A 144,179-nucleotide genomic window follows, 5' to 3' on the forward strand; every position below is an offset into this window, starting at 1 on the left:
ATGCCTGCTGACTTCATCCAGCAGATTGTTTGTTGCTCGGGATTCTAGCATCTGCAATCTCATGTTCTCCCTTAGGGTCTTCTTTGTTTGAGGAAGGTAATCCCTTAAATTTGAAGCAAAGCTGATCCAACCTATCTAGCCTCTCTTGATAGAACAACCATGTCATCCCAGGAGCTAGGCTGGTGAATCTCCTTTGGACTACCTCCAGAACTCTGATATCCTATTAACTGTGCTGAGCATTCCACGTGTGGCCTCCCCAATTCCTTGTATAACTGCAAAAAAAAAAACTCACTATTCTGAGACTCCAACCTCTGAAGTTCTTTTCTATTGACCATAGAAAATATAAATAATGATACTCATTCTGCCCCACCTTGGAAAATATACCAATTGCTACATATTTTGCAAATATAAATATTGTCACTCATTATATTGATTTGGATCATTTGTAACTGTGTTGTATCATGAACAAAGTCACCAAAGAGACATTGCTGGTAGATATAATAGCCGTCTTTTATCCAACAAAATTAGACATTCTTGGGAGAAGAGGCCTGTTCGACCCAAAGCTACAAGAAATTTTATATGCTAAAGATCAAAGGACAATTCCATATTTACAATGTACCTACAATGCTTCCTTTGAATTACATATAATTTTCACACCTCCTTCTTTGCACAAACACTACAGACATCCAAAATGCATGTTAATTAGTATTGTCTGGTTTTTCAATTGCCTGCTGTCCACAGTTCTGGGATCCTATTGTCCAGGGCTGCATTTTAAACTTAATCTACAATCTATATTTAGGTCTAAAGATTGGTTGCATGAAGTTAGTTGCTGGTGTTAATATTTGCCCTAACAACTGCATTCAAAGCAAGCTGATTTCCGAGAAAATGAGTAAAAAACACAGTCATGAAGGATGTAACCACATATGCACAGAGCAAAGGAATTTCAAAGTCACAGCGTTTACCTTTCATACAAAACAACAGATGGGTTTTATCTGTGAAATCAAACAGTACAGACAACCCATAATGCAGCTTCCAGCCCAGGGAAAGTTCCCAGCTTCCTTAAGGAGCAAAAGCATGAGCCTTAAATATTTGTAATGCTTTTAAATACTTCTCAGAAATACTTAAAATATACTCATAGAAAAACATTTTGCAATTTGTCTCACACTTTTTCATGTACATTTATGGTGTGTGATGATCTTTGCCAATACTGGCATTTTATTGACAATTCCTAAGCTATTTCAGAAGGATTTTCAGGGTCAACTGAACTGCTGTGGCTGCAGAGTCAGATTGAGGGTATGACCCAGTAAACATGTCAGATTAGTCTTCTTCAAATACTTTTGTAAACCATTTGCCTTTCTAAGCAATCCCAGAATTTCACGGTCACTATTATCTACTAGTTTTTAAATTTAAATATATTGGATTCAAATTTGCCAGATTTTGTGGTAGGATTTGAACTTGGTCGGTTTATGCCTTTGAATTATTAGTCCATTGACTGGACCACAAATGAAGCAGAAGACTTTAAACACAACAAGGTGTTGCTCAATGCATAACTAAAATTAAGTTTTGACTAAACTCTGACTCCAAGTTATTCAATTTGATGGAAATGAAATAGTTATCAGCCTCATATAATTTTCTTCAGGGCTCACCATGAATTTTGCCTTTTTTGGGCACCTGTTCATCTTAATCTGCAAGAACAGTCCCAGCCATCCAGTTACTAGAATTGCAATTTTACAACTACAAGAGCAGAAATTATGCCGAATGTCAATCCTTCAAAAAATGAGATTTAAATTTGATAAATTGCTATTAATATAAACGTAAAGTCTGAATTTGTTGCAAATTTGATTTCTGTTGAAACTTGGCTAAGGTTTGTGCAAAAATCATGATTTGCAACAGTGAAGTTATTAAAACATAAGAGGTCATACAGCTATTTGAGTCTGTTCTCCCATTCAGTTATGTCTATGTGTATTTTAACCCACTTTTATACTTTATTCCCCTGTTCCATTGTTCTATTAACATCCACAAGTCTCTTGATTCCAGCCTTGAGCATTTTCAGGACCAATTATCCACCTGCCTGATGAGGTTAGAATTCCATATTTTAAGAAATCTGCATGTGAAAGGGTTTCTCCTCCACCCAGCTCTAAATGGACAAAGCCATTTGAGAATGCTATGATATTTGTCCCAGAATATTGTGTCTGCCCTGTAGATCCCTTTCTGAATTTAAGACACTTCACTTACATTCTTCTAAATTCCAATGGGTATGGCTCCATTTAACACAATCTAACATTGCATCTTGATTCCCTCAGCCCTAGAATTGTGCAGTTATTGAACCCAGCCGTGAAAGCTGGGTTCAGTCTGCTTCATCCCAAAGTTCCTTGCTGTGCCAAAGTTTAAAAACTTCTAAGTTTTTGCAAAAGATATAAATGAATGACTTCCAATCAAATATCCAGAACCAACACTAATTTCATGGTATTCAACATATTGGTTTAAAAGTGATAATGTATGCTGTTTTGTGCATAATGTGACTATTGATATTAAAATACACAGCAAAGTTTGGAATGCTATAAACTGGAGCACAGCCTGGGAAGCTTTACAAACAGTAAGTGAACAACTTTCATGACATATAACCATATAACAATTACAGCACGGAAACAGGCCATCTCGGCCCTTCTAGTCAATGCCAAACTCTTACACTCACCTAGTCCCACTGACCTGAACCCAGCCCATAACCCTCCATTCCTTTCCTGTCCATATATCCATTCAATTTAACTTTAAATGACAACATCGAACCTGCCTCAACCACGTCTGCTGCAAGCTCGTTCCACACAGCTACCACTCTTTGAGTAAAGTAGTTCCCCCTCATGTTACCCCTAAACTTTTGCCCTTTAACTCTAATGTCCTCTTATATACCAGTAATATTAAACCTGATTCTGAGTTTTATTACGCATTTGACACAACATGTCTGCCAGCACGCTAATGAAAGTTTAATTATCTGGAACATTAAGTCCAGATAGGATAGTGCAGGGGTCCCCAACCTTTTTTTGCACTGCGGATCGGTTTCATATTGACAATATTCTTGCGGACCGGCCGACCCGGGGGGCGGGGAGGGGTAGGGTTGCCAATGGACAAGAGTAGATCCAAACACGTTGTTTATACAGAGAGACTACAATGACCATGAAGCCTTGCGCATGCGTGCTTTGCATATGCGTGTACGTGCCAATGTTGTCTACAAATCATTTTTGGCGATTCTGTTGGGGGGGGGGAGAGATGTTAATCACGACCAGAATATAGGCGATAAGTGGCTAATACACTTAATTTTATTTCTAAAAGGGTTTATCCAACGAATTTAATATTAAACACACAGCGCACATTTTCCTCGCATGAATGTAGCGAAATCAATTATCAGGGAAGGACAGGGGAGCTTGAAGTAAGTGTTGAACGAACTTCCAGTGGAAGTGGTAGAGGCAGGTTCGATATTATTTAAAGAAAAATTGGATAGGTAAAAATTAGGTATATGGACAGAAAATGAATGGAGGGTTATGGGCTGAGTGCAGGTCAGTTGGACTAGGTGAGAGTAGCGTTCAGCACGGACTAGAAGGGCAGAGATAGCCTGTTCCCGTGCTGTAATTGTTATATGGTTATATAAGTAAGTCAATAGCATCATAACATTTTAAGTAACGTTTGGACATTAAAAACACAGCACATATTTTCCCCGTATGAGCATATAAAATCATTGCAACACACTAATATCGCTGAATCAGTGGGAACCCTGGGCTGAATGCTTGTTTCCCTGCAACAAGATGGTCCCATCGAGGGGTGATGGGAGACAGCGATACTCGAACGGGGTTTCTTATGTCCAGTCTATTACTCAATTTGGTTTTCGTTCCGTTCATTGCAGAGATATGTTGGAAATGGAAGCAACGTTTTCAGTGTTTTCGTGGCTATCTCAGGATATTTAGCCTTGACTTTGAGATCCAGGATGCCGGCAGAGATATTATGTCAAACATACTTTTCAGCCCGCCGTCATTTGCAAGCTCGAGGAGTTGATCTTCTTCCCGCGCTGACATGGATGACGCGCGGGTAATGACCTCGCATGCGTAATGGCTCAGCAGTAGGCATGACAAGCAACGAGGAAAGGTGCAGCTGACTCCTATCGCCAAATCATATTGTTTCCTCGCGGCCCAGTAGCGCATGCTTTGCGGCCCGGTACTGGTCCGCGGCCCAATGGTTGGGGACCGCTGGGGTAGTGAATTGCATAACAGTTTACAGCACCAGCGATAGGATTGGTGTTCAATTCTCACCACTGTCTATCAGGAGTTTGTACGTTCTCCCTCTGACCTCGTGAGATTCCTTTAGGTGCTCCAGTTTCATTCCAAAGAGATATGGTTAGGGTTAGTGAGTTGTGAGTATGCTGCATTAGCATTAGAAGTATGGTGACACTTGCAGGCTGCCCAGCACGGTCCATGCTGATTTGATTTGACACAAACAATGCACTTCACAGCGTGTTTCAATGTACAAGAAAAGCTAAATCACTTCTGCTTTCAGCAGAGGAGCTGCTTAACTGCGAGTATATGCAGCATTTTGTGTTTTTTATTTCAGTTTTGTGACATCCATGAAATGTTCCTTTTGCAGAATTAATATGAGATTATCAAAGTTATATGCTACATAAAGCCCCCCATTTAAATTGTCAACTGCAATCAGCAAAGCAGAAAGAATAACCACACTTTTTTTATGAAGGAAGAAATTAACTACTGACTGAATATAAAGCCATCCCAAGGAAATGCTGGTCAGAAAATTTAGGTCTATGGAGTTGACAGTTTTTGAAAAGCTTGGTTTTGATTTTCCTTTGAGCTTTCAGAACCGTCAGAAGAGATGATTCTGAACTAAAAGCGATGTGTAGATTTTCCACTTGCTTATGGTGTCTGGGCACCAGCCGGATATCAGTAATGTCCCCATAGTCAGTCCAAACAATATGATTGTAATCAGTTATAAGTTTTAGCAATGTCAAACTACTGAAAAATAAAATTACTGACAGTATTTCTAAAAGGCCTCTCTCAGACAAGCAGAAGATTATTATTAGCTGCTTCCCACTGTTTTAAGACAAAGCATTGCAGTTTCATCCTGAAATGCTTTGTGTGCTGTTTCCTGTGTGACACATTCTGCTGATAAATCTGCCTTATCTTTCGTTTCATACAGCTTTATCTGAAAAAAAATATTCCTCAAGCGTTAGAATTGGATTAAGTGTATTTTTCCACTCAAACTCTTGCAAGCAGCAGCTCAATCTTATTTATCCCCATGGAAGCAGTGCATTCTCCTGAGAGTTAGTCAGCACCGAATGCGATCGGTGTTTTATAAGTGCAGGAATGTTATGCAATTGAAAGAGAAATATTACTGCGGCATTTGTGTCCAAACATTATTGCACGTGTTAACACGAATCTAGATGAGCTCCAAAATCAATTTAATTTCCTTTCCATATACCATAATTAGAGGGGAAGCATTTAAGCCAGATGTTGGAAATTAATTAATCGTGACCAAAGCATTCTCTTTGAGGTGATTTGTTGTTATTATTATAATAAAGCCAGCCTGCTGAACCAGAGATACTGAAATACTTGTAAAATAGTGTAAGATTTACTATAGGATGAGGATTCGTACACTTACTCCTTGGCCAACCAAAACTCAGAGAGGTAGGGAATTCTGAGTATTAGACATTCCTGGGAATTCTTTGAATATATCAACAACTTCAGCTCTCTGAGTAATTCCTCTTTATGAAATCCAATATATGCTGTGTAAACCAGAAAATAAAACAGACCATCTGGTAGTCTCTACATCATGGCTGTTTGTGGAAACTTGTACTGCATGCACGGAAGTGGTACTTTCCACATAAGAGCACAATTGCATATCTTGGGTTTAAAGTTCTTCAGAACGCCTTGAGGTCAAGAAGAAAGCTACAAAACTGACAGTACATGAGTATGTAGCATGTATGTGCACACCCCTTTAAGTGCATATGAGCACTTATGCATATGTGCACTCAAGTGCACATGTTTAAGTGTACATGCATAAATACGTGCACACAATTGTGTTAGTGCAGACATGGTATGTGAGCATGCAAATGTTTATGTGCAATTGCATGCATGTGCATGGTTGCATTGAAGGCATCTGCTTTTAAGATGTCTAGGTGACAGAAGTGTTGTGGCAAGAGCCTGTGGATATGCTGTGCTGAACATGGGAAACAGAGGCAATGTATGATGTTTTTAAGTCAGTTGCAGCCAAACAGCTGATAAATTCATATATAACTAGAATCTCTACTGCAGTCAAAATATTAAATTCCTTCCATTGCCTTTCAAAGATCAGTGCAGTAACCTTCTGAGACAGACACTGGTGTCTGTCATCATAAAGAAACAGTAATACTAAGAATAGAATGTGTAGTTATGATGTAGAGATTAACTATATATCTTCTTTCAATGGGAATCAGAAATAACTTCAATAGATTTGAGAGAGAACATACTGAATAGTACCCCATTACTTAAATTGCATTGATAGCTGAGTTTAGTTGTGAAACCAGTTTGTGAATCAGCCGAAAGTGTTCACCTTATAGCAGACCTGGAACTCTCAGCACAGATGGTGTTTTCTGTTTGTCTGTCACTAACAGAACACTGAGCGTAGAACAGTACTGCACAGAAACAGGCCCTTTCGCCCACAATGTTGTGCCGAACCAATTAAATGGCGAACTAAACTAATCCCTTCTGCCTGCTCAATGTCCATATTTGTCCATTTCTCTCACATTCATGTGCCTATCTAAACATCCCTTAAAGGTGTCTAATGTACCTGCCTCTACCACCACCCCAAGCAGCATATTGCAGGCACCTGCCGTTCTCTGTGTCATAACCCGCACCTCACATCTCCTTTGAAGTTACTCCCTCTCGCCTTAAAGGAGTCTGATATTAGAGATTTCAAACCTGGGAAAAACCTCTTCAGCACCATCTCCAAATTCTCGATATCCTTCCTACAATCTAGCTCTACAGTGAGGTTATCAATCTTTATCCCATTTCAGTGTTTCTCCCCAGTATCCTTTGTCATTTTATACAAGTGTCTTGTTGCATAATCCAAAAGATTAATCACTCTACTGAAAGTACCTTTTCTACTAAAAGCTTAGTTGATATATTTAAATGAATCCGACAAGCAGAAAATCTGTGCTTTTGATCTGAATCCGCATGCAACAGCAAATATTGAACAAATTACCTACCCACAATATTGATAAATATTATCAAAACAAATGTACCCAGGCTCGATTTCAAAATATAATTGAATCTTTAGAGCTTTTATTGCCTTCACATGCTCCTTTTGTAATTAATAGGATCTTCGACTTAAACACGCCTTCTGATCAAATTACCAGAGCTGCAACTCTCTCAAGTGTCCATCGTTGTATTGAAGCACCGCGATCACAACAAATCAATGTGCACAGTTTCTCTGGAAGAACTTGGCAGGTCGAGCAGCATTGGTGGAAGGAAAGAAATTGATGATGTTTCAGGTCAAAACTCTGCATCCGGACTGAGAGAGGAAAGACAAGGTGACCAGCAACAGAAAGGAGAAGGGGAGTGTCAAGAAAGGAATCTGAGGTGATTAGTGGATGGAGATGGGGTGAAAGTTAACAGGTAGATAGGTGCTAGGTAGGGGAGGTGAACAGCACTGGAAATAGTAGATTGCTACTGGTGAATGAGAGATGGCAAAGAGAGACAGAAGGAGAAAAGCAGATGGAGCAAAGGTAAGGGAAAGGGGAGTGTGAGTACATGAGACATCTGGAGGGAGATAAGTGCTGTGTTCCTGCTAATCTGCTAATGGGAATGGGAATCATTAGAGAAGGCAGAGGTGAGCAATAGTTAGAACCAGAGGGGGGTGGGAATGTGTGAAGCTGGATGATAGAGGAGCAGCGAGGAGACAAAGATGGGTGAAGGGAAGGAGACTAGGATGGGCTGGGAATCAAAAATGGGAGTACTGAAGGTTCAGAATGAGAAGTGGGAAGAGGTTTCAAGAAGGACAATGGGAAATAAGCTGATCTATAAAATTGGAAAATGCAATATTCACGGCATTGTGTTTTAGACAAAACAGACAGAATACAAGGTATGGCTCTTCCAACACATACAAGAGACTGGAAAAACTCAGCAGGTCAGGAAGCATCAATGGAGAGGAATAAACATTTGACACATCGGGCCAAATCGTTGCATCGGGACTGGAAATGGAGGGGGAAGGTGGCAAAATAAGAAGTGTTGGGAAAGGGAAGCAGATGACAGTTGACCAAGCATATCCTTTCTTCCCTGTTGATTTTCCACGATGTTAAAATTACTGGAGGTTAGAGAAATTGATTTTCATGCCATCAGGTTGGAGACTATGAGGAAGACATGTCAGAATGGGAAGGGGAAGGTGGATTGAATGGATGGCCACTGGAAAATCCTGCCTTTTGTGGCCAATGGAGTGAAGATGTTACACCTGCTCCTGCATCTCCTTCGTCAACACCATTCAGGACCCCAAATAGTTCTTTCAGGTGAGGTGACACTTCCCCTGTGAATCTGCCAGGTTAATTTATTGTTGGTCTATAGTCTCCTCTAGTGCCACAATAAGGCCACACTCAGGACAGAGAGATAGCACCTCATATTCTGACTCAATGAGAGCTTTTATTTCTTCCCTTTTCCTCATATGCCCATCACCTTCTTCTCGTGCCCCTTCTCCTTCCCTTTCTCCCATGGTCCAGTGTCCTCTCCTATCAGTTTTCTTCTTCTTTAACCCTTTACTTCATCCAAGGGTCACCTTCCAGCTTCCATGAGCAGCACGGTATCATTGTGGTTAGTACGTTCGCTTTTCAGCACCAGATTTTATCATTGGGATTATTTCCCACCCTTGTCTGTATGGATTCTCCCAGTGACCATATAGGATTCCTCTGGTGGCTCTGGTTTCCTCCCACGTTCCAAAAACATACAGTTAGGGTTAGTGACTTGTAGGCATGCTACAAAGGAGCCGGAAGTATGGCAACACTTGTTGGTTACCCTATTACAATCCTTAGATTGTGTTGGTCATGAACACAAAACGATGCCTTTCACTGCATATTTCTATATTTTAATATCCATGTGTCAAATAATCCAATCCCTTTAAACCACCTATATCATTTCCCACTCTAACCCACCCACCTTCCACCTCACCTGGTTTCACCTATCACCTGCCAGTTTGCCCCCTTTCCCCTCTCCCACCTTCTTATTCTGCCTTCTATCCCCTACCTTTCCAGTCCCAATGAAGGGCCCTAGTCCAAAAACTGTTAACTTCTTTCCATAGATGCTGCCTGACCTGCTGAAATCCTCTAGTGTTTTGTGTGTGTTGCTCTAGATTTCCAGTATCTGCAGAACCCCTTTTGTTTATGTGTTGTTCCTCCAGTTGGCATTGGGCTTTATCCAGCATTTTAAGACTCTTGTGTCTGCACAGTGCATTTAAGGATGCCTACTCTCACATTGGATGCAAGCAACACACAAAAATTGCTGGAGAATACTCAGCATGTCAGGCAGAGTCTGGGGAGGGACAGTCAGCAATTCGGGCCAAGCCCCTTCAAAATTTCCAGTATCAACATAGCCTTGCATCTCAAAACAAATCAAATTCAAGTTTAATTATCATTCAACAATACATGAATACAGTCAAATGAAACAGCATTCCTCTGGGGCCAAAGTGCGAAACAAACACAGCACATGAATCAAAATAATGAGAAAATATACATTATACAGTGATGTTTAAAAAGTTCTGTTGCAGAATTTTCTCTATTACTACATAAATACGACCTAAAATGTGATCAGATCGTCACGTAAGCCCTAAAATGAGATAAAGAGAACTCAATTAAATAAATAACATAATAAACATTATACTTGTTCATTTAATTATTGAGAAAAATGATCCAATATTACATGTATTTGTTGGAAAAAGTATGTGAACCTCTGCGGTAATGCCTTCTACAAAAACAATTTGGAGTCAGGTTTGCCATCAATGTGATGAGATTGGAGGTGTGGGTTGTAGAGGTGCCCTGCCCTACAAGAAAGACACACCAAGTCAGGTCACTGACAAAGCCGCTCTTCTCAAGAAAGATCTATTTATGTGCACCATGCCTCAATCTAAACAACTTTCAGAGGACCTTAGAAGAAGAATTGTAAAGATGCATGAAGCTGGAAAAAGCTACAAAGGCATTTCTAAAGACTTGAGTGTTCATCAGTCCACAGTAAGAGAAGTTGTCTGCAAATGGAGTACTGTTGCTACTCTCCCTGGGAGTGGGCATCATGCAAAGATCACACCAAGAGCACAATGTGCAATGCTGAAGCAGGTGAAGAAGAACCCAAGGGTAACAGCAAAAGACCTGCAGAAATCTCTAGAACTTGCTAAAGTCTCTGTCCACTGTAAGAAAAACACAGAACAGGAATGGAGTTCATGGAAGGACACCATGGAGCAAATCACTGCTCGCTGAAAAAAAAACATTGCTGCACGTTTCTAATTTGCAAAAGACCACCTGGATTTTCTACAGCACTTCTGGGACAATGCCCTGTGGACAAATGAGACAGAAATTGAACTTTTTGGCAGAAATGCACATTGCTGTGTTTGGAGGTGAAAAAAGGCACTGCAGACCAACACCAAAATCTCATGTCAACTCTGAAGCATGTTGGAAGGAGCATCATGGTTTGGGGCTGCTTTGCTGCCTCTGGGCCCGGACAGCTTGCAATCACTGAGGGAACAATGAACACAAAATTGTATCAAGACATTTTACAGGGAAATGTCAGGGTAGCAGTCTGTCTCCTGAGGCTTAATATAAAATTGGATAATGCAACAAGACAATGATCCGAAATATAAGAGTAAATCAACAATAGAATGGTTGAAAAAGAAGAAAATTCATATTTTTGGAATAGCCGTGTCAAAGTCCTCACCTTAAACCTATAGAAAAGTTGCGGAAGGACCTTAAGTAAGCAGTTCATGCAAGTAGCCCAGGGTTGAAGCAATTTTGTAAGGAGGAATGGCCTAAAATTCCTCCAAGCTGATGTGCAAGACTGATCAACAGTTAATGGAAATGTTTGGGTGAAGTTATTGCTGTACAAGGGGGTCACACCAGTAACTGAAAGCAAAGGTTCACATACTTTTTCCAACAAATACCTGTAATATTGGATCATTTTCTCTATAAATCAATGAACAAGCATAGTATTTTTTTGTTGTGTTGTTTATTTAATTGGTCTCTCTTCATCTAGTTTTAGGACCTATCTGAAGATCTGATCGCATTTTAGGTCATATTTTTGCAGAAAATGAGAAAATTCTACAGGGTTCTCAAATTTTCTAATACCACTATATCTCACATTGAATATACTCCTGAAGTACTCATCCCATGATTTTCCCTGTCTTGCTAACCTTCCCTCAATTGTCCACCAAGCACTCATTTTAATTCAGGGTCCTGGATCTGGAATGCTGACCACACATACTGTATGACCTGCTAAATGTTTGCAGCATTTTCTGCTTTTATTTCAAATTTGCAGCATCGTCAGGTTTCTTTCACCTTTCATAACAACACCCAGGTCTCAGTCAAGCAATGCTCCCATATACAGGTTCAAAGAACCTGAAAATATAAAAGACTATTCTATTAATTAATGACTTTATAATTTTCCTCCAAGAGGAAGCAGTTTTAATTCATCTGAAGTCCAGGACAATCACAGACATTTCCATGTGCAATACAAGATGATTTTGTTAATGCCATTTGTTCATTCACTACAGTTTGTTGTGTGGGCGAAGTGGTTAAGGCATTGGACTAGCGACCTGAAGGTTGTGAGTTCGAGCCCCAGCCGAGGCAACATGTTGTATCCTTGAGCAAGGCACTTAGTCACACATTGCTCTGCGACGACACTGGTGCCAAGCTGTATAGGTCCTAATAAAGTGTCCCTTCCCTTGGACAACATTGGTGTCGTGGAGAGGGGATACTTGCAGCATTGGCAACCGCCGGTCTTCCATACAACCTTGCCCAGGCCTGCGCCCTGGAGAGTGAAGACTTTTCAGGCACAGATCCATGGTCTCGCAAGACTAACGGATGCCTTTACTTACAGTTTGTTGATAAATGAAGCAGGTAACTAGAATGGATGGTAACTAGATAGTAGAATAATGTGAATATTAGTCTTACATATGTTGGGGCCAGCAGGTCAGTTTTAAGCATGAATGCATAGACAAAGGAGGCAGGAGAGATTGAGCTTGTGTCACGTTCCATACAGCATAGAAGGAAACCATTTAGCCCACAGATTCTATACCACCTGATCAGAAATTTCATTTCTCCACAGCCTATTTTATCTCCATTACCTTTATTTCTACCACTCACCTACACCCACAGGAAATAAAAGCAGAAAATGCCGAATCACTGAGCAGATCAGGTGGCAAACGGAAACAATTAATATTTCAGGTCTGTAACCCATCATCAGAATGGGGATGAGAGAAAGCAAGTTAATTTTATGCGCAGAGATTACTGTGAAGGAATGAGAAGAACAGAAGGTATATCTCTGATAGGAAGAGACAAGATAACTTAATGTGTGATAAGTAATTCATTGTAAGTCTGTGGAACATAGCCAATAGGGCAGAGTTACGCAAAATAAGAACTTCAATAATGGACAACAGAAATATCTGGCTCTGATATAGACAAAAAAGAAACTTTGAGAATTAAAAAAATCTAGAAGTCAAAGAATGGTCTGATTAGTGAGCTTAAGGCAAAAGAACCCTTAGGAGCCAGTTATCACAATATGCTAGAGGGAAAAGCTAAAATCAGATGTATCAGTAATACAGTTGAGTAAAGTTAACTACAGAGGTAGGAGAGAGGAGTTAGCCAAACTTAATTGGAAGGGGATACTAGCAGGGATGAAAGAAGAGCAAAAATTGGCTGGAATTTCTGGGAATCATTCAGAAGGCGCAGGATCAGATAATCCCATAGAAGAAATATTCTAATGGGAAGATGAAGCAACTATGGCTGACAAGTGAAGTCAAAGACAGAAGAAAAGCAAAAGAGAGGTCATATAATATAGCAAAAAAAAGCTGGAGGATTGGTACATTTTTAAGAAACCAACAAGATGCAACTGTAAAAGCAAAAGAAGAGAAAAGACAAAATATGAAGGAAAACTGGACAATAGTGTAAAGGAGGACATTAAAAGTTTTTCAAATATATAATGAGTAAAAGAGAGGAAAGAGTCAGCATTGGACCATTGAAAAATTATAGTGGAGAGGTAGTGATATAGAACAAATAAATGGTTGATTAACTGACTGGGAGTTTTGCATCAGTCTTCACTGTGGAAGACACCAGCAGTATGCCAGAATCAGGAGAAGAAGTGAGTGTAGTCACTATTACTCAAGAGAAGTTGCTTAAAGCTGGAGGTATGAAGATAGATAAGTCACCTGATCAGATGGACTACATACACCCCAGGGTTATGAAAAAGGTAGCGTAAGTGATTGTGGTGGCATTAGCAGTGATCTTTCAAGAATCACCAGATTCTGGAATGTTTCTGGAGGACAGGAAAATTTCAAATGTAACTCTACTCTTCATGGCAAAGAGTCAAACGACAGGAAATCATAGGCTGGTTAGCCTGATTTCAATTGTTGTTAAAATGTTAGAGCCTAAAATTAAGGAAGAAATTTCAGATTACTTCAAGGTACATGATAAATAGGCCAAAGTCAGCATTGTTTCCTTATGGGGAAATCTTGTCTGGCAAATCGTTTGAAATTCTTTAACAAAGTAACAGGATAAACGAAGGAGAGTCAGTGGATGTTGTTCGCTTGGATTTTAAGAAAGCCTTTGACAAGATGATGCAGATGAGACTGCTTAACAAGATAATAGTCCATTGTATTACAGAAAAGATGCTAACATCTATAGAAGATTAGCTCGGTGGTAGAAAGCAAAGAGTGGGAATTAAGGGTTTTTTTTCTGGTTGGCTGCAATTGACTACTGGTGTTCCACAGGGGTCATAATTGGGTCTGCTACTTTTCATGTTATATGTCAATGAACTAGATGACAGAATTTATGGCTTTGAGGTCAAGTTTGTGGATAATACAAATAGATCGCAAACATACATAGATGGAAAGGCAAGCAGTGTTGAGGAAGCTGAGAGTCTGCATATGGATTTTAACAGATTAGGAGAAAGGGGAAAGAGATGCTAGATGTAATCGAGCATAGGGAAGTGTACAGCTATGCACTTTAGTAGAAGGTATAAAGGCAAAGACTATTTTCTAAATAGGGAATGAATTCAGAAAACTGAGATGCAAGGTGAATTGGTAGTTCTAGCGCAGGATTCACCAAAGGTTAACTTGCAGGTTGAGCCTATAGTAGAGAAAGCTAATGCCATGTTAGCATTCATTTTGAAGTTGAGAATATACTGTAAAAGCCATGATGTAATGCTGCAGCTTTATAAGGCATTGGCCAGACCACATTTGGAGTATTGTGAGCAGTTTTGGGCCCCTTATCTAAGAAAAGATATGCTAGCATTGGAGAGCTTCCAGAGGAGGTTCACAGGAATGATTACAGGAATGAAAGGATCAATGTACGAGGAGCATTTGATGGCTCTAGGCCTGTACTTGCTGGAATTTAGAAAAATGATGAAGAATCTCATTGAAAAGAACTGAATATTGAATGACCTGGATAGCATGACATAAGAAGGATGTTTGCAATTGTGGGAGGGTTGAGGATCAAATCAGCAGGCACAGCCTCATAATAGAGGGATGTCCTTTTAGTTGAGAAGGAACTGCTTTAGCTAGAGGATGATGAATCGGAGGAATTCATTGTCACAGACAACTATGCAGACCAAATAATTGGGTATTATTTAAAGTGGAGATTGATAGGTTCTTAATTAGTAATGGCATCAAAGATTACAGGGAAAAAGAGTAGAATGTGGTTGAGAGAGAAATATATCAGCTATGATCAAGTAGTGGAGCAAGCTTGATGGGCTGTATGATCTAATTCTGGTCCTATGTCTTATGGTCTTAACACACCCAGATGAAAGTTGAGCTTGTATTGATTGGTCTTCCTTGTAATACACAGCAGCGACAGCCAAAAGGATGAGATTGGGAATGGAATGGTGAACTAAATCAGCAGACAACCAGAATCTCCACATTATTCCTGCAGACAGGACACAGGTGCTTCAGAAAGCAGTTATGAAATCTATGTTTGATTTCCCCATTGTAGAGAACTGGATTGGGGAAAGTACACGTGAATCAATGCTTCATATGAAATCAATGCTTTTTTTGGGATTCTGGATGGTCATAAGGGAATAGGTGATTAAATAGCTATGGGATCTCCTTTACTTGTATTGAAAAGTGATTTAAGACATGAAGTAGTTGCTGGGACAGATGAGTGGACCAGGGAGTCGTTAAGATCCACACTTCTTGGAGAATAACCATCTGTAGAAGTCAACATGACAAAAAAAAAAGATGGACTGCATCATGAATAATTACCAACTCTACCATCATCTTAATCCCAACTGCAGCCACACAAAAGCCATTCTAATCCGATCAGATGGAGATTGGGTTAAAATCTTTTAATTACAATTCTGAAGGAGCAAGTAACCTTGTATTGAAAAATTGATTCTTCCAGTTCTGGCCACACATATCTCTGGCCAAGTACCTGATTAATAGGCAAGTGTCAAGATGTAACCTGGAAGCGTTTTCAAATACCATGAATACAAAATAAGGAAATGGCTAAAAATCACAGCCACTGGCCGTCCTTTTGAAAACCTCAAATTCAACCTCCTAAAAGTAATCCCCCTTCTAAGTTTAACCTCATCATTGAAATTATGCACCTTAAGACTTTTATGATAATTCTTCATTTAATTCAACATTGGAATTTTAATAGCCAAGGATTTAATTGGATTAATTAATATTATCCAAGTTTGTTTCGAAGGAAATGACATGTCTTTTCTTTTAGGCATTTTATAGAGGCTTTGTCTCCTGGACTACACTTACAAGGGTAAAGGTTTGGCTGGAAAAGCAGAATCAGGAATAGTAGCTTATAATACTGACAAAAGGACAGTTACACAACTTTGTTGCTTCACCAGACTGTAACCAAAGTACCTGAGACTTGCAAAACCATGCTGAGATTAAATCCTAGCCAAGGTCAGCTACATGTGGCCGATCGACTTGTCACAAAAGTGCATCAATCTCAGGGATGATCTTGAAGCTGAAAGCACTACAGCTCCACAGGGATTTAAATGGTAATGTGGTGATACTGGCAAGTTAAGGATGACAAGACTGCTTTAAGCAAAAACAGAATAAGGTGCCTTTCAGTTGCACTACAGCAATAAAGAATCTGTTGATCCATTCTAATACCATAGCAATTAAAATTGTCACACAACGAGCTTTTTTAACTCAGCAAGAATACTCTATATTCTTCCTGAATACTCTAAAACACTGCTTATTTTATACCTTGGTTTTCCTTAAATGCTTTATCATAGGAATTTTAATTATTCTGCCTTGGAACCTAAAATAATCCCCACCTAGTCAGCAGATATTGGGGCTGGAACCCTTTCCTTCACTAATCCATATTTTGGCTATGCAATACAAAATAATTTCCAACCCCACTCTTTTCTCAACCCCATTTGGTTGGTTAGCTCTGGCTTATAGGAATGTTCCTCTGATTTGCTCCACAATTTAGCATAGTTCAGAGACTGGCTTTCAAACATATACATTAACATTTTCTGCCAGAGATTCTGAGATTCAAAACTAACCATTGCTCAACTCTTCAATCAAGCCTTTGATTGCCCTTTCATTTTCATTCATTTCCTTCCTAAACAGTAGTTCTTCCCTTTTAAAATGCTTCAAAGCTTCTCTGTTCTGAACAGGGCAATCTGTACTTCCAACTTGCTGCTATTGAAAAGTTTGGGGAAAACAATGTGGTTACAACCATTAAACACAAGAAAGTCTGCAGATGCTGGAAATCCAAAACAACACACACAAAATGTTGCAGGAACTCAGTAGGAAAGATAAAGGGCTGGAGAGGAACAAAACTGATAGGAGAGCATGTGGTCCACTCACCTCTCCTATTAGATTCCTTTTTCTTTATTCCTTTATCTTTCCTACTCACCTCACTTCACCTTTCACCTTCTAGCTATCCAACTTTACCTCCTACCACCTTTTTATCCTGGTGTTTTCCCTTTCCTTTTCAGTCCTGATGAAGAGTCTCAGCCCAAAACATTGACTGTTTATTCATTTCCATAGATGCTGCCTGACTTGCTGAGTTCCTCTAGCATTTTCTGTATGATTGCAACCAACTAGTCAAGGACTAATTGAACCACTTATTTCTTCATTTTTTGGGGATCTGGCCTTGGTAGGAGTGACAGAACAGGTTGACAATGCTAATTCTCCCACTAACCTTGCCCCTTTGCCTGGTTAGTCACTCTTCCTCGTTCTGTCTCTGGTCTAGTTTCACCAGTAGTTCACACACTTTGCCTTCCCATTCTGCATTTCTTGGGAGTACGCCAGTTGCACACTCCCACAGTAAAACCATCGCTAGCTTGGCTAATCAAAACAATTCCTTCAGTTAATGTGCTCCACTGGTTTATAACTCATAAAAATTAAGATTCTAGACACAGGCATTCCAAAGGGTTTCATTTATTTTCACTCACACTATTACATTGGTTTGTATACTGCCGAATGCCCCAAAAGACCTTAAAATTATGCCTGGGTTGGTAGCAGCAGGCGCACAGGCAGATTTAAACCCGCATTTTGGCATTGCCGAGTGGTATGGAGGTTGGATTTGATGGTTGGTGAACAGTTATATCGGAAAGTTATCGACAAAGTGTGTCATGGAGAAAGCCTCTGTAAATATGTAAATTTTTGTACATGTTAGTTTTCTTTTGGGCAGCTTTTCTTGTTTTTCACCTGGCACTAACTAAAACTCCTTGTACCAAAGTGCTGTTGTAGATTACCATCTTTTTTTTTCCCCAACTGCTGCACACTTACCCACACCAGGTAGTGAGGTGTCACAGTAGGTGAGGCCAGCAATTATTGCCAATTCTCAAATACCCTTTGGAATGACAATGACAAGCTGCCTGTAATGCAATGGCTTGCGAGACCACTTCAGAGGCCATTTAGAAACAACTTATACAAGGCAATGTAGACCCACATAGGTTATACCTAGTAAGTATGATGGGTTTCCTTTCCTAAAGAACATTCATGAACCAGATGTTTCTTTTCAACAGTCTGATAGCTTCATAACTAAATGTGGAAATAGTCAATAATCCCAATATTCTCAATGTTTGAAAATCTAATTATGAGGTACCAGGAAAGTAAAGTTGCATTTACTTTAATGCCTTTTGACCAATGAAGTTTGTTTTTGAAATGAAGTTGCTATTGTGATGCAGCTGGATTTACATAGCAAGCTTCTACAGACAGCAATGCGTTGAGCAAAAAATCTGATTTAATGGTTTTGACTGAAGCTCATTATGAACCAGGCATCAAGGGCGACATCTCTGCAATTTTCATAATGGTGCAGATGATCGTTCTTACATGTTCTTGAGGCACCCACAAGAAAGACTTCATCAGTATTGCACCAAAGTGTCTGACTAGATTTTAGTATTCAAAGCCTCTTCAAAGCAACTGGAAGCCCTCACCTTCTAATGCAAATAAGAGTTCTTCCCGCAGAGTCACATGTCTCACCTGGTGCACTCTTGCTGAGCACAGCACACAATGTGGTGATCTGAAAGTGACTGCTGTCGACAGATGTTACATCCATCTTCAGTGAAATTGTCTACAAGTCCTTCATTATTGCAGCAACTAACAATGCTGACTTGTTATAAGCTCACAAATAAGGGAAATAAACAAATTTAATATTTTTCCCAATTCGTTACTTGGTCTGTGGATTAGTGCAGTGAAAAGCCAGGAAAACAATATGCAGTATTTTGAAAACATTACTGAAGTTATTTTATGTGCAATATTAGATATCTGATAATAATGGTATTTGAATTATTCATATGCAGTGGAATATTCTTTCATGGACACTCCACTGTGGTATTCGCTTTGCATACTTCCCAATTTATACCATCAACCAAACTGATCCCCGCATAGAAAAAAAAAGGATTTGCAGTACACGTCAAAACTTGTCAGTTTTCCTAGAAACTTCAACAAAACCTCAGCTCGGATGTAAGCAGTACTGAGTGGGCACTGACAATTTGAGAGTAGCCTAGACAACTGAAGGATGTGAGTGAAGGTTGAATTTCTCAATCTGTCAAGCCTCTCTTTAGATCTGGCAAATTATTAATTGAAAAATCTGATACATATCCTTCAAGTGAGCAGACATGTATTAAAAAGAAAAATAAGATTGGAAGTATCCTTTATGTTTTTTTTATGAAATGTTGGCATGGCTGACAAGGACAACATTTATTGCCCTTATGTGCTCCCATAGTGCTACCTATGAGAAAGTTCCAAGGTATCTCTTCCTCAATAATGAAGGACAAAAGGTAAAAATTCAAGTAGGATCATGTGTGACCTGAAGGGAAAATTTGAAGAAGTTGCATTCCTATGAACTTGTCTTTATTTTACAAATCCTGGGATGAAAAGAGGTTTGCGGGAAAAAAAAGCCTTTGAGATCATGCAATTCATAATGTCAATGATAAATCCTGATGCCATGGTGTAGCAGTGTTGGATGAAATGTCAATGAAGCGGTCTGTTTATCATAGAATTATATGGCCCTTTGTGACCATCTTGTCCACGCTGACACTCCTACCTTTCCTTGGCAATCTCATAAGCCTACAATAGGCCTGTATCTCTCTGCGCCCTTTCTTATCCAAATACCTGTTCAAATGCCTTTTGGAGGGGTATTTGAATACTGCACTTTGAGTTTCCCTAAGATTTTCTAGGAGCTGCATTCATCCGCATGAGTACAGAACACGATGAAACATCCTTGACTTCTGCTTTGCAAAAAGTGAAATGGGCTTTGGGGTGTCAGGAGTTGATATACAACTGTACCTTCTTCAGAATGTTTAGCCCCGGAACTGTTCTTGTACTGTACATACCGATTTATCGTGTTGACCCAATTAAATTTCTTGTCAATGATGAGACCCAGAATTTTAGACTGCAATTAATGCCATTTAACGTGACAGAGAAGTAGGTAGAATTCCTTTTGTTTGAATAGTCATTAGCAATGCACACAGCACAGGCAATGTAGTTGCCAGGCTGAATCTTCCCGTATGCAGACACATTATAGTTTATTATCTGAGGAATTATAAATTGAACTCTTTAATGGTACGCAAAAATATTAAATGCTATTGCAAAATATAGATCAGTAAGTTTGCCTGAAAGAACCAGAATCTTACAAGTTCTTTCTTCAAATAATATTGCAATATTACAAGGGTAAGATACAATCCCAAGCAATGTCACCTAGACAATAAATAAATGGCTTATCCAGGTGATAAAGTAGGAATTTTCAAAACATTCAAATATAACTAAAAACATGAATTCGTAGTTTAAAACCGGTAGGATTGTTCTGAGGATTTAGAAAATATATAAATTCCCAACCCTTGATTTTTGACCTTAACCATTTATTCTATAAATCATTTAGTAGCTTGTGATCAAAAAGCACTGTCACTTGCCCTGCCTTTTTGCAGAAACTAATTATTTTTACATTAAACAGTCTTAAACCTGTGGTGAAATACCAAAACTAAACCCCATAACCAAGGTTATGGAGTTTGTGGACTGCTGTAAGGTGAGGAACATTTGCACTACCGAATGTATTCCCAGGATTGGTTTCAGTTGTGAATTCTGATCTAGCCTCAGTCCTTCTGTACCTTCTTCAACCTCCTATGAATTTCATGTCCACTTACTTTATTTGCTAGATCACCCAATTGCTTGGAGACATTCAGCCATATAAATACATCTCTATCATGTGAGCAGCCCTACAGTAAAAGGATGTATCGACAGTGTTACGTACCCCGTAACTGGGTTGCCAAACCAGCAGAAATGGATCACTCAGTTGGAGTCTGGATTACTAGAACTAAGAAAGTTTTATTAAAGAAACAAGCAACACAGTACTCTGATTAAAAGGGTAATAAATGCAACAGTTCAACAATGATAAACATACATGTACACAGAATTAAGATAACAGGATCAATCAAGCTCTATCGTTGTCTAGGGGTAAATAACCAGTTTCAAAATGACGCAAAGTTCAGTTCAGTTCGCAGTAATCGCTGCCGTGGGAGATGGACAGAGTGGGGGGAGGAGAGAGAGCAAAACGAATGAATATTCAAAACAGCTTCCACACACAGACCTTCGCAGTCAGCTTTTGGGCGAGTCCTTTGTGATGTCATCTGAGGTCACCGACCGTGACCCCTCCGTTTCCAGATACGATCGTTTCCCTGCGCTGAACCTGGCACCCAGGCAAGGGTGGACACACACCAGGTTCCCGCCGATCGTACCTTTCCACCCTGTGCGTTTATGGCCCGGTACTTCCCACCGACTTGTGAGAGACGCACCGCTTCCAGGGTCTTGTTACCTCGGGTGTCGTGTGTGTCCTGCCTTAGCGAACCTGTCCCTTTTTATCCCCCTGCTGGGGTATCGCCTTGTCCATCACTTCAAACAGTTCAGGGTTCAAAGGGGGAGCCGCTCTTGACAGCTCTCCTTCCCCTTCATTACACATCTCCAAATGCTGCTCCATTGTTTTCCTTATCTCTCTCTCTCCTGAAGACAGGTGGCAGACCAACTGCTGATCACACAGGACAGCTAACATCTATGTGTATTCTTGTCACAACAGACATAATTTTAGTCCTATATTAAAATGCTGAAGATACAAGAACTGCAAATATTGGGACCTGGAGCAAAAGTAAACAAACTTCTAAAGGAACTCAATGGGCAGGCAACATTTGCAGATGGGAAAAGGGCAGTTGCTGCTTAGGGTCAAGGTCTGTCACCAGAGCTGAAAATAGAGGGGAAATGGCAAGTATGAAGAGGTGAAGGGAAAGGGTGGAGCAAGAGCTGGCAAGTGATTCGTGGATCCAGGTGCAGGCAGAAGGTGGAAGAAAGAGTGGAAATAGTCACCGAGACTGGGATTAAATTGCTGATTTTTAAACTCTTTCTGAGTTGAATAGTATTAACACACTTCCACCATTTCAGGACATCTCAGAGTACTTGACAGCAGTGAAATACAGACACTTTTGTAATGTAGAAAACAAAATAATCTTTTCTGTCCATCATACTGCCACCTGCAGCACCGTGATAATGACCAGATAATCTCGTTTAGTGAAATCATTTGAGAGATAAATATTGGCCAGGACACTATGGAGAACGACATTATTCTTCATAGTACCAAGAGAACTTCTATGTCCACTGATAGAGCAGTATTCTGAACTCAGAGAAGCAACACCAACCAACAGAAACTAACTTGCTGAGCATTTCCTGCATTTGCTGTTTTTATTTTGGATATTCAGAATTTGCAGTATGACCATAAGACTATAAGACTTAGGAGCAGTATTAGGACATTTGGCCCACTGAGCAGCTCCACCATTCAATCATGGCTGATCTTCTTTTCCCCTCCTTAGACCCATTCCTCGGCCTTGTCCCCGTAACCTTTGACACCGTGTCCAATTCATTCTTATCTCTCTTTTATTTCATTTTTTACATACTTGAAAGAGATTTTACTATCCACTTTGATATTGTTTGCTCACTTGCTTTCATATTTTATCTTTTCCCTCTTAGTGATTCTTTTAGTTGCTCTCTGTAGGTTTTTAAAAGCTTCTCAATCCTCTATCTTCCCACTAATTTTTGCTTTGTTGTATGCCTTCTCTTTTGCTTTTACATTAGTTTTGACTTCCCTTGTCAGCCACAGTTGTACTATTTTGCCATTTGAATATTTCTTTATTTTTGGAATACATCTATCCTGCATCTTCATCTCTTATACCACTTAATTTCCTTTACTTCACTGAAATACTGCTACATCAGACTTAGTTTCTCCCTATCAAATTTCAAGTTGAACTCAATCATATTGTGATCACTGTCTCCTAAGGGTTCCTTTACCTTAAGCTCCCTCTTTGCCTCCAGGTCATTACATAACATCCAATCCAATATCGCTTATCCCCTAGTAGGCTCAAAGACAAACTGCTCTAAAAAGTCATCTCGTAGGCATTCAGTAAACTCACTCTCTTAAGATACATTATCAAATTGATTTTCTCAATTGACTTGGATATTAAAATCTTCCATGCCTGTCATAATATTGCCCCTTTTGACATAACGTTTTCTATTTCCTGTTGTAATCTGTGGTCCACATCCCAGGTACTGTTGGAAGGCCTCGATACAACTGCCATCAGGGTCCTTTTATCCTTGCAGTTTCTTAACTCAATCCACAAGGATTCAACATCTTCCGATCCTATGTCACATCTTTCTACTGATTTGATGCCATTCTTTACCAGCAGAGCCACACCATCCCTTCTGCCTGCCTTCCTGTCCCTCCGATACAACATGTAACCTTGAACATTCAGCTCCCAACTACAAACATACTTCAGCCATGATTCAGTGATGGCCACAACATCATACTCAACAACTTGTAATCGTGCAACAAGATCATCCACTTTATTTCTTAAACTCCCTGCATTGAGTTATGACACTTTGAGTGTAGCATTTTCTACCCTTTTTGATTCTGCATCCCTAATGCACTGATTCACACCCTGCTGGCTACAATTTTGTCCTGTCAGCTGCCTGTCCTTCCTGACCATCTTACAGCATGCTATCTTTGCTTTTTTACCAATCCTGAGTTCCTTCACTCTGGTTCCCATACTCCTGCCAAATTAGTCTAAACCCTTCTAACAGCTCTAATAAACCTCCACATGAAAATAGTGGTCCCCCTTGGATTTGGGTGCAACCTGTCACTTCTGTACAGGTCAAGGCTCTCCCAAAAGCTCCTTTAAAATGTCCTTTAGGTTGTCTAAATCTCCATAATGTCCAGGTTAATGATTACTACTTAATCAACATCACTAAACTGATAATCTGGTTATTGTTACATTGCTGCTTCTAGGTTTGCACATTATCTGCAATATATTTGACATTGATAGTAACCATGTGTAAACTGTAGACTCCAGTGGTTGTTCCAAGGCTGCAGAAAGATCTATTACTTTGTTGCTTTATTACCTCTCCCTATCACTACTGAAACAGTAACACACACAAAATGCCAGAGGAACTACTGAAACAGTATAGACTTACAAATACAAACTGGAATCAGAATTATTATCACTGTCTCTTATGCCATGAAATTTGTTTTGCAGCTGCAATGTAAAGACAAAAAAAATTACTATGGACTAAAAAAATAAAAAAATGTGCAAGGGGAATAATGAAGAACTGTTAATGGGTTCATAAGCCACTCAGAAATTTGAAAGTGGAGGCAAAGCATCAGGAAGATATCGGTAACTTGTTGTAAATTGGTCATCTGTGCCAAAAGATAATATAGGCTCAGGGACTGCACTTTTCTTTTGGATGCCTCACTGCCAAAAGATGTTGACGCCCTTACTTTTTACACCCTTTTCTGGAAGCCACATAACATTTTGCAGCTAATAATGGTAACACGGAATGTGAAAACCTCTTCAGCTAAGACAAAAGATCTAAAGCCTCTGTATCGATGAATTTACCAGCTGCTTGGTGAATTTCAGATTTGCCCCAAGTGACCTCTGACTGGGAGCACATATCCATTTCCCTTTTCACCTTGGAAATGCTAAACCTAGCAAATCCTAATTCAGTCTTAATTCTTGCGCCTTTCACAGCACACTCAAGAAGAAGAAGAATGCCCTTAACTCCTGGTGGAATCATCGGGGTGCCGTCATGACAAGCTTTTTGTACCAATCTTTTGGTGATTGCTCATTTTTTAACGAGTTCGAGTTGCTAACTCGACGCTCAACCCAGCACAGATGGAAAGCATGCAAGGGAGCTGGCTGGATGCAAACTCGGGACCATTTGCTCCAGAGTCCAGCGCTGGTGCCACTATGCCACCAGCCAGCCTCAGCTAATATATAAATGCAGTGGAAACAGCATGGAACTTTGGCTAACATCTCTTTTGCCCAATATCTGTGTACTCTGGGTTAGATTTTTTAATATCCATAATATTAGGCAAGAATTGTAAAGATCAGCTTAATAGGTAGTTTCAGTAGCATGGAAGAGACTGAAAACAGTTAAAGTTGTCATGGCGGTTGGGTGTCCGTTGTATCCGATGATGACGGGAAACCTGTGCAGGAGGGTTTTAAAAGTGGAAAGGCCATTGCACTCTCAACCTCAGAAGTCCGAGTCCAGCGGTACGAGTAATTATCACACCTGGGGTCTTCCTTGGTTGTAGTGGATGACCGTGACTTCTTTTTGTGCCTCGTCATGCCCTTCGCTCTCCACAGTGTTGCAGAACAGCCTTCCTGGCTGTTGGATCTCACTGTTGATCTCATCCATCCAGACCACCAGAGCCGACTTCACATGATAGGATAGGTATGCCCCTATCTCATCGGGGTTTGAGGCCCTGCAGGTACCCTCATCTGGTTTAGCCCACCTGTCGAAGCAGTGTACTGACGTGTGGCTGCTGACGCATGCAAGCAGCTCTTGGAGCTATAGGTGAGAGCTGAGGGTCCGATGGGACAAAGGTGAGTGAGCTACCCCAGAATGGACACGACAAAGCCCTTCCCCAGAGGTTAAAGTTGTCACTATTAGTTTTATAAATGCAACATTGCTTCTCATCAGCCAGCCTCTTGAATATGACCCGCATCCACTCCACTGTTGTGCAGTCTGAGGTGGCTGAAGAGGTCACCGTGGGACCAACAGGCTCAGTCAAAAGGTGGATGCATAGATTCAGGTTTGATATCACTAGCATAGATATGTCATGAAATCTGTTGTTTTACAGCTGCAGTACATTGCAATATATAATAATAATAAAAACTACAAATTACACTAAGAATAGACAGTATTAAAAAAAATTAAATTAAATAAGTGAGGAAAAAGAGAGGAAAAACTACTGAGGTAGTGTATGTGAGTTCATTGTCCGTTCAGAAATATGATGGTGGAGTGGAAGATGTTGCTTCTGAACTATTGAGTATGTGTCTTCAAGGTCCTGTATTCCTCCTTGGTGGTAATAATGAGAAGAGGGCATATCCTGTGCAGTGGCTCCTCCAACATAGACGGTGCTGCAGCCAGCTAGAATGCTCCCTACGGTACATCTGCAGAAATTTGCGAGTGGAAGTTTGGGATGTTTGGTTTGGGAAATGGTACATTTCTTCCACTGTTGAGATTCTGAGTGCTCCCCAAGAAACTCTGGGTTCGCAGTGTCAACCCAACTGTTGCTTCATTTTCAGCAGTCATGAGCTAGGGACTCCCAGACTCCCACAGGTTTTCAGGGAGGATTTTCAGTGTTTCTTCATTTCAGTCAACCTCACGCTGCACTGAACAATAGCTCACTTGTCAGTGGATCATGAAGATTTTGTGGGGACATTGTTGCTAATACATCTACAAACTCTAGGCAGTTTTTTATTTGCATGATTCCACATTACTAATGGCATGAAAGTGGGGAAGGAAATCCTTGCTGAAAGCTCCTTGAAGTTTCAAAACTATAAAGGGGTACCACAAATACAAATTTATAACCTCACCTTACATATCTGGGAAAGGTTTGTGCCAGAGTCAATGTCAAAGCCAAGTTTATTGTTTTGACAAGGACATGTACATGTCTGCATCAGTGCAATGAAAAACTTACTTGCAGCAGCACCACGGGCACATTGCATCATATAAAAACACTTACAAGAAAAAATGTTAATTAGAGACAGAGCGTAAGACAAAGAGCTAGACAGAGCAAACCAGTTCAGCCATTCATAGGAAAAGATGCATGAATGCAAGTTGGACTTCTGTACTTCATATGATGGGAGCTCGTTCTTATGCATGGGTGTCCTCCAATGTCCACCGTTCTCTTAATCTGAGGATCATTTGTATTACAATTGTGACCTTTTCAATACAGGAAACAAATCACATTACAAGAACTAGAGTGGGACCTCCTCGCTGTCTGCCACTGAGATAGTAATCACAAATACTCCTTTACTATTTCTTCTTAAAGAATCATTATCCTAATTACAGTATGAATTACTACAAACTGCCTACCAAGGAGAAACCCTTTTCAAACTTGGCTGCCATCAGAAATGGGCCATCTTTCAGCATGTTAGATGACAGCAGTCAAGAAATGATTCTAACAAGGAGGTCCATCCAGAATCAGGTCAGACAAAGTGTTGTCACCAGTCCAGCGTGGAATACAATCAAACCACCAGAAACAATTTAGTGCAGCAGAAGGAAGTACGTTTTGGCATAACAACAGTAGACTTAGAAGTGCAGGGAGGAAATGAAGCCTGATACTGATGTCTAGATTAGTTTAATTCAATCCAACACTACCAAGTAACTAAATGAAGAAAATATTTTCTCTGCCATAAACTTGTTCTATTTCTTACCATTTCTCAGATCCTTCCCACTTCACCTTTATGCCCAAACTTGCTTATTTCTTGAGATATGACCAAAGTAGATTAATGCTATATTGCTTGGAGTTAAGAATAGTGAGAAGTGAACCCAATACAACACTAAAGATTTTTAAGGGGCTTGACAGGGTAAGTGGAAGGACAACATTTGCCCTATGAGGGGAGTTGAGAATTACGAGCAGTGTCTCAATTTAAAGACCAGGTCACTAGAACTGAGATGAAGGAATGTCTTTTTTTTCATGGAAATAATAGCTTTGGAATTATCTGTTTCAAAGAATGGTTGGTGCTTAATGTACAGGTATAACCAAAGTGGATTTACATATTTTTTTAATATTAGGGAAATCCAAGGTTTAAGGAAGAGAATGGATTCACAAATTGACCAAACAATATCAATTATAACCTCAGTGAAAGGCAAAGCATGGTTGAGATTCTTGTTCCTTAGATGCATACTTTCCTTTTATATTTCTTTCTTTCCTACCATTAACATTCTTAAGCGCGCCTGCCAGATGTGGATATCAACTTACTTGAAGTGAATCTAAGCAACTGAACCATTCTCATTTCCTTCATTCTGTGTATTCAACAAATGTTACATCTATAACTATAAACAAAGAGATGTTTACTCCTTTGAAATTAAACTTCATAGAGTAATATTGTGTTGTCAAGCTGCTGTTTACATTACCGTCATTGAAAATTTGCATGCCTTTAATCCCATAAGCCTTGCTAGAACATACATTGCAGTGAGATAACTTTTCAAAAGCCTACTTTTCCTTTTATTAAAAAAAAGATTTCTTGAAGGAAACAGAAGGCAATGTGATTTATGTCATGTGTGAATCATTTATTTCAGTGTACAGATGAGATCTTGGCAGAGGATGACATATGATGACTGTCAGTGAAAAGAATTAAAGCTGAAAAATGATAGGAGTAAAACTACAGCAAATCTAGATTCAACTGGTCAATCATTAAGCAGTAATGTTTGATGGTTAATTAATGTTACTTCTCATATGTATCATTAGATGATAGACCATCATATTAGTTTCAATCCATTTTCAATCAGCAGGCCTAAGTTTGTCTAAGTTTTTGAAGGTAATTTGAGAAGTCAAATTACCTGCGTAAGGTCAAGGCGAATTGAATAAATTATAATTGGCCAATGTTTAAGAATAAGAGGAGACACAAAAGACCACAGCTACTGGAATCTGGAGAAACAACCAATCTGTTGGAGAGATTCAGCAGATTGAGTGGTGTGTATGTGTGTGTGGGGGGGGGGAACTGGATGAGGGGGGGTGTTGACAGGGGTAGTGTTGAAGGAATTGTCAGTATTTTGGGTTGAACCCCTGCATTAAGACCACAACAATAGGAATTGATCTTAAAGATGTCAAACCTGATCTACTTTTAAGTACGATCTTGGTCAGTCCTGCTTATGCTGCACCTTCCGAACCAGTGCCCATATTTTCAGATTCCTTCAAGTAAACAAAGATCTATCACTGTCACCTATGAATATACTGTACTCAATAACTGAGTACTCTCAGGATAGAAAATTTCAAAGAGATACAAAATCTCCAAATAATTTCTTTTTGATGGTTGCCCACTTACCTTGAGTCTAAAATTCCTCAATCCAGAATCTCCAGCTGTGAAAATGTGCCTTTTAACTTCTAGCCTGTCAACCCATCTCAGAATCTTGATGTTAATAAAAGCCCCCTTGTATTTCTTACCTTTAAAATGTTTAGTCCAGTCCAGCTAGCACAAACCCCACCTGCTGGGAACCAATCCATCCAAGACATGGCTTTTCTCCTGGATTCCTTCCAAGTTGAAATATTACCAAGTGCTAAAGAGTACAAAGAAAAAAAAAATAACATTAATAGAGCAGAGTGTTAAGTTTTGCTTTTCAGTTTCTTGTTTTTTCACCCTCTACTTGCATTTTGATGAAGGTTTCTTAAACCATGTTCTTTCCTTTAATTTTCCCTTTCACAAAAAATAGACGAACTGGCAGTGGGTGTTTACTCTTCAGTGAGCTCCTTGGATCCACAAACAGCCTGGTTGACTGAGCTGACCAAAATCCCTGCAACTCGTGCACGTTGTTATAGGGTACTAGAGCAGTACAGCAGGATACAGACACTTTGGTTCAATGAGTCTTGCTAACTGCATTGTCGACCCAGCTTGTCCCGATTTCCCGAATTCAATCAGTATCATTCCGGGCCCCTCTGAAGCATATCCAAATCCTTCTTAAATGATACCTGCCTCAACCACTTCCCCTGGTAGCCTCATTCCATATACTCACCAGTCTGAGTGAAAAGGTGACCCACAGATTCCCTCTTGAAAATAATCTATGAAGGATTTTTTTTTGGATTACCCTGCCCTGGGGAAAGGATTGTTACCCTAGCCATGCCTCTAATAATTTTAAAAACTTCTACAAGGTTACCCCTTATTGTTCTACATTCCAAGGGGAAAAGACCCAGTCTAGCAAACCTCTGTTTATAGCTAGGGGCCTCTAATCCTGTCAACATCCTCGCAAATCTATTTTCGCAGTCGACCGAGTTGAATCATATCCTTCCTATAAAAGGGTGACCAAAATTGTGTACAGAAATCCAATTGTGGCTCACCAATGGCTTGTATAACTGCAACGTGACATCACAACTCTTATATGCATTGATGAAGGAGAGTGTGCTAAATGCCTTTTTCACTACCTACCTGTAATGCCACTTGCAATAAACTATAGACTTGAATTCCATCATTTTTAAAATTATTTATTGAGATGCAGCGTGGAATAGGCCCTTCGAACTGCACCGTCCAGCAACCCTTGATTTAACCCTAACTTAATCATGGGACAATTTACAATGATCACTTTACTTACTAACTGGTACTGTGGGAGAAATCCAGAGCACCTGGAAAAAACCCATGCATTCCACGAGGAGGATGTCCAGACTCCTTACCGATGATGTCGGAATTGAATTCCAAACTCCAACGTCCTGAGCCATCTACTACAGGCTAGTGATGAATAATGATGAATGAAGCCAATATCTCCATAGGGGGCCTCCATAATTTACTGCCCAACCTCCGAAAAACAAGTTCAGGCCTTGGGGATCCACCTTAATGCGCTGTAAGGCTGAAAATACATCCACTCTAGCACAGAGGACAGTACAGCACTAGAACAGGCTCTTCAGCCTACAAAAATGTTAGGTCAGACTAATTAAATCAATAATCAAATACCCAACTAAACTAAAACCTTCTGTCGACACAAGTAGTAATATGAATGTTCTCCAACAAATGTTCTCCATTTGTTTCCCTTATCTCTTGAGCAACCATGATATTCTCCTCTGTAAACACCGAGAAGAAACATTCATTAATAACACTGGACAACAAAGATTTTGCTTCCTGAGTACTTTTGAGTGTATCTTATGAATTTTGGGCTGCTGATCATGAAAATCACCATGATATTTCCCTATCATGCACCATTGTCTTGAAATCACCTACATTTGTATTTTCAATTCATAATTCAAAACAATTAAAATGTTGCCCACAATGTAAGCTGAAAAGTTTTCTGTTTTGTCCAGGCATGTGTGGGCATGGTGGATATTGTATGGTGGGACAGTTTCAGAAAGGCTATAAAAGCATCATGCACACACCATTCTATGCATTGCATTTACATGTGCATCAGTTTGCAATCACGTTGATGTGCATGCTCTACACGCACAGCATATTGTGTGAACTCATTACAATAAAGTAATTGTATTTTCAGGAGTATTTGTTATAGCAAGATGTCTCACCAATGTTGCAATAGCTGTGATACTTTCTGTTATATGTGTGGTGAATATATATATATATACACACAGGTTTCCCCCGCCACACGAATGTAGAGCATTCCTATAAAACAGTTCATAAGCCGGAATGTCGTAAAGCGAAGAAGCAATTACCATTTATTTATATGAGAAAAATTTGTGAGCGTTCGCAGACCCAAAAATGACCAAATCATGCCAAATAACACATAAAACCTAAGATAACAGTAACATATAGAAAAAGTAGGAATAATATGATAAATACACAGCCTATATAAAGTAGAAATACTTTTCCACAATAATTGCCTGCACTGTTCTCCGTAGCAAAAATCTCACGCAAGCGCTCTCGGCAAAAACACGGCGCAAGCACTCTCCAGTAACCTTTAAGCTATGAAGCTGCTAAATCATACCAAATAACACATAAAAATACACAGCCGATATAAAGTAGAAATAATGTATGCACAGTGTAGTATCACTTACCGGAATTGGGACAATGCCGAGCACACTGATGATGGTGTGTTAGGCTGAGTCGTTGGAGGTTGGGGTGGTGCAGTGGCCCCCACCCTCCAGGCAGCGACCCGATACTGATTTGCGGAGAATGCAGGGGTACAGCAGTAGCTGGTACGCACTCAGCACATGTTTAAGAAAAAAGCCAAAATAAACAAGCTAATTAATTAGGTGCCGCCCGGCACGCAAATGTCGGCCCAGATCAGAGACGATTGCCTCTGATCTGGGCCGACATTTACGTGCCGGGCGGCGCCTAATTAATTAGCTTGTTTATTTCGGCATTTTTTCTTAAAGATGTGCTGTGTGCCTCCCAGCTGCCACTGCATTCTCCATGAATCGGTATCTGTCCATGGCCTGGGGGTTGGGGTGGTGGGACACTGGGGTGTCATCTCGTCGTCTCTTTCCATTAGAGCAGGCAGCTCATCTTCTCCTATGACTGCCTGCCTCGACGTCGAAGGTCGAGGTTCGTCATCTGCTGTGGCTGATGTGGAAGGCTTGCTTGACTGCTTAGCCTCGCGCATTTTTAGATCACACAGTTCTTTGTAAGCACTCAAACCATCCTGCAAATATGCCCTAAACCGATGTACCCTTTCAAAATTAAAGTTGTACTTTATCATTGCAGTGAAAATCTCACGTAGTTGCCTCACGTTCAGTTCCTGAACGACTTCACTTTCGGTCCACTTGCTACTGCATTCGGTTTTGATTGTTATCCTTTCCTCTTGCAAGTGCATCAGCTCTTCATCTATCAGTTCTTGGTCATGGGATGCCAAAACCTCTTCAACATCATCCTTGTCAACTTCCACAAGCCAAACTCACTTTGTCCTTACTTTGTTCACCACGATCGAAACGCTTAATTATGTCTAGTTTTACGCTAAGTGTAACACCCTTACGAGCTCTTTCAGGTTTTTCCAATACCTTAGAACTCATCTTGCAAACGGCTGCTCACAGGCACATGTTTGAGCAATGCTGGCTAGGATGCCGTTCCGAATCTGGAGGAGAGCGGCTGCTCAGGGTGCGCGCTGCTTTTTATCGCGCGCTGCCTTTTTTTTCCGTGTGCTGCTTTTTTTCGTAACAGTGAAAACACCTTCTGTTAGCAAAATCAGGTAACTAATGTAGGTCTTTCGTAACAGTGAGGTTTCGTAAAGTGAATGTTCGAAAAGCGGGGGACACCTGTATACACTTAAATCTTGCTTAGAGACGGAGCATTACTCCTCTTATTAATAAAGCCTATGAGCTCTACTTTGAGTGTAAAATCAGTGACCAAGACAAAGCCTGGTTTCCTGACATTTGTTCCGCAACATGGACTGTCAATCTTTGAGCTTGGCTCAGATGTACTTGGAAGTCAATGCTGTTCACTTGTCCCGATGATATGACAAGACCAGAAGGATCACGTGACAAACTGCTACTTCTATCTGACCAGTGCATCTGGTTTCTCTTCTAAAAGCAAGAAATCCATTGAATATCACAGTCTCCCTTCAGCCATAAGAGTGTGCCACAAGGTGAAAGTCTTCTTGTATCGAAGCCACCAGAGACATGGAGGCTACAGGAGACAGACAAAGATACCATGATGCACAAGCCAAGAATGGAAAATGATACTAATACAGATGTAGATTTTGAATCCCTTATGTTGAATGAGTCTCATCTGATAACTCAAATTGAGTTAAATGACCTGCTCAAAGACTTGGGTTTGTTAAAAGCAGAAGCAGAATTATTGGGTTCAAGACTGCGAGGATAGAATCTGCTGTCACCAAGCACAAGCATTTCTGTGAAGGATTTCGATATTTGAGACAGATATTTCTCAGAATAAATGATGCCAAGATTAAGGATTTTTGTTGGTCCACAAATCAAACAGGTCAATGACGGGCAATTCGAAAAACTTCTAGTGGGACTGAAGAAAATCGCATGGAAGGCATTCAAGGATGTCCATGCAGCTGGTTGACAACATGCTACAGGCACATAAAAACATAAATTGTAACGTGTCACTAAAGTTTTATTTCCCGCATTCCCATTTAGACTTCTTCCCTGCAAATCTTGGCACTGCCAGTGACGACTATGGTGAAAGGTTTTCCAGAACTGGAAGGCATCAATGCTGGCTGACTATTGTTGGACACTTAGCCGAGAAGCTTCAGACACTGAGTACGAATGAAAATCATCAACAAAATTTTTTAGCGTAGTTGAACTATTGCAAAGCATCAGCACCACTATGCAATTAAACACACTATATTCAATAAAAGTTAGTTTCTTGTTTCTCCAAATTCCGATGTGATACAAGTAGTCTGAAATTATATTTGTGTTCAAATTCAGATGATCTATCGTAACCACAGAGGCTTTCTGAGGAAGCAAAACCTTCTAAAAAATTTGCTATCCAGTGTAATCCCAGTCATCTCCTGTGGTCTCCTGCTGACCTGAAGGGAGCAACACTCTATCCAGACACCTTATTACTCTTAAAGTATATATTGAACCCTTTGGGATCATCCATTCTCTTTTCCCTCCTGATATTCCTTTCAAGTATATTCTTCATATTTTATAGTCCTCCAGAGATTTTGTCACCCCCAATCTCTTAAAACCAATGTACACATGTACACTTCTTTCTTTTTCTTGACCAGAAGTCAAAATCTCTTCTCAGGCAGGGTTCCCAAAACATACCATATTTACCCTTCACCATAGGAAGAACATGCTGCACCTGGATTCCTGAATTGAATTAAATTTAGCTTATTTTTTTACATCCTTCACATACATGAGGAGTATGTCTTTGTCTGAATGTGCAATGTGCAAATTATAGTAATTTGCAATAACTAGCATGTATAGTAAGATATACAATAGAACAGTCCATATAGATTAGAAATATAATTGTATCAGCGTGAATTAATCAGACACATGGCCTGGTGGAAGAAGCTGTCCCAGAGCCTGTTGGTCCTGGCTTTAGTGCTCCTGTGCCATTTCCCGGATGGTAGCAGCTGGAACAGTTTGTGGTTGAGGTGACTTGGGTCCCCAATGATCCATCAGTCCCTTTTTACGTATCTGTTGCTGTAAATATCCTGAACAGTGGGAAGTTCACATCCACAGATGTGCTGGGCTGTCCACACCACTCTCTGCAGAGCCCTGCGATGTGGGAAGTACGGTTCCTGTACCAGACAGTGATACAGCCAGTCAGGGTGCTCTCAGTTGTGCCCCTGTAGAAAGTCCTTAGGATTTGAAAACTCGTGCTGAACTTCTTCAACCGTCTGAGGTGAAAGAGACGCTATTGAGCTTTTTTCACCACACAGCCAAGGTACAGACCGCGTGAGGCCCTCTCTGATGTATATACTGAGGAACTTAAAGCTGTTCACCCTCTCAATCCCAGATCCAATGATGTCAATAGGGGTTAGCCTGTCTCCATTCCTCCTGTAGTCTACAACCAGCATATACAACACCCTTAAAAAAAACACTTGCATTTTATTCCTTTCCAACAAACAATCTCAACCAATTGACCCCTGCTAGATCCTGCCTAATTCCACCAAAATTAGCCCTGCACCAATTTAGGACCAAAACCTGTAGACCTGCCCTATCCTTTTCCATCACCATCTTAAAATTAGAATAATGGTCACTAGAGCCAGATGCTCCAACTGCCACCTCAGTTATTGTCCTGCTTCGCCTGTCAAGTGGTGGGCCAGTATTGAATCCTCCCAAGTAGGCACCCCTATTGTTGGCCTCTCGTCTCTCCGATTCAAATTCCTCATTAAGTGAGCAATGGCCTTTTGACAGGAGAACACGAGGACTTGCATTTGTATAGCACTTGCCACATCCCAATGCACTTTAGAATTAATGAGGAACTTTTCAAACTTAAGCATCGGAATTATGTCTTCCAAATTCCCGCAGGCAACAATGCACAATGACTGCCTAAATGGTAGTTCTGAAGTAATGTTGAATGAGGAATAACTCTATGCTTCTTTGGAAGCACCATGGAATCTGTTAAATCTACCTGAGAGGGACCATCACAATGTCTGAAAGAAGCCTCTTTGGAACAAGCAGCTCTCCCTCAATGCAGTGCTCAATATTCCAAATAGGCACTGAACCAGCATCACGGGTACAATTCACATGAGAATGCCAAACATAAAGCTACTGGAAGCACTCGTATACAGTAGAAGAATACCCAATAATTATTTGTACTTCCTTTACTCGCTGCCACTCATCATCATTAAATGCGGTGTTGTTTGACGTGTGCAATCATGGTCCCATGATCATGATTGTTCTTGGCAATATTTTCTACTGAAGTGGTTTGCCATTGGCTTCTTCTGGGCAGTGTCTTTACAATACAGGTGACCCCAGACATTAACAATATTCTTCAGAGATTGTGTGCCTGGCATCATTGGTCGCCTAACCAGGACTTGTGATATGCTCCAGCTGCTCATTTGACCATCCCATGTTGGGATAAACAGGTGCTACACCTGTTTGGGGGGGGGGTGGCTAAACAGGTGCTACACTTGTTTGGGGTGGGGGACAGCTAAACAAGCGTTACACCTTGCCCAAAGGTGATCTGCGGGCTAGCAGAGGGAAGGAGCACCTTCTTTGGTAGAGACCTATCTCCACCTCGCCACCCATCACTTTCTATCACTATTTAAAATAAAAACTGTGAAAAAAACTATCATGGACTTGATTATATATTAATTTGGTTATATCTTAAGGTGTCAAATATAGTTTTTGAGGCAAACAATTGATGGGATATAATAGAAATTAATACTTGGAAGCTTGATTTATTCATTAGCATAAATAATGTGTTTCAAAATTAATTTAAACATACTTAAAACCAGGCAGAAAAACCTGGAGTATGGAAATAGTCGATGATTGTAGACAGATTTCAATATGTTGCATAATTAACTTATGAAATGATGAATGCAAGTAGCAAATGTAAAATAATGAATATTAGGAAGAAAATAAAACAAATATTACACAAGAAATAATTAGCACAAGGTAACTTGGAAAGTAACAATTACAGTTTGCATTTATGTGGCACATTTAGCACAATGAAACCACCCTCATTCCTTTAAAAAATCCTTCTTTTCTCTCCCTCTGTGTTATAATTGACACTAACTCATGATACTTTCATAGCTGCTGTTCATATGCTTTCCTTGCATTGAAATTTTACTGACAAAGCGTACAGATGCTTGGCTTCATTTACCAGAGTCCACAATTGCAGGAATTTGCTATGCGAGAATAATTGAAGCAAATGCAGGCCCATCAAAGAATATTTCAGAATGTTAATCCATGTATGATACCAAAGTCAGTGATATGTATTTGTACAATATTGTTTCAATAAAAGACCTATCAAACAGAATGTGACACCAGTGGGTAATTAGGACTGGCGACCAACCTTGTTCAATGAATGAGGTTTCAAGCATAGAGGGAGAGGTGAAGGGGGTTATAAAAGGAATTCCAAAGTCTTGGACCCAGTATCTCTGATTGCCACTGGGAGAGTTGCTGTCAGACTGCAGTGAACTTTTATAGAAGTGTGAAGTGAAGAATCTGTTAAGAATGTGACATTATCTTCCCACAAGTAAAACCAATTTTCCATTGATTCAAAGCAGTAGGATCATTTATAACAGTGAAAGGAGTAATTAGGTTCTTATAATATCTTTTGATTTTATTCATCTTCATTTTCGTTACTCACTCTGCTGCACTCACTTAGCCAAAGGAGAGGAGGCTTGCATTATTGAGGCGCTTGTGAATTTATCACTGACATTGGGAGATTAATTTCTGTAGGGGTTCTCCAACGTACATCCACAGTATATGCAGGTTTGAAAATATGACCACCTTTGAGACTGTTTAAACATAGCATGTGCATGTACATACATCCTTGATAACTATATGGGAGGTCACACACAGTCCTCATCAAGAGTCAGCAGTGGAATAGGTGAGCAGTTTTGAGTTCCTGTGCATCAGCCTCTCAGAGGATCCGTCCTGGGCCAACATATTGATGGATTCATGAAGAAGTGGCTAAACTTCATTAGGAGTTTGAGGAGATTTGGTATATCAGCAAAGACTCTTCCGAATTTTTACAGATGTAATACGGAGAGCAGTTTGACTGGTTGCATCACAGTCTGGTGTGGAGGCTCCAATGCACAGGAGTGAAAAAAGCCTGCAGAGGGCTGTAGACTCATCCAGCTTCATTATGGACACTTGCCTCCCCATCAGCAAAAGTATCCATCATTGAGAAGATTCATCATACAAAACTTTCCCCCTTCTCATTCCTACCATCAAGGAGGAGATACAGGAGCCTGAAGATGAACACTCAATGTTTCAGGGACAGTTTCTTCCCTTCTGCCATCAGACTTTTGAATGGTCCGTTAACACTACCTAATTAGCTCGCTCTCTTTTCGTACTAATTATATTTTTATACACTTCTTACTGTAATGTATAATAATGATGCTTTACACTGTACTGCTGCCGATAAACAAATTTCACAACATATGCCATTGATAATAAACCTGATTCCGATATTGCTGAGGCCACTACACCCCAATGATTAGGTCCCTCCTACTTTTTTTCCAGCTACAGCCATGTGCACCAGATGACTTTCTAATTAAGTTATTAATGGACAAGCACCAATGGTTGGAGATTTGATTGCTTCCCTACTTATGACACTAGCCAAGTAAAAGTTTATGACAAAGAAAGAAAACGGTAATTTTCGTCATTTCCAAATTCAAACTGAGAAAACCTTCCACACATCCAGTACCAACTACCTCAGAAGGTTACTACATTTTATTTCTAATTTAGCAAATAGAATAGCCACCAGGTTTCTGAGATCTTGTGATTATTTCTGACAGCTTGAATCTCTAGTTAGCTTGGAGAGAATAGAGAGATGAAAGAACGCAGGTGCCAAAATAAAGGGCATAAAACAAAATGCTGGAGGAACTAAACAAGCATCTGTGGAGGAAATGGTCACTGAAAATCCAAATTGGATTTAAGTGTCTCAACCTGATTATCCATTTCCCTTCACAGCTGCCACCTGATCCTCCAGCAATTTGTTTTTTTTTCTCTTGCTCGAAGAGAACAGAGTTAGGTGCAAAAATCATACTGCTCAGGACGAGGTCTCTTGGTCCACTGTTCTTTTTAGTCCGTTTACAGGGGAACTACATGATAACACTAAAATGAACAATTTATAAATACTGCTTGATTAGATAAAATACAATACAACTGAATAACCTGGAATTTTGATAGTGGCAAGTAATCAAAGGGATGTTAAAAATTATGAAGTGCCTTGCCAATGTCTTCAGGAAGAAGGAGACAAAGGCCTTGAAAATTATTCACAAGGTCTTGGTTAAATTTATTTTCAACAAACTGTCTTAACAATTCTGAAAAGAAACAAATTTCTGCTTGGAGGGCTTATACAAAAAGGAATGGAAATCTTATTTGTAAAAAACAATTGGCCCTTTCAGAATATAATTTGGATCATTGATGTTGACATTAGGATTCCTACATCATTTGGTTACACTGTGAAAAGGCTTATTATGAATGATGAGTCACATGTTGCCATGCTACTGACAGCATAAAATCTGACAGCAAATAATTCCGAAGGGTACCTTATGACATGTTGGGAGCTATGCAAGCCTTTACAGAGTTCTCTTTCTGTTTTACCTTCTGCACACAGACAGAATTGTCATGGGACTCTCTCTGCAACTGATTCCCCATTAATTCTGGCAATATTCATTCCATTCTAAAATAGGCAAGTTTGGGAACTGTTAATGTATTCCTGCTTTCAAACATTAATGATGTGCATGGCAACATGGTTAGCTAGAATTTCAACTAACTGCTAATTTGCAAAGGTCTTGAACCCATTCTACATTAAACTGCAACCTGGTACATTTACCTCAAACAGATTATTTTCCTTGTGAGCTATATCATAAAGACACGCCAGTCAATTGCAAATGTACCCTATGGATTCTCATTCAAAATGTACTAAGAGCTCAAAAGGTTACTTGGATAGGCGGTGGTTTACTGAAAATAATGTACAACCTAAGATATAGATAGGAGGACAAAAAGGGAAAGAACTTTATTACTTGTCATGTGTGCATTGGACTATACAGCTAAAGTTTAACTTCAATAACGTTGGGAGCAGTGTACATTATAGACATTTCTCAACTGAATGCTTTGTGCTACCAAGGAAAATATTTCTACTCCCAAATATCTTCATTTAACAAGGGATAAAGACCAGAAATGATGAATAGGGTAGCTGGTCTCCACTATCCAAAATACCCTGCGCATTTCATGTTGCCTGACACCATCTGAAGTAAAACTCTGAAATTAATTTAAAGAATCTTGCTTGATCTACAAGGGGTGATTTGATGCTCCTAAGATCATTCTTATCATTCTAATCATTCTACTTTCCATTGCACTTCATTGTTGGAACTGTTAACTCTTAAAATGCTCAAGCACTTCTCTCATACTATTATGAAACAAAGTCACTTAAACTTGGCAACATGGATCTTGTTCTGTTTTGTAATTACAGTTACTTTTAGTCAAAATTGCCAAGCATCGGGTTTGGAGATGCCCCTCTGCTTTGAAACTTGAGTGGTTCTCTACAAGTTCACGTTCCTCCGGACCACAGTGCACTCACACACAACACATAAAACAAAATATTACCACACAGATAAGCTAATAAAATATAACTCAAGAAGTATGCAGCTTAGGTAAACATTAAACAGTAAACAGCTTGCTGTCCTAGTGATGAGATTTCAATGGCAGCAGGATATTCATTAATCTCACAGCCCAGGGGAAGAAGCTGTTATCCATTCTGGCAGTCCTAGTCCTGATGCTCCTGTACCTCCTTCCTGATAGTAATGGGTCAATCGACCTTTGTGAACTGCAGACAGTATCTCCCATCTACAACACTTAAAAAAAAACAAGAGCAGCGGACTAATAGGAACATCAGTACTTAAAACTATTCTTTTACACTGTCCTGATCTGAAAATTTGTTGTTTCTCCTTAATTACCGTGGCATGAAAGTTTTAACATTCTATGCTCGAAAGCATAGTTTATTACTATCACTACATGGGCTGCAGCCTTCCAGAAGGTGGCTCACCATCACTTTTTCAAGGGAAAATTGGGATGGGCAGCAAATGCTGGTCCAGCCAGCTATGCCACATCCCACGCATACAAAAAGAAAGTGTGATATTTGTTCTACTGTGTGAAGTGGCAGAACGGAAGAAAGGTGAAGTGTAGGGAGACGAAGACGGAGTGGAAGAGAGAAGGGAGTGAGGGGTAGTATTTGAAATGAGAAAGCTGCAGTTCCCCAGGCATCACTAATAAATCATGCACTGAGAAATTACAAGCACGATTTCATCCATGCAGTTAGATGAAGAATTCATCTTTTACTTCAAAATTGGATAAAATTTGATCATCGCTGAAGGACACATTTAATTATTTACAGAATCATACAACAAGATGATTGACTTCTATCATGAGACAACCATCAAAAATTGATGGTTTAAAATCTGTACTGTATAGAGTATAATAGCAGTCTTTCCCCCCCAGAACATTGGGTTAAGAATTTTATAACTCTAAGCTAGTTATTTTTGTTTACTGTCCTTTTACATCATAAAGCTGTGGGCAATGCAGACTTAATTTCCAAAGAACAGATGATAGATAAAATTTCATTCCTGATCACCGATGCTAAATATGCATTATAGTGTAGTTGTTAATTAGACTACTCCTCTGAAATCAAAGGCTGAATTGCATTTTGAAAGCAGAAAGTATCGCACAACCATGAACACGTGCATTTAACACAGGCGATAAAGGATTATTTTCAACCCGGATTCTGAGATCTCTGAGGGTATAAGAGATCGATATTTAGGGGTCAAAACCTAATTCCTTTCCCCTTGCAGATGCCGCTCATCCTATGAAGCTGCTAAGTTCTTCCAGCAGGTTAGTTTTTGCTCAAGATTTCTTGGTGTGCTGGAACATATACTAAAATGTTTCTTTTTAAAAGATGGCCCATATATCCTGCATTTTAAATGTGGCTGTAATAGTAAATGAATAACAATTTATTATTACACACCAATGTCCTAGAATAACAAATAACTTCAAGTAAATGATAACAAGGGAAACTACTTGCTAAGACTGAAATGATGAAGCGATATTCTCTTCCAATTTTACCTCTCTCAGCTTATCAATATCTGCTTTAGTAAAATTGCAAACTACTATAAATGAAACTACTATTGAAAGACCAAGAGAGGATGTACTGAGGATATTCCCAACAGTGGGAGAATTTAGAACCAGAGGCAAAGCCTCAGCATAGAGGTGCAGTATCTTTAGAAGAGAGATGAGGAGGATTTTTTTTAGCCACAGGAAGGTGAATCTGTGGAATTCATTGCACAGATAGCTGCAGAAGCCAAGTCATTGGGTATACTGAAAGTGGATGTTGATAGGTACTTAATTATTTAGGACATCAAAGATTATAGGAAGAAAGCAGGAGACTGGGTTGAGAGGCAAAATAAATTAGCCATGAGCAAATGGTGGAGCAGACTCAATAGACCAAGTGGCCTAATTCTGCTCCAATGTCTTAGGTATAAACAAAAATAGGGGAGATATGACCAAAGACACCCAGCACTAAGAAATGTCCTTGCCTGACAGTCATATGCTGCAGATTGAAGTTCACCTTTGGGGAAGCACGAGGAAGTGGGCTGCAACTTCAAGCTGCGATTGAGAAGGTGATGCGTGGTTTGATACGACATTAAATTCCCATAACACTACTTCGAGAAAAACCAAGGAAACTATCCCCAGTCAATATCTATCACTCAAATCAACATGCCTGAAGCAGATCATGAAATCATTATTAAACCTTCTGCGGTAGCTTGCATGGCATACGTTACAGTACTATGTAGCAAACGGAGGCTATAAATCAAAATTATTACACTGACCATTCACTGATTTTGGACATCCTGAAGAGGCTATGAAAAGTGATCTAAATGATATCCGTCCATCTTTCAAGAAGATATCTACCTGTCTTCTAATATTTCCCGAATTCACTGAGCTCAACTCTTTTAATTGTCAGAACATGATCAATTTTGCAAACCGAGCAGCTAGCAGAGTTATTGGGTGCCCTATGTCAAAGAGGGAGGTATGACATTGCACCTCCTCAGGCACACTGCACTGTAAAATCATCGGCAACATACCTATTATACTGATTATGTAGCTGACTTCACATTGAGCTGTCACAACACTATGCTGTGGGATTGTTTGATAAAGAATGAAAGATAAATAATTTTTTGCTGATGACAGTACTTAATACAATTGCTCCATTTGCCTGACAAATGAATGTTCACACAACTTCAATCTGCATATCATTCTCTGCTTAGCTCTATGTTGATAAGTCATGACATGATGTGACCTTGTCTTGCCAAATTATTCATACCCAGTGCTTTGGGCCCGAACTCTAAATCTACAAAGCAAGACCTGTGAGTTGGCTGCTTACAACTAGAGTTTACAATCTCCAATGTTTCACATCCACCACCCACATTTAACATAGGCAACTATTCTAGGCAATTAGCCTTGTACAGCCGACATTCCCATTGATGTCAATGCCAAAAGGCACCACTTACACCTCATTAATTAACTTTGACTGTTTCAGGCAGATTCAACCTTTCCAGTTTGTCAGTGAGCAATTAGAATGCCTACTTCATCCTTGCCATTAGTGTCAAGTTACACCTATGCTAATCACTATTGTCAGTGATAAACCAGACAAGTAGAAAGTTTGCAGGGCTCTGGGAAAGAGAAATAATTAGTTACTCTTACAAAGAACTAACCCAAGCACAATCGGTGGAATGGCCTCCTTTCATTCCACAGTTCTATGGAATTAAGCATGAACGAGCCAAACACACACGATAGCTACAAGGCGGCTTAGAATGTTCATTCTTTACAGTACCTTGGAAAACATACTGACATACTGTGTGTGTCAACAATATTGCAGCCACTCTGTTAGAGTTTAGTGCGAGGAAAAGTGTTTCTTTATATTGTCAAATCCAAGTTGTCATTTTAAAATTGACATAATCAGAGCAATATGGAAAATTATGGCCATTTTCCTATTCAGCCTGCAGACCCCGTAACTTTCACTCAATTCACAGACCTAGAAGCTTAACGTACTCACAACTGTCCCCATTAACCACTTTAACTCCTCCAGCTGGAGAACTCTCTTCATTCTACATAGCCCTTCATCATCTTTTCTCCAATGAAAGCCAAGATACATTTCTGTCCTTCCCAGTTTTGATGAAGTGCCGCAAATCTGAAAGGTTTGTTGTTTCTCCTTCTGCAGATTGTGCTTGATCAGCTGAATTTTTCCAACGTTTTCTGTTTTTGCATGGGGTTGCCTATAAATCTGCAGTTATTGACCCATTTTTATTTTCTACTTGTGCTGAACAAAGAATAATATATATTTCTCAATTTACCGACATCTGACTAAGGGACCATTTCTGGAATGCTATGAATGGGTAGCTTGACTTCGTCTTGATGAAAAATTTTTCATTTTATATTGCATTCAATGAATTTGGACATCACTGGCAAAGCTAACATTTATTCCCAATCCCTAATTGTATTTGTCAGCAATAGTGAGCCATCCTTTCATACTGCTGCACACACTGCAGGGCAAATACAACTTCCAGCTGTCAAACTGTCAAAAGGTTGGTACAGTAGTGCATCACTTTACAGCACCAGTGATCACCATTCAGGGTTCAATGCCCGCTGCTGCCTGTAAGTTTGTACAATCTCCCCATGATCTCATGGGTTTCCTACAGATTCCTCACTTATTCCAAAGACATATGATTAGTGTTAGTAAATTGTGGGCAGAAGCATGGCAACACCTGTAGGCAGTCCTGCATACTCCAAGCTGATTTGATTTGATGCGAACGACACATTTCACTGTATGTTTTAATGTTTTAAGTGTACATGTAACAAATAAAGCTAATCTTTAATGCTTTCAATTTCCTCACTGTGACTTGCTCCAACCCCACTTGTTCAAGCTTTGTTTGTCTCAGGTATCCTTCTAGCGTACCCATATCTGGATCCTGTATGGATCCCCAATCGTTTTAACACCATGGACTCCTAACATTAACCAAGTGTACCCCTGGGTTATAGGGTGGAAAGCATAACATTCAGGATAGAAAGATAGGAAACACTGAGGCCATCAATTGAGCAGCTTAACTATGTGTTCCAGAAGGATGTTATCAGAGGTTGATACAAACAGAGAGGCTCAAGTTCAGGTGAGGCTTGGGTGCTCCCACTTGGCCCATCAAACCAAAATCTGTGGGCCACGACTGGCAAATATGAGACCAACCTCCTGACTTCAGAAGTGAAACAGACTTCTCCATCCTGATTTGTTTTCCCAAAATGCAGTCCAGTGCTCTTATCTGACTTAAAATCCACTTGCCATTCATTGGTTCACTTTTCCAATTGATCAAGATCTTGCTGTAAGTCCTGATAAACATCTTCACCATCAACAACACCACCCATTTCAGTATCATTTGCTAAGAGCTAATCTGCCCCCAAAATTACTGGCCAACTTTTATCTACGTGTAATGGAGGACATACTGACATATGGAATGCCTAGCTGCAACAAGACAGATCACAAAACACTCCAACGTATGATTAGGTTGTTTCAGCACATCATTGGGACTCAACTACCAGACCTGGAGACAACCTACAACTCCTGATGCTTCTGGCACACTCATAACATCATTAAAGACCCATTATTGTCTGTACAATCTCCTGGCATCTGGTAGGAGATACAGAAACAGCTTAGCCAAGATAGTGAGACTGAAAAACTTCTGCTTCCCAAGGGCTGCTGTGCAACTGAATAACGCTACATCCCATCTTGCTGATGGCCTTTGAGCGTTAAGTACTATTAACGTCACTTGTTGCATATGGACATTTTTTTTACAATTCAGACATACCGCATGCATTTTAAATATCTATTTTGCGTGGGCTGGAGTAACACCAGAAACTCAATTTCTTGAGCAATGACAATAAAGCTTTTTCCTCTTCTATTCTTTCTGTAAACTTATTAACACTGCCTTGTATATTCTCATCCAAATCATTGATATAGATGACAAACAACTGTAGGCCCAGCATCAATCTCTGGGGAACACAACTAGCCATGGGCCTCCAGCTGGATAAATAAACTTGCACCATCACTCTCTGCTTTGTACAATCACACCAGTTGTATATCCAGTTAGATAGTGCTCCCTACATTGCATGTGATCACATTTTCCATAGCAGCAAACCATGTAAACATGATTGAATTCCTTAATAAATTTCATGTACACCACGTTGCCAACCTTCTTGGTTATTTCTTCAGAAATGAAAATCATAGATCTATGTGTGTGTTTGCGTGTGTGCGTGTGTGTGTGAGATGCATCTTATCCCTCTAGTAACTTGCCTACCACAGATATTAGGCTTACTGCTCAAAAGTTGCCATGATCTTCTTTGCAGCTCTTCTTAAACAAAGGCACAACATTATTCACCCTCCAATCTCAGCACTTCACCAATAATGATGCATATATCTCAGCCAGGTCTCTCGCAATTTCATCTCTAGATTAGCAGTGTTCTTGGATATACTTGATCAGGCCCTACAAATACTTTAATACATCCAATTCCTCCTCTGATGTAATGTAGACTATCTCAAGTTCCAAAGTCACACATCTTCTCCACTGTGAAAACAGAGAACCTTCCCCATCTCCCGTGGCACCATCCAGAGATATCTGCTTTTGGCTTTGAAGGACCTGATTTTGTCCCTAGTTACACTTTTTCTCTTAATATTCCTAAAATCACTTTGGATTTTCCTTAATGTTCTCAGACAAAGCTATTTCATGGCCCTTTTTGCCCTTTAGACTTCCTTCTTGCAACCCCAATATTCGTACAGGATATTCATTTGATCCCAACTGCCTTTACCCAATCTGCGTCTCCTTTTTCCTGACCAGATCCTCAAAATCCCGTGAAATCCAGAGTTCCTTTCTCCTGCCAGCCTTGTCCTTTGCACTAATCTCATCTGATCAAAGATGGTGCTGATTCGTGACCTCTGTTGAGTCACGGCTCAGATTTAGTTGTTTTGAAATTGTTTTTTTCAGGATCATACAGCTAGTTTTGGGGACGGAGAGGGAAGTTAGGGGTAAGGTTAGATTTTAGGGACAGGGTTGTGGGAGAGTTAGTGGACAGGCCAGAGTCTAAGTCTCCACTCAGCGTTAGAAGGCCAGCGATGCATTTGTGGTCAGATGTCAGAGGTTGGATGTTGGGGCAGCGAAAGAAGGATGAATGCCCCAGAAGCCAGCATGTTGTCAGTGAGTTCTGGAGTTGCAGTTCTCTGTGGACAGGAGAAACCAGTTTCGATAACCCTCTGGGTTTGCAAGTCAGAGAGACAGGAATTTGAAACCTCGAGTTGGGGATCCTGTCAGAGGCGAGTCTGGAGTTCGAGGTCTAGTGTTCAGTGATTGGCATGTTCAGGGATTGTTGCTGAGGGCTGAATCAGAAGTCTGGATGTCAAGGCCCGCTGGCCGGAGCCCTGGGTCTGCAAATATCTGCGAGTCCACTAGTGAAGTTGAAGCCCAATATCTGCTAGCCTGAGTCTGCTGGAGGCTCATTCTGATTGGAGGACTGTGTGGGTGGGAGGGAGGAGCCAGGCTTGTTTTGCGTTACCGTTTTCTTGCTTGTTGTGTTCTATGTTGTTCTGCCAAACACGCTGGGCAAGTTACATTGGTGCCAGACTAAGCAGCAACACTTGTGGGCAGCCCCCAGCAGCCTTTGGGTGTGTTGGTTGTTAACGCAAGTGACACATTTCACTGTATGTTCCAAAGTGCACGTGATGAATAAACTTGAGTCTTGAATGGTGAACAGGAGCATGCAGATCCTGAACTCTCTACCCCACTTTTAAAATTCTTCCAGTTGCTGGACATCTCTTTGCCTGCAAACAGCTGACTCCAATCAACTTATATATGAGGTGGTACACTTTGGAAGGACAAACTCCAAGGCAGAGTACTAAGTAAATGGCAGGATACTTGGTAGTGTGGAGGAGCAGAGGGATCTCGGGGTACATGTCTACAGATCCCTGAAAGTTGCCTCACAGGTGGATAGGGTAGTTAAGAAAGCTTATGGGGTGTTAGCTTTCATAAGTCGAGGGATAGAGTTTAAGAGTCGCGATGTAATGATGCAGCTCTATAAAACTCTGGTTAGGCCACACTTGGAGTAGTGTGTCCAGTTCTGGTCACCTCACTAGAGGAAGGATGTGGAAGCATTGGAAAGGGTACCGAGGAGATTTACCAGGGTGCTGCCTGGTTTAGAAAGTATGCATTATGATCAGAGATTAAGGGAGCTAGGGCTTTACTCTTTGGAGAGAAGGAGGATGAGAGGAGACATGATAGAGGTGTACAAGATAATAAGAGGAATAGATAGAGTGGATAGCCAGTGCCTCTTCCCCAGGGCACCACTGCTCAATACAAGAGGACATGGCTTTAAGGTAAGGTGTGGGAAGTTCAAGGGGGATATTAGAGGAAGGTTTTTTACTCAGAGAGTGGTTGGTGCATGGAATGCACTGCCTGAGTCAGTGGTGGAGGCAGATACACTAGTGAAGTTTAAGAGACTACTAGACAGGTATATGGAGGAATTTAAGGTGGGGGCTTACATGGGAGGCAGGGTTTGAGGGTCGGCACAACATTGTGGGCCGAAGGGCCTGTACTATGCTGTACTATTCTATGTTCTATGTTCTATGTTTCTAATACCATCAAAATTTGTCTTGACCCCTTTAATTTGTGGACTAAATCAGTCCCTTTCCATAACTAATTTAAAACTAATAGAACTATGATCATTGATCCCAAAGTGCTTCCTCATTGTTGCCTTAGTCAATTGCCTCGCCCCATTTCCCAAGAGTAGGTCAAGCCTTGCTCTCTCCCCAGTGGGTCTTCGATGCATTATATGAGGAGATGTTCCTGAACATGCTTAACAATCTCTACCCCATCTACGCCCTTAGCACTATGGCAGTCCCAGTCTGGATGAGGAAAGTTAAAATCTCCTGCTATGAAAAACTTATTATTCGTGGATCTTTTAGCAATTTTTCTGTACAATTGTTCCTCTAGTTGTCATTGACTATTAGGGGGTCTATATACACCAGAGCGCTCACCTCAGCCAGGTATCTAGAATTCATCTCAGCAAGTTCATCACCCCCTTGCTTTTCAGTTCCACCCATAACACCTCATTGGATGATCCCTCCAACACACCCAACTTGCTGGAGGAACTCAGCAGGTCAGGCAGCATCTATGGGGAAAAAGTGCAGTCGACATTTCAGGCCGAGACCCCTCAGCAGATTTCCAGCACCTGCAGATTTTCTCTTGTTTGTGATCAGATGATCCCTCAGCAATTTCATCTCAGACTGTTGCCATGATGTTCTCCTTAATCAGAGAGAGGGCTCCTCATCTTCTATTTCCTCTGCCCCACCAATAGCACTTGTACCCTCAATATCATTGGATTACAAGTCAAGTCACTTTTTATTGTCATTTCAACCATAAACTGCTTGTACAAACGAAAACAGTAAAAACGAAACAATGTTCCTCCAGGACCATGGTGCTACATGAAACAACACAAAATTACACTAGACTATGTGAGACAGCACAAGACTACACTACACTATGTAAAACAACACAAAAACTATGCTAGACTACAGACCCTCACAGGACTACATAAATTGCACAAAACAGTGCAGGGCAGTACAATAAATAATAAACAAGTCAACAGGCACAGTAGAGGACAAACTAAAATATAATAATATATGATGTAGATGTCAGTCTAGACTCTGAGTATTAAGGAGTCTGATGGCTTGGGGGAAGAAACTGTTGCACAGTCTGGTCGTGACAGCCCGAATGCTCGGTACCTTTTGCCAGATGGCAGGAGAGAGAAGAGTTTGCATGAGGGGTGTGTGGGATCCTTCACAATGCTGTCGGCTTTACGGGTGCAGCGTGTGGTGTAAATGTCTGTAATGGCGGGAACAGAGATCCCGATGATTTTCTCAGCTGACCTCACCATCCACTGCAGAGTCTTGCTATCCGAGGCGGTGCAATTCCTGAACCAGGAAGTGATGCAGCTGCTCAGAATGCTCTCGATACTAGTCTCTGAATCAACCTTCTGCCACCTGCTTGTGTTGTGACCTGCTGAGTGCTAGACTAAATCAGATAACCCATCTGTTCCTGGGAACTGCTTCCGTCAGAGGTCCCCTACCATGCTGCAGTTCAGGTACACAAAACATTTTGCCAGCAGATCCCCTCAATGATGCAAAGCCCAGGAGATTCCAGCTTCTAGTGCCAGATCACAGGATTTGCTTCACCAGCAAATAAGTGATAAGACAATTTGTGTCATGATGATTGGTGACCAGTTCCACCATCTGACAAAACACTGGCATCTTTAGTATTATCTGCTGTTTGTTGGTAGGAATCCCTGGTTCAAACACTAGATGCCAAGAAGATTAATTGTGTAGGGTACATTTTTTTTTGCAGTTAAATCTGATGTCCGGTAGTACACAAAATCTGGAGTCCTTCACAATTTTTTTGCCAGACACTCAATTTAGCCATTGCTGGGAACTTTCTTGTGGATTGTGCACGGGTAATGAGAAAACAGCTTCAATACCTTTAACAACATCAGTAAATATCTGCCCTGATCAGCTCTTTCCCAGGGCACTCAACATTTCAGGTACAATACCTAACATCCAAGTCACTGATAACTCGTCACATAGTTTTTTTTTCTAAAAGAAGCTGCCATTGATCTATGCCAAATAATAAGTCTGTTGCCTTTTCAGCTGCAAGTTAATTGCACTTTATTCAAAGTACACTGTTATTTCAGTTCTTATTTAGTTCTCGTCTCCCCACCCAAATTGTTCAAGGGGAGTGTACAGGGCAATCCAATTCCATTCATTGCACCTAGGCGTAATTTTCAACTTTTGAAATAAAATTATGCACTGTGATTTTTGTTCTTAAGTAAATTAGATCAATCCAAGCCGCTTTCATTTTCAAATTTCTGTTGATGTATCAGATCAGATGGTACGTGAAATTTTCCAGGAACTCCGACTTTGTGTTACCGCATTGTGGTTAATGTGAGATAACTACACAACACAAACAGGGTTTAATTGGAGTATCTCCTAAAAGATTGGATAACAAGTGACTTTCCTTCCAATGGTAGTCTTTAGATAATGTATGATCAATTGTGCTGACCATTGATACTTTAGGACTTAAAAAAATAAAAGTGATTTTTTGACTCTTTTAAAATAGTTCTAATGAATGTTAACAAGCCTGTGAGACAAAATCAGACCCTCTAACTACTCCTTGATTTGACTTTTTTTCGAAGAGGATTGTGCCTTTAACTCTGATTGAGAGCTGGTCATGTAAGTTCCTGTAAGTGCCAGCAGTAATGGCATGGTTCTGGTTTCACCAGTGAGAACATCTGCCAGAGCACAGCAGAATTCAGAGTTTGAGGATGGTTATCTGTTAGCACATTACAAGGCTGCTGGTGAACAGAGACACAGCAGTACTGTCCGTGCCTGGGTTATGAACACCTGACTTATGGAAACGCCCACACATGAGCAATCTCCTATAATATTATTAAATTCAAAAATCCAACATTTGAATGACAGAACTGGTTTTCTCTCTCTCCACTTTAAAACTTGTTCTTTCTTGGCATCAAAATCATATAAAACTAATATTTGTTCCAATGTGTGGAGGTATGATTACCATAATAGAATAAGCTATGTATTTTCTGACTTATGGAGAAAATCAACTTGAGGGTGTCTAACAAAAAACTTTTAACCTAGAAATTGCCTGTACAAACCCAATGTGTAACTGGAAAAGAATCCTACATTTTTCTGCCTCTACAATCAACTACTGATGATCTAGCATTATTGTTTCTCCCCAACAACCTCACCATCTCACCACATTTCTCAAGGAGGTCATTAGGTGCTTGTGCAGTTTGATTCAATAGTGCTACCCCCATTTTATTACTGGAACATTTGCTGTGTCCTCGAGTTGTGTATTAGCTACGACATTTTAGACAATCCTTGTTTACCAACTTCCCGTGCCTCCTGCAGGGATACTGCAGGTCTTCTGAGAACCATGTAGAAAAGAAGTACATAGCCAACAGACTGCAAACCTCCTTGCTCTCAGACCAAGAACAGATTTATTGTCACTGATTCTGAATGTCTTTAGATCCAGCATGACTTTTTTGCAGTTGAACTTGGCTGGGTTTCTTAATTGTGACGAGGCACTGGAAACTTGAGGTCAGAAATGATATGCATTTTCATGACACATAGAGAAAGTGAGGAGGGTTTCATTGAAACTTATACCAAATATGAAAGACCTAGATAGAATGGATATGGAGAGGATGCTTCTTATAGTGGAGAAATCTAAGTACAGAGAACAGCCTCAAAATATAAGTTCATCCCTTTGGAACAGAGATAAAGAGGAATATTTTAGTCAGAGGTGATGAATCTGTGGAATTCATTTAAAACAAAGGTTGATAGACTCCTCATTAGTAAGGGCATCAAAGTTTATGGGGAGAAGGCAGCAGTGTGGGGTTGAAAGGGATAATAAATCAGCCATAACGCAATATCAGAGCAGACTTGATAGCAAAAATGCCTAATTTTGTTCCTATGTCTTAAGGTCTTATGACTAATAATGGCTTGAAATTTGAACCATTTCGATTTGAACAGCTTGTGAAATAAAACAATCAAACCTCGTACTATAACCACATGACTTTTTTCAATGTTAAGGGTTGATGCCACATTCCATGATAGCAAACACTCCTGTAGGAATGCTGGTGCACAGAAAACTCAGAATGGGTCTCAGTCTGATTCAAAGTTGAGGTCAGAAGGGAAGTGTAAGAAAGAAATCAAATGTCACAACACACTCCATTAATAGAGATGGTTCAGAATCCCATAGGGTGATTGTGCTGGCATCAGCAAGCAAGTTGGAAATAAATGTAATGGGATATTGGACAGATTATTGAGATGGACACTTCCGAGAATGCAATAACTGCGAGCAAAAGATTCTTGAACTCTCAGTGCAAAAGGCCCAAGAGAATACTGAGAAGATAGTGCATTTAACCATTCTGCTGGAGTTTGTCCCTTATAACTTATTGAAGAGTTGACACAGAACATGACTGAAGAGCGAAGTGACACCTTCAGTAGAAACAGAAATGGATATTGGTTCAATCTCTGTTGAGCCTCCAGAGTTAATACAAGCAACACTGTGGTAAAAATGGAAGAGACTTCAAAGCCCTATTTTCTGAAAAGTATAAATTGCAATTGTTATGAACTCCTTTTCTTTCATAGAAGAAATCAGTGCAACATAAATTAGCAAGTCATCACTTCATGACATATTTGGTCATGCTCGTTGAACCTTGGATATCTGTGCAGTCTGAAATTTTTGCAGTTTAAATCATCGGAATTTCATCACATTTCTAACATAATACCTTGCACAAACAGCACATTACTTCACAGCAAACTGACAACTCAAGGCACCAACGCACAGAAATGTCTGCTTCGCTGAGGCATATTGAAACAATGACACCCACGGCCAAATGAGGAGACACCTTATTCCACTGGATTCTTTTTTCAGCTGAATTGTGTCAGAAGGCCTGACATCCCATGGTAAGAGAGTAAGGATTTGTCCCTACCTGATATCCACTGTGCTGCTTCTAGTGATTTGCAAAGGATGTTCTCTATGGCTTTGGGCAGATCTCCAACAAGTGCTTCATTAATAAAAGTAACTGAAGGAAAAAAGAAAAATGGGGTGATTAAAAAGAAACCTTAAGAACAGAGTTTTATTACTCAAAGATAATTTGTGCTCTGAGCTCAAATTAGAATATTGACGTAGCTTGATTTCCAGTCCGCACAGGCAGCTGCTGAAGCTTGAGAAAATCTATCCTTTATTATCCAGCTGAACCAACTTGTAGTTTCATCGGTAAGCAGCAACTAGGTTACAAATGGTACAAACTTGTTCCCAGTCCCAGACCCCCTCAAGGCCTTCGGACTAACCTATAGCATCAAAGACCTTTTTGCTGTTTCCAAATGTCTCTGATTAAAGAGCTGAAAATAAATACATAAATCGAAATGCATCAAGCTCCTGTTAATTCAATAGAAAGGTATATTGAAATAAAAATAACAAAAAGTAATCGTTTAAACGAAGGTTGGCCTCATTGAAATGAATGGGGCCACACGAGAAGCATAAAGTTGAGCATTCGGAAGGAGTATCTGGACCCCTCAGTGAGCAACATTAGAAGCAGTCAGACTGAATTTCAAACATGGAGATATAGATTTGATAAACAAACACTAGATCGCTTGTGAACGATTGGGTTTTTCTCCTCGTTCAGCACCTGCTTCTAGTTCTTTGCTGAACCAATTCAGAATCTCCCCATTTCTCCTACTCCCATTGTGCTGCTGCCCATCAACCATTTCCATTCCACGCAAAATCGGGTTTATTGTCACATATACAAGTGTCGTGGAAAACCTACTTTCAGCAGCATTACAGGAACATAGCATCAAATGCACAGCATTCACAAGAGAAAACAAAAATTAATCATAAATTGTACACAATTTTGCAAGGCAGAACACAATAAGATCAAGTCGTCTATTTTTAGTGCAACATAGTCATAATGTTGCTATACTGAAGTAGTGATTAGAGTTTTACAGGTTGGCTCATGGGCTGAGAGGTTCATGGAAAGAAGCTGTTTCTGAAGTTATCCGTGTAGAACTTTAGGCTTATGTACCTCCTGCCTGAAAGTTGCTGCGAAAGGATGGCATGCCCTGGACGTGGGGGTCTTTGGTGATATCTTAATGATGCAGTGCCTCTGTAGGTGTTGGTAGAACACCCACTTGTCACTGTAACCTGAAGAGCCCAGCACTCTTTCAGGTGTCTCCTGCTTCAAGTCTCAAGTTTCTGATGTTACAGTAACATTATACTTACTGTAAAATGCAGAAAATTCCTATAGATTCTAAACCCTCTTATTCATGGCTATAATATAGGGGGTTCCCAATCTGGGGTCCATAGACCCTTTGCTTAATGGTAATGGTCCATGGCATAAAAAAGTTGGGAAGTCCAGCAAGGATTGCAAAGGGGAGTTCCAAAATGCAAACCCATATTTCATAATATCTATGTTTTACAATAAAATTTAGAAAATGAGGGTAGTGTTGAAAAATATATAAAACAAGGCGAAATATGGTAACAACAAAGTTATCCTTTAGGATTTTCCTTCCCATTCAGTTTAGTATGTAATCTGTATCTTAACTGTTGCTGAAACCACCTACAAGGTGCTGTACAGTCACTGCAACGTAATGCTTTGGGTTTCTTCAATTCTCACATTGATACTTATACAATACTAATCTAGCCCCTTATGGAAAACCAACTTCATTGATTTTTTTTTACACAGAATAATGCTGCTGTAATTTAGCTTATATCTTTGGCTTGTGAGATTAAAACCATATCAGAATGGATTCATTTTCTCTACAAAATTGTGTTTTGTTTTCAATATTCTAATTATACAGGGATCCTTGTATTTTTCAATTTGTAACTGTGTGGCTGACAGGCTGTTTATTTAGGTCTAGTTTATCTCTTTTTTTTATCTACAGTTCTTTTATTTGCGAGTTTGATTGCATCTTTCTGAGAAAGCTTGAGGGGCAGAGTGTAAGGTCATTTTCTATTGACAAACCACTGGTTTTATTGTCTGTGCTGTCAACCGCATTAGACAGCAGTTGAGAAGCTTTACCTTGCCAAGTGAAATAGTGGCATTTACCTTGCACCACATTGAGAGCCATTATCTTCTGATTGAAAGTTTTATCCAGCAATCTTGTATTTCTTTAGTGCTGGCCAGGCATCAATTGTTGCGTTTCCAACAAGGTCCTCATTCACAACTCTGTAGATAAACACTCACATATTTCAATCCACTCTCCCTTAACCCGTTCTGTGTAAATGCTGCCATCCAAAATCTGCTGCCTGTGCCCCATCCATCACCTTGTGCTTGCTGATCTGCATTTGATCCTGTTTGAACTGCAGCTGGTTTTAAAACTTTCATCTTTTTACTTCCAGTTTTTCCAGTGATTTCACACCTCTCTATCATTGTAATCGCCTCCAGGCCTGAAACTCTCCAAGAAAGCCATGGTCTTCTAATGTTCCCCGCTGCATCTTTCCTAAATTTCATTGTTCCTCCTTTGGCAACCATGTCATCAGCCTCCAAAACCCAAAATCAGGAACCCTATGCCCGTACCTCTCTGCCAGTCTTTCTTAGTTTCTTGAAAGCTCACTCATTGATCAAGTTTTTAATCACTATGTCCTTTGAGGTCTATCTTTTTTAAAATTATTATATATCTCTGAACTGTATACACAATGGCCTTTATTTCTATACCTGAAGTGCAGCAAAGTAATCTTTGATTGAATTGGTGGCTCACAGATTTCCAATGAATAAAGGAAGCTCACAAGATTCTTTGCAAACTCTGCTGAACATAATCATTAAACCCAGTGCTCGAACAAAACTCTTCCCATCGATTCCAAAGGAATCTCCGTCATAATCAGTGGGGGAGCTCATATCTATACAATATAACCTTGGCAAAAAGAAATTTGGCTGCCCTCAGTGTGCATAATAACAAGTTGGGTGCATTATTCTGCCTTCGAATTCTTTTCCGTATAATCCAAATATTTGACGGATCAAGTAAGAGTTCCCAAATTTCATTAAATGAAAGACCTTGTATATCAAGTACGGAAAAGTTTTGTACTCCAAAAGAAAGCTGATGAAAAATTTGTGTGCAAATATGTGCATTGCAATACTGTATAAGAACACAAGCAATATTTCCCCAGCATAAATTGCACAGATTTGGGGTCAGCTGAGCCTAATACAGACTAAATCAGATATCAATACCTGAAATAGCAGGTGGAGTTGCCTGGACTTGCAAAGATAAGCCAAATAGAACCCTAGTGAGAGGACTACCACTGAAGTACCTACAAAGTCATGAAGCTGGGGGCTTGCCTATTGGTTATACTGAAATTTGCCAGAACAAAGGGTATTTTTTAAATGAAGTGATAAGGTTTAAATATTGCCAAACTAGTTTTCTAGTCCTGGAAGTTTAACATAACCAATTATATATTTTTTCATTTCATTCCTTTCTCTTATTCTCCAAATCAAGTCTGTTTCCAGCCATTAATTTTGGCTTCTGTACATATTTTAAATCATTTAGCACCATGATTCAAGTCTACCTTACAGCCACTGACATATAATCTGGGTTGATTGATTAGCCTCGGACTGAGGTAATGTGACACTGTCAGCAAAGTTGTCTTTTGAATCAATCCAGTTGAGGATAAAGCCAAACCCATCTGACCTTCCAAGAGGACCAAAAAGATCACGTAACCATTTTGAAGAACAAGGGCAAGTGCAGTGGCACAACCAGTACAGGGGTTATTTCAGAGCTCGTGTAATCCGAGGTCAAACTGATTTGTAATGCTGTCTGCATAGAGTTTGCACGTTTTCTGAGTCATCAGGTGCTCTGATTTTCTCCCACATCCAAACAATATGATTGATAGTTTAAACAGCCATTGTATATTGTCCATAGTGTATGTGTGGATAACAGAATCTGGGGAAATCTGATGGAAATTTGAGGAATTATTGCATACAAGGAAATTAATGGGAAACAACAGGATTGCTCCATGAGCAGACACAGACTCAATGCCTGAACAGCGTTTTTCTCTCTCATAAAAAAATACTCAGTGTGCCAGGGAAATATCTATTACTGATAAAGAAAAATAAAACATAACAATGTTTTTTTTTCCTCTCTCAGGATCAGGAATAATGTGCTTCCACTCCTGCTCAGACATGGGTGATTCTCAGACATCCACAAATTGGGCAAGAAATACTTACTGGGAGGGGTGGGCAAGCAGGTCATTTAGGAGGTGTTGAGCTTCTTCTTCCATTCCTACTGTGCTTGTCTTAACTCCTGATAGTTTTGAGATTTTGAGCCATTGCAGATGCCATAGGCCATGGATTTAGCATGAAGTGGGAATGTAAATTTTCTCTCCTAATCCCCACTGGAAACATCCTCTAATCAGAATCAGGTTTAACATCACTGGCGTATGCTGTGAAATTTGTTGTTTTGCAGCAGCAGTACATTGCAACACATAATAAATTACAATAAGAAATATACTATATATGTACGTGTAAGTATATATATATATATATCAGGTTTTGCTCAATTTAACTGAAAATTTTATGTATGAATCACAGTCTTCTTTTTTACAGTTGAGCCCAAAAAGCAGGAAACATTGAAAAGTATGAAAAACTAAAAAAAAACAAAAACTGAAATGTCAGCACTTCAGAAGTATTCAACCCCCTTTGCTCAGTGCTTAGTTGAACCACCTATTACTGCCAGTAGTCTTTTTGTATCAGTCTCTATTAGCTTTGCACAATGTGATGGAGCAAGATTTCCCCATTCCCTCTTGCAAGATTGCTCAAGCAGTGTCAGATTAATTGGGGAGAGACAGTGGACAGCAATCTTGAGATCTTGCCAGAGATGTTCAATCGAGATAAGGTCAGAGCTCTACTGGTCCACTCAAGGATATCAATTTTCTTCATCTGAAGCCACTCCATGGTTGCTCTGGCAATGAGCGTTGGGTCATTGTCAACTGAAAGATAAACTGCCTCCCCAGTTTAAGCTTTCTGGCAGAGGCTAGCAGGTTTTTATTCAGGATGTCTCTGTAATTAGCAATATTCATCTTCCCATCAGGCTGAAAAGCATCACCATAGCATGATACTAAACCCACGCGATTTTACAGTAGGAATGGAGTTACCTGGCTGATGTGCAGTATTAGATTTAAACCACATGTACTGCTTCGTGTTGAGGCCAAAATGTTCACTTCAGTCTCATCCGACCACAAGACTTTCTTCCACATATTTATAGCATCTACTAGACAGTTCTTTGCAAAGTCTTTATGGGTATGGACATGCATTTTTTTTTTGGCCAGGACTTCCTTCTTGCTACTTGTCTGTGAATACCCATCTTGTACAAGGCTTTATAGATTATGGAGCCATGAACCTAGTCTCCAATTGCAGCCACTGATTTCTGCAGTTCAATCAGAGTAACTGCTGGTGTCACAGTAGCCTCTCTTATAAGTACAATTCTTCTCCGGCGACTAAATTTAGAGGGGCGGCCTGACCAAGGCAGTGTGGCTGTAGATTCATATTTTTTCCACTTTTTCACGATGGACTTCACTGAGTTCCGAGGTATGTTCAGTACCTTTGATATGGTCTTATACCCTTCCCCAGGTTTGTGCTTCTCTATTACCATTTTCCTGACTTGTCTCAAATGCTTCTTTGTCTTCATTCTGTCGAAAATCTACCATACTGTTGGACTTAACAGAGAGAGGGGTTATTTATTCTTATGAATTCATTGAAAACAGGTGTTCCTCCAATTCTCCTCATCAACAAATTGTGTGAGTTGGTAAGGTAATATGGTATATTGCACCTCAGGAAATTTAGTACATGAAGGGTGATTGATAAGTTCATGGCCTAAGGTAGAAGGAGTCAATTTTAGAAAACCTAGCACATTTATTTTTCAACATAGTCCCCTCCTACATGTACACACATAGTCCAGTGGTCATGGAGCATATAGATCCCTTCTTTGTAGAAGTGGTCCACAGCAGGGGTGATTGATAAGTTCGTGGCCTGAGGTAGAAGAAGTGTTATTAATTTCAAACTTTCTGCATTATCACTCAAAGAGTTGAACTGCACGTACATGTAATGAGAGTGTCTTGGACCTCCAGGTAGTCCACAGCAGGGGTGATTGATACGTTCCTGGCCTAAGGTAGAAGGAGATGAGTTATACAGCTCTTGTTACATGCACATACAGTTCAATTCTTTGAGTGAAAATGCAGAAATTTTGAAGTTTCTCCTCATTTCCTTCTACCTTAGGCCACAAACTTATCAATCACCCCTGCTGTGGACCACTTTCTGGAGGTCCAAGATGCCGACTTCTACAAAGAAGGGATCCATATGCTCCGCGACTGCTGGACTAAGTGTGTAAATGTAGGAAAAATAAATGTGCTAGATTTTCTAAAATTGATTCCTTCTACCTTAGGCCACGAATTTATCAATCACCCCTCATAGTAATTACAAAGGGGATGAATCCTTTTTCAACCTCACAATTTTGGTTTTTAATTTTTCATAAATTGTTGACAGGTTTTGGATTTTTTCTTTTGATTTGACATGATGCACAACGTTTTGTGGATTAGCTCAAGAAATCCTACTTCAATATATTTTAAGTTTAGAAAATGAGACAGTTATATATAAAAATCGCTGAGCGGGCCAAATACTGTTTCAAGGAACTATGTATATATTACACATATATACAGAATACACATATACACATGCATCTACATACATATACACACACACATAATGAAATAATTAATATATAATGAAATAAGTAACACAAATGGAGAGCAAAGTAAGAAAGAAAATAGTGAGGTAGTGTCCATGGGTTCATAGACCTTCTGAGTGTGGAGGGAAATGTTGACCGTGTCTCTTCAAGCATCTGCATCTCAATCTTGACTGCAGTAATGAAAAAGATGACTCGTTCTGGGTGAGGGGAGTCCTTAATGGTGGTTGCGCCTTTTTGAGGGATTGGCTTTTGAAGCTGTCCCCGATATTGAGGAGGTTAGTGCCCCTGATGGAGCTGGCTGAGTTTCCTCTATTCCAATAACCCTTTGCTGCGATGGAAGTTGGACTCTGCTTTGAGGATTTATCGATTGATGTGTCTAGCTTATGTGCAATTTTCTAAAAGTCTTACTCCAAAGAGTGGAAAAGTCAAATATTATAGTGCATAGTTTTAAAGTGAAAGGGAGAAAGTTTAAGAGTTACACAGAGAATAATAGTTTCCTGGAATGTGCTGCCATGGAAAATGGTAGAAGCAGATGGGAGAGCAATGTTTAACCAGCATTGAGACAGATACACAACAGGCAGAAAATTTGTGTGGATCATGTGTAGGCAGATTGAATTAGTGTGGACTGACATCTTGATCAGCACAGACATCGTGGACTGAAGAGCCTTTGCAAATTTCTCTTCAATGTTGAAATTAAACCCACTCTCACCACTTTTGGAGGCAGCTTGTTTCACACTCTCGCCACCCTCTGACTCAAGGAACTGCCCCTCATGTTCTCTTTAAATATTTCACCTTTCACTCTTAACCCACGACATCCAATTCTAGTCTCACCCAATCTTTGTGAAATAAACCTGCTTGCAATTACCCTCTCTATACCCCTCATAATTTGGTATATCTCTCTGTAATCTAGAGAAAATTTAAGGAGGTTATAGACTTCAGGAGGAAATGCTGTACTGCACTTCACACATGTAAGGCATGGTTATTTGAGTTCCTGTCACCTTCTAGTCAGTTTGAACCAGTCTAGCCATTCTCCTCTGACCTCTCTCATTAACAAAGCATTTTTGCCCGTGGGATTGCCGCTCACTGCACGTTATTTGTTTGTCGCACCATTATCTGTAAACTCTGGAGACCGCTAAGAGTAACTATCCCAGGAGATCAAGTTTCTGAGATACGCAAACCACCCTGTCTGGCACCAACAATTATTCCATGGTCAAAGTCACTTAGATCATATTTATTCCCCATTTTATTACTTGGTCTGAACGATAACTGAACTCTTGACTATGTCTTCATGTTTTATGCATTGAGTTGTTGTGACACGATTGCAGGATTAGACAGTTGCATTAATGAGCAGGTGTACGGACAATAAAATCCGATACCAACACTGACAAATCCAAGGGTTCTTATTTGATTTGATCTTAGCATTTTTTTAAAGATGCTTTGGTAATCTAAAATTAAAATCTTTGGAAAATGGTGGATGTAGATTCGGTAATATGATATTGGGAGGAAAATAAAGTTTAAAAATAACGTAGTTCTTAGGGACAGAGCAGAAGAGTAAGACTGACAGAATAATTCTAATATTTCACCAGCAACTGAGGTGGAAGAGTCTGAATAACTTCTTCCTGCATTGCATTATTCTCCTATTTATAGGATTCTAACTCTTATTTTACAGAATGAATTTTTGAACAGTGCATAGGAGCAGAGTTTATATTTTGTCGTCTCCTTTAGCAGAGGGAAGCAGCTGGAATGTGGGAAAGTCTATTCTGACAAAAGAGTCTTAAACTGACACTGATGAATCGAAGTTTCTTATTCGATCAGATCTGAGTATTTTGCCCATATATCCTCCTGTCCACACTAAAAGCAACATTACTGCTGCTTTTGGTACAAGTTCTACTCAGGGGTTGAAGTGTAACAGAGGCAGAATGTGCAATTTCAGAGAATCCTTCTCCCTTTTCTGAGCTTGGCACAGTCAGGTACACCAATGATTCTTTTTCTAACTCGACTCAATCAATAAGGTTGCCTTCTCATGGTCCCCTCAGTCTTTCTTCAAACACATAGGAGTAGAGACCTCTGCTCAATTCTGCTATTAGCTTTAATCTTAATGGAACATAAACCACACACCTGGTTTCAGGGCATTCAAGCTGGAGTGATAAATCACAGTTGAATAAACCCCTGCTTTCTATCTTTACACGTTCCTAAACACGATGAAAACACTGTCAGTCACAGGTCTGTGAGGCCTTAGAGACCATTGGAAATAGCATCATTAAGCAGAAGAGATGCTGGAGAACTTGAGTAATACACAAAATGCTGTAGGAACTCAGCGTCAGGCAGCATCTATGAAATGGTATAAACAGTCGACATTTCAGGCAGAGACCATTCATCAAGGACCTGATGAAGGGTCTCATCCTGAAACATTGGCTGTTTATTCCCTTTCATAGATGCTTTCTGACTACTGAGTTCTACCAGAAATAGCATCAAGCTAGGAAAATCATTCTTGCTGTATTTAGTTCTGTGTTGCATAGGAAAAAAAGAGTTCATTAGCCTTTCAGTGATACCTGTTTCTTAGGTACATAGACACTTGAAGAAAAGGTGGATGATTATCCCACTCTGAATGTTTGGCAAGTAGAGCTCTGACTGAACTGAGGCCAAGATAAAGTAGAATCATGCCTACTTCAAGTCTGAAATTACCATTGAGATCTAGCTCCACATTCTCTATTGTGGTCTGGGTGTGGAACTGAGGGAATACTGCACTACCAGAAGATGGAAAACATGGTTGTAGACTTTCATCAGATAGGTGCAGAAGATTTCATGGCCATTATGTGTAGAAGAGCTTGGGAGTTCTTTGAGTGTCTTAGGTAATAGAGATATTGACACAGCATGGAGAGCCAGCACCTTTTTCCCATGTGACCATGGCTATGACAGAGGACATGCTTTGAATGTGAGTAGAGGAATTTAGTTTAAGGAAGATGTCAAAGGTTCAGATGTAGCATTTTTTTTAACATAGAGTGGAAAGTTCTTGGAATGCAATGCTACAGGTGATAGTTGTGTCTCAGACATCAAAGACATTTAAGAGACACTTAGATAGGCATGTGGATAAAAAAAAAGAAGGTTATGGTCTATGTGGAAGGGAGGGGTTAGACTTATATATGTCAGCACAACATCATGGCAAAAGGCCTGCACTCTGCTATGTTCTAATATTTATTCCTTATCCCACATCACATTGGATTGCTGTTTGTGACAATTTGGTGCATTCAAGATCAGTATTAGAATCAAAATTGCTAACAATAAAGATAAGTTTAAGTAGATGCACAGAGCACGGTCAAAGAACCATAATGCTTCACAAATAATTTAATATTCATTATAGCTGCAGTGCCTATCTTCTAAAGTCAAATTTACTTCACATGCACGTGTGACTCAAGTTGAGGAGTATAATTACATAGACAAGTAAAGGGGTTGAGGCAATCATAACTCATTATTATATACTGGAGGAAAGTCTGTTAAAATTAGAGGTTTACAATGAGAAGGCTTCTAATCACACGTTCCCTTTCTAATTACATACTGTCATAAGATAACATACTTTAAGGACAGGATACAATTAGGGTACAATCTGCTTCTGTTCTTTCAAAAGTCCTAACAACCATCCCAAATAAGAGACAAAAACCTGCACTCTTCTGAAATTTTCTGTAGAGCACTTCTTCCTAAAGTTAACTTTCTTTAATTCTTTCTACTGAGTGCAAGTGCATAGGTTTTTGATTAGTAAGGATGTCAAAGGTTAAGAGAAGAAGGCAGGAGAATAGGGTTAAGGGGGATAATAAACTAGGCATGATGGAATGGCAGAGCAGTCTCAATGTGCCAATTGGCCTAATTCTGCTCCTATGATTTATGGCTCCATAGATCAAGCAATTTCAAGAGTCTTCGGTTTCCATCAATGTTGTAGCACGAGCTAGTCAAATTGCTAAACAGTCTGATGTGATCTTGGCACAAGGATGTCAAATTTTCACTGGTGTCCATATGAGCATCATGTCCCATGGGTTTGTCAGGATCTGTGGTGATCTTAAAGCCACTACCAACCCACTACTGAAAGTGGATCAATACCCTCAGCTTAGGATAACATATCTTTGCAAACATTTCTGGCGGAAAGTATTTCAGCAAAGTGGATTCAGCTGAGGCCTACTTACAGTTGGTGATGGAAGAAGAGTCCAAAGTTTTTCTAACCATAAATACTCACAACGAACTTTATCACTATAACAGGACAACAGGAATTCTGCAGATGGTGGAAATTCAAGCAACACACAAAGTTGCTGGTGAATGCAGCAGGCCAGGCAGCATCTCTAGGAAGAGGTACAGTCGACGTTTCAGGTCGAGACCCTTCGTCAGGACTAATTGAAGGAAGAGTTAGTAAGAGATTTGAAAGTTGGAGGGAGGCCTGAAACGTCGACTGTACCTCTTCCTAGAGATGCTGCCTGGCCTGCTGCGTTCACCAGCAACTTTGATGTGTGTCACTATAAAAGGCTTATTTTTGGACATGAACTTTGCCTGTAGTCCAGGAGCTGCAATGCTGCCCAAGCACTCAGTGTTACCTGAATGGCATAATTGTTACCAGTAGGGATGGCAATAAATATCTTCAAAATCTCAAAACTGTGATAAAAAGATTGGAAGATTATGATTTCAGAGCATGACACGACAAGTGAAAGTGAAAAATGAAACTAAGGTACATTATTCCCAGCTCCATGTTTTTACTTTCAATTAGTTTCATGTTTTAGAGTTACAAAACATAACAGAACCCATGTCACCTTTCAACGATATGCATACATCTGAAAGCTAGGCAACTTTGAAAATAAATGTTTCCTTACTTGAAACACTTAAAAAAGTCTGCTTGTCTGTTTTCAGCAGCAAAGTGGATGACCTCAAAACGGACCACTTTCTTTTCCTTATCTCATCTTCATTATTTCACTTTACTTGTCTATCACTTTGAGAACTCTCTTTATCCTCCTCACAATCCTGCCTGATTCTGTATCAGCAACAAATTTGAAAATACATTTCCTCCTCTTGGCCAAATAACTGATCAGGACTGTGAAATCCTAACCACCGTTCAGTCTGGCAACCAGAGAGAAAAAAAATTATTCCCTCTCTTCACTTTCTGTTTATTAACTAATTTTCAATCCAAGAAATTCATCTAAGAATGACTTTCTGGAGTAATACAAATGCCTCAAACAGCTGTTATACATTTTCAACGGTATAGCTGTGAAGTAAACAGCACTAATCTAATTTTGAGACACTCAAGGGAAAGAGTGGTTAGCAGAGATTAAAAAGAGACAGAAAGAAAATATAATTAAAACTATTTGAAGAATACCCAGAAGAAGAGCACATTGTCGCCTGGTTCTGTTGGGGAATGGCATAAGTAGTCCTTGAAAAAGTAATGAATAGATTGCAAGGTAAATGTGTAAATTGTACAAGCATTTTTGAATTGAGAAGTGTAACACTGGAAGCCCCATCCATCCCAATCAGGAACAGCAGAACATTCGACAAGCATATCAATGCATTGTTTTCATAGCAAAACAGGAAATGTTAGAAAGATAATGAACATGGTTCATTAATTTGCTTTACCAGTATCCTGATAATGACGTGATGCAATAAGAATGCAGCTATTAATTAATCCCAGCGATAAATCTCTGTCATTTACTCAGAGTCAAAGGACAATACAGCATAGATACAGAGTTTTAAACCCAATAAGACCATGCTGATCAGAGTTCTTGCCCAGTTAGTCTGAATTTCCTGACTTTGGCCATATGCCATAAGCCCTATCCCCCTATATACATATCCAGGAGTTTCTTAAATGATACTATTGTACCTGGCTCAATCACTTCTTCCAATAGCTCATGCCATATACCCAGCACTCTCTGTGTGAATAAGTTTCCCCTTAGGTCCGTTTTAAATCTTTTCCCTCTCCCCCTAATTCTATGCCCCTAGTTTTGGGATAAGACTATTACCATTCACATTATCCATGTCTCTTAGGATTTTAAGAATTTCTCTATAAGGTTGTCCCTTATTCTGCTATGTTCCAAGGACTTAAAGACCTAGCCTCTCCATATTAACACAGGCCTCTAATCTTGGCAACATATATTCTGCACTCATTCCAGTTTACAAAGTACTCCAAGGGCAACTTGAGCAACTATTTATACAACTGTAACATTATGTCCCAGCTCCTGTAGTCAATGCCCTGACTGGAGGCCAGCATGTTAAGTACTCTTTTCACTACCACATCTACCTTTCGGTGTCACTTTCAATGAACTCTGTGCTTGTATGCCTACGTCCTTTTGGTCCTATTGCACTCCCCAGTGCCCTACTATTCATAGAATACGTCCTACACTGATTTCACTGTGAAAAACGCATCACCTCACACTTATTTGTGTTGGAATCCATTTGCCACTCCTCAGACCATTTCCTCAACTCATCAAGATCCCCCTGTAACCTATGATAACATTCTTTACTATCAACAATATTAGTAAAGGCATACAAGATTATGGGGGGAAAAGGCAGGAGAATGGGGTTGAGGGGAATAATAAATCAGTCATAATGGAGTGGTGGAGAAGATTCAATGGGCCAAATGGCCTAACTCTGTTCTTATGTCTTATGGTCTTAACAACTCCTAATTTCATGCCATCCATAAACTTACTTCTCAAACCTTGTCCACAGCAGATTTAGAAATTGCATGATAGTATTCGGAAATTAGAGATGCCAAATCATCTAGTTTTATCTCAGTCAATTTGCCCATAGGATGACAGGTTGAGGTATTCCAAGAGGTAACATAGAATCAACCATTTGGAGGGCCTGGCCAGACTGGATAAGAATGAAAGGTTTTCCCATCTCCCCCTCCCACCCAACCCCACCTGAAGTGAATTAGTGAGACAGATGGATTTTTAGTACAATTGGATTGCAATAAATAACTGACTAATAAATGGTCATTAATATGAACCACGGCTTTTTGGTCCAAGTGTATTTAATTATTTAAATTTAAATCTTCCAGCTGCTGTAGTGGGATTTAAATTCTTGCCCCTCAGTCAATACTCAAGTTTTTCTCAAGTACCCCACACTTACTACTTGTCACCTCTCAAATTACTCGGACATGCGTGTGCAGTGTTAGTGTATCCATCTAAGACATGACTCCCCATATGTGAGGGCAGATTTATCCATTCAGAAGAAATCAACTACTGTTGAATTAGCTTGTTTTTACATACCTACAAGTTTTAACAAAGTACAAAAATGAATCTTTTCCTGATACATACCTTAAAAATGTCATCCGTTAAAAAGCAATTGGCATTGTTGATCGGTAGCTGCCAATCTGTTACACACGGAGACATCTCCAGCCATATACACCGAGCTGGGACTCCAAAGACAAGGCAGCTAATACTTTGGCAGAGTAGGACAGACAGACAAGCTGTACACTGTAATAGCAGAGCATCTGTAACCAAAGCAATTTACATTCTGTCTGGGTTTCAATTAGGCACATTGCCATTAGGTATTTTAAACTCATACACTTTTTTTCTATTTTGAACCCAAATTATTACCCGCTAATGTTCTTCGTAATTAAACTCTCCATCCATTATTGGGTTCAATTTTTCAGACCAATAATTTCTGAGATTTCACCTCTAAAGCTGTTCATTTTCATGTCATTTTTATATCCAGAGGGTTCACTTGGGTAAATCCATTTTCAAATATAATACAACTGATTAAATTTGGTGTCACTGTTAAAAAGAAGACAGATAATTATAGATATGGGGGTTGGGGTGTAGACTGTTTTTACAGTACTGGAGAGTACCAGGTTGCCTAATCTCTCTCTCTCTCTCTCTCTCTCCCCCCCCCCCCCCCATTGAAACACAAGCATGTACATTTTGGTCAGCTGCCTGTCTGCCACTAACTTCTTGGCCCCTTCAAATGCGGGAGTGACTTAGTTATTTTGATTTTGTAATAAATGTCAAGAAAGATAGATAACTTGAGATAAATGTATAAACTGGTATTGGTAGTGGAAAAGGATGATTTGCCAAAAATAGGCAAGGACATTTACTTCCAATTATAAACTGAAAAGAAATAGATTGAGGTCATGGATCTTTGTGTACATATCACATTAACAATTAAACAATATTAATGATGTGCAACAGAGCCCTCTAAAAGCAGTTAAAATTAATCAGCTTCACATACCTCTGGTTAAACATTTGTGGATTCTAACATTAGTCCAAGTACAAAGATCAAATTTGTTCGTCCCACGTTCCAAATGAAGCACTATACTTGAAGAGACAGTGAGAAGGAAATTTGCTGCATTTATTTTGAGTGCATCTCCTTTCTAAATCACATACATCATGCTTACATTGTCACTAATTTAATGAAAAACAAAGGATAATTTAATATATTAATGCCACAAAGTAACACAATCACAATACTACCTCTTTTTGAATGAACTCGTTGATAAATTTTTGAATTTGTAGGATAGTTCATTTCATAACATATCTTTGACTAAAACAAATTACAAAATCTCTGAAACACTGACCTCTTAATGAATGAATGATTTAGCTGCAGATCCTACTATCTAATGCACAGATTATGCTCTAATTAAAGGATACTGAGAGCACACTGGGCAATTTTTTATGGTCATATTGATTCTGCTGTGCTGTGATAAAACTATTCTGGATGACAGCAATGATTAGAGCAGGTGCAACATTCTCTTCAGAAAATCAAAGCAAAAACTGACTCAGTCACAGCAAAAATCCATTGTGATTTTAACAGTTCAGGACCTCAATTAGGTGGAGAAATACCTAAAGTAATGGGACCTTGAAAACAGATAGATATTTATTGAAAAGTAGAAAGACTTTAGCCCTGATGTATGGAATTGTGTCCATTACACATCAATCGTGTCACAATTTGGGCCAGATTGTTGACAGGAATGTACTAGAGAAGTTTGTTTTGGGATTCACTGTTTAGTGTGCAAACTAGTTTTTCAGATACTGTGTTTTCAGTACTGTTATTATGGTCACTTCCATCATAAGAACATAAGAAACAGGAGCAGGAGTCGGCCATCTGGCCCATCGAGCCTGCTCCACCATTCAATAAGATCATAGCTGATCTGGCCATGGATTCATCTCCTCCTACCTGCCTTTTCCTCATAACCCTTAATTCCCCAACTATCCAAACTTGTCTTAAATATATTAACTGAGGTGGCCTCTACTGCTTCATTGAGCAGAGAATTCCACAGTTTCACCACCCTCTGGGAAAAGCAGTTCCTCCTCATCTCCATCCCAAATCTACTCCCCTGAAGCATGAGGCTATGTTCCCTATATCTAGTCTCACCTATCAGTGGAAACAACTGTCCTGCCTCGATCTTATCTATCACTTTCATACTTTTATATGCTTCTATAAGATCTCCTCTCATACTTCTGAATTCCAGTGAGTACAGTCCCAGGCGACTCAATCTCTCCTCATAGTCGAACCCCCTCATCTCTGGAATCAACCTGGTGAACTCTGCACTGCCTCCAAAGCCAGTATATCCTTCTTCAAGTAAGGAGACCAGAACTGCACACAGTACTCCAGGTGCGAGCTCACCAGTACCCTGTATGGTTGCAGCATAGCCTCCCTGCTCTTAAATTCAATCCCTCTAGCAATGAAGGCCAACATTCCATTTGCCTTCTTGGTAGCCTGCTGCACCTGCAAACCAACCTTCTGTGATTCATGCCTCAGTAGCATAAAAATCATTCCCAACAAATGCAGCATGTAACTCTAAATTTTCATTCTAGTCTGGTGCTGGAGGACTGCTGCACTGTCAGAGATGCACTCTTCATCTTATGTTCTTGATATATGTTACTTATTTATTTGTTATTACTTTATTTGCTTTCTTTTTTCGTATTTGCACAGTTTTGTCATCTTTGGAACACTGGTTGCTTGTCCATCTTGTGTGAGTTTTTTTATTGATTCCATTGTGCATCTTTGTGAATGCCAACGAGAAAATGAATCTCAGAGACGTATGTGTATTTTGATAATAAATTTACTTTGAACTTTTAACCAAAGAAATACTCAATTGGGTGCAAAGCTCTTTTGTATATCCTCAGGTGTTGAAAGATATAGACGCCTGTCTAACGCTTTCTCCTTTATGAATCTAAGTGTCGGTGATTAATGTATCCATACTTTCAGCTTTAATACATTGGTGTCAAAGGGCTCAAGTTGTGGAATTCTAAAAAAAACTAGAAAGATTCCTAGATCTTCTAAGTTTACCACTGAAGACAGGCCTAGACAGCACTCTCTGGAAATATGTTTATTCAATATGCCCATGTTTATAAATTCAGAGGTCCCTTCACCAGGTTCACCTGTGTGCCACATTTTCTGAGGATAAGTTGTATTGCATAGCAGGGGAGAGAGTTCAAAAGAAGTGAGCAGGAGTAGCTGAGAAATTCTGTGTGCTACAGTTCCTGAGGAGACGTTGAATTGTGCCCGATGAGATACATGGCAGGAGCCAATAAAAAAAAAATTCAGTTTGAGCAAAGTGGGCCAGTGTTAGAGTGGAGAGTTTTGACATTGTCTGATAGAGGATTTGGTGAAGAGAGGCAAATGCAGTAGGTAGATTTTTTTGTTTATCTTTTCTTTCTTTCTTATTGCACGTTTAGAGCAGTAGGGTTGACAAGCCGGATAGTGGAATGCACCTCCTGAGAGATGTGGGAAGGCAAGGAGAGTTCCAGAATCCCTGACGACTATACCTGAAAGAAGTGCATCTCACTGCACACTTTCAGAGTGTGTTAAGGAATTGGAACTCAAATTGGATGAACTCTAAATCATTCCGGAGGTTGAGGGTTAATTGACAGGACATTCAGGAAGGTGCAGGACACAGGAAATTGGATGACTGTCAAGAAGGGAAAATGAGATAGGAAGCTAGTGCAGAGTACCTCAGTGTCCGTTTCCCTCAATAATAGATATACCACTTTGGATAATGTTGGAGGCAATGACCTAGTACAGCAAAGCCACAGTGACCAGGTCTCTGGCACTGAGTCTGGCTCTGCGGCTCAGAAAGGAAGTGGGAAGAAGAGGCCAGCTGTGGAGATAGGGAAGTCATTGGTTAGGGGAACAGACCAGAGGTTCTGTGGTCAAGAATGAGATTCCCAGATAGTATGTTGCTTTCTACCTGCCAGGGCCAATGACATTTCGAATCGAGTCCACAGCATTTTTAACTTGGTTGGTGATCAGCCAGAGGTTGTGGTCCACGTCAGTACTAATGACATGGGTAGGAAGGGAAATGGGGTCCTGCAAAGTGAGTTCACAGAATTGGGTCTAAGTTAAAGGACAAGGTTCTGATCTCAGGAATGCTAATGATGCCACATGCTAGTGAGGCCAGAAACAGGAAGGTCATACAGGTGACTAAGGAGGTGGAACAGGATGAAGAGCTTCACATTTTTGGATCATTGGCCTTTCTTCCAGTAAAGGTGGAACCTGTACAGAAGGGATAATTTGCACCCTAAACTAGAAAGGGACGAATATCCTTTCAGGAAGGTTTGCTTGTGCTGCATAGAGATATTTAAGCTAGAGTTGCAGAGGGATGGGGACCAGAGTATCAGAATCAGAATCAGGTTTATTATCACCGGCATATGACGTGAAATCTGTTAACTTAGCAGCAGCAGTTCAATACAATACATAATCTAGCAGAGAGAGAAAAATAATAATTATAAATAAAATAAAACATAACAATAAATAAACAAGTAAATCAATTACGTATATTGAATAGATTATTTTAAAATGTGCAAAAACAGAAATACCGCATATCAAAAAAGGTGAGGTAGTGTCCAAAGATTCAATGTCCATTCAGGAATTGGATGGTAGAGAGGAAGAAGTTGTTCCTGAATCGCTGAGTGTGTGCCTTCAGGCTTCCGTGTCTCCTACCTGATGGTAACAGTGAGAAAAGGGCATGCCCTGGGTGCTGGTGGTCTTTAATAATGGACGCTGCCTTTCTGAGACACTGCTCCCTAAAGGTGTCCTGGGTACTTTGTAGGCTAGTGCCCAAGATGGAGCTGACTAGATTTACAAGCTTCTTTCGGTCCCGTGCAGTAGTCCCTCCATACCAGACAGTGATGCAGTTTGTCAGAATGCTCTCCACTGTACAACTATAGAAGTTTTTGACTGTATTTGCCAGCATGCCAAATCGCTTCAAACTCCTAATAAAGTATAGCCGCTGTCTTGCCTTCTTTATGACTACATCGATATGTTGGGACCAGGTTAGATCCTCAGAGACCTTGACACCCAGGAACATGAAGCTGCTCACTCTCTCTACTTCTGATCCTTCTATGAGGATCGGTAGGTATTCCTTTGTCTTACCCTTCCTGAAATCCACAATCAGCTCTTTCGTCTTACCCGCGTTGAGTACCAGGTTGTTGCTGTGGTACCATTCCACTAGTTGGCGTATCTCACTCCTGTATGCCCTCTCGTCACCACCTGAAATTCTACCAACAATGGTTGTATGATCTGAAAATTTGTAGATAGTACTTGAGCTATGACTAGCCACACAGTCATGTGTATACAGAGAGTAGAGCAGTGGGTTAAGCACACACCCCTCAGGTGCACCAGTGTTGATTGTCAGCGAAGAGGATATGTTATCACCCATCCGCATAGATTGAGGTCTTCCAGTTAGGAAGTTGAGGATCCAATTACAGAGGGATGTACAGAAGCCCAGGTTCTGCAACTTCTCAATCATGATTGTGGGAATGATGGTATTAAATGCTGAGCTATAGTCGATGAACAGCATCCTGACGTAGGTGTTTGTGTTGTCTAGGTGATCTAAAGCCGTGTCAAGAGCCATGAAGATTGAGTCTGCAAAAGCAGACAGTGAAGTGGGTGTGGGGTAAGGTGTTGTTAAACCTACGTACAAAGGCAGAAATCGAAAGATTATGCATGATGGGACTAATATTCTGAGTTGTGTATATTTAAATGCAAGTATTGTAGGAAAGGCAGATGAGCTTAGGGCATGGATTTGCACATGTAATTAAAACATTGTAGCATTTGCAAGATTTGGTTGCAGACTGCTGCAAGAAACATAAGGTTGTGATAGTAGGTGATTTTAACTTTTTATGTGTTGACTGTGAACCCGGGAGTTGTGTAGATATCCCATACAATTAAAGGGCTAGATGGAAGAGAGTTTGTCAAATGCGTTCAGTGAATTTTCCTTACTCAGTATAAAGAAGTTCCAACTACAGTATGCGATACTAGATTGCCTATTAGCAAATGAGACAGGGCAGGTGACATAAGTTTGTGAAGTGGAACACTCTGCATCTAGTAATGATAATGCTATTAACTTCAAGATAATTATGGAGAAGGATAGTTCTGGCCCCCAGGCTAAGATTCTAAATTGGAGAAAGGCCAGTTTTGATGGTATCGGAAAGGATCTGGCAAGTGTGCACTGGGACAGGGTATTTTCTGGCCAAGATGTATATGGTAAGTGGAAGGACTTCAAAAGCAAATTTTGAGAGTACAGAATGTGTATGTTCCTGTCAGAATAAAAGGCAAAGATTTACCAAACCTTAGTCTTTGAGAGATATTGAGACCCTGGTTAAGAAAAAAGGTGCATAGAAGGTAAGGCAGGAAGGAGCAAATGAGATACCTGAGGGGTATAAGAAATGCACACATTCAACACTTAAGGAAATCAGAAGGGCTAAAAGAAGAGATGAGGTTGCTCTAGCTGACAAGGTGAAGGAGAATCCCAAGGACTTCACAGATAAATTAAGTGCAAAATGATGGTAAGGGACAAAATAGGCCCTGTGAAAGATCAGAGTGGTCAACTGTGCATGGAGCCGAAAGAGATGGGGAAGATCTTAAATGGATTTTTTTGGGGGATTTGTATTTACTTGAAAAATGTATAGAGTTGATAGAACTGAGGGAAAGCAGTAGAGAGGTCATGGACTGAATACAGATTCCAGAGGAGGATGTGTTTGCTGCCTTGAGGAAAATTATGATGGATAAATCCCCAGGGCTTGAGAAGATGTGTGAGAGTAGTGCAGCAATTACTGGGGCCCCAGCAGAGATATTTAAAACATCCTTAGCCACGGGTGTGGTGCCAGAGGCAAAGAGGAGAGCGAAAGTTGGTTTGTCATTTAAGTAAGGCTTTAAGAATAAGCCAGGAAATTATAAACAGTGAGCCTGACATCAGTAGTGGGAAAGTTAGTGGAATTTCTACAGAAGTACCATGGAGAACATTCTAGCCGGCTGCATCACTGCCTGGTATGTGGGGGTCGGGGGGGAGGGGGCTACTGCACAGGATCGAAGCAAGCTGCAGAGAGTTGTAAACTTAGTCAGCTCCATCCTGAGCACTAGCCTCCATAGTATCCAGGACATCTTCAAGGAGTGATGCCTCAAAAAGCTGGCATCCATCATTAAGGACCCCCATCACCCAGGTCATGCTTTGTTCTCACTGTTACCATCGGGGAGGAAGTACAGAAGCCCGAAGGCACACACTCAGCAATTCAGGAAACGCTTCTTCCTCTCTGCCATCCGATTTCTGAATGGACATTGAACCCATGAATACTACCTCACTACTTATTTAATTTAACTATTTAACATATAGACACACTTGTAATTCACAGTTTTTCCTCTATTATTATGTATTGCATTGTGTTGCTGCTGCAAAGTTAACAAATTTCATGACATATGCCAGTTATATTAAACCTGATTCTGATTCTGCAATTCCGAGGGATTGGATTTGGATAGACAGGGACTGATTACGGATAGAAAACATGGTTTTGTGCCTGGTGGATTATGTCTAACCAATCTTGTACAGTTTCTTGAGGAAGTTTCCAGGAAAATTGATGAAAGCAAGACAGTGGATGTTGTCTACATAGACTTTAGCAAGGCTGTTGACAAGGTTCCACATGGGAGGCTGTTCAAGAAGATTCAGTCACTTGGCATTCAAGGTGAGGTAGTGAATTGAATTAGACATTGGCTTCACAGGAGAAGCCAGAGAACAGTAGTAGGTTGATGCCTCTCTGACTGGAGGCCTGTGAGTAGTGGCATGCTACAGGGCTTGTGCTGGGTCCTTTGTTGTTTGTCATCTATATCAATGATCAGGATGATAATGTGGAAAAATGGATCACAAATTTGCTGATGACAGGGAGATTGGACATTCGCTTCATGGGAGAAGCCAGAGAGTGTTAGTAGATGTTTACCTCTCTGATTGGAGGCCTTTGAGTAGAGGTGTACCGCAGGGATCTGTGCTGGATCCTTTGCTTTTGTAATCTATGTCAACAATTGGAATGATAATGTGGTAAACTGGATCAGCAAATTTGTAGATGACACCCAAGGAGAAAGATTATCAAAGTTTGCAGCGGGATCTGGACCAGTTGGAAAACTGAGCTGAGAAATAACAGATGGAATTTAATGCAGACAAGCATGGAGATGTTGCATTTTTGGAGGAAACAACAGGGTAGAATTTACAAACACAAAATAATCTGCAGATGCTGGGATCAAAGCAACACTCACAACACAAGTCATCGTTTCCATGGATGCTGCCCGACCTGCTGAGTTCCTCTAGTATCCTCTACATCGGTGAAAGCCGACGCAGATTGGGGGACCGCTTTGTCGAGTACCTCCGCTCCGTCCGCCACAGCAGACAGGATCTCCCAGTAGCCACCCACTTCAACTCTGCTTCCCATTCCCATTCAGATATATCCATACATGGCCTCCTCTACTGCCATGATGAGGTTAAACTCAGGTTGGAGAAGCAACACCTCATACACCGTCTAGGTAGTCTCCAGCCCCTTGGTATGAACATAGAATTCTCCAACTTCCAGTAATTCCCTCCCCTTCCCTTTCTCTATCCCTATTTCACTCTGCCGCCTCCCCCAGCTGCCTATCACCTTCTTTCTACTACCCATTGTTTTCCTGCCTATCACCTCCCTGCTTCCCCTCCCCCACCCCTTTGTCTTTCAAATTACTGGTTTTTCAACTGAACCTATCAGCCTTCTCCTTCCAACCCTCCCCTACCTTCTTTACAGGGACTCTGCCCCTTCCCTCTTCAGTCCTGACGAAGGGTTCCAGTCCGAAACGTCGACTCATCATTTCCATGGATGCTGCCCGACCTGCTGAGTTCCTCCAGCGTATTGTGAGGGTAGAATTTACACAGTGAGTATTAGGTAACTGAGGACTGTGATAGAACAGAAGGATCTGGAAATTCATATAGATAATTTGTTGAAAGTGGTGTCACGGGTAGACAGGGTCATGAAGGAAGCTTTTAGCACATTGGCCTTCATAAATCAAAGTACTGAGTACAGGAATTGGGATGTTATGTTGAAGTTGTATCGGACGTTGGTTTCTCCAGCTTTGGTCACCTACCGGCAGACAATAAGATAGAAATGATGCAGAAAAAATTTACAAGAATATTGCTGGGACTGGAGGACCTGACTTATAAGGAAAGATTGAATAGGTTAGGACTTTATTCCTTGGAAAGTAGAAGATTGTGGGTAGGGGGAGAGTAATTTGATAGAGGTACACAAAATTATGAGCGGTATAGATAGAGAAAATGCAAAGAGGTCATGGGGTAATGGTGAAAGATGAAATATTTATGGAGAACAAGAGGGGGAATTTCTTCACTTAAGAGGGTGGTGAAAGTGTGGAACAAGCAGCAAGAGGAAGTGTTGGCTGTGGGTTCAATTTGAAAACTAAGAGAAATTTGGAGAGGTAAATGGATGGGAGGAATATGGAGGGCTACAACCTGGGTGCAGGTCTAAGGTGCTTGAAAGATAAGTAGTTCGGCACTGACTGGATATGATGAAGGTTCTGTTTCTGTGTTGCAGAGCTCTATGATTCTATGACCTGTGCACCTGCTCATTAATCCAAATATCTAATCAGCCAATCAAGTGGAGACAACTCAATGCATAAAAGTGTGCGGAAATGGTCAAGAGGTTCTGTTGTTGTTCAGACTAAACATCAGGATCACAAAGATATGTGATCTTAGTGAGTTTGACTGTGGAATGAACATTGGTGCCAGAGAATGGTGAGAAGAACAAAAAATCATATATTGAGCAGTAGGTCTTGTTAATAACAGAAGTAATAGGACAATGGTCAGGGTGGTTCAAGCTGACATTAAACCGACAGTAATTCAATTAACCACACATACATAGGAGATATCTAATAAAGTGGCCACAGAGTGTTAATATGTTAATTCTATGTTTTAAATTGATGAGTTCTCCCAATGCTCTGACCTCACTGTTTAAGCTTTTGATATACTGATTAACAACAATGAAGCGTCTCAAGTGCCAACAAGATCTCCAGTCAGAAACATATAGCGTAAGATCTTTACAGCATTTATTGAACAGGAGAAGACGTCACTCAGCAACATACTTGTCTGGAAAGAATAGATAATTTAATTTTCAATTCAAGTAGCACCAGAAATTGTAGGAATAAGGCGTTAATAGTGTTTGCAAGAGTAGCAAGATGAGGTTCCTTTCGCTCCAATCTGCTCTACTCAACAGTAAAATGCAGAACAGTTACTGACCCTTCAGTAGGTTTCCAAACTTTCTGTTAAGAGACTTCTAAAACAAAAAAATAATAAAATCACACCCCATTAACGTGTAGCATAGTTGTATATCACTTCTCTTCCGTTGACTTGAATAGATCCAAATTGCAGACAAGTGTGCAATGCACCTATATACTTCAGATTTAGCAAAGGCAATTGAAGATGGATGTAAATGCTGTTTTTGAATTCAGGTGAATTGCCTCCATTTGGGAATGGTATAAATGAACAGAAATTCCAATCATCTACTTTTTTCCAGTATACATTCTCTAGATTTGGAGCTGGTACATTCACTTCAAATACCTTGGTAACCTCCTCTCCACTGCAAATATTTCTATCCTCCCAAGTCTCTTCTTGTACCTTGCATCCCTGGCCTGTGTTATCCTCTGACTGGTCTGGCACACTACAGGTTCCATAAAGATGAAATATTTCACTTTATTGGCCCTGACATACAAACCATCTTTTAAGGATGGATTGGGTACACAAGAAAGATTTGACGTGACCCTTTTAAATGACTCTTCATCCATGAATTCCACTGCTTTTTCTGAAGAGAAAAGATATTAGGTGCAATTTATCACAGTTACTGCATCCTATAATAATGTGAACATAAACCTACCTGATTAAAATCCTGGCACCACAGATCCTCAAGGGAGAGTTTTAGATGCCAAACTTAAAATTAATTGGCATTGTCTAGATAGATTTTATTTGACTTCCTGCGTGGAAGACTGTTTTAGGGCCTGAAGTGGCCACTTACTAGCCAGGTACACTTGGTTCTATGCTGCCCTTCTAACCACCTCCTTTCCAAGTTTATGATGTAAAGTTCCTTTATCGGCCACCATTAGCTCTGGAGTTGTTCTAGATCACGCCCATAGTCAAAATCAAGCTTGTTGATAATACCCCACTCTGAATACTGGTGGTTAATCTAGGCTGACAATCTAGTAAATGCTGCATCATCTTACGCATTACCTTCTGGACAAGATTGCAATGTAGAAAACAATGATCAATTTGAAGACAGCAGGTTCTGTTTCAGGGCTCAATGCAGCCCTCCTTAGCGCATTTGGTGTTGGATTTTGCATATAAAACTCAGCAACATAGCTTCCTCCACAATACTGGGACAACAACCAGATGATCAAATTTCACAGGACATTTAGTTGCTTAAGATTTCCACGCAACCATTTGAATGCCAGCCAGTAAGAGAAACTGGATGTCAGACACCAGCACATGCGACCATCTGTTCCGCCATCCATTTAACCAGCAAGCCCAACAACGAGCCAAGGAGAGGGGCCTGATAGTCATAGTCATACTTTATTGATCCTGGGGGAAATTGGTTTTCATTACAGTTGCACCATAAATAATTAAATAGTAATAAAACCAGAAATAGTTGAACAGTAATATGTAAGTTATGCCAGGAAATAAGTCCAGGACCAGCCTATTGGCTCAGGGTGTCTGACCCTCCAAGGGAGGAGTTGTAAAGTTTGATGGCCACAGGTAGGAATGACTTCCTATGGCGCTCTGTGTTGCATCTCGGTGGAATGAGTCTCTGGCTGAATGTACTCCTGTGCCCAACCAGTACATTATGTAGTGGATGGGAGACATTGTCCAAGATGGCATGCAACTTGGACAGCATCCTCTTTTCAGACACCACCGTGAGAGAGTCCAGTTCCATTCCAACAACATCACTGGCCTTACGAGTGAGTTTGTTGATTCTGTTGGTGTCTGCTACCCTCAGCCTGCTGCCCCAGCACACAACAGCAAACATGATCGCACTGGCCACCACAGACTCGTAGAACATCCTCAGCATCGTCCGGCAGATGTTAAAGGACCTCAGTCTCCTCAGGAAATAGAGACGACTCTGACCCTTCTTGTAGACAGCCTCAGTGTTCTTTGACCAGTCCAGTTTATTGTCAATTCGTATCCCCAGGTATTTGTAATCCTCCACCATGTCCACACTGACCCCTTGAATGGAAACAGGGGTCACCGATACCTTAGCTCTCCTCAGGTCTACCACCAGCTCCTTAGTCTTTTTCACATTAAGCTGCAGATAATTCTGCTCACATCATGTGACAAGGTTTCCTACCGTAGCCCTGTACTCAGCATCATCTCCTTTGCTGATGCATCCCTCTCCAGGTGATGGGACAGAAAGATGTCATATCTAAATTTATAGACAGATCGGGTGAAAAGGGAAGCAAGCTGATGAATGGATTAGGTTAAGGGTCACTACCTAGAGGATAATGTTTTCATTTGGTCGAAGGGACAATAGAAGGCACATAGCAGAATCTCTACTGTTGAAACAGTGTTCACTCCTTTTTACAGACTGTACTTCCCCTGCTATTGTTTTTGCTGAGTTAATTCACTTCCATCACATAGCGTTTTTGTTGTTGTTGAACTGCATTATCTGTGTTGCATTTCATAGGTCAGCATGCCCATCGATTTCACCTGCCTAAGTTATTGGAATACAGAGGGTAATATTTTCATTCATCAGACCAATACTGGCTCTCACCATTCCAATCCTACCACTACTATCCGGCACCCACCTGACTCCCCCTTATTTCCCAGTAGTCCTGGAATTTGCTACTTTTGACAAGCCTTTAAAAGGCTCCTTTCATTCTTTTTCCATTCTGATCAATTTACAATGGCCAATACACCAAAATCACATCCCTACTATGACACCATGCTGCTTCTATAGAATCAGCATTATTTCTGTAATGTGCACATTCATTGTGCCCCCATCTAACCAAAACTTTCACATTTTACTGAGTTTTTCCAAAGATCACATCAAGATTTTTACTTCTGTTCTCACAGGTTTCAATCAAAAAAAATCTTGCTTTTCTTTACCGTCCTCCAAATAATCACTCCATGCTATTTGTGAGAAAACCTCTAAAAGTTAGCTAGTTTACATTTCTACCTCGAGTTCTCAGTGCAATGTGGGCTAAAATGTGCGGTGATCAAGGCAATTTTCCCACAGTCATGAGCTAACTAATTTTTAAATTGTAAATGTAATTCTATATTTCCAGATTTCTATAATATAGATTTATTGTTTATTATCCTTCATTTATTGTTTATTATTGTTTAATTTTTGTTCATTAAATTGACCTCTGCTGTCATGTTGAGGGGAGGGGTAGGGGAAGGAAGTGGAGAATCAATTCTGTTTTAATTATTATAAACAAAATTTAGTTACAAATGTTTAAAATATCTGTCTATTTCTGTATAACTGCATAACACTAATGAGGCAGCATCTTTCTGGCTTTGCAATTTCCGGATGCACATTGAAGAACTCTCTAGAAAATAAAAGTAAGTAAACAATCCTACTCATGCAATCTCACTACTAACTGCAATAGCTTTTTTTTGATATCCTATATCTTCACGTATCTTTCCCATTTCATTGCTTAATTCACAATTTAAATTGAAATGAACACACCATATCACAAGCCACGAGAAAAGCACGTAGCTCTTCATGCTTATTGGCAACTTGACAGTGCTTTTTGACTGCTGTTTGATTCAGGGGATCTGCTGCTGTTTCTTTTGTTATTGTATCTTGCCTCAGATATTGTGGATGGTTCATTAGGCCACCAGGGAGCCCCATTTCAGAACAGTCCTCAATCTCATGTAGTTCCTTCAATCCAACCATTGTACAAATGCCTTCCTCCGTAAAAACAAAATCATAGCTGACAAAGCAGTAGGAAGTAATGTTTCCCACCTGTTAACCATTCACTTGTTCGGGGCCAGTTCTTATTCTGTCACCTGGTGTACTGTGCCAAAGAATGCTAAAAATACAAGACACTTTCAGCTTTTGAGAAGTTTCATGTGAATTTGGACTACATAAGCTAATTGAAGCCCATTATCAGGACTGGACTCTTGGTGTTTCCAAACCACCAATTTCATGATGTACAGTTGAAGTCAGAAGTTTACATACACCTTAGCCAAATACATTTGAATTCAGTTTTTCACAATTCCTTACATTTAATCTAGAAAACATTCCCTGTCTTAGGTCATTTAGAATCACTACTTTATTTTAAGAATGTGAAATGTCAGGATAATAGGAGCGAGAATGATTTATTTCAGCTTTGATTTCTTTCATCACTTTCCCAGTGGGTCAGAAGTTTACATACACTTTGTTAGTATTAGGTAGCATTGCCTTTAAATTGCTTAACTTTGGTCAAACGTTTTGGATAGCCTTCCACAAGCTTCTCACAGTAAGTTGCTGGAATTTTGTTCCATTCCTCCAGGCAGAACTGGTGTAACTAAGTCAGGTTTGTAGGCCTCCTTGCTCGCACACGCTTTTTCAGTTCTGCCCACAAATTTTCTATCGAATTGAGGTCAGAAAATGACGTCAAGTCTGGTTCATCCTTGGCAGCAACTTCCAAACGTCTGAAGGTACCACATTCATCTGTACAAACAATAGTATGCAAGTATAAACACCATGGGACAACACAGCCATCATACCGCTCAGGAAGGAGATACATTCTGTCTCCTAAGGATGAATGTACTTTGGCGCGAAAAGTGCAAATCAATCCCAGAACAACAGCAAAGAACCTTGTGAAGATGCTGGAGGAAACAGGTAGACAAGTATCTATATTCACAGTGAAAAGAGTCCTACATTGACATAACCTGAAAGGCTGCTCAGCAAGGAAGAAGCCACTGCTCCAAAACCGCCATAAAAAAGCCAGACTACAGTTTGCAAGTGCACATGGGGACAAAGATCTTACTTTTTGGAGAAAAGTCCTCTGGTCTGATGAAACAAAAATTGAACTGTTTGACCATAATGACCATTGTTATAATTGGAGGAAAAAGGGTGAGACTTGCAAGCCAAAGAACGCCATCCTAACTGTGAAGCATGGGGTGGCAGCATCATGTTGTGGGAGGGCTTTGCTGCAGGAGGCACTGGTGCACTTCACAAAATAGATGGTATCATGAGAAAGAAAATTATGTGGATATATTGAAGCAACATCTCAAGACATCAGCCAGGAAGTTAAAGCTCGGTCGTAAATGGGTTTTCCAAATGGACAATGACCCCAAGCATACCTCCAAAGTCATGGCAAAATTGCTTAAGGACAACAAAGTCAAGGTATTGGAGTGGCCATCACACAGCCCTGACCTCAACCAAATAGAAAATTTGTGGGTAGAACTGAAAAAGCTTGTGCGAGCAAGGAGGCTTACAAATCTGACTCAGTTACACCAGTTCTATCTGGAGGAATGGAACAAAATTCCAGCAACTTACTGTGAGAAGCTTGTGGAAATATACCCCAAAATGTATGACCCAAGTTAAACAATTTAAAGGCAATGCTACCAAACACTAACAAAGTGTATGTAAACTTCTGACCCACAGGGAAAGTGATGAAAGAAATAAAAACTGAAATAAATCATTCTCTCTCCTATTATTCTGACATTTCACATTCTTATAATAAAGTAGTGATCCAAACTGACCGAAGACAGGGAATGTTTTCTCGGATTAAATGTCAGGAATTGTGAAAAACTGAGTTTAAATGTATTTGGCTAAGGTGTATGTAAACTTCTGACTTCAACTGTATGTCTGATTTTGATTCTGAAACCATTAGAAATTCTCTGAAAACACTTCTTAGAAGCTGAGGTTACTTAACACACCATCTGTAATTAAATTATTTAAATAAGACACAGACTAATGTACAAACATATAAAATGCAGAAGATCAGCACAGCCTTTGCCCACAGCAAGGCCAGAAAGTCATGATGAAGAAAAATTTCCTTACTTGGTAAACTTTGACGTGCCAAAACAATTTCATGCTTTGAAATGAATTCAAACATCATCCTCCGCCAAGAGAAACAAGCTTGACTCAACAAGTACAATTTATTTTATGCTATCATGTGTTGAATGGACATGGACATTAATTATTTATGTACCACGGCTGGTACCAGTTGTCATCCTTTGAATATTCAGAATCAGGTTTATTATCATTTCCCTCCATTGATGTCAACAGACCTGCTGAGTTTCTTGAGATTTTGCATGTTGATGTAATCCCATCATCTACAGTCTCTCGCGTCTTCATTGAAATCTCAATTAGTTACCCACTGCCAATTTCAATACAACATAATCAATGTTTAAAGCAAAATGGCAACAAAGACTGTTGTTCCCACTAATGAACAGATTTTTCCACAATATTCCTTTAAAAGAAAAACATAGTTATTTCTGTATTTGCTAGGCTTTTTCTCAAAAGCTGATAATCCCCTCTGTGGAACTTGTCTTTCAATCTACCCCCACAGAACACACCTCTCCTCACAGGCCCTGCATCCTTCAGGTTTCTTTAACTTTATCTTTCAACCTTTCCTCCATCACCTATGGAGCTTTAATTGGGTTTACATACTACACTCACTTTTTGCCCTGTTGACTCACCAATTACTTGAAGATGAACCACTTGGATTTCTGCTGCTTGACAAATCTCATCTGTTTTCTCCAAGATCAGGTTAGTTTCACAAAGCAATCTTGCTTGCACCCTTAAGTCAGCAATTCCAAACCAGTCCATCTCAGAGTATTTCTTCTGGTGTGAATTGCATGGAACTCGCAATCTTCAGTGACTTTTTGCAGTGCTCTTTAATATTGGCCATGTGATTCATCAACCTTCTCCTGTTAAATCTGAACCTCTCAAAAGGGAATGTGAGAACATTTCTGTAACACGAATACTATTTTGTATTAATTGCTATCCTTGGCCCAGTCTATCCAAGTGGAATAAACTTCACATCTTTCTACTCCTGTTATCATTGGTTGTCTTACTTCAGTCTTTTACTCCAACTTCACTGCTGGCAACATCATTTTGACACACACTTGAATAAAGTAAATTTTTCTGAAACAGTTCCACTAGGTATTTCAAGAGCTTATAATTTGTGCGTGCAGCATTTGCCCCAAATCACCACACCAGCTGTAGTTTTTATGAATATCATCAGTCATTCCAGATACTAAACGAGAAGGTGAGAGTTGCTTTAAACAAATCAAATATGCCCATTGCACAATGTAATGATTCCTCTTGATTCTAGGAAAAGATAGAAGTTGTGGAAAAGAACATCAAATCTTATTTTAAAATGCATTCAAAATTAATGAAACGAGCATTGTACAAAGACATTTTTGCTACTTTCAGAGACACATCCTCAAACTCTTTGGAACAAAAGTAAATAAACATGAACACTGTATATGCACTTACTTTGTGATGTCATTCATGTAAAAGGAAATTTTGGTGGGAGATAAATAACAAAGGCAAGTGTTTATCCGGAGAGTAGTGGCACAAAAATTAAGACAGGTATACTAACATAAGCTCCCCCCCATTCTGACCACAATAACTGGCAGCAACTGGTCAAAACCAGGATTTCACATTTAGGAGTTGTGTGGAGGTGCTTCTATTGCATATTTAATATTTCATAATATTTGAGTATTATAAATACATTGTTTTGTAGAGCATTCTTTATTGCTTACACAGTTCATTAAAAGTTATATTTAAAAGTATGTGAATAGCATAGATAATCATGCTACCACATCATATATGCACATCTTATTAAAGTAAAAACAAAACTAAGACATGCATTCCAGACTCCCTTTCTTTGATTTGATTAGTTTTGAGCAATATTCAATCTTGAACCATGTTCAAGGATGGCATTGGAAAGCTCAAATATATCAATGGTAAAGGAGCGCAGCGTGTGATGCTTCAGAAGGGACAGACAGTACACAGTCAAGTTAAAAAAAAAGACAGAAACTGGGTAAATTCACGGGTTCATAAACAATGAGTACCAGGTAATGATAATCATAAGTGAAAAGAGTAGAAATGACTGGCGACATTGGAAAGATAGATGTGCTCAATGACACAGGAGATAAATGGAATATGTATACAGAGCAAATTGAGCAGCATTTTAGAGCAAATGGAATAGCCAATGAGAAAGGAATGCCAGTTTTGCTGAGTGCAGTTTGCCTAGAAGTTTAATTGCTCTAACCAAACCAGCCAAAATGAGCTTTGCTGATATCATGATAGTAATAAAGGTACATTTAGAACTGAAACTATTGTTGATTGCAGAATGCTTTAGGTTTCATAAGCAGAATCAAAAGGAGTCCACTTCAGCATACTTGGCAGAATTGAAGGAGGTGTTTGAGCATTGTTAGTTTGATAATGGGCTTCATGATGCACTGAGAGATCACTTAGTTTGTGGAATCTTACAAGAATGAATTCAAAAACAGCTCCTAACCGAAGCACAACTTAAATTTTGAAAAAAGCAGTTGAAATAGCTGTACCAATGGAAACAGTAGACAGAGACGCAATTGAGCTGCAGACAGGACTGAAAGTGAGCATGAATAAAATTGCAACAGCTAAGTAGAAACCTGCCTGGCCAAACAAATTGTGTTACTGAGGTGGCAGGGGCTCACTTACATGAGATCAATTCAGCTTTAAATGTGAATATTTCAGAAAATGCCACAAAGTAGGACACATGCAAAGAGAATGTCAGACTGCCATAAATAAATGGACCGCACAGGGAAGAAATAAATTTAAAAAGTCAAGTCACAATTTTAAAAAGAGCACTAATTTGCATGCCGAAGATGAAAAATTTGATAATGATGAGAGTGACATAGGACTTAGTAGCCTTGAGATTTACAATTTGAAAACTAACAAGAGACAAACAATATGGCTTACACCAGAAGTGAACAGCAAAAAAAATTAAAATTGAATTGAGCACTGGTTCAGCTGTTTCCATCATTCCACATTATGAGTTTGAACAATATTTCAAAGATACTGAACTGTAGCCTGCACATCTATAACTAAGAACTTATAATGGAGAAAATATTACTCCTGTAGGAATGACATTCACAAAAATGAAATACAATAACCAAATAAATGAACAAATAACCAAGTTAAATACAACAGTACAACAACCTACCCCACCCCTTCCAATGCCATCCCCTCCCCTCCCCTCTCCAACCCCTTCTCCCCTGCAACTCCATTGGGATTGTAGGTGGTAAAATCAGGAAGGCCAACGTTGACTGAGACAACTACAACTGAATTGGAGATCCTTCCATAATCTGCATACCAAATCCCCTGCAACTGAGTCAACGGATAGTGAATTAAGAAAGGTAGTGGATGATACCACAACAGTGTTCAAGGTTGGCCTTAGAAAACTCAAACGTATGAAAGGTAAAGAAAAAGTGTTAAATGAAAATGCCACACCCAAGGTTTACAAAGCCCATCTGGTTCCTTACACTATCTGTGATAAAGTAGCTAGTGAGCTCGATCGCATGGAGGCTGAAGGAATTCTTTCCAAGTTGGACTGGAGCCCATGGGCAACGCCTGTGATCCCAGTAGCCAAGAAGAATAGGTCTGCCAGGATCTGTGATGATTTTAAGGTCACCATCAACCCGGTACTGAAAGAAAATCAATTCTTTCAAACAAACACCCTGATGGTATCTTCTCTAACACAGGCGACTTTAACCATGTGACTCTGAAGACAGTCCTGCCTAAGGTTCCACCAGCATGTTGATTCTGCTACCAGAGGTGAAAATACACTAGACCTGGTTTACACTAACATACCAGGTGCTAATAAAGCAATTCCTTGACCCTACATTGGACTCTCAAGATCACTTAACTGTAATGTTAATTCCAGCATACAAAACCAGTGATCAAATTGGCCAGACCTTCTAAGGATGGTGAAGACCTGGACCGAGGGTGCAATCTCTGCACTGCAGGACTGCTTTGAGATAATACGAACCAGAGAATGTTGAGGGAGGCTGCTACCTGTGGCAACCATGTTAACGTTGAGGAAGATGTGGATTCTGTGACCAGCTCCATAAAGATGTGTACTGAGGATGTTGTCATCATGAAACACATACAGCTGAGGGGAAATCAGAAGCCATGCTTACTGCAGAGGTCTGTGCCAGGCTGAAGAATTGGGGGATATGAACGCTCTCAGGGAAGCACAACTGTGCTTTCCTGCTCCATCAGGAAGGCGAAATAGGAGCATCTTCAGAAAAGTTACAGCCACTTCTGCGATACCAGAGACAAGAGGCGCATGTTGCAGGGAATTCAGAGGATTACAGACTACATGTCTACCCAACATATCATTGACCAGGATGACTCAGTCCTTGACAGGCTGAATGTCTTCTATGCCCAGTTTGATGCGCAGAATGAAGTGCTGATGAGGAAGGCACCCCTCCCCCCCAGGGGAGCAGATACTCCATCAGGCTGAAGCTGAGGCAAGGAAGATCCTGGCCAGAGTCAACCTACACAAAGCTATGGAGCCCAATAATATACCAGGTTGGGTTCTGAAATGCTGTGCAGCCTAGCTGACAGAGGTGTGATCGATATATTCAATATCTCTCTGGAACAATCCATTGTCCCCTCAGTTTTTAAGATGGCAACCATCATTCCAGTGCCAAAGAAGGTGACAGTAACTTGGCTAAATGGTCATCGTCCAGTGGCATTAACATCAACCATTATGAAATGCTTTGAGAGACTGGTCATGGAGTCCATTAAAGCCTTTCTCCCGGATACAACTGGACCCTTTCCAGTTCGCTTATCATTCAAATCAACTCACTGATGATCCAACAGCCTCTGTCCTCCACTATGTCCTGTCCCACTTGGAAAATGGGGTCTCATATGCCAGTCTGCTGTTTATAGACTTCAGTTCAATATTCAACACCATCATACTTCAGAAACTGGTGGGGAAACTATCCTCATTAGGTCTCAACATCTCCCTCTGCAATTGAATACCGGGCTTCTTAACAATAAGGCCACAGTCAGTCCGTGTGTACAGCAAAGTCTCACATCCCAATACACTGAGCACTGGTGATCCCCAAGGCTGTGTGGTCAGCCGCCTGCTATTCTCACTGCTGACGCATAACTGTATTGCAGGATCCAGCTCAATCAGCGTCATCAGGTTTGCAGATGACACAACTGCAGTTGGCCTTATCAAGGATGATGGCTAGATGGAGTGTAGAGAGGAAGTAGAGCTACTGGTAGAGTGGTGTGAGAAGAACAACCTAAGCCTAAATATGGAGAAGATAAAGGAAATCATGGTGGACTTCAGGAAGATGGAGACGAACCATCCCTCTCTGCAAATACAGGGCTCCTCCGTACAGAGAATTAAGTGCCCCAAATTCCTAGGAGTTCACATCACGGATGACCTCACCTGGTCCCTTAATTTTACCTCTCTGAACAAGGCACAGCAGCGCCTCCACTTCCTAAGAAGACTGAGGCAAGCAAGGCTTCCCTGCACTCCACCCCCATCTTAACTGCATTTTACAGTAGCACCATTGAAAGGCTCGTGACAAGCGGCATCTCCATCTCGTATGGGAGCAGTTGAGCATCGGACCAGAAGTCCCTACAAAGGACTGTGAAGACAGCCAAGAGGATCATAGAGGTCTCCCTACCATCCATCAAGGACATTTATCAGGAGCATTGCGTACACAGGACCCTTAATATTATTAAGGATCCCACCCATCCATCCAGCATCCTCTATGACTTTCTACCATCAGGGATTTAACATGTATTCTATGATACATAAAAACAAGAATGAGAAACAATTTCTTCTCTCAGGCCATTAAGCTTCTGAACTCCCTGCTGCATTGTATTCAAAGTGTCACTGGTTAATCTGTCTGTACCTTAAAATATTCAATATTAATGCACTTTAGTTTGTTATTTATGTGTGATTCATCTGTAGATTTTATCCTTACCTTAATAAGTTATCGCGTGCTATCTGTGTAATGTGTATTACTGTGCTTTACACCCTGGTTCGAAGAAACATTGGCTTGTTTCTATATACGTTATATGGTTACAGTATATAGTTAACTGACAATAAAGTAGTTAACTGACAATAAACTTGACTTGACTTAACCCTCTACCTTTCTGGAGGAAAGTACTTCAGTAAAGTGGACTAGGCTGAGGACTACCTACAGTTGTAGATGGAAGAAGAGACCAAAGTATTTCTCACCATAAACACTCACAAAGGGTTTTATCACTGCAATGGGCTTATTTTTGGAGTAGCATCTGCTGGCAGAAAGCTATGGACCAGGTGTTGCAAGGCTGCCCAGGCAGTCAATGTTACTTGGATAACATCATTGTTACTGGTAAGGATGACAAAGAATATCTCCAAAATCTTAAGACAGTGATAAAAAGATTAGAAGATTATGGTCTCAGCACGATGCCATAAGTATTAGTTTTTCATATTGTGGTTACATTATTGATGCACAAGAAATACACAAATGTACTAGAAAATTATAGCAACAGTGGATATCCCAGGACCACAGGATGTATTACAATTGCAGTCCTTTTTAGGATTTGTCAATTACTATAACAAGTTCTTGCCAAACCTGACTAATGTGCTCCACCCCTTGAACTCATTACTACAGATCAGGATAAATGGCAATGGACAAAACAGTATGACGTGCTTTCCAAAAAGTAAAGGAAGTGGTAACATTTAACAATATACTCACATATTATGATCCACATCTTCCAGTGAGGCCTTGCCTTATGGTATAGCTGGAGTTTTCATGTTATGACTGTTGGAAGTGAACGCCCCACAGCCTTTGCATCATATTCCCTTATGGCTGCAGAGAAAAAAAATTACACACAGAGAATAACAGAGACGCTTGAGTCTGGTTTGGGCTACAAAACATTTCAACCAATACACGTATGGAACAGAGTTTATCCTCATTCCTGATCATCAACTACTGGTGCCAATTTTCAATGCTCATTAAGGTGTCCAGAACGGTCAGAACCAGGTCCTGCAATCCCAGAGTGAACACCTACCACGGTGCAGGCGGCAGAACCTAAGATCATTTCACAGGCACAAGTCTCACCGGCCAAGCAGAGTGGCCCTCATGGTGTGACGAGAATACACATAGATTAAGATGTTTGCTGGCCTGGGCTAGCACCAGTGGCATCAGCAGTTGGTCTGCCACCTGTCCTCAGGGGAGGGAGAGATAAGGCACAATGAAACAGCATTTGGAGGTGTTAATGAAGGAGCCATCAGTCTGGGTATTGTCAAGGGCAGCTCCCCCTTTGAACCCTGAACTGTTTGAAGTGATGGACAGGCGATTTGGAGATGTGTAATGAAGGGACGGGGGAGAGAGAGCTGTCTGGAGCGGCTCCCCCTTTGAACCCTGAACTGTTTGAAGTGATGGACAGGCGATACCCCAGCAGGGGGATAAAAAGGGACAGGTTCGCTAAGGCAGGACACACACGACACCCGAGGTAACGAGACCCTGGAAGCGGTGCGCCTCTCACAAGTCGGTGGGAAGTACCGGGCCACAAACGCACAGGGTGGAAAGGTACGATCAGCGGGAACCCGGTGTGTGTCCAACCTCGCTTGGATGCCGGGTTCACTGCAGAGGATCGACCGCATCTGGAGGAGGGGTCACAGTCGGTGACCCCAGGTGACATCACAAAGGACCCGCCCGAAAGCTGCTTGTGAGCAATATCGCAGGTCTGTGAATGGAAGCCGTTCTGAATGATCAGTCGTTCTCGTTCTCTCTCTCCCTCCCCCACGTTGTCCATCGCCATGGCAACGATTACTGCGAACTGAACTAAATTGGACTGAACTTTGTGTCACTTTGAAATTGGTCATTTACCCCTAGACAACGATAGAGCTTGATTGATCCTGTTATCTTAATTCTGTACACATGTGTGTTTATCATTGCTGAACTGTTGCATTTATTATCCTTTCGATTACTGTGTTGCTTGTTTCTTTAGTAAAACTTTCTTAGTTCTAGTAATCCAGACTCCAACTGAGTGATCCATTTCTGCTGGTTTGGCAACCCAGTTACGGGGTACGTAACAATGGTCATGTATGACATTACCCAAAAGAGAAAGGACACCTCCTCCTACTATGCTGCAGATGCCTATCACCAGGGTAAAATGCACATTTTAAAATAGCGTCCACTCCCTGAGCTCCACTATCAAGGATAACAGAGGGAATCCCTCATTTTCCCTGCAGAGTCACTTCATTCCAGCAGCTCTTTGATTAGTCAACTTGGCTACTGTGCTGACATTCATTCTCTTCCCCTTTGATATGGTCATGCTTGTATAACCTCAATAACAAGTCTGCAGGTCAGATGATTCCTCCTTGAAATCTTTACAATTCAAAGTAAAGTAAATTTATTATTATAGTATGTATATGCCATCATATACTACCTTGATGTTCATTTTCTTGTAGGCATTCACAGTAGAACAAAGAACTATAATAGAATCAATGAAAAACTATACATAAACAGATTGACAAATGCTCAATGTACAAATGAAGACAAAATATTAATAATAATAACCAGATAAAACTTCGAAGGATATACTTTCATCAGCAACAACAGGAATCAGCGCTCCATGCAAGCATACGCAATTCTGATAATAAGTATACACTACTAAACTTAAAAGAGACCACAACCCTGAAAAATAAAGACATTATCACTATTGAAGAAAAAGTTAACCAATGGAAGGGCATGACCCTCCATGGAAAACATCCGCATGATCTGAGCAGACCTGCTGTTAACAAGGAAGCGTGAAATGCCAGTCATTTATTCTGAAAGTTCCTAACAGTTGACAAATGCGTGTGCTTGGCTATGCCTGTACCTCAGGTTCTCAGCTTGAGCTGAGAAAAAAAAACAACAATAATAATAATTATTATTACTATTATTATTAAATTAATAAATAAACATAATTCTGAGAATGACCTGTAGAGTCCTTGAAAGTGAGTCCATAGCTGGAGAAATCTGTTCAGTGTTGAGGTGAATGAAGTTATCTGCTGTGTATTTCAAGAATATTTGAGTAATACTGTTTGATTAAGCATGCTTTATCCATTATGCGTTATATGAAAAACTACATGAATGGCATATGTCAGTGTGCCACCACGTCATACGTGTGCATCTTGCTAGAAGTAGAATAGCTAAATGTACAGTTTATTCCCAGATCCTTCTTTTTCTTTCGATTAGCTTTATGTTTTGGAGCTGAAAAATGTAACATTATCCGCATTGGTTCAGAGCCTGACGGTTGGAAGATAATTATTATTACTGAACCTGGTGGTGTGCGACCTATGGCTCATGTAGCTCCTTCTTGATGGCAGCAGCGAGAAGAGAGGGAGCATGGCATGGATGGCGAGTGTCCTTGATGATGGCTGTTGCCTTCTTGTGGTAGTGCTTCTTGTAAATGTACTCAATGATGGGGAGAGCTTTGCTGTGATTGACTGGGCTTTTTTCACACTTTTTGCAAGCTTTTCCATTCTTGGGCATTGAGGTTTCCATACTAAGTTGTGATGTAACCAATCCAGGGAACAGGGGGCTAAGCTCACAGCCTTGTCTCCTGTCTCCTTTTTGTTAATGCTAACCCGTTTCAATTATTCTGTTAAATCAACATCTTGCATACAAATAAAGACAAATATCAGTAATGATCAAGTAATATTACTGTGGTAAAGTGCTTTGAGAGGTTGGTCATGCTAGAATTCACTCCTGCCTGAGGTTTAGACCTGTTGCAATTTGCCTAAAGCCACAAGGGTCTACAGTGGACATAATCTCATTGGTACTCGATTTGGCCTTGGGAGCAGCTAGACAACAGCAAAATATATGTCAGTCCAGTCTTTAATCAATTACAGCTTGGTGGTCAAGGCCCCAGTCCTAATCAACAAATATTTCAACCTGGGCCTTCATACCTACCTCGGCAACTGGATGTTCAACTTCCTTATTGGGAGACCACAGTCAGTAACATCCCTTCCTCACAGATAACAATGCATGCACGTCTCAAGGATGCGCTTAGCCTACTACTCTGCTCTTCCTTCATGTTTGACTATGTGGCAAGGTACAGCTGAACTCCCAAAGACACAACTGCTTTGGGCAAAATCCCATACAATGATGAGGTGGCCTACAGGAGAGAGGGAGATTGGTGGTTGAGTGGCGTCACAGAAACAAACTCTCATACAATGTTAAAGAATTGATTGTGCTCTTCCAGAGGGGAAGTTGGGAGAACATACACCAGTCATCATTGAGGGGTCAGCTTTCAGGGGTCATCAGTGGAAAGAATGAACAGCGTCAAGTTCCTGGACGTCAGCATGAGAAATGATCTATTCAAGGTCCAAAGCATTGATGCAATCACAAAGAAGACACGCCAGCAGCACAACTTCATTTGGAGTTTGAGGAGATTTGGTGTGTCATTAAGAAATTTCTACAGATATATTGTGGAGAGCATAATGACTTGTTGCATAACAGCCTGGTATGGAGGCTCCAGTGCATAGGATCACAAGAAGCTGCCAGTGAGCTGAAGACTTAGCTAGCTCCATTGCGGATACAACCCTCCCAACTATTCAACGTCATCTTCAAAAGAAGGTGCTCCGAGGTAGTGGTGTTCATAATTAAGGACCCTTAGCATCTGTGACCCATGAATGCTACCTCATTAGTCCTTTTATTTTATACTATATATTCAGTAATTTAGAGTGATTTCATGTCTTTGCACAGTACTGCTGCCACAAAACAACAAATTTCACATCACATAAAATAGCAATAATAATCTAGATCCTAATTTTATGACTGAACAGTTCATCCCAATTTAAGTCTTTGTGCAATTGGCACAGTGGCAAACTGCTCAGACTTTACAGTCATACAGCTCCCTTGTCCACCATTGCAATTAAGCTGGCAGCTTGCTGGCATCAAAAACAAGAAGGTGCAAAGCACAACCCAAATCTTTCACTTGGTTCTTGTGACTAGCAAAAATACAATACCAACAGAAACTGGCAACTTGCAGAACATTGAATGCTACCTCCCATTGTCCGTTTTTGTATGCCTACTCATAGCTCCATGACATACCTATTACAGATGGAGATGCATGGCAAAGCTATTTGGAAGGTGCCTTGTCCTACAGCATGAGATACTCCTCTACTTTCTAAAAGGCTGGTCAGCAGATCAGTCATAAACATGGAAATTAACCCTGGTTTCCTGAACATGGCCAATGATGTAGTCAAGCCCACACTGTGAGCAGTGTTCAACATCTACCATATCATACTTATACACAGACGTGACACCTTTTGAGCAACCAAACAATAACTCATAATACAAGTTAGATGTGGAGTTGCTTGGAAAGTTCCAACGATCCACCTAAGTAATACATTGAACTTTGGGGAAATCTATCGGGCCATGAAAGCAGTCTCGCTTCCATTTTACTTTTAAGAATCTTGATTAAGATACAGATCTAAGACAGGATACAGTACATAATTCCAAATCTTTTCTTCAAAGTTGAGGTGTGGGTTCATGCTGGGAGAACACACCCTGGATTGATATATCCAGCAAAGTAGCACTCGCAAAGTACTTGACTATAATATTAGTCAAGATTTCTGTAATTGAGTCTCTGGAATGGGATGTTAAGTGTAGAATTATCTGACTCAGAAAATAATGTTACACTCCAAATTAGAGCTAACACCACATTCAAGTCTACTGTTGCAAAGGAAGTGCTCATATAATGAAACATTGAAAACAAGATAGCTCACTGGAAATGTGCCAGATATCAAGGATACAGTCAATGAAGACAGTGCCAGAGGTAATGGTCCAAATATACAAGGAATCTGCTGATGATGCCTCATCATGAAAAGGTTCACCTTATCAGTGAACACTTTCAGAATTGATAAGAGGTGTTTAATAATTGATGTCAAATTATATTGCTGAAGGATTTTGGCAAGGTTGCTGCAAGTGCAACACTCCCAAGAATTACACCAACAGATTCATTAAAGGTCTCTTCACATCGGAAAAGAGTGGAACTTTGAAAGCATCAAAGCAGGAACTGGAAGAGCACCTGGAAAAGATTCATCCCGACTTGAAAAGGCAGGAACATGTGATCATTCCATTTGGAATCCCGCCAATCCAGCCTCCTACCTGGATTTTGATTCTCCAAAATGGACAGAAGTGGAGAAGGCAGTCTGACGGACAAGAGCAGCATCTACTCCCTGGCCTAATGGGGTTCCATATAGGCTTGATAAGAATGCACTGGACGTCTTGCGGTTTTTCTAGAGGCTCACGAGGGTAGTGTGGCAGAGGAGAATAATACCCAAAGTGTGGCGAAGGGCTAGCACAGTCCTGATTCTAATCAAAAGGATCCAGAAAGCATCAGTCAGTTTCAACCAATCTGCCTTCTGAACGTTGAGGGTAAAATCTTCTTCATTGTAATATCACAGAGGCTGGCCAGCTACCTGGAGAAGAACAATACATTGATACCTCTGTACAGAAAGCAGGAATACCAGGGCTCTCCAGGTGTTCGGAACGTACAGGCATGAAATGGCACCAGATCCAAGCAGCAAGGAAGGCTAGAAGAAATCTCTGTGTGATCTTCCTGGACCTCACCGATACATTTGCACACGATTCCCATGCACTCCTCAGGGAAGCATTTGACTTCTTCCGGGTACCAGAGCTCATCACAACGCTGGTGAAGTCGTACTTTCAAGATCTGCAACTGTGCTTCACAGCAGTAGATTTTACCACAACATGCCAGAGTGCGGAATTTCTCATTATGGCAGGTTGCACCATATCACACCAGGCCTGCAGACAGGCCATGGAGGTCATTATCAGGGCTTCAAGATGGGTGATAGGCAGTGAAAGAACAAGTGCTAGATTTAATCTTTTCCTTCTTAGGGCATACATTGACAATGTAACAACACTGACCACTGCTGCAGTATTCACCAAGCGACTACTTGGAAAGCTGCAAGAAAACATCAAGTCAGTCAGAATGAAAATCAAACCAGCAAGCCACAAAGCAGCTCCTTAGTCTAGGGAATGCTGAAGGACATAAAGTTCCTCATCAGTGATCACCTAATTCAAACAATGTTCGAACAGCCTGTCAAAAGCCTGGGTAGGTGGTACAACGCTAGCCTCGTGAACAAAAAGCAGGTAAGCAACTACAGCAACACATTGCCAATGGTCTGGATAACATCGACAGGTCCCTGCTGCCTGGAAAACTGAAGCTCTGGTGCTTACGGTTTGGACGTCCACCCTGGGTGATGTGGCCACTCACTGTCTATGAGGTCCCACTAACAACCATGAAGAAGCTTGAGTGAACCATCACATCATTTGTAAACAAGTGGCTCAGTGTCCCAAGAAGTAACAGTAACATCAGTCTCTATGGTAAAGGAGTCCTTGAACTATATTTCACTGGCCTTACAGAGGAATTTGAGTGTTCTAAGGTACATCTACAGATGACACTCAATGACTCTCGTGACAAGACCATCAGTAACGCTGCACAGACCTTATCAAAAGCAGATGTGGTGCAGCAAGCAACAGCAGCCCTTAGGCATAGGACATTGTAGGGCAAGTCCAACAGGACAGAGTGGCTTGGGTTTGGCAGCAAGTGAAGCCACCTGGCACAAGACCGCAAGTCCAGAATGAAGGAAAATGGTTGTCAAGGAAGTGCAGCAACAAGAAGAGTCAGAAGTGCAAAGGCTGTCTCCTTGGCTAAGCAGGGCAATGGATATGGTGTGAAAGCATTGAGAGGAGGAAAATCAGCTGGAAGGACATATGGGAGGTGGAAGCAAACAGACTTAGCTTTCTCATTAGTGCTACATATGATGTGTTTCCCGCACAATAAAACCTCCACCAGTGGTTCGGTGAGGACCCAACTTGTGCCCTGTGCTTGATTCTGGCAACCCTTAAGCACATACCGGCAAGCTGTGAAACCAACCTCACACAAACCAGATACACGTGGCATCACAACCAGATCTTGAAGAGTCTAGTGCCAGCAATCGAGACCAAGAGGATAGTAACCAACTCTTTGCCCTCTAGAATGACTAATGCTCTGGCATCAGCAGCATTCACCTGGGAGAGAGGGAAAAGGCCAACTAATCTCCCTCCTAAGCCAGAAACTGGATAGATGATCATGGCCAGTGACTGGAAAATGCTGGTGGATGTCAGTAAACAACTCATGTTTCCACTGGAAATTGCTACCACCAACCTTAGGCCCGACTTGGTTCTCTGGTCGAATTCATTACAGATTGCCTACATTGTGGAGCTCACAGTCCCATGGGAGGGTTCAGTGGCTGAAGCATATGATTGCAAAAGACAACACTGTAGATCTAGCAGCTGAAGCTCAGCGATGGAGGGGGGGGGGGAACTAAAGTCTGTCCTGTGGAACTGGGTTTTAGGGGATTTATAGCCACATCCACCATCAAATTGCTGAAGGACCTGGGGATCCATGGTCAGATTCTACAGCAAACCATCAGACCCACATCAGAGGCGGCGGGAAGAACTGCCACTGGTTTTTGATCAGGCAAAGCAACCACTCCTGGGCTTAAAGTAGCATCATGAGAGTGGGAAGACACAATGAGGAGGGAGTTGGGGTGACTCTGGGATGCCAGAAGTCATTGACAAGCCATCCAGAGATGTAGTGGACTAATTGATGAAACATTGAGGAAGGAGGGTTCCCACTTGAAATCCCCTATGTGCTAAACCTGTGCTACTCCCATCATCAAGGTAGTCTCGAGCAAGTGCTCATGACCCACTGACACAACAGATATTATCATCTTATCCTGTGGTTTTGATCTTTTTTCAACAAGGAAAAACTAAAGGTTCCAGAATATCAAATACAGAAACAGGGAAGTCAAACCAGTAGGAAAATCAGACAACAATTTCAACATGGAACAGGTCTAACTTGAGCTCAACACTCAAATAAGGTTGATTCATCTTAGAAAGAAAATCTATATTCTTCATAACCAAGGCAAGTTAATCCAAGTGACAGAATTCAGAAATAAAAACAAATGGAAGAAATATTGTGTAGGCCTGGCAACATGGAAGAAAATCACTTGGTTTTTCTGTTTAACACCCTTTCAACAGAACTGGAAACTGATTTTCCATTTGCTAATTCTTTCCCCATAGATGCTATTTATTCCCGGTATTTTCTATTTTAGTTATGCATTGGCAAAATTGAGACAGTTTATAATCACCCTTTTTTGATTATTTTATGCCCTGATAATCTACTTCACTGGTAGAGCCCAGTGCAAACTAAGATTTAAGCCCACTGCAATTGTTTCATCTGACTTAAAAATATTGTAATTAGATGTCCAAATATTATGACCCATCTTAAAGTTCACTACGAAAGCTGTCTAAGATCCTCATGGAGTAACAGGATCTCTAAGAGCACTGTGGTTAATTTTCAATGTGCAGATGTGTTAGATATGGCTTTCTTGCTTGTAAATTAGCATCCCCTTTAAACTTGGTTCATCTATGACATTCAATAGTATTCAGTGCTATATCTGATTCTGTGAATGAGTGGTTAATTTTCCATGGTGTGTCATTAAAAATAAACATTGGCTGGGGTTTCTTATTCAGCATTCAAAATTCGAGATTGTTTATCATGATTTTTCAGAACATGAGTATAAAAGAGATAAAATGATTGTTATTCCCCATCCAATGCAGCATAGAAAAGACAATAAGCATAAAGAACATAGTAGAGAAACAAAACAAACACAATAAATATTAATACAAAACCAATCCTATTTAAAACAATGTTATACATAGTCTGATTGTGTATATATATACATATAAAGTGATGTGAGGAGATGGGGGTGGTGGAGAGGAGATATTAATTAGCCTGACATTTTGAAAGAAATAACTTTTTTTTAAAGAATCTGATGGTCCTGGTGTGGATGCCACCGCTAAAGTCGCAGTCACTACTTTTGCAAGGCTGCTAATTAAAGTTAAATATATTAAACATAGACAAATAACAAACAAAGACAATTCAGGATCCTGTAATCTAGTGTAACACAACATAGCAGTCACACAAAATTTCAGCACATGTTAACATCGCACAAGATTTACATTTTCAAATTCACAACCTTTTCTATAAACAACAATAAGCTAAAGATACACAAAAAAATCACTGATGCAAATCTTGAATAAGTCAAGTCGCTAGATGTGGCTTTTGAAGACATTTATCATAGTGAAGATTACGAATGAGGGAATAGATGGCTAAGTGAACATTTTTCCATTTTACTGATTTTCTATGTTCCTAAACTATGATGATGTAGGGGGTTCATTTCTATATTAGAAAGGAGTCCACACAATTAAATATCGGTGATCTACTGCTGAAAAAGGCAGGATTAGTGCTAACAGAGTATGATGGCTTCAAACAAACTGCCTTCCCACAAGAACAGAGGTAGATCCTATCCAATACATCAAAGCCTGACAAAACAATCTTTAAAAAGGAAGAAGCCTTTTTTATTTAAATCCTGGATCAACGTCTTTGACCAGTACCAATTGTTGCAATGTTGAGGATTACCCCACAAGCTGGTGCAAGCGTAAGTGTCAGAAATGGACTTTCATCAACTATCCCATACAAATGCAATGCCTGTTTAGTGACCCCATGTAATCCAGCAGGGTTAGAAATGGATGCACAATGCTTACACAACTTCAGATACAGGGTCACTGAGATTACATCACAAGCCCATGATCCAGGGGACTGGAGAAAAATATCATCCAGGGATATATGCTCACATCTTGACAGAATAGCAAGGGGATTTACAGGGGATCTCATTAGATAACATGGAATTATAAAGCAGGCAGAAGTAATCAAGATTACAAAACTACTGGATTGGTGTACAAGCATCTGCAAGCTGGGAAAGGAATTCGGCCAAAAGACAAGTGGTTGAGTCAAAAGTACCCTTTGAAATGGCTCAGGAAAAACTAAGATATTGGGCAACAAATGCAGGCATTTGTCGGTAATTGCAGCATCTTGTGAATGGAAAAAAATAATCCCAGAAATCACAGACAATGGAATTCTTGTGGTATTGGATTTACAGTAAGTTCAGGTACGGTATCAGAACATTTTCTGAATGGTTGAGGCGTAATTCCTCCATTTTGCACCTCGTTACTTCTTAAACAAACTCGGAGGAGGTATCCAGAGCAACACACACAATATGCTGAAGAAACTCAGCAGGACAGGCAGCATCTATGGAGAGTCGATATTTCAGGCTGAGACTGTTCATTAGAACATTATGCATCCAAGCACAAAGGTTCATGAGCACATTGATTTATGAATTTGTAAATACTTAAAATAAATCAAGCAGATATATTTGGAAATTGAGCTGCATAACCACATGAAGTGAATATAAGAGGATTGAGACAAACAATTAAATTACACTCGGAATACAGTAAGTATTTCTTAGTTCAACACTGAAACTTTGGAGGGAGAAAATAACAGATTTTTCAGTTTGATACCAGGACTTTAAGGTTAAATTACAAGACAACTTATTGAAAATATTTTTCTCCAGCCCTGCTGAAGGGTCTCAGCCCAAAACATTGACTGTACTTTTTCCATAGATGCTGCCTGGCCTGCTGAGTTCCTCCAGGATTTTTTGTGTGTTGCTTGGATTTACAGCATCTGCAGATTTTCTCGTTTGTTAATGAAAATCTAGATGGCACGGCTGAAAGCTAAAATGTTAAAGGGTGCAAATTTGTTGACATTTTCAAAGTATGAAGGGGAACTGAGATGACTGGAGAGTGGGAAAATATTTCTGCTGGTTGGGAAGTCAACAGACAGTGACCACAGCCAATAAAAGCACTGCAGGAGCAGAGCCAGAGGGGGAAAATCTACACAAAAGAACTGTAGAAGTTTGTAATGTTTCCATAAACAGCAGATATTGTCTGGTCTATTGCTACTATTTGTTACTCAAAGCCTTAGAAAGAATATGCAGAAAAATACGAGATAGTTTAAGCAATATCAGGGTTAGGCTCAGTGTTAGTTTGCACTGTAACTTTAAGTCAAACTTGAAGAAGTGCTTTGGAATTCTTAGGCAATGGAAGGGAAGAACTAAATCTGATGAAGGGGCTCCAACGTGAAATGTTAACAGTTTCTCTTTTCCCGAATGTTCCCTGTCTTGTTGAGAGGATTTCAGCAATCTTCTATTGTTATTCATTGCTAATAACGGGCTCCAAATTAACTGAGTGCACACAAGCTTGTTAAAATTGCCATCCTTCCTGAATCTAATTTTATAGACGAAGCTTCAGAAAGTACAAGGAGTCTTGGTAATCAAAATGAGCATTATATACTCCATGCTTGGACTCACTTACTGATGCAATTTAAAAGGCTGGCAGAATGAAATTTAGAGAGTATTGCCTAAATCTGTTTTTCCCTCAAGTAATTAAGGCTTTAGTAACCTTAAGTGTTTAACGAGTGCCTTCATAAAGTACAGTTAACAGAAAGGAGACAGGTCCTTTGCAGAACTGAGCTCATAACCTCTGTTTACAGATTAAAGATTAGCTTTATTGAACAGATGTACATTGAATCATCAAAATATACAGTGAAATATTTAATTTGCATCAACTATCAATGCACTCTGAGGCTTGTGCTGGGAGCAGCCCACAAGTGTCACCTCACTTTCAGCACTAACATAGTATGGCAGCATCTTACTAACCCTAACTGTATATTTTTGGAACTTGGGAGGAAATTGGACGGCGCAGAGGTAAACTATGTAGTCAGAAAGACTACTTGTGGACAGCAGCAGGAATTGAACCCTGATCAGTGATCACTTGCACTGCATAGCATTGCGCTAACCGCTATGCTAACGGGTTGCCTCTTGAGGAATGAGAAGAAGCCTCTCTTTACTCTGAATACTTTGAGCCACCTTGGAGAGGGGGGAGAGAGAGAGGGGGAGAGAGAGGGGGGGGAGAGGGAGGGGGAGAGAGAGAGAGAGAGAGAGAGACAGAGACAGAGACAGAGACAGAGACAGAGACAGAGACAGAGACAGACAGACACCAATGTTTCAAAGTAGCATTTTAACTGGGATACAAGACAGGATCTTCATTCAGCAGTACAATTCGGATACTTAATGACTGACAGAAACTTTTGGAAGTCAAGAAGTGGGGGGGGGAGATTTGGAGGATGTTCTTTGCATTGGACACCCATAGTTACAAAGATTAACTGGAGATTTAACTATTTTTTTTAAGTTACAAGGACACTCACATACAGTGAAGAGAAACAGTTTATTTGCTCTACCACAACAGTAAAAACTGAATTGAAGAGATGTAATTTAGAGAAAGTAGAATTCAGTAACATTAACCAAGAATAAGATAATGCATTAGCCATGAATTTATTATTGACTATTATCTAGTCAACAAGATTATCAATTCAGGCAACAAAGATGAAGGTTACAGAGAAGGCAACAATCAAATAAATCATTTCTGACAAAGTTGAAAGCAAGCAGAAATAAGTCAATTAGTTTAAAAAAAAGAACAAAAGTTGAATGGAACAAATGGAGAGTAAGAAAAGAGACAACCCTCAGGTTATAGCATCAATGCCCAGCTCCAATGGACAAGGCTAAGACAAAATAATTGTGCCCAGATGTACAGAGCTAAATAAACATTAGAATTTAAGTCCAGAGAAACTGAGACAGAAAATAGTAATACCAAATACATTCAAAGAATTGATCCAATAATCCTAATAAATTGAAGCCACAATCACAAATTACACTAATTTATATCAGGCATCCCTAACCTTAAGACATCCATCAGATCAACTTACACCTTTGTAGGAGCCTCCATGAGAATTAGGCTTGTGGATGGTGTGAATGTATTAAACTGAACTAATTTCCTGTGCAAAATCCTGACTATAACACAACTAATAAAGGACAGAGGATAATACAAAACCAACATTCTGTCCTGCTGATGTAAAACAAAACAGTCAGGAAATAGTGGAAATAATTCTTAAACTAAACAGAAAAGGTAACCAAAAATAGATTAGTTGACAAGTGTCAAGTGAATTACTAGTTAATGTGAAAGTGTAAATGATGTATATTGCATACTTTTGATACTGATTATAACCACTGATGCAGAATTAGATCTGAACCAAAATAAGGTCTTCTAATCTACCTAGACATTTCAGGATTAGTAATTGTCTGCTCGAGGTGATGTGCATTACCTTTCAAGCTTAAAAACAGTTTTATTTACAAAAGCAAGAGAACTGATGCAGATACATCCAGAGGCACTTTATCGGAAAGATGTCAAACAAAATTTGATTCTGATGCCATCAAGGAGATATGAAAAATCATATTCAACTATAACACTTGGGTGGAGAGGCAAGTGAAGATGGAATTCCAAAAACCAAACAATTTTGCTCAGTTTCAGAAAAGGAAAAAAGTTGGAGGGAGAGAATATTCACAGAGAGATTAATAAATAGTTTTTTTTTTCTCCCAGAGTGATAGGCTATGACTGGTGGGATGTTGCTGAGATCAGTGCTTGGCTCTCAACTATTAATATATCAATGATTGGCAGAGTGCAGCACCTTACAATACCAAACTGAGTTCAATTGTTTTAAATTGACTGAGACAGATTCAACAAGTGGGCAAAAACTTGTCAAGGCAGTAAGGACAACATGACAAAGTAAGGAAATAAAATGAAGTTTCATTTGAATGGTATTTTGGAAGTGTTGATTTACAAGGAGCTTTTGGTGTTTTTGTACACTAGTCACTGAGACTAAATGTACAGCAAGTAGTCATGGCAGCCAAAGGTAAATGGCCTTCAAAGTGGCAGGACTGGATTACAAGAACAAGGCTGTCACGTTACAATTGGTGACATCATTCCCAGCATACTCTGTCCAGCTAAGATCTATGTATCTAAGAGAGGATACACATGGTTTCCAGTTAAATAGGATACATTGGGACCAGTAATTTTGGCCCAATTAAGTGACTGCCCAATTAGCCAAAGTTGCATGAAAATAGTTTAAAAGGTATAAAAAAGACAAACTACCATTTAACTGAGTAAGAAATTATGTATTTAAATGAAATACAGAACAAATTAGAACACTACAAATACAGTACCATGAAACTGTGTATTAGTTTGAAATAGCTATTGGTGAAACAATTCATCCTGTGTTTACTGCTGTGTTATTTTGATTGGCTGTAAACGAACAAATTCAGCACAGACACCTACTGCAGATAATGGACTGCCTTCATACAATGCTTTTGATGATTGTATCCTCAAAATCTTCACAACGCCTAACTTGTTGAAGTAGTGAAATCATTCGATTTTCACTCACGGCTGTTTCAGGCATCTTTAAGCCTAGATACTTGAAACCATAATGAGAGCAAAACAGTCCGAAATGGGTTACTGCTTATTTCTTGCCAAAAATCAGTGACAAAAAAATCACTGCTTTTTGAATACATATACACACAACTGACACAATTTAAAAATAGTTTACTCTAAGCATGGGTGTGACATCTAACAGCGACAACAAGTGCACATGACTGACAATAGTTAGACCCTGTTTGGCAAGTTTCCTGTTCCAATTAAGCAGCATAGTATCCCAAATAATTGAAAGGAATCCTGGCTATTTTCTCCATTAGTTTTCATTCTTTAAGAGTTGTCCCAAAGAGGCCACTGCCCTGATTAACCAACGACCCAATTAATTGAAATTCACTGCATATTACCAATGTCCTATGTAAGCCATAGTTGAACCTGTATCACCTATACCCGTAGATAGTACCTTCCATGTTCCCACCATCTTACAAACTTTTTCCTCTCTTCACTCTTAATTACCTTCCCCTTTATTTTATACCTGTGGCCTTTGGGACCCCCCACCAAAGGGAAAAGCTCCTTGTATCCACTCTGGCCTGAACCCTTGTTATTTTATAAGCATTTTGCAAACTTTCCCTTAGCCCTCCTTTTTTCAATGAATACAGACTCATTCCCTCAAACCGATTCTTGTGATTGTAATCCTTCATTCCAGGAATTGTCTTCGTAAAACTTTACAAAACTCCCTCTAATGCTTTCACAACCTTCCACAATGCGACAGCCAGAATTGGTCCAGTTGAGGTTGGACCAGTGTTTGACTGCAAACATGGCATTCACAGTGCTCCTGTGGGTCATTGTACAATTCCACCATACAGCATTTTGTGTAATTTGTTTTATAGTTTCCCTCAATTTGTTTAAGTCTCCCTCAAATACGAGAAGACTACCTCAATTTGTTTTTGGATCCTGCTGAGAAAACTGTCTGACCAGGGTCATGATTCCCTTCACACCAAGCTCTGAAGGAAATTTTGTTGATTGGAAGTATCTTACAATGTCATGTCCATAATACTTTGATCATTACTTTGACCCCAGCATCTGCAGATTATTTTGTGTATACTTTGATCATTGTCCCTCTTGCAGCAACATTTCTGTTTCCATTGTGGCACTGTGATATAATGAAACTGATGAAATTGGCAGAGATTTGGTGGTGGTCAATCCAACAGCCATCAGTACCTGCCATGATATTGGGAATGCAGATGAAACTGTCTGGTTTCCTTGACTAGGTAAGTCAAGGGAAGACAACCTCCGGCCCTGCCAAACGTGTGATACTGAGGTGCAAGCCCACTGCAAAACCCCCTGTTTGTGTGAATGCCATGTCATTTGCACACTGTTATAAATTAATGCCACAAAATAACATACTGCATACAATTAAAGGAATTATATTTATGAATCTTAACTGAATAACCAAAAAAAGGGCCCTTTCTAATTGAACAGTCAAATCTGCACAAGTGGAAGCTCATCTTGAACTTCTCTGTCAGTCACGCACTGGGCCCTTGGTCAACGTGAAAGCACACACCACCTTATGGTGCTCGCAATCCATCTCGAACAAACAGGTCTCCCACCAGATTGTATGCTATGACCGGTTCTCCCGAGCATCTCCTCTCAAGCAAAAGCCCAAGACCAACCTTATTGTCCTGAACCAAGAAAAACCTCCTACTAATTGGATGTCGCATATTCTACATCATCCCTTATCTTCAACAACAACCCAAACAGGCTGAAAGCAGCTGAAATGAAGCACCTACAGCGTAACAGTAAAGATGTGAACCAGGGCATTTCACAAATATTTTTATGATCGCTCGCCCAGACGATGATACAACCCAACAAGTGTCATGCCCAGATCAAACAGAAAATTCCAAATGATTTTGGGCATTTCTACACTTCTATATTCCTCAGGGGATGTGGTCGTCAGGTCCTGTATTTACCTTTCCTTTCTGCACCACCTCTAGATCTATCTTTTCTATTTTGATTTTCTATAGTACCACCTACTTTTGTCACATACCCATTGTTCCTTTGACAGTCACTCCTGCCTTCCATCATATCACAGATTTTCCCTTTCATTTTTTACTCTAGCACTATTGTGAAATTTTATAATCTTGTTTCGTCTCGAACTTCTCCTGATTTTGATGAGAGGTCTTCGCCCTGAACTGTCAGCTCACTTTTTCCAACACGGCAGGTTTATATGCACATCATTTCCAGAATTTTCCACTTTCACTTCAGATTTCAAAATCTGCACTACTATACATCAAAAAACATGTTTATAATCTAAAGTATGGTTGAACCTTGTTAATGAAGAGCATTCAAAAGTTAATTATCTGGAGATGACCATAACCTGTCCATCAGAAAGCGACCTGAGAATACGCAGTCAGAATTCCTGTGGCCTTTTATTTGTCTCGGGTATCTTCAGGGCTGGTTCAAGATTCAAGATTATTGAATGTAATTTTCAGCAAAGAAGAACAAACTAATTGTTACTCCAGATATGATGCAGCACAAAAAAAGAACAATAAGATAAAGAATCTAATAATAAAAAACATAAACATGAGAAAATCTGCAGATGCTGGAAATCCAGAGCAACACACACAAAATGCTGGAGGAAGTCAGCAGTCCAGGCAGCATCTGCAGAAAAGAGTCAACATTTCGGGCCAAGACCCTTCATCAATAATAAAACACCATAAATATAAATACTTAAGAATAAAAATCTTATATATTATCTTATGTATTATAAAAAATATATAAACCCATATACATAGATTGATTGTATGTCCATAAAGTGACTCTAGGGGCAAGAGTGTTTGTAGATAAAGGGTCTTTGGAAAGAAGTGATAAAGCAGTGGTGGTGTGGATGTGTTGGGGTGGGTTAGTGGGTGGAGATGTTGATCAGCAACTGCAATCCTTGTCATATTTATTTATCACTAATCCCATGAGGGTTTCTTGTGATCTCCAACTTTAATCATTTTATTTTTGGTGGCCTTCAACAATCTGGATTTCTATCTTTAAACTTTTCTCTAGCTCTGTTCATCTGTTGAAGCTCTCTTTAAAAAGCACTTATTTTGACCAAGCTTTTGGTTATCTAAACCCACACAGACGTTCTACTACACCCAAGGCAAGTTTTTGTGTCCCCCTATGCCAAGGAAATCAGCAATGCACACAATGAAGATACACAGTGGGTGATTCTATGTCATGGTACTCCCAGCAGGAAGCAGCCTCTACAGGATCTGCATCTAAGGAAGCTGCAATCGCCCAGCATGTCTTTATATTCCAAATGGGGAGAAACAACAACTCTGACTGTGAACCCACACAGTCAAGGTTCCCCCTGCTGGTTTGCAATCTGTCCAGCACTGTACTGTTGTCTGGAAATGCCATCTTTCGGATGAGACATTAACACAGAGGCCCATCTGGTTTCTCTAGTGGGCAGCAAAGATCTCATGGCACCATTTCAAAAAATAGATGGAGAGTTTTTTTCTCCCCTAGTGTCTTGGCCAAAATTTATCCTCCAAACAAGATTAATAATTTGGTTATTACATTTCTGTTTTGTGGGAAATTGCTAGGAGCAAATTGGTTATGACTTTTCCTGCAGTGTAACAATGAAGGCACCTTAGAAGTACTTCACAAGCAGTACAGAACTGGGGGATATCCTGAAAAGGTATGTGAAATACCATGTAACACACATCAAAGTTGCTGGTGAACGCAGCAGGCCAGGCAGCATCTCTAGGAAGAGATACAGTCGACATTTCGGTCCTGACGAAGGGTCTATCATAAATAGAAAATAGAAAAATGGAAAGTAAGGTAGTACAAAAAAAAACCGAGATGCACGTCCAGATATTTTGAGGGTACAGCCCAGATCCGGGTCAGGATCCGTTCAGCAATCCTATCACAGTTGGAAAGAAGCTGTTCCCAGATTTGGCCGTACGAGTCTTCAAGCTCCTGAGCTTTCTCCTGGAGGGAAGAGGGACGAAAAGTGTGTTGGCTGGGTGGGTTATGTCCTTGATTATCCTAGCAGATACATAGATACATATAGTACTGTGTAAAAGTCTTGGGCACATTATATACCTTTGCACAGTACTGTAGCAATTTTATGTATTGCACTGTACTGCCACCACAAAAAATCATTATAAATATGAGTGATGATAAACCTAATTCTAATATGAGTCTATATTGTAGACTGAGAGTGGGAAGGAGCCACGGAGAGGGGAATCATGATTGGGAAAATGGGAAGGGAGAGAGGAGGGGTAGGAAGACAAGAGAGACATTCTGTAATGATCAATAAACCAATTGTTTGGAATCAAGTGACTTTCCCTGGTGTTTCAGGGCTGGGTGGCTCTGTACTTGCGCCACCACTGCCCCGGCACTCCTCCTCTGCCACCTGTTCCACGCCCTTCCCACTGTGCTCCACCCTCACCATTTCCAATATCATTTGCTCCTGCCAACACTCCACATTGACAAATACAGTACTGTGCAAAGGACATGGACACCTTTGACATACATACACACACACATAAACATAGCTAAGACTTTTGCACAGTACAGTAAACACAAACTCCCTGCGGATACTTCAGTTCAGTAGGAAGGACATACAGCAAAAATGCTAAACTAAGTCTAGACTTCCTAGGATTAATCAATTTTGATAGTACTTATTGGTGGTCTGGAAAATATTTATTCCTCAATCAAAGACATGAAAACATGATTAAAATACATTCTGTGATGCATGTGCATATTAAACACCCAGACTTCAATTGAACCTAATTCAGGAAATTAAGCTCAATGTGCAGGTATGTTTAGCACAAATGGTAAAGGACAAAGCTGCACCTCAGTGGTGATTGTTGCACTGCTTTTTGTGAGAGGTTGCTTTTTCCAATTTGGCTGGTGCACTCCTTTCTGCCAATAGATACTTTGAAAGTAATTACTTGCCTATAAAAGTGCCTTGGCACCCAGTTCCAAAAAGCCAGTCTAAAATTCATTTTTTAAAAACAAATAAGAAACAATTTTCTTGCAAAGAACTTGCACACTGTTACAGTTGATCCCTCAATCATGTCCATCAGGGAATGGGCTTATGTTGCAGTTGAATTCAGCAACTGTTATTGCGCATTCAGCAACAACATGCAGGCAATAATTCCTCACAGCTTTTACAAACAACAAAAAAACAAGAACAACATAGACTGTCTGGCTTGCTTTCATGACCTATAACTGATTATAAAATAGCTGAATCTGAAAGAAACAAGATTTTATTATTCCATTACAACTGGGTGGCCAAAAGGTAAATTCACACCCTTTGGTTCTGCAGTACTTCGCAGGACCTGCTCTAACCTTACCATTGATTAATGGTTCCACCGTATGAGCACATTTATTTTCATGGATTTAGCTGCCCAAAATGCCTCACAGGGAATAGATATACATGAAACTCATTCAACTAATTAACTAAATGCAAACGCATTCCTATGTCATTAATTAATCTACCTTTCAGGCTCACGAGTAAAATTAATCTTGCTTTAGTAAATGACTGAGTGCTTACTTGCAATGGTCAGATAGTGAAAAGATAGCATAGTTTACATCAGATTAAGTGAGATTTACTGCAGAGCTCTTCATATGTAAATAAAACCACATTCTAGCAATCAGTACATTGTCAGGATGAAAAGAGATCAATTTGGAGAAAAGACTTTGAAAATAAACAGATTTGCGGAAATTGTAAATTAAGAGATCCTATCTTTCTCGATTTACAACTGTGTTAACTCAAAACAGACCATGGCTGTATAGTGCAAATTAAGTACACCAGCATGCAGAGGAGAACGAAGATGTCACAGTTATATTAAACAGTTTTGAACAGTTAATCTGTTACCAAAGCAACAGTGATAGCTTAGCAAATTCGAAGATAAAAAGTTGGAAGTTTAAGTACAGAGGAATTTTTGCAACAAATGTTTTTTGAGAACTAAACTTTAAAGGAAACTTATTCATGGATCTTAAATTATTTAAATAGTTCATTCATAAGAAGGCTGCATATAATCCATCCATTCAAGAAGAAAAACAATTCAATTTCAGTCTAAAGTTAATGTCAATTTTTTAAAAAAATATTGGCTGGACTCTATTAGTCCTGATATTCCATGTGCATTAATCTGCTTACTTTGAAGCAAAATGGTTGTGCACTTGTTGCTTTGCATGCCTGGCATCACAACTAAACCTTCTGAATAGACGCAATAGTTGTTTGTTGGTTCAGCTGTGGAATTCACCATACACTGTTGACAGATTTAACTGCAGTATAGAGCAAAGGCTATTATGGAACCACCTTTTACATCATGAATGTGTGACTCTGGGTTCCAGCTGACATCCAGATCAAACCTATAAAGCAAGCTTTAAAAAGGGAAAAAAAGTAGAAGATTATTTGGACAAAAGTTTGTGGGAACCTGAATGACATTATTGATTAAGAATGCTATCCTTTCACTTCTGAGAAACAAATTGAACTGCAGACTGTATTAACAAATTCTTTTCACTGCAAAGACTGAATTTACTACATAAAATTAGTTTTCGTGACTTTAAAACAGCATGGTGCTCTAGGCAGTATTTTCCAGAATTCAGTTTACACTATATGGGTAAACTTACTCAGAGGCCAAAACAGAACATGAGATAGGAGCTATTGGTTAGTATTTGGCTCATTATAACAAAAGAGGAAAATTGCTATGTTATCTATACTGCATGCCTAAGAGAACTCAATAAGAAAGACAACCAAAGTTAATTTATTCTCCACTAGTGACATCTGGCTTCTTATTCATGGGAAATTTCCAATTGTTAAAAGAAATCTTGACCTTTTTCTGAGATTGCTATGCAAGTCACAACTTATAATCATTGATTTGTGCATTGAAACAGAATACTGGCATGTTTCACATTCTATGTTAGTAGGCTCATTTTGTTGATACAAATGGGAGAAAATACCAAAATGATCAACTAGACTGATAGATTCTAATTTCAAGTATACATATCAAGAAACAATGAATAGGTTTACGCACAAGATTCTGAAGATTCTGGAAATTCAGAATACCACACAAAATTCTGGAGGAACTCAGCAGGTCGGGCAGCAACTATGGAGATGAAGAGTCGATGTTTTGGGCTGACACTCTTCATCATAACTGGAAAGAAAGGGGTAAGAGGCCAGAAAAACGTGGAGGGTGGGGAAAGGAAGCTGGAACGTCATAGGTGAAGCCGGGTGAGGGAGAGGGTAGCTGGGGGAGGGAAGATGAAGTGAGAATCAGGAAGGTGTTATACCATAATGGTGTTACTGAGTCAGGCAACAACCCTGAATTTGTAGTTGGCAGCAAATCACTCCTGATCATCTCCAACCCATAATAGTTACCTTAAACAGCCCATCTTGCGGTCAGAAACCAGCTAACAGTCACCAGGAGGTCCTATATGACACATCTTCAAAATACCATAAGACCATAAGACAAAGGAGCAGAAGTTGGCCATTCAGCCCATCGAGTCTGCTCCGCCATTTTATCATGAGCTGATCCATTCTCCCATTTAGTCCCACTCCCCTGCCTTCTCACCATAACCCTTGATGCCCTGGCTACTCCGATAACGATCAATCTCTGCCTTAAATAGAACTAATGACTTGGCCTCCACTGCCGCATGTGGCAACAAATTCCATAGATTCACCATCCTCTGACTAAAAAAATTTCTTCGCATTTCTGTTCTGAATGGGCGCCCTTCAATCCTTAAGTCATGCCCTCTCGTACTAGACTCCCCCATCATAGGAAACAACTTTGCCACACCAATACATACTTGAGCACATGATAACAATTACATCCCAATTATCAACCCACCAAAAACTGTGAAACCGCATTAGCCTTGTCCCGATTTCTAACCACCTGTCGAAAATTATACTGTATCTACATTTACAAATGAAAATTCATTACATATTACCTTAACTATTAAAACAGAATAAAGACCTTAAAATGTAAATTACATAAAAGCTGTATTTAATCAAATGTAATGTTGCCTGTGACATATGATCATGCCCAAGTTACAATGTGTGGTCCACAAACCTTGAATAAAGCAGGCACAGGGAGAGTTCCACAGAGACAGAAATAGCATGGAAATAGACCTTTTGGCTCACTATATCTGCACCATCCCTTAACCATCCACTTACACTAATCCTAATGAACCCAGTGTTTTATTCTTCCCACATTTTCAGATTCTATCACTAACCAGTAGGGAACATTTCCTGTCGACAAATAGCATAACAACCTATAAGTCTCTAGGCTATCGGAGGAAACTGGATCATCTGGGGCAGACCCACATTGTCACAGGAAAAATGTGCAAACACAGACAACATGCTAGGTTAAGATGGAACCTAGGTCTCTGACCCTACAAGATGTGCAACTCATGCAGCTATGCACTTACAGTGGAAGGAGACGTCATAGCAACTTTAATGGGCAAATGAGTTTGATCTAAAGCAGAGGCAAATTCACAATCCGATTTATAGAATCATCAAGATAAACCTCGCAATTGTTAAGTGGGAAGTCAAAAGAAGCAGGAAGGTTCACAACGGCCACAACATCTTCAAACAAGAGACTAATGAGAAATATGGCACTTACAAATTTACTTATTAAGCTTGTAAATTTGCATATGTTCTTCAAGGGCAAACCCAATGTACCCAACCTTGGCATCACCTACTGTACGTGTTTTTGATCACATGCATTATTGTGCACAGTCCAAAGAGTTCAAACAAACTAGGCACATTTTGGACTTTGTTTTTCACTTGTATTCGTCTGCATACTCATGTTACTGCACCAGGAAATCACAAGGATACAGATTCTATATCATTGTCCATTGAGCTATTTTCCTCATCACATCTTGCATCTATTCTCCTCCAATGGAAATGAATCCCCTCTCAATGATCATCTACTGTAGGTCAATGGAAAAGATTTTCCGGTGTAAATGGTGATGAATAATTGAAATATGAGTGCTCTTCCATTGTTCCCACAGGCAGACCAATGGAACATAGTTAAAGAAACACAAGAGAACACCAATAAGTTCAAAGTTAATTGCAAATATCACAAACTTGCTGGCAATTAAGTTAGAAAATTACTAAAAAGGACAGTTACATGCAAAATTACTAGCATTTTCCCTATAAAGGCCAGATGAACAACATCTATTCTTGTAGCACTGTGTTTGAAGAATTTGGCTGGCTGGACTCAGTCACTGAAAATTTTCATAAAGTATTTAAAAAAATGTGTTTGCCACTACTAATTAACATTCCATTGTCCATATTGAAAACACATTTTCCTGAAAGAAAATGAACAGAAAATAGACCCATTTGATTGCCTAACCATAATTTACTTAACATTCTGACTTGCAATCTACAGATTAAAACAAAACCATGGACTCAAATTAAATTGTAAATTTTCTTTAAGTAATTACTCACAAACTCACTTCATCAAAATTCAACACATCACTAATGACCAGAGTTATTCAACACATAACTCCATCTCGTTTGATCAGCTCTAATGACCTTGTAGTGTTTTTCCATTGCTAATGGTGCTCAAAGCAGAAGTGACCAAAAAGGGGTTGAGGAAATTAAATACTTGCAAACTTGAATCCCAGGCATACAGACTGAAGGCACTAAAATAAATGCTCATTGTGAAGGAATGAGCAGAAGGCACAGGAATATCAAGAGTAGATCTACATTTTCCACATTCCGTGTGCAGAAGCACATCACTACTTATTATTACGGCTCTGTCCCAGTCCCAGCAAAAGTGTACATAAATTTCCTGCCACCACAAAATAGGAGGCGTCAACCAATATATTTTATTGTAACTGCCATTTATCAGCAGAATTAATTGACAGGAGGGTACCTACTGATAGAATGAGGGTTGGTAAATTTTATAGTTCCCATTGGTGGTGAGCTTAATTGAGAACACAGTCATTAGATGGAGCTTGTTCCCTTTCTTTCATACATCAAAGATTACAAACTTCAACAACTCTTTTCTATTACTCCTCTAGGTCTTTCTGTTTTTCTCCAGCTCATTCTCTCCCCTTCCCTCACTTAACTTTCCTCCTACCTCACTCCTCCACCTGTCTTAGCCCTTGCTGTACTTTGACTTTGCCTTAAGATCTTCTCTTTTCTGGCCCTGATCTATGCATCCTCTGAGGTTTCAATTTAATACCCTTACCTCTCCAGCTCAATGAAAACCTTGCCTGCCGTGATGTTGAACTCTTGCACTGCTTTCAACACTGTTTTCCCCATGAGGCTTCACCCCAGACCCCACACTTCATATCAGCTTCTGAATTCCCAAATCATCATTTTTTAAATTTTTATTTAGAGAGAGAGCCCAGAATAGGTGCTTCCAGCCCAATGAGCTGCACCACCCAGCCACCCACCAATTTAAACCTAGCCTAACACAAGATGATTTGCAGTGATCAGTTAACGTACCAACTGATACATCTTTGGACTGTGGGAGGAAACCAGAAGGACGCACAAACTTCTTACAGAGGACATCAGAGCTGAAATCTGAACTTCGACACCCTGAGCTGTACTCGCATTTTGCTAACCGCTACACTGCGTGGTGCCCCATGTATGCCTCCCTAGATTTAATCATTACGAACATTGATGCAAGGTTGACCACAACACTTATTCTACTGCCCTTACTCACTCTAATCTATCCCCCTCGAAACTTACTGTTCGGTACTTTCTGAGAACCAACCTCGACATCATCAAACCACTGGACATGAACAGTACTGTATAGTTCGTGGTCAAAATCTGCCCACTACCTCCCAGACATCAACAACAGTTCTCAGACATACCCATATTCCCAATGAACCATGACCCCACCATTAAACATCAGAACGTTGCCTCCCAATTACCAGCTTCCCTTCTTTAGAAGCTCTTTCCCTCACCCCAACCCAACATATCTCAATTTGATTTCCTCCCCAACATCCACTTTCTGAAACATTAAGGCAAGCCCATTGTATCAGCTATTTCACGCTCATTTCTTCATATTTCAAATTTGTCCATTCTTCTTTACATTTATAATGTATCACTTTGATGAATTCCACTTTCCTGGTCCCAACCAGCTCATTGTTTCTGTGGATGAAGAATCACAATATACTTGCATCCATCACCATGGCCCTTTATTCTTTCCTTCATCATGGGCATAACTAATCATGTTCTATTACCACCCTCATTTGCCTTGAAGGATTCATTTGTATAATACATATAACATTGAAATCTGCCTCCTTACAGACAGCCACAAACACCCAGTCCATCAAACACCCAATTGCAGGAAGAAAACAAAGCGTGCAAACAATAAAGTTAAGCAAATAGCATTCAGTACTGAAGTTCGGGAAAGTGAGTGTGCACAGCCAGGAAGCCATTTGCTGCCACTCCAGGAGTCTGTTAGTTTCAGTCCACAGCCTCAGTTCAGTGCAGAGACGAGTAAACCTTGTGGAGCAGTGAGCCTCCCACCAGCCTGTCTCCGCTCCTCTGGTCCCACCACCCTCAACCTTTCAATCTGGCCCACTGCTTAAGATGACCAAACAGTGAGTCATTCCTCGCTCTTGGACCTGGGGCTCTGCCGCTTCAATACGCTATTGGGTTGTGAACCACTGTCTCGATTCAGCCTGTACCTGATCTAAATAATCTGGCCCGGCACTTAAGTCAGTCTGATATCGGCTTCTTCGTCGCTCTCAGACCCAGGTTCCGCTCCCTCACTCGGATCCGTCACTTCAAATCAGCTCAAGCCCGCTCCAGCAATGGGCAAACATTGGCTCGTTCTTCGCTCTCTGATCTGGGCCCCTGCTGCCTCAATGTGGCCTGTGCATGCCATGCCAGAACCGTCCTGCACTTTAGGGACTTTAATTCACACTGTAAAAATGCCAGGCCGTACAGTTGGTTTTAAAGCTCAACTCTGAAAGGGATGATATGGGCTATTGATTGAGTGATTATTTTCGAGAAAAAAGTGTGATTAATAAAGTGGCGAGTAGTTTTACCAGCAAGTCGTCACTTTGCTTCAGCAGTGCCATCTTAAACAGGGCGTGTCTGTTCAGTCTACAGGGATTTCAGTTTCTTGTCACTATTTATCCATTTGGTAGCCTCATGCACTATTCCCACAAAACCCAACTAAGTCGAGGAACACTTCATAATTCCTTCTTGGCAAACTAAATTTCTTGAGATTCAATATCATATTTGTCAATTTCAGTTACCCAGCCTTTCTCATTTCCGTCAAATTCTATTTATTTATTTATTTGTTTGTTTGTTTGTTTGTTTATTGAGATTCCTCACAAAGTAGTTACTTCAAGACACGCCACCCAGCAAACCCCCAATTTAATGCTGGCCCAATCATGGGACAATTTACAATGACCAATTAACCTACCAACAGGTACTCTTTGGACTGTGGGAGGAAACTAGAGCATCCAGAGGAAACCCACGTGGTCATCTCCTGACAAACAGTGGCAGGAAATGAATTCGAGCCTGGCCAGCAGGATCACATACTTGTAGTATTAAGCTTTTCTCTTCCACAGATGTTATCTGCCCTGCTGGATATTCCTAACACCCTTTCAATTCACATTTCTCCATCCATATCTGCAACTGATTTATGGCATTGATCATTTCTTTACCCTGCTACATCCTTGCTCATCTCCCTCTAGTCACAGACTTTCAGACACATTGGTTATGATTCTCCTGTGCACTCTTAAGCAGCACCAACTACAGTTGGGTCATTTGGATTCTCTTCATCTCCATCCTACCACCTCAATCCTTTTTTTCTCCACATCTCCTCATTCTCAGCAACTAAAAATGCTTAATAAACTCTTATAAAATACTTAATAAACCAGGGAACAACAGGCACAAGCATGTTAGGAAAATGCCAGGATGTGGACAAAAGAGATTAGTTTAGTTGGCCATTCAATTATGAATTTAAGTGGTCTGACATCCATCCCTGATGAAGGTGGCAGAGTCTGTCATTGAAACGTCAGTTATAGTCGATACTTGTAACCGGCTGGAAGCCCAAGAAGAGTTCATTTGCCATATAAGCCAGGAAAGCACTAGATCCTTTTTGAGAACATGTTTGTTTTCTCACTTTTCCAGTTTTGAATACAGATTAACGTCTTGAAAAAAAATAATTGCTTCTGTCTACACAGACACCGAGTGGTATGTTCAGCATCTCCAGTTTATCTCAACTCAAATTATCGGGTGTCCGTAACCCTCACCAAGATGGCAAGAATCAGGTCGAATGCAGACTCCTACCTCAGACTTCACTGGAGGGGATAGAGAGGCAGGCCAGCAGTTGGGTTAAGCAACAAATCAGCAGTAGGGGAAGAAATGGAGCATGGGTGATTCAGGAACCAAATGTCAAATCTCACTGCAGCAGTTGAAGATTTGGAATTCAATTGTTAAATACATTTTGGAATTCAAAAGAAAAGCTTGTATCTGCAGCTGTTTCACAAAACCAGATTGTCATAAAAACTCAAATTGGTCAACAAATTCCTTGAGTAACACACAAAACATGGGAAGAACTGAGCAGGTCAGGCTGCAACTATGGAGAGGAATGAAGGACCAACGCTTTGGGCTGACACCCTTCATCAGGGCTTGAGGAAAGGCCTTGGCTTGAATCGTTGGCTCGTTATTCCTCCTCATAGATGCTGCCTGACCTGCTGAATTCCTCCAGCATTGTGTGAGAGTGAGAGTGAGAGTGAGAGTGAGAGAGAGAGAGAGAGAGAGCGAGAAGAGAGGAGAGAGAGGAGTGAGTGAGAGTGAGAGTGAAAGAGGGGAGAGAGAGTGGGAGAAAGAAAGAGAAAATGTGGATTTCCAGCAACTGCAGAATTGCACGTTTACAAATTCCTCAAGGTCAGACTGTGCTCTTATCACAGTGTGTACAGTGACTCACATCAATGTGATCAACTTGTAAGTGTTCATGAATTAGCTTAGGAAGCCTCCTTGTTCAAGGGCAATTAGGGTTTACATTATTTGATGTTTTGCCTGCAATGTTTACTTAAACACAAGGAAAGTAAGGGAGAAACATCAGAATCAGGTTTATTATCACTGACATATATGTTGTTTTGTGACAGCAGTACAGTCTCATACATAAAATATACTATCAATTACAAAAATAAATATTTTTAAAATTAATTAAGTAGTGCAAAGAGAGAGGAAAGTAATGAGGTAGTGTTCATGGGTTCATTTTCCACTCAGAAATCTGATGGGAGAGGAGAAAACATGAGTAAGTGTTTTCAGGCTCCTGTACCTCCTCGCAGGTGGTAGTAATGAGAAAAGGGCATTTCCTGGGTCAGTGAGGGTCAGTAATGATGGATGCCATCTTTTTGAAGGCCTCCATGGTGAAGAGGTTGGTGCCAATGATGGAACTGGCTGAGCTTACAATCCTCTGCAGCGTTTTCCCAGCCTGTGCCGTGGCCCCTCTATACTAGATTCTGATGCAACTATAGAGTGAAGGTATTGCAGTGGATTTTGTCCACATAGGTTTTAGCAAACTATTTGATAAAGTCCCTCAAGGAGGCTCATCCAGAAGATTCAGATGCGTGGGATCCATGGTGAATTGTGTGCTTGGACTCAGAACTGACATGCCCTGAGAAAGCAGAAGATAGTGGTCAAAGGATCTTATTCTAACTGGACATCTGTGATTAGTGTTGTACTGTTAGAAACTGCACTGGGACCTCTGCTGGTTGTGATGTATATACATATTTGACATGGATGAAAATGTAGATGGGTGGGTTAGTAATTTTGCAGATGATATGAAGATTAGTGATGTTGTGGATAGTGCAGAAGACTGGCAAAAATACATCAAGGTATAAATCAGTTGCAGATATGGGTGGAAAAATGGCAAATGGAGTTTAACCCAGAAAAATGTAAAAATAAGAGTCTAGTGTTTTAGGAGAAGAGCCTTAATAGTGTTGATGATCAGAGGGATCTTGGTATCCAAGTTCATAGCTCCCAGAAAGTGGCTAATTAGGCTGATAGGATGGTTAGGAAGGCATATGGCATGCTTCCCTTTATTAGTTGAAGCACTGAGTTCAAAGGTCAGGAAGTTACATTGCAGCTTTATAAACCTCTAGTTCGGCCACAACTGGATTACTGCATACAGTTCTGGTTGCCCCATTATAGAAAGGATGTTGAAGCTTTGGAAAAGGTACAGAAGAAGTTTACCTGGATGCTGCCTAGATTAGAGGGCACGTGCTATAATAAGAGGTTGGACAAACTTAAGTTGCTTTCTCTAAAGTGATGGAGGCTGAGGGGAGATCTGATAGATGTTTATAAGATCATGAGAGGCATCGACAGAATAGACAGACAGGATCTTTTTCTAGGGATGAGATGTCTAATACCAGAGAGCATGCATTTAAGTTGAGAGCAATTCAAAGGCAATGAATGTGAGGGCTATTTTTGTTTAAATACAGAGAGTGCTAGGTGTCTAGAATATGCCACTTGGAGTGGTGGTAGAGACAGATACATTAAGGACTTTTAAGAGATGTTTAGATAGGCACAAGCCCATGAGGAAAATGCAAGCATGTGGCCATTATGTAGGCAGAAGAGATTAGCTTAGTTGACCATTTAATTTAATCTCCGCTGCTTCAATTCATTTCCTCATGTTACGAGATATTGTCCAACATTCTGAGCTGTATAACATAACTGGATAAACGTAACATTTCAGTACTCTGAGGCGGATTGTCATGCCTAGTTTAGTATTAGTCAATATACTCTTCATTCTCATAAAGGTGTCTGGTTAATTGGGCCGGCCACTTACTTGAATCAACTCTTAAAAAATAAAAATTAACAGAGAAATTAGCGGGGATACCATTAATTTATTTGTGACACGATACCACTTATTTGGGATAGGAGGCTGTTGCCAAACAGTTTCTAACTTGCATCAGTTGCATGCACTTGAATAGCACTTAATTATCTTACTGCTTATTTTTCATCAACTGTGAGTGACAAAAATCACTGATAACTAATTTAATCAGTCTGGCATATCATTGTTGGCAGAAAGGCCTGTTCCTGTGCAATAATGTTCCATGTTCTGTCAGAAAGCTCTCCATGGTAAATCTGTAGAAATTTGCTCAAGTCGTTGGTGACACTCCAAATCTCTTATCGGCACAGTGGTGAGGGCAATAAAAAAGGAATTCCCAGATACTATCACAGCATTAAATTAATTAATACTTGTTAAATGATCTCACACCTCTTGAAAACCTGTAGCTAACACATACCAGAACCAACCCCTTCCAGGCTATCACCAAACTAGTTTTGGTCGGATGGGTGAAGCCACAGCTCCTTGCTGGTTAAAATACCATCAGGCATGAAAGCATGGAAATTAGGCCAGTTGGTATAGTCACCTATTTTTACCATCCTTATTTGTCCCAGTTCCACCTTCTGGGGTGGGGTTTAAAGACAACTCACAGCAGATTCTTAATACTGTTGAGAATTTTTAATTTCCATTTTACGTTTGTACTTTGTCTCACAAAGCCTATCGTAACAGGATGGCCAAACTGATGCTGTAAATTCCTTGTTGTTCAAGGTTAAAAATTCTAGTCACTAAATGATGATCATAAAGTTGACAGAGTAGCCACACGTGACGAAGTAAAACCTGACATGGGGAAGCCATTAGTTTCGGTCTGCAAGTTAATTATTGTAATGAATAAGACGGGGGAACAAAGTCTATGATTAAATGAGTAAAAAATACACATCTGCTGGGGCTAAACCAGCAGAGCAAAGGTCTAACAAGAATACTCTATCCACCGTTGTGTGGTATTGTAAACTCTGAGCAAAAACAGGTTAATTGATCAGCTGAGATGTCATCTCTATATGTTTAACAATCTGTACACACAGCATTATTTATCACCGACAAGAACCAACTCACCAGAAATCCTTAGCTTAAAACAGTGCTGCACAATATTATTGTCAGGAGGTTAACCTGAAATACTTGAGGACCACTGATGTGAAGGTGGAAGATCCACATTGCTGTATTCCAATATTTGTCTCATCATGGTTTCAGGGCAGCATCAACATCATGCGGACTTAAACAGAAACTCTTACACTTTAATTATGTACAGGTTTGATCTGAAACATGGTTAACAGTTCCAATCAACCAATGGGGAGGAGAGGCTCAAGATGGAAAGAGGTGAATTTCAGACACTTTACATTTTATTTTCTAAATTAGTTTAAATATTTAACTGTTTAATGTATTCATACATTTTATTGAATATGTCTAGTTCTGTGCTTCAATCATCACATTTTAAGTAGAATGGATCCAGGTTAATTTCAGCACATTGGCACCAGTACATTTTGCGCCAATTAAGCAGCTGCCCCAGTTAGCTGAAGTTTCATGGAAATAGTTAAAAAAAGATTAAAAAAGACAAACTGCTGTGTAACTGAGTTAAAATTATTTATTTAAATAAAGTACAGAACAAAGTAGAACATTACCAATACTACAGCAGTTCTATAAAACTGTATTAGTTCCTAATAGTTATTGACGGAGGAATTAATCCAGTGTTCTTTTGATTGACTGTAAATAAACAAAATCAGCAGGCACCTAGTGCAGATAATGGACTGCTTTCATACAATGCTTTTGATATTTGCAGCCTCCAAACCTTCATTTTCATTGTAACATTCAAGATGATTGTTGATACCTTCAAATTCATTGTAAGTCCTAACTTGTTTATGAATGAAATCGATTCATTTTCACTCCTGACTGTTTCTGGCATCTCCAAGTCTGAATGCTTGAAACTGCAGTGAGCAAAACAATTCTGAATTGTCTTGCTGCTTATTTTTCATCAACTGTGAGTGACAAAAATCACTGCTTTTTGAACATAAATGCGCACAACTGATGCGATTTAAAAAGTGTTTGCTCAAAGCAGGGTGTAGTGTCTAATGGCTATTCAAGTGCACACAACTGATGCATTTTAGAAACTGTTAGGCAACAGCCTCCTGTCCCAAATAAGTGGTATCATGTCACAAATAAATTAATGGTATCCCAGCTAATTTCTCTGTTAATTTTTTGTTTTTTAAGAGTTGTTTCAAATAAGTGGCTGGCCCAATTAACCAGACACCTTTATGAGAATGAAGAGTATACTAACTAATACTAAACCAGGCATGACAATCCGCCTTAGAGTACTGAAATGTTACGTTTATCCAGTTACGTTATATGGCTCAGAATGTTGGACAATATCTCGTAACATGAGGAAATGAATTGTAGCAGTGGAGATGTGGTTTTTGAGGAGGATGCAAAGAATATCATGGACGAAATGAATTTCTAATGAGGATATCATGAACAGAGCAAACACAAAATGAGAAATAATGTATGAGATCATGAAAAGGCAATGTAACTTCATTGGACATGTGGTTAGGAAAGAGGAGTTAGAATGCACGGTAATTATGGGAAAGATTGAAGGGAAGAAGGCAAGAGGAAGACAAAGACAAATGATGATGGAGACAGCAGCCAGAGAACTGGAAATGAATACCAATGAACTGATCCACTTGACCCGAAACAAGAGTGTGTGGGCTATGGCAGTCAAAGTTCAAACTGGGCATGGCACCTGCTGATGATGACTGTACTAATTTTAAACACCTTTTAGTTTTATTTTTTAAATAACTGGGAAAGCAATAGGCAAGTGTGGCTCATGCTCACATGACACAGACTGGATGCTGTTAAGCACGATTTAAGATGACTAGTTCCTCTCTATTCACATCAGCAGATAGTGAAGAAATAATATAGGATACGGTTCCACAAGCTCAGCGATTGATTCATACTTCAAAAAAGTGGTTATCCTCTAAAGCAGTGGTCCCCAACCTCCGGGCCATGGACCGATACCGGACCGCGAAGCATGCAGGGGTGCGGTGGTAGCCGGGACACACCCAGCACATCTTCAAGACAAAAGCCCAAATACACAAGCTAATTAATTAGGTGCCAACCAGCAAGTAAATGGCGGCATAGATCAAAGGTGATCCATCTGTGATAACGCAAAGAAGATTTCAGTTTGTAATAGAACTAAAGCATTGCAACTCAAAATTCTGCATAGAGCCCATCTGACTCCAGATCGTCTCTCGAAATTTAAGACGGGGGTTTCTCCAATGTGTTCTAAATGTAAAGTAATTATTAGAACTCTCACCCACTGTTTTTGGATTTGTCCCAAGCTTCAGGCATACTGGAGTGATATTTTGGGTGAAATGGAAAAGATTCTGAAGATGGAGCTTGAACTGGACCCAGTGTCTTTTCTCTTAGGCTTACCCAGCAGTCGTTATTATTAATGCACATCAGAAAAAACTTCTTAACATCCTGACTTTTAGTGCGAGGAAGAACATTTTACTTTGTTGGATATCCGATAAGCCCCCTGGACTTTTTGGTTGGCGTAAATTAATCATGGAATGCATTCCTTTGGACTTTCTGACATGTTTGGTACACTCAAAAACAAATAGTTTTCATAAAACATGGCAACCTTTTCTGCAGTATTTTGATGTAAACCTGACTGCTATACTAATAAGGGCTTTTGTATAAGATGTTGTGGTGATGTCTATAATTTGATGGAAGTGTTCTGATACCTGATATCTGTGAAGGGAAGAAATGTAAATGTAAGTGTATCTGGAAATTGAAAGTTTTGTTATGCTGAGCAGAAAAATAAAAATAAAATTATATAAAAAAAGACGCACTGGAGTCACGGGAAATTCAAACAGGAAAAAACAGGCTTCAAATATTGTGGTTATTCTCCATCAGTCAAAACGATTAAACGTTCATAATTTTGATCATTTAGTTGTCAAATCCCTGCCTAACTGTAGTGCACAGAATTTAATTTTATTTAGAGATAGAGCTCGGGAACAGAGACATCGCAGTTGAATTATACCCATGTGATCGATTAAGCTATTAACCCGTATGTCTTTAGAACGTGGGAGGAAACTGGAGCACCCACTGGAAACCTTCACAGCCACAGAGAGCACACACATACTCATTACAGACACCGGTGGAATTGAACCTGGGTCACTGCCACTGTAATGGGGTTAGACTAACCGCTACACTACTATGCCATCCTAGACAAAAGCTACTGAGGGAGTTCAGTGAGCCAAATAACATCAGTGGGGGTGATGGGATAGTTGAAGTTTCCACACCAGTTCTTGTCCCTCTGCTGCATTCTGCCTAGTCCTACACAGAGTCTCGAGCAAAAATGTCAGCTACCAGTCCTCCTCCATCGAGGGACTTCAGCAGCTGAGTTCCTCGCCATCCCTCTCCCAAACCCCGAGCAGTTTGGTTTGTGCTCCAGATTCTAACACCTGCAATATCAATTCTTTATACCAGAGGGTGGTCTCGATGGAAATATGAGACTTTGGTGTCCACAGCTCTATGTGCTGGCAACTTCTAGTAATATGAGCAAGGGCGGATGCATCCAATGCAGGAGAATGACGTTGACCTCTTGCATAGTCTTCTCACAGTCTGTCACAGAGCCAACCTTCAATGTGTGGTGGCTCCATTAAGCATCTCATGGCAATGGATACAGATGTTACTCACCCAGTGGACATTTAGTGCTCTCAGTTTCTCCAGGAGATGTAATGTTATGTTGAAGTTGGATGTTAATGAGTATTTGGAGTATTGAGTGCAATTCTGATCACCAACCCATAGGAAAGAGAAAAAGAGAGCAGAGAAAATTTACACAAATGTTGCTTGGACTTTAGTTATCAAGAATGGTTAATGAGGATAGGACTTTACTCACTGGAGCACAAGAGAATGAGAGGAGATCTTATAGAGGTATGTAAAATTATGAGTATAGATTGAATGCACGCTGGCTTTTTCCCTTCAGGTTGGGTGAGAATAGAACTAGGTGTCATTGGTTTAAGGTGAAAGGTGAAATATTTCAGGGGAATCTGAGGGAATACTACTTCACTCAGAGGGAGGTGTGAGTGTGGAATGAGCAGCCAGTGAATATGGTAAATGTGCATTCTATTGTGACATACACATTTGGATAGGTACATGGATAAGAGAGGTGTAGACTGCTATGGTCCAGGTGCAGGGTAGACGGGAGTAGCCAGAAAGTCAGCCTGGCATGGATTAAGTATGCTGAGTTGCCTGTTTCTGTGCTGTAGTGCACTATGACTCTAACTGTTGTTCATCGACTAATGGAGGACGGTAGATAGTTCGAAGATCAAAATAGCAGCGTTTTCTAGGAGAAGCCAGAGATTTACACATCTCTTCTTCCTCTCTCCTACCACACAAACAGAAAAATAGTGAACTGATTGTAAAGACCACAAGTCTCAATGCACACATAGTGCACACACACCAAAGGGCGATAGGAAATGAAAGGAACAAGATTAGATAAGTTTTCAGACTGCAGAGACATGGCATTAAGAGCCCTGGTAATGATCATATTACCCAAGACTCTGAAGAGTTTTCGGTTATCTAGCTTTTGTCACCAGGTATCTCGGAGTTTAAAAATAATATGCATTTAGGGTAGGATCTCAGAGTTAGTAAGGGGTCAATTTTCCAATCCCCCCTGTCAGAAATCAGGTAAGCAATGAAAACAATTTAAAAAATTCAACAATTCAAAGAACCAGATTATTTAAATGATAATCCCTGTTCAGTGCAGGTGACAGGTTGATGTTCCAACCCAATTCTTTCCCTTCCTCTACTGCCTTTTCAGACTTCAGTGACAACCTGCTGCCTAAAGAACCCACAGCATCAGACCCCTATTGTAACTAGATTGTGGTTTTCCCAGCTGTAAATTTATGTCAATGATTTACACCACAAGAAGCAATTCATCGAAATCTTAACCATTCTCATCTGGTCTCAATCCATCAACAGGAGGTCCAAAACAACTTCCTCAGGAAAGGTACAATAGGGAAAGTCTTGTGCTCTCACCACCATCAACAAGGTACTTAGATTAGATTCAAATATTTCAGTATATAAAATTGACATATTACTATGAGACTTGCATAGACTAGATAAGACAAGTAAACACAAACCAATCCTCTTAGAGGAATCAGAAGCGGAGAGAGTGAGCAATTTCAAGTGCCTGGGTGTCAAAATCTCAGAGGATCAAACCTGATCCCAACATATTGATGCAGTTATAAAGAAGGCAAGACAGCGGCTATATTTCATTAGGAGTTTGAAGACATTTGATTTGTCAATTGTGACACTTGAAAACTTCTATAGATGTACCGTAGAGAGCATTCTAAAAGGCTGCATCACTGTCTGGTATGGTGGGGGGGGGGGGGGGGGCGGGTGCTACTGCACAGGACCGAAAGAAGCTAAAGGAAGTTATAAAATTAGTCAGCTCCATCTAGCTTCCATAGCAGTGCCTCAGAAATGCAATGTCCATTATTAAGGACCCCCATCACCCAGGGCACGCCCTCTTCTCATTGTTACCATCAGGAAGGAGGCACAGAAGCCTGAAGTCACACACTCAGTGATCCAGGAACAGCTTCTTCCCCTTTACCATACAATTGCTTAATGGACATTCAATCCACGAACACTACCTCACTTTTTTAATATATATTATTTCTGTTTTTGCACCATTTTAATCTATTCAATATTCAGTAAGACAAAGGTTTGGTCGCCGGCCGCTCGACCATGGCTTTCGGTCAGGCACCGGACGCTTGGAGAGATTTGGCAGGGCGCGGGCGCACAGCGTTCGGCCGGAGGCCGTGGTCGAGTGGTCGGCAACTTGGGCCGGCTCCCCCACCGGACTTAGTCTGGTGAGGAGGGTGTGAGGACACCCAGCAGGACTAAAAATACAAGACCTGACAAAGGGCGGATGAGCTCCTTGTGAGCCAACGGCCATCTTCCGTGAAAGGGATTAAAGCCTCACCACGTATCTACGAATCGTATGCTATGCACCTAGTTAGAAGAGATATGATGAACTTGGACGCTGCACTGTGTGCCTGGACCTGCCCAAGGCCTCCGCCTAAGGAAGGGCCGAGCTCGAAGAAGTGGCCGCTGCTGGAGGCCAATACGGCCTCCAGCTCGAGTTCGGCAGGGGCGGAGGTGGGCGGTGCCAAGGCGGCCAGCGAGAACAAACTGGAGGAGAGGCTGTACTCGGTGCTGTCACAAGTTCAAAGAAGATGGAGGGTGCATAGCCGCCAACCCCGGATTCGAGACGACACCCACTGACTGACTGAAGACAAAGGAGATGATGATGGGCTTCAGGAAAACTAAGCCTGCACTGCTCTCTGTTACTATTGATGGTAAGGATGTGGATGTAGTGAGGACCTACAAGTATCTGTGGGGTGCACCTGGATGACAGACTTGAGTGCAGCACCAACACAGGGGCTTTGTACAAAAAGACCAGGGTCGTCTCTATTTCCTGAGGAGACTGAGGTCCTTTGGAGTATGCAGGCCTTTCCCTCACATGTTCTACTAGTCTGTTATTGCCAGTACAATCTTATATGCGGTGGTGTGCTGGGGCAATGGCATCAACAGAGGTGATGCCAACAGGCTCAATAAACTGATTAGAAAGGCTGGCTCAGTTATAAGAGTCAAACTGGACACACTGGAGGCTGTGGTGGAACAAAGGACCCTACGGAAAATCCTGGCAATTTTGGACAATCTATCTCACCCTCTGCATGCACCATATGCAAGAAACAGAGTCCATTTCTGTATTCATGCTGCTGCTGTCAATGTCTACCCTTCAATGGATAGAAAATGGACACTACTGGTTGATCAGGGAGTAAACTCTCTCCCATACAAGTACTGGTTGAATTGTTTTACACCCCAAACCCGACTCAGGGCCACCTTGTCAATCTGTGGTTAATTTTTCCTTGCAGCAGTAAGGGAACATGATGCAAAGGCTATTAGCTGTTCACTTCCATCACTCATAACATGTGACATGACTGCACCTTTACCATAAGGCAAGGCATCGCAGGCAAGCTTCACTGGATGATGTGGAACATAATGGGTGAGCACAATGTCTGACATCACCACTTCCTTTACCTGTGGAAAGATATCTCACTCTGCTTTATCCATTGTTATTTCATCCTGATCTATCCGATCTATAGTAATGAGTTCAAGGGGTGGAGCACAGTAGACAGGTTTGGCAGGAATCCGTTACGGTAATTGACAAATCTTAAAAAGGATCGCATTTGTAACATGTCTTTTGGTCTTGGGGCATACACCACTGCTTGAACTTTTTCAGCAAACTTGAGTAAATCTTAGTGTGACCACAATAAGTGATGCTTAGTTTAAAGAATTCACACTTTCTGCACTGTGCTCTGCACCCATAATCTTCTAATCTTTTTAAATACTTTATTGACATTTTGGAGATGCTCCTTGTCATCCTCACTGGTGAAAATGATGTCATCCAGATAACACTGAGTGCCGAGGCAGCCTTGCAGCACCTGGTCCACCGTTCTCTATCTGAATACAGGTGCAGATGCTACACAAAAATAAGTCTATTAAAGCAATAAAACCCACCGTGAGGGTTTATGTTGAAAACACTTTGGATTCTTCTTCCATCTCCATCTGTAGGTAGACCTCTGCTAATTCCACTTTGCTGAAGAGTTTCCCTTCAACAATGCTTGTAAAGATATCCTTTATCATGGGCTGAGGGTATTGATCTACTGACAGTAATAGATTGATGGTGACCTTACAATCACCACAGATCCTGACAGACCCATCCTTCATAGCTCCTGGGACTAGTGGCATTGCCCATAGGCTCCACTCAACCTTGGAAAGAATTCCTTCAAACCTCACGTGATCTAGCTCACTGGTGACTCTATCACAGATGGTATAAAGAACCCGATGGGCTTTGTAAAACTTGGGTGTGGCATTTACACTTAACACTATTTTACACTTCATACTGTGCGCTTCAGTTTTCCAATTACATTCTTTTTTTTGTAATTTATTTTTTATTGAATTTCATTCTTGAACACTATTGTGGCAGCATCTAGTGCCTTTCTTATTTTGCTTTCAGTTAAAAAGCCCTGTTGCAGGGGTTATGACATACAAATGGTAGATGGATCTCCAATCAACTTGTAGTTGTCTCAGCCATTCATGACCCAACAATGCTGGCCCTCCTATTTTTACCACATAAAAGCTCAATATAGCTTGTTGGTTATTGTTACAAACATCATTCCCACAGGAGATATATTTACCACATAAAAGCTCAATATAGCTTGTTGATTATTGTTACAAACATCATTCCCACAGGAGATATATTTTCTCCAGGTAAGTTCGTAGCTGGATATTTGCAGGTTTCAGTTTAGTATCTTTGAAATGCCATTCAAACTCATTTTGTCAAATAACTGAAACAGCTGAGCCAGTGTCAAAATCTATTTTAATTAATTTGACTTTCACTTCTGGTGTAAACCATATTGCTTGTCTCTAGTCAGTTTTCACATTGTAAATCTCAAAGCTAAACAATCCTGTGTGAGTCTCATCTTTATCAGATATTTCATCAACAGCATGCAGATCAGTGCTCTTTTTGAAACTGCAACTTGACTTGTATCTTTTTCTCTTTCCTGTGTAGTCCATTTATTTACGTCTGCTTGACCAGCTTTTTGTATGTGTCCTACGTTGTTGTATTTTCTGCAAGTTTCACCTTTCAACCTGCATTGGTCTGGTGTATGTGAGCCACTGCCATAACAGTAACACAATTTGTTTGGCCAGGCAGTTTTCTTGTAAATTATGCAATATTGTTCATGCTGACTTTCATTTCGGACTGGAGCTCCCTGCGATTTTGACTGCTGCTTCCATTGATACAGTAATTTCAAGTGCTCTTTTAAATGTGAGCTGTTCTTCAGTTAGGACCCATTTTTGAATGCTTTCTTGTACATTCTACAAACTAAACAATCTCTCAATGCATCATTAAGCCCATCATTAAACTGAAAATGCTTAGACAATTCCTTCAATTTAGCCACATAAGTTGAAATAGACTCCCCTTCATTTTGATTCCACTTTTGATACTTAAAGTGTTCCGTAATCAACAATGATTTTGGTTCTAAATGTTCCTGCATTACATTCGTGATATCAGCAAAGCTCATTTCAACTGGTTTGATTGAACAGTTAAAGCTCTTGGCTAACTGTATGCTTTACCACACATTGTAATCAGCAACAGTGGTATTTGTTTTTCATTGGCTGTTTCATTTGCTTCAAATTACTGTTCAATTTGTTCTGTATACAATATCCAGTTATCTCTTATGCAATCAAATGCAACTACATTTCCAATGTAGCCAGCCATTTCTGCTTTCTAAAAAGTATATATTATTATTATCAAGTCAAGTGAATTGGCACTGGTTGAATCCAGGTCTGGTAGAAGATGCACATTCAAGTTGGTCGCCCACAGCTTCACTTCAAGGATGTCTGCAAAAAGTGTCAGAAGCTGGCCAACATTGACGTGAAGAACTGGGATGACATAGCAGACAAGCGGGCTGCCTGGGGTCTGGCTGTTAAAAAGGCGTACAAAGAGCAGAAAGTACCTGCATCAATGATTTGGCTTCCAAGAGAGCTCAACAGAAGGACAGAGCCGCTCCAACCAGATGCCCGTCATCCGTCATCTGCAGCTAGTGTGGAAGAAGCTGTCACTCCAGAGTAGGAATCTTCAGCTGCTCTAGGAAATGCACCACCATGAGCTGACTTTTCTCATGTGCCACCCACCATCTTTCAAGACAGAAGGGTGCCAACAACAATTATTATTATAACCTCATTCTGTTTATGAACCTTTGGCAATACTTGTTGCTTTTTAATTTTCTTCATTTTCTAAAAACTCGAATATCTCTCTCCTCTTCCGAAGAAAAGCTTGCTGCGCTTCAGCAGGTAGGTAGTCATCTTGGATTCATTTTAAAACTTCCTCATTGCTACCGTTATGCTTTGTAACTCCAGAAACTAATTGAAAGAAAAGCACAGGAGCTGGGACATGTTTTGTCTACTTTGTTTTCTTTAGTGAGGAGCTTATATGTGACGTGGAGACATAATGATTTATGCCATTTGTGTAGTTCTTACATATAACACGTAACAAATTATGTAAACAAAAAAGAATGCTTAATCAAATGATATATTTACAATACTAATTAGATATCACTAAAATATTACATACACTAGAGGTGGGGCCAAAAATTCTTTGCACCCATAATTCCTCTTTAAATAATTAGCTACTTCCCCTGCCAGTTAAGTCTCAACAACATCACTCAGGTCAGGAAACAAATGTAGGCCAGACAAGAGAGAAGGCAGAATTTCTTCAGAAGAAGGAGTATTAAATCAGATGGGTTACAATAACATTAAAATATGTACAGCCACAACTGAATAAACAAACCTTTTCCTGTGAATTGTGTATTGAATTTCACTCAAGTGTGAAATCAAAAATTCACTGTTTCTCACAAGAGAAATTGTTATAATTACATTCCTTAATCATCACTAGCCATTTCTCTGATGTTTCAATTTGTCAGTCTAACGTTGATATAGCGGGAGTCCGTGCAGTTTTACAGTCTGATTCTCTCAATGTGGCCTGAACCACTCCTTATTTTGTGTTGCCAGAACTGGGTAAATGCAGCTGGATAAAACAAAGGCAATTTGCTTTGATGTTGAGGCAGATTAACAATCAGTACAGCAGGCCATGCACCCTGCTGGAAGAAGAGCACAAAACTACACATAATTACATCTATTTTAGCAGACTCTACTCTACGTTCAGCCAAGCAAGGCAACTTGTATTGAATAAATATCACTTCACAGAAAGTGATAACATCAGCTGCTATCATGGAGCCAACTGCATCAGCGCAAGGCCCACAAGATCTACACTCATTTATAATTCTGTCAGAGACAGAGAAAAATATCAAGGTCAAGAGTCAACCTTTTATAAAGAAATCTTTAACATCTTTCCTCATTGCTCAAATAAGTCTTGCAATCAAACCATCATGGAAACTTCAAACAGATTTGCTGTAAATCTGCTCTGCACTATGTTTTGAAAGAAGTTCCAGCCCTTTAAGGGTCAATCAGAAGTATTCAAAAATTACATAATTAATCCCCAACCTAGGACAATGCAGAGTATAAGCTCAATGAATAATAACAGATATTAAAATATGTAATCAAAGAATTCTTAATGCACAAAACATATTTATCTGGCAATGTGTAAGGCAGGCCAAGACCCAAGTTACCTTGCACAAAAGAATAGGACTCAAGTGCATATCCTCCACTAAGGATAATTGTTTACTTCCACTGCCAGTGCAGGAAAAGGCTGGGTTGAAGTATCAATATTTCAAAATTAAATTGAATGAATATAATCTGCTTGAAAGAGTTGAGTGGCAGAGTGGTAATAAATTTGGGAGTGTCAAGACCAAGTTTAAGGTTCAGTTTCTAGAGGTTAATAGTCATTGCAGGTACAAATCTCATCAATACTGGAAATATCTTTCAATTAAGTTGTGCCGTGTTAAATTAAACTATTGATGTCTAAATGTACTATCTCACAAACATCAGTGTTTATTTTGTAATGCAGAGTCCAGCAACCCTCAACAACTTCAAGCTCAAGGAGGAATCTGTCGAGTTGTTGGGCATTGTCTGTACTAGTAACTGCAAGAATCACAGAACTCATATACTTGAAAACAATTAAAGCCAGTAGAATGTAGAATAGCAGATTACAGGAACAAGCACTTTAACCCAACTGTGCCAACTATGATGCCAATTTAAATGACACATCTGCCAGCTCGTGCTCTACATCCCTAAATCCCTCGCTTGTTCATGTGACTGTCTAAAGTGACATCAAATCTGCTTCCACCACCTCCCCTGGCAGCACATTATAAGTACCTACCAAACTGTGTAAAAACACTTGCAAACTGCGCAACACACACAAGTTACTGGAAGAACTCAGCAAGTCAGGCAACATCTATGGAGTGGAATAAACAGTCGAGGTTTTGGGACAAGACCCTTCATCAGGGCTGAAAAGCAAAGGGGGAGAAGCCAGAATAAGAAGGTGGGAGAAATGGAAGGAGTACAAGCTAGATGAAACAATGTGAGGGAGACAGTGGGTGGATGGAGGAAGAGGATGAAAGAGAAACTGGGAGGTGATAGATGGAAGGATAAAGGGCTGAAGAAGAAGGAATCTGATAGGAAAAGAAAGTGGACCATGGAAGAAAGGGAAGGAGTAGGGACAACAGAAGGAGGTGATGGGCAAGTGAAGAGAAGAGATGAAATAAGAGGGGCAAACACAAGGAAAACTGCAGATGCTGGAATTTCAAGCAACACACATAAAAGTTGCTGGTGAACGCAGCAGGCCAAGCAGCATCCATAGGAAGAGGTACAGTCGACGCTTCGGGCCGAGACCCTTCGTCAGGACTAACTGAAAGAAGAGCTAGTAAGCGATTTGAAAGTGGGAAAGGGAGGTGGAGACCTGAAATGATAGGAGAAGACAGGAGGAGGAGGGAATGGAGCCGAGAGCTGGACAGTTGATTGGCAAAAGGGATATGAGAGGATCATGGCACAGGAGGCCTAGGGAGAAGGAAAAGGGGGAGGGGGGGAGCCCAGAGGATGGGCAAGGGGTATAGTGAGAGGGACAGAGGGAGAAAAAGGAGAGAGAGAAAAAGAATGTGTGTATATAAATAAATAAATAACGGATGGGGTACGAGGGGGAGGTGGAGCATTAGCAGGTTAACCCATAATGCAGAACGAAAAAAGAAAGAAGGGGGAGGGGGAGAAATTAGCAGAAGTTAAAGAAATCGATGTTCATACTGTCAGATTGGAAGCTACCCAGAGGGAATGTGAGCTGTTGCTGCCTAAAATTCTTTTCAGTTTTCCCCAATCTCACCTTAAACCCACGCCTTCTCTATTTGACATCTTCATCTTGGGTAAAGGCTTATAATGTCTATGCCTCACATAACCACACACAAACAAAAAACAATACGTAACCAATGTGCAAAAGAGGAAAACCTGCGCAAATACAGAAAACACTAATAATAATAAACAAGCAACTAAATATACTGAGAGCAGGAACTGTAGGCTCTTTGGAAGTGAGTTCATAAGTGGTGTTCAGTGATCAGTTCAGTGTTGCGGTGAGTGAAGTTATCCATGCTGATTCAGGACCTGATTCTTGAAGAGTAATAACTATTCCTGTACTTGGTGCTGTGGAACCTATGGCTCCACTACCTCCTTCTCACTTCAGTGATTCTATTGTATTTCTTTGTTCTAAAGTGAATGCCTGCATGAAAATGAATCTCAGAATAGTGTATGGTAACATTTGATGACAAATTTATTTCAAACTTTGAACTTTATATCATGGGGAACTTAAAAAGGAGAAATTACAGAGCCTTTATCCCAAAGAGGGGCTGCTGATAACAACAGGGTATAAATTTAAGATCGGAGGCAAGAGATTTAAAAGGGACATCAGGGACAGTTTCTTCTCACAAAGAATAGTGCATATTTGCCATGAGCTGCCGTAAATCATGGTTAACATGGGTACATTAACAATATTTAAAGGCACGTTGATAAATGTGTGGCTAGGAGAAGTTTAGAGGACTTTGGGCCAAACATGGGCAGATGGAACTACCTTGCTGGGCAATACAGTCGGCATAAACAACTTGGGTCAAAGGGCTTGCTTCCATGCAGTCTGACTGTGATTCTATATACAATTGCTCCTCGGCCTCCAATGAGAAATGCCAGAAATTGCGGTATTAAAATCAATGTTTATAAAAATAAAATTTTATCATGGATAAGACGATTAGTTCAAGGTGAAAAAAAAAACAATCGAGTCAGGACCAAATTACAAGATGGGATGAACTGATCCACTACAGACCATTTCTACTACAGGCTACTGGGACAGCACTCTTGATTTATAAATATAAGGATTTAAAAGATTAGCTTTAATTTGTCACATGTACATCAAAACGTACACTAAAGTGCATCATTTTGCATCAATGATGAACACAGAATGTCTGCTGAGGAAAGCCCGGGGAGTCTCTATACTTCCAGCACCCAATTAGCTTGCCCACGACTTACTAATCTGTGCGATTTTGGAATATGGGAGGAAACCTGAGCACCTGGAGGAACCCACTGGGGAAAATGTACCATCTGTTTACAGACAGCAATGGGAATTGTACGCCGATCGCTGGTGCCGTGAAGCATCACACTAGATGTTATTCATTGCTGAGATGGAAAAAAAAGATGACGAAGTAAAGCTAGGCAGAAAGGCAAAATCCTGAGGTGGGACGCAAAGAGATACAGATAGGTTAAACAAGCAGTCAGGAAGGTGATAGATGCTGGAAACTTGGGAGAAAAACTTTGTTAGGATGAGTAGAAAAAGAATGCTTATTTAAAGTGCTGTGAAACTGCACATAGTCCTTCATAAAAAGGTGCTGGAAAACCATAGTACAGATGCCTTTCTGAATTTGTGCGGAACTTTAACAAAACCTTATGTACAGATTTTGTCATTGCACTTGAAAGACTTTCCTTAGGATAAATGTAACATAGGTACACTGGACTGAAGGCTGGGATGAGCTAAACAGCCCAATGCACTGTAGATTAAAAGAATGAATGATGGATTTATTTAAATATACAGTATACTGTGATTCTGACAGGAACTGACAAGTTCAATTTTTGTTGTTTTTCCTCTAGCTGGGAAGAACAGAACCTGAGTAAAAATTTCAGGATAAAGCCTCATCCATTTTGAACCAAGAGGAGACTTTTTTCACATTATGGGCTTTAAAACTTTGAAAGTTTTTACTTCAGGGGACTATTTTTGCTCAGTAGTTAAATATCTTCAAAGCCTAGATCAATAGGCCTTTGAATAAGCAGAGAATCAAAGAATACAGGACTCACATAATGAAGTGGACTTCAAGCATATGATTAAACTTGATATCGCAAAATGGCAGAGCATAGAAGCCTGCTCTGGCTTCTACTATCTTAGTATCTCACAACTCTTCAGTGCAATCCTTGTGTTGTACAATAACCGTTCTGTCCACTGTATATCTGTAGAAATTTGCAAGAGCCTTTGGTGATGTAGCAAATCTCCTCATGAAGGAGATGAAGTAATGAAGTATAGCCACTGGTCTTCTCCATAATTGCATTAATGTATTGGCCTTATGAACTTCTGACATGCTGACACCCAGGAACCTGAAGCTGCTCATCCTTTCCACCATTGACCCCTCTGGGGACTATGTGCATTTTCCAGACTTCCCCTTCTTGAAGTCTATAGTCAGTTTCCTGCACTTTCTGCTGTTGAGTGTGAGGTTGTTGTTGTGACACCACTCAACCAGCTGATCTACTTCACCCCTGTGGCATCCTCAGTGCTATCTGAGATTCTGCCATCATCAGCGAATTTATGGATGCCATTTTTGCTGTGCCCGGCCACCCGGTCATGAGTGTGGAATGATTAAGAATGCTTCCTTGAGCAGAGCCTCTGCTGATTGTCAGCAAGGAGATGTTATCTCTCCTTGCTGTCTATTAACAGTAATAGTGTTAAACACCTAGCTGTAATCAATAAAGAACAATCTGACATCCAGTATATTTTGCTGTTATCTAGGTGTTCCAAAGCAGAGTGGAGAGCCAGTGAGGTTGCGTTCACTGTAGACTTGTTGTGCCAGTAGGCAAATTTCAGTGGGTCGAGATCTTGCTCAAACGGGATCAATTCTAGCCATGTTTAACCTCTCAAAACACTTCATCACAACAAATGTAAGTGCTACCAGGTGACAGTCATTGAGGCAGCTCTACCCCCACTCGTCTTGGGCAACAGTAGAATTTGCTGTCTTTTTGAAGCAGATGGGAACCTCTAATTGCAGCAGTGAGAGGTTGAAGATGTCCTTGAACACTCCAGGTAGTTGGTCAGCACAGATTTCAATACCCTGCCAGATACACCATCAGGTCCTGACACCTTGCAAGGGTTGGACTTCGGAAGAATGTTCTGATGTCAGCCTCCTAGACAAAGATCACAGTGTCACCAGATGCTGTGGGGATTCAAACAGGCGTAGTTTTATTCTCACTTTCAAATCATGCATAAAAAAGCTTTGAGCCATTCATGATGTTAGGTTTCATGTTATATGAAGCCTGCTATAGCTGTTGTACAAGCAATTGTATCTCTAACTTTGCAAATAATTGCATTTTTGCCTTCCATATGTCATTTCTGGATTTCCTTTAAGAATCTGAATCACCAACTATGAATGCTACTGAGTAGAATGTAAATCTCTCAATTCATCTACAGCTTCTGTTTCATCAAGACTCAGTACATTCTCGAAGACACACACACTTTGACTCAGATCTTGATGAAATCATTGACAACCATGGCATATTCATTCTGACCTGACGATGAATTCTATAATATAGTTCTGTCCATCAATTCAAAGCAGTCCTGTAAGCACTCCCCTACCTCCCTGGACAATACCTTTGCAGTCCTTCACCACTGGAGCTGTGGTACTCAGCCTTTTGCAAACTTTCACACATGCACAGTGGAAAGCATTTTGTTTGGTTCCATCACAGCCTGGTATGGAAGTTGCAGTGCACTGGAGAGGCTGCAGAGGCTTACGGACTCAACCAGTTCTGTCATGGGCACAACACTCCCTGCCATCAAGGACATCTTCGAGAGGCATCCTTCATTAGAGACCCCTATCATCTGGTACTTGCCCTCTTCTTGTTACTACCATTGGGGAGGCGGTCTAAGAGCCTAAGGGGACACACACACACACACACACACACACACAATGTTTAAGGTTCTTCACTTCCACAATAAGATTTCTAGACAGTCCATAAGCATGACCTCATTATTTCTCTTTTGCACATGTTATGTATTTTTGTAGCTTATAGGAACTTCTAGGTTTTGCACTTTACTGCTGCTACAGAACAAAAAAAAGTGACATAGATCAGTGATAATACCCCAATTCCGATTCTAACAGCTCATTCAGTTAGTGAATTTTCACAAGTTGACCCCTAGCTTTAATGACAAGAAAAGAGCAACGTGTATTTTAACAATGCAATGTGTTGCTGGAACTCCATTTTCTGTAGCTGGTTCATTCTCTCACGCCAGTAGCTAAGCCTCCTCACCGATGCTCTTTGCGTTACCCAGTGAAATACTCTTTGGATGGGAATACTCATGCCATGGAAAGACATGACATTACAGAACAAGGGGAGAAGTTGCCTTTCTCATGTCACCAAGATACACATCTCATTTGTAGCATTAAACTTCAGGTTCTAGCGGAAATGGTCAGCTATCTGTCACACTTTTGCCATGTTCTCAGGCTCCATGCGCCAAGGACAGGCTGCACAAATATGGCATGAATGGTGTAAAATTAGTTCACAGTTTTTCAGCTGTGCGTCAAACTTGAACTACAGGGAGAAAAGCTGAGGTGGGAGACTTTATTTTAACATGAAGAATTAGACCCACATGTCCAACCTACACATAACCCCAAATGTCAGATCAAACAAAGTTGCACCACCACCAGTGGGTCAAATGGGAAGGCTTGTTGTAACAGCAGTTACAGCTTCATCCAAGTATTGAGAAAACCAATAATTATTCAAAAAGAGAGAACAGCATTTGAGACCATGCACTGTCACACAGTCTTTCCCAAGTATATGATCTGTTGTGAGCCAATGGATTATCTGCAAGGTTGTCAAGCATATTTTTCTTAAAACTTTGAATTTAAGCTCCTGCATAACATTTCTCTTTCAAGTCATCCACGCTAAAAAAAAGCACAAAATCTTTCAGTTTTTCCATTGATTCATGCGAGATGAGAGAACTAATATCATACAATACCAATCTTCTCTTCTTCCAGAGAGTACAATTTACAATTTTATCACTTTAAATGCTCAGAACTTTATTGGAGATTTTCTTCACCACAAGGGCACATATGCAATATTGCATTGCGGTTTTATTTCATTACAGAAAGCCCACGGGGAGGATCTAAACAACATCCAGACTTGGGTTGAAAAGTGCCAGGTATTAGTCCGGATACAACCACTCTTATAACTGAACCATAAAAGCTGAAACCACTTCAACCAAGTGATCTTTCATGTCAATGTAATTGTCACACTCCCTACCATCACCAAACAAATCAATGTTGCTACAAGCTCACAACTGTGTTTGCATCTTTAACAAATGGATGACTGCCTGATTCATGCGGATGTGAAGAGCAATTTGATTGAATATACACTGCCAAGTATTGTTTGGGGCACAGCAATTCACTTGATCGACAGTCCTTACACTGTACCCAACTCATTATGCAGGAACACACATCAAAGTTGCTGGTGAACGCAGCAGGCCAGGCAGCATCTCTAGGAAGAGGTGCAGTCGACGTTTCAGGCCGAGACCCTTCGTCAGGACTAACTGAAGGAAGAGTGAGTAAGGGATTTGAAAGTTGGAGGGGGAGGGGGAGATCCAAAATGATAGGAGAAGACAGGAGGGGGAGGCAGTTGTGGCCAACTTTAGAACTGCCTAGTTGAGTGGGAAGTTCTCACATTTGGCCCTAGTGTCAATGAAGAAACTGTTCCAAAATCAGGAGTGTGCTTTATTTGAGGGAGCCCTACAAGTATTGCTTTCATGTGCATATTGACCATTCTTGGCTGCAGAGGTCAAAGGCTGGCAATAATCAAAGAAGCCACTGTGAGTAAATGAAACATATTTTGTGGCTTGCACACCCCAGTGATCAAAAGAACATATGTTTAGAGATTGAATGCAATGTATTTATCCTGACAGCTCTGTGTCACTTGTCTTGGAGCTCCATTCAACTGGTCATTTGGACAGTATTGTGCTATTTCCAGCATAAAGAAAGCTTTTAACATTTTGATTCAGGTTAGTCCCTTAAGTAACCAAAGTTTTCTATCACTTCCAATCTGAGACAACAGCATGTGATCAATACAGCTAAATCCTGTTGTGCTTCAAACAGAAAAATTGCTTCACAAAAATATTTTTTAGGCAATTTAAAAAATTAAATACATATACTTTAAAATTTTAGTATTTAAACAGCCTACCAACCTATGACTAGCAGCTCTACTTTGTTATGAGCATAAGGAGGTTCAGAATGTCACCAAAGACTCATGAAAATTTCTATAGATGCACAGTGGACAGCATACTGACTGGTCGCATCACAGACTAATATGGAGCCTCCAACGTACAGGATCGCAAGGGGCTTCAGAGAGTTGTAGACTTAGTTAGCCCCGTCATGGACAAAACCCTCCCCATCTTCAAGGACTTCAAGAAGCAATGCCTTATGAAGATGGCAATCATTAATAAGGACCCTCACCATCTGGTACATGCTCCCTTCTGTTAATACCAATGGGGAGGAGGTACAGGAGTCTGAAGATCCATGCTCAATGATTCAGAAACATTTTCTTCTCCTCTACAATCAAATTCCTGAACGGTCCAGGAACCCATGAACACTACCTTGGTTTGGACTACTCATTTTGGTAATTTATTTTAATTTTAGGTCTTTCCACTGTGCTTCTGCCACAAAACAACATATTTCATGTCATAAGTCAGTGACATTAAATCCCATTATTTCACATTAATCCTTCAGATATACAGGATATGAATGATTTTCCTGGGCATGCATTAACTATGATCAGTAAATATGCAAATGAGATGACAGTTGGTGGAGTTATTGATAGTTTCAGGGTGATGTTGATATGTTGATGAAATGGGCTGAGAAATAACAGATGGAGTTTATTCCTGTTAAAAGTAGAGGTGATGTGTTTTGAGAGTATTAATGAGGCTAGGGCACACACTAGGGTCCCAAGGAGTATTGAGGAAAACAGGACATTGGTGTACAAATCCAAAGAAGCTTGAGGGTGGCAGTGCAGGTAGGTATCATGGTCAAGAAGGCATATTGGTTATTGGACTTCATTAGCTGGGACATTGAATATAACAGCAGCAGACATGTTCAACTTTAAAAGACACTGGTCAAGACCTCAGCTGGAGAGCATCATGCAGTTCTGGTCACCACACTCAAGGTAGCACGCAATAATGCTGGAGAAGGTGCAGAGGAGATTCCCCAGGATGTTGCCTTGGATTGAGTAGTTCAGTTATAAGAGGAGATGGGAGAAACTAGATCTATCCTCATTGGAGCTGTAAAGGTTTAGGGGGGATATGATTGAAAGCATCGATAACTTAGACTGCAAGAAATTTTCCAGCAATATCAGAGGTAGGTAAAAGCTAGAGGACAAACATTTAGGGCAAGGGGGTATAGACTCAGACAGTCTATTGGGGGACTTTTTCACCCAAGTAGTGATGAGTATCCAGGAAAGCACTGCCTGAAGCAGTGCCTAAAGTTGGAGCGCTGACAGCATTTAAGTGTCCAGGTGAGTACTTAAAACATCTAAGCAGAGACGGCTGTGGATCAAATATAGGCAGATGGGATTAATGGGGGAATGGCGACTTATGGTCATTGTAGAAAGCTGAGCCAAATAGCTGGTTTCCATGCAGCATGACTCTATGACCCTCCTGCTCCAGCACTATAATGTTCTCTTTAATCAACATTGCCACCACGCCATTTCTTTCTTTGTATCCAGGGATAGTTAATGTCAAGACCTGCCCCTTTTTTGTTGCAATCTTCTGTTTCTGCCATAACATCATTTCCTCACACAGAAATCTGTGCCTGAAGATTACCACCTCGGACAATACAAAAAAAATCATGAAGACAAGCAGGTGTAATAATAAAATTGAAAGAGGTTGAGAGAGGTGATATGACAACCAATGTGCGTACCAAAATCCTCCACAAACAGTAACATGACCATCAACAATAATCTGCTTAAGTACTATGGTTGACAAATCGGGATACCATCAGACAATTCATTAAAAGTACAAATGCTTTCAAGTTTAATTAACAGAGCAAGAAGTACCTCACCTTAAAGAGGATACAGGTAGCAAAAACGCGCTACTCTTAGGATGGTATTAGAAGTTTCATACAAGATACTGAGTTTAATTCTTGAGTGAGATTTGAATCCATTTCAGAAACAAGAATGCTTATTGAGTATTTAACTAATAATATGTTGAATTTCCTTTGACATTCATGCAGCAATGCGTCCAGTATTCTGTTAGATAATTTACCTGAGCAATGAAACAAAGAGAATTTGCAGGTTCCTGAAGTACATGAACTGTAATCCAACACTAAGGTGTGTCCTGCCATAAAGAGGGGGAGTAGGTATTGACCATTGGACTGACGTTTTCCCTTTATTGTCTGATCCTTTATCATCTGGTGTAGAACAAAGAAAGTTGAATGAAATATAGAGGCTCCTCTCTCCTCCCTCACCCACAAAGGCCCAACCCCTCGCTATTTAGTTTGTCAGCCCTTGATCAATTGTCTAGGCAACCACATTTTAACTAGCAGCTAGGCATCAAGAGACCCTCAAGATTTGAGTTAGTTGATTTCTGGCTGATTATAATTGCGATGAGCTCAGAAACAACATAATGGTTCTGAAGAACTTGTGAAAAAAAAACAAGGCTGTTTAAGCACACAACAATTTAACAGTTCCAACTCACAGAGTATACTGAGCTTCTGAAAACCAGAAGCTTCACACTTGCTCACATCCTTTTAATGAACAATTCTCTAACTTGGAACTCTGAAAGCCTTTACAGTGGTTTTATTTGAAACAAAAACTAGCTGGGGTTTAAACAGAACTTACTTTTGAACCTTTTGCATCATTATTGAGAAACAGTTGCATTAATGTAAATTTGTATATCAACAATAATTTCTCAAGCCTCTGCAGAAGACTAGTGGGTTCTATAAGTAACAGACGAATAGGATTTTTGCATAAAATTATATATCACTGACTAAAACCCAGAAACATTTCCAATTAGATTCCAAAGAGAAGGGTTATTGTAATTGACCTTAGAAACAGAGAAGCTACTAGCTAGAAACTGCTAAGGTAGGAAGAGTTACGTCTAAGAAATATCAATCTTGTTATACAACATCAAAAGCTTTTGCATTGCTGCATCTCCCATTTCTGGTAAGATGACGACACACTTGGTTGCAGTGGCTTCTATGGGGCCAAATAAAGGTGTTATTTACTTTTTTCAAACTTATTTTTTATGATTGCATGACCCTGCTGGGCATTGAGAACTTAAAGTACTGCAGGCCGGAGTAACGCTGCTTTGCTTGGCTATATTCAGGGGTAATTATGTTGGGTTGAATGACACATAAACTTGAACTTGAACTTCTTACATATACCAACTTGCACATTTCCAAACTAATTTTTTGCTATTGGTACCCTTGCCATCAGCTGCCCAGATTTTAAAGTTTAAATCTTCCTCTATACCTCCCACATACTTTTAACACTGCTCACGAATTATGATTTTAACCAATATTTGGTCATCATTCCTGACTTCTTTTGCTGAGGCCTCTTTTTTGATTGCTAAAACTGTTACAATTTACTTTACAGTTAGAGGGTTATAGATAAATGCATTGTTTTTTTTTAAACAAGAGATAATTAAGCTCCCCATTTGGCACTTCAATTATATGATTAGGTTGGATACAGTTTTGAATCAATAAAGCATAGAAATCCCTCCTATATTAGGCTCAGTTTTGTGCCATGGTGACAGGTGTTTTAAACTCTTTTGAAATTTAGCTCTGTTGACTTCAATCGAATAGAATTTCAGAAGCAGAGTTCAACATTACCATTTTG

This window comes from Mobula birostris, chromosome 19, assembly GCF_030028105.1.
Source record: "Mobula birostris isolate sMobBir1 chromosome 19, sMobBir1.hap1, whole genome shotgun sequence".
Taxonomy (NCBI): Eukaryota; Metazoa; Chordata; class Chondrichthyes; order Myliobatiformes; family Myliobatidae; genus Mobula; species Mobula birostris.